This window comes from Paramormyrops kingsleyae, chromosome 8 (assembly GCF_048594095.1).
Source record: "Paramormyrops kingsleyae isolate MSU_618 chromosome 8, PKINGS_0.4, whole genome shotgun sequence".
NCBI lineage: Eukaryota > Metazoa > Chordata > Actinopteri > Osteoglossiformes > Mormyridae > Paramormyrops > Paramormyrops kingsleyae.
In genome coordinates, this window is record NC_132804.1 from 11,054,580 (window position 1) to 11,174,261 (window position 119,682).

Genomic DNA, 119,682 nt, shown 5'->3' on the forward strand with positions numbered 1-119,682 from the left:
AATTCTCGGTTTTGGAGCAGAATCGTTGCTGTAGTATAGCAGGAGCACTGGGAGAATGCGGGTACAGCAGAGCTTACGTTGTTCATGCCCAGCAGTAGGCAGCCCACCTCTCAGACCAAACCTTTCGGCCCTCGGGTACATGGCCAAAGTAGGTAGTATAGCAGAACTGCGTGATGTGGTTCGCCAACTGCCGAAACAGTGTTCAAGGATGTGGACGTTGCACTGGCTACCTGCAGCTGTACTTTCCCAGCCCATCATGCCAACGTTGCTGTTCCGGGAGAGCAAGAGAGTAAAGGCCCAGCATGCCCAGAGAAAGCCACGCTGCCGGCATGGGTAAGGAGGCTCTCTCACGGTTCAGGACATCTGGGGCGTCAGTCACAAAGGCTGTGGAGCTGCAGCTCACTATGAACAGAGGTGATGTGGCGGCGTGTTTATGTTTATATGGTAACAGAGGAGGGGAAACTCCATTTTCTTCTTCCTGGAGTGCAGTCGGGGATGAGCACAGGAGATTCTAGGTACTCCGGGGGCCCTTCAACTCCCCCTCCCATGGTAATATTTATTACCTTTATTATACTGTGAAGTGTACATTTATAATATCAACACATGACCATTATTTTCAGAATAAATAATTATAATATGTTATTATATTATTATTATATTAACAGAATACATAAATAAAGCAGATTTGTTGCTGCAATGTACTATGTAATGGGACCAGCTCAAGGGCCCCCTCCCAGCTCGAGGGCCCCCTCCCAGCTCTGGGCCCCAGGATACCTCCCGCCCTGCTTGTCCTTCTTGGGTATGAGCTTGACCAAACTTCAGAAGAAATGGAGAACTGGGCTTCCAGCGAGTCCGTCAGCAGTCCTCATCCTAGGGGTTGGTGCAGTGGTGATGCAATTAATGCGGGGGCTGTACCCGGAAAGAGGCAGTATAGAGGGCTTTAGTCTTGGTGAGGTGGTCAGGTTCTTATGAATTGTGGGATGGACTTCAGGATCTCTGTAGCTTCTTGTCAGATGTCTGATTCTGGGAAACGAATGAGTGGTGAAATTTTGTAAATAAGAACATGTTTCTGTCTGAACCATCTCACCATTTTCTGCAGGTCCAAATGGGTTTTGTGCCTGTGTAGCACTTCATGTGGCATTTAATTACATTAGGTGCGAGTTTTGGTTGGTTGTTAGGTTGGTGCTCCTTATTTGGCCAATCTTATTGGAGTTTGTCTCTCCTCTCACCCCATGATCCACAGTTTGAACCCAGATGTCCTACTTTAAGCCATAATTGGCATCAGGTTCAGAGGTGGAGATTTCACGTCCAGAAAGTAAAAATCCAGACCTAGATTTTATTTCAGTCAACCAGCTGAGTGACTGAGACTCTTTATACTCAAATGGTTGACTGAAACAAAATCTGGATTTTTACTTTCTAGATCTGATATGTCCACCTCTGATCGGGCCTGCGAGCAATGGAGAGTATGGTAGGATGGCTGCAGCGTAGTGGTCATTTGGGGATTGAAACCTCACCCTTCAGCTGTCAGTCGTCTCTGCCACAGTCCAGATTCAGACTCTAAAGCAGTGTTTCCCAACCCAGTCCTCGGGGAACCCCGGACAGTCCACGTTTTTGCTTCCTCTGCTCCCAGTGCACCTATACCAGGTATTCGGTGTTCCTGATTGGCTAGGAACTGAGAGGAAACACTGCTTTAAACCCCTGGCATGTAACCCTTTACTGACCCAGAGCAACCATAATTATCCATTCAAAAATGCATGTATCTTGTATGTCTATATTTATACATAAAATTTTTCCATGGATCTTAAACTTCATGTACACTCACTGGAGGTCCTGCAGGGTACAAAGCAGGACGACCACAGCAGTGTTCACACTCATCCAAATCCACCTTAGTCAAGCGAGTGACCTTCAGCCTGCACACTGACATTTCGCTGTGACTCTACCACGTGAAATGATGATCCAGCCCCAGGGATCACGGCCTGTGGTGTAAATCACCAGTGGGGCCGTTAATGAGTTCCGTTCGGATGTGCACTGCATTTGGATGTGGCGTGCGGGCATCGCTACGGTGACGGGTCACAAGATGTAACCACACATTTTTGTCATAAATTATGGCCAAGTCTTTTTTTAGGGGTCATATATTTCACGGTGAGAAGTCTAAGAACAATTAGCATTTTTAATATATCAGAGGTTCTTTTAACACTGAATGACTCACTGCAAAATGCAGACTTTCCTCCCATGGCGCTCTTTAACTCCTATGATCCGTATGACGTCGACTTAAAGGGATCCCCCACATTAAGTCTGCCGTTTCCCCATCACAGTCTTGTTTTGTGTGACAACTCTGACTTCAAAAAGCCACCAAAGGCATGAATATTACATGCAGTCCAGAGAAACCCAACGTGGGCAGATGACCTGCAGCTTTTCAGAGATGCTGCCGCTACTTTGGCTGGATACTACAGGCTGTCTTTGGACCATCGCTTATTACAGAAGCCTTTAGTGGCTGCGTTTGTTCCGGTTTCTAACGCTGCAGTCGCTTGTTGGGTCAAAATCCTTCTGATATTTGTGTGATTGGCTCGAGTAGCATTGTTATGAATGTTAATGTCACTGAATATAGTCGCTGAGTCGGAATAGAAGTCATAGCACAGTGCTAATGAGCCCCAAAGGTGTCAGTCGTTCTAGTTTAATTCAAATCAATTCAGATCCTTTTTAATGCATTCGCACAAAACAATCTGCATTTGTTTTGCTATCCAGACTGGAGGTATGCAGGTGTGAGTCATGTCGTTTATGGTCAGAGTACAATCCAGATGATCCTGATAATTGATTCCAGAGTTTAATCAGCCACTGCTGATTCGGATTAATTTATTGATTTGGATTTTATTTAAAGGTTGTATTTGTATATTTGAATTATACCATGTTAAACTGGCAGAGCAAATGCTGTTTTGGATGGGATGATTAAAGAACCTTTTGGAACCTGTTCATGTCAACTAAAATGTTGCCCTAATTTAGATAGTTAATTTTGCTTCCTAGTGGCAGGGGTATTTGGATGGGGATATATATATATATACATGTTTCCAGCAAGGATACTGTAATTCTAATAATAATTTCTGAATTATTAGCTGGAGTGCTGAAAATGATTTGAATCCGTCAGTCATTTTAAAAGGTAATGAAAGACTTTGACTCATCGTAGTGTAATCTAGTGTGTGGCTCAGAAGGTTAAGACCCTGGTAGGACATCAGGTCAAATCCTGTGTTTGGTCGAGTGACTTTAGCATCAAGCCCTTCACCTGGGGACTGGCTGGCCCAGCTTTCGCAAATGTGAATCCATTTGGACAAAACTCTCTGCTAATAAATAAAACCAGATGATTAACTATCGTTTAGTTTCTCACAATCTGTCACAGCTCTTAATGACGGTGTGTTGTTACTCCTTGTACCCGCAGCCTTTATTCTGTGTCACTCTTTCTCACAGACACGCCCCCAAGTTGTGACCCTTGAAACCCACTTTGTTCCAGCTTCACTATTCAAAATGGCTCCTAGCTATGCACATATGTCTGATTTCTGCTGCTCTTTCCAGGACTCCGCCCCCACCTCGTTCCACGGCCGACATGACCCCCAGACTCTTGGCCGGGCCCTTGAGGACGGACCGCCCAGCACAGTAGGATGCCCCATCCAGCCCCTCGCTCCCGCCGCTCCGCCCGCTCTGCTTGTTCCCATCGCCGTGCGCCGTCATGAAGGATGAGGTCGTCGACAGCAACGTGCTGGCTTGGCTGGCCTGTGCGGGGGTGTCTATCTTGGCCAACGCCTGGGCCATCCTGAGCGTCAGCGCCAAGCAGAAGAAGTGGAAGCCCCTGGAGTTCCTGCTCTGCACGCTGGCCGGTACCCACATCCTCAACATGGGCATCCCCGTCACCATGTACTCCGTCATCCAGCTGCGACGCCACTACTCCACCTACGAGTGGAACGAAGGGCTCTGCAAGGTCTTCGTCTCCACCTTCTACACACTCACCCTGGTCACCTGCTTCTCCGTCACCTCCCTCTCCTACCACCGCATGTGGATGGTGCGGTGGCCCGTCAACTACAGGTAAGGGTGACTGCTGGTATCCTGCTCGCCGTGATCAAGTGTGATCAAGTTGCTGTGTAGATTTAGCAGTCGTTCAGAAGATTGATCAAGCCATTGATTGAAGTGATTCCTCAATCACATGCAGTTCATCCAAAACTTCAGTTTCATCAGAGTCATTTAATTACATATATCACCATCTCGAACATAAACTTGGAAGAGCAAGCACCAATTTTTAATTGCGTGTACCTGAAGAGAAACTAGTTGCAATCGCACTTTGAAGGGCTGCTGCAATGAATACAAATCAATGGGGCATGTTTAAAACGTCTTTTTTAGTTTTTTAAATTTGTTAATAATTTGTTTCATACTATGAATGTGGCCTGCTTTCCCCAGATTCTACTTTCTGCATGTGTTCAGCAAACGCTAAAATTAAACAAAACATCAAACACTGTAAATAAAAGCGGCTCTGCTGAAGTTTACAGCGCACTGTAACCCCTTCCGACGCGCTGACATCACAGGCTTGCAGTTGCAGACCGGCAATTCTCTGGTTCCCAGGCGAAGCAATAGTTGATTGCCAGTGGAAAGCCTTAGGCACCGTGTTCTTGGAAAAGGGGTAAAAGTGGAGTATTAGGGAAGGGACAGTGCAGGAAAAGGGAAGGGGATTGGTGGGGGGGGGGGGCAGGAGAGGATGACACATGCAGCAGGACAGGGAGGATGTGGAAGAAGAACATAAGAAGAAATTTACAAACGAGAGGAGGCCATTCGGCCCATCAAGCTCGTTTGGGGAGAACTTAGCTAATAGCTCAGAGTTGTTAAAATCTTATCTAGCTCTGATTTAAAGGAACCCATGGTTTTAGCTTCCACTACAATAGCAGGAAGACTATTCCATACTCTGACTACACGCTGTGTAAAGAAGTGCTTCCTCAAATTTGTTTTAAAATGTTCTCCCGCTAATTTCCACTTATGGCCACGAGTTCTAGTATTTAGACTAATATTGAAATAGTCATTTGGCTGAACAGCATCCAGACCCGTTAGAATCTTATAGACCTGAATCATATCCCCCCTTAGTCTCCTTTGCTCAAGGCTGAACAGATTCAGTTCCGCTAACCTCTCCTCGTAAGACATTCCTCTAAGACCAGGAATCATTCTCGTAGCTCTTCGTTGCACCTTTTCTAAGGCAGCAATGTCCTTCTTGAGGTATGTGAAGAACAGTGACTGAAGCATCTAATGTCCCGCATCACTTCCTGTCTTGATACCATATACAGTATCTCCCGCTTCAGTCTGTCTCCATTCAAATATCATATTCCCAAACATCCAGACATAACCATTTCAGCGATGATTATTATCAGACAAACTGATCCTAAGGGCTCTGGGTGCTCATCTGCCTTGTGTTTTACATATTTTACTACTTTGGCTAATTACTAAATTTGGAGGTTACATTTTTAAAAATACTTAAAAATATATGAGTCCATATTTAACCTTGATTCTGAGCATTACTCTCCTCTCAGTTCCGAACAGGGGAGTGTGTCATCACACCAGGCATAAATAATGAATAGAAATCATTCCCACATCTATCTTCATGGGGGAGGAGGCTTCTGTCTGATGGGATTCGCGATGTGTTCCTCAGGGTCTATTGTGACGTCAATGCTCCCCCCCCCCCCCCCCCCAGCCGCCTCTGTCTATTCTCTGGGCATTTCGGGAAACCCTGGTGTTCCAGGGAAAGGCGCTGGCCAGCGACAGGCATGTTCTCCGCGGGGATGGTGACACCAGACGGCCACTAGGGGGCCCTGGCGAGCCCCCAATACTGAAACTCACGCAGATGGAGCTCCATAAGGGGGTCGAGGGAAAGATTATTCTGCCTGGGTGATCTTTGATGGCCAGATCGGGGCTTCCAGGGGTGTCGTGGACCTCCAGGGACCCTCCAAAAATAACCTGCGGCCTCCACTATGAAAAATAAGTCACAATGAAACGTAAGCTCATGTGTCGGTGATGAATAACAGACGCCTCTAATTAGGATTCCAGGATGTGCCACGTTGACCTTACCTTATTTCCAGGTGTTGATTTTAGCCTGTGTTTAGGGGACCGCCCCCTTGACGGCCAAGCCTCGACATCCTAGTACACGCATCGTAGGATGTCAGCCTCAGTTGCTGGTGGCAGTTACTTTGGGTGGGACAGGGGCAGGAAAAGAGTATGTATGCCTTGTCGTGGATGGCAACTATGAGTGGGTTCATGTGGATAGGAGAATTTGCAGAATGATTCAGCTGACATAGGTGACAGCACTGAATGGGACTGGTAAACGCAGGCTGTCGAAATCAAGACTCAAAACCCATATGGAAATTGATACATTTACTAACAATGAACTACATTTGGCTGCCATTTATGCAGAAGGTATGTGGTCATGTGTGATACATATAGCACACATAATGGGCTCTGGACCCCCATGACCCTGGATGGATGGATGGATGGATATTTTTCTGTCGATGAGTCAATGAGATGGTGCATAGGCCGGGTATGAAGAAGTGGCCTTTGTGTTATTAATCTTCATACTGCAGCCTTTTCACTTTACAGCTGAGGGCTCATCAGTTCTTGAAAGCCTCCTGCCTGCTGAGTCCCTCTCTTTCTGTCTCATTTTCTCCTTCCCTTCTGTTTCTTTCCTTCCCTGCCTCTCCCCTTCTGTTTCGCTCACACTCCCCCATTCTGTCTCTCTCCTTCCCTGTCTCTCTCTCTCCCTCACTCCCCCATTCTGTCTCTCTCCTCCCATGTCTCTCTCTCTCCCTCACTCCCCCATTCTGTCTCTCTCCTTTCCTGTCTCTCTCTCCCTCACTCCCCCATTCTGTCTCTCCTCCCATGTCTCTCTCTCTCCCTCACTCCCCCATTCTGTCTCTCCTCCCGTGTCTCCCTCTCTCCCTCACTCCCCCATTCTGTCTCTCCTCCCATGTCTCTCTCTCTCCCTCACTCCCCCATTCTGTCTCTCCTCCCGTGTCTCTCTCTCTCCCTCACTCCCCCATTCTGTCTCTCCTCCCATGTCTCTCTCTCTCCCTCACTCCCCCATTCTGTCTCTCCTCCCGTGTCTCTCTCTCTCCCTCACTCCCCCATTCTGTCTCTCTCCTCCCGTGTCTCTCTCTCTCCCTCACTCCCCCATTCTGTCTCTCCTCCCATGTCTCTCTCCCTTCCTCACTCCCATTGTCCCACAGGCTGAGCAACACCAAGAAGCAGGCCGTTCACACGGTGATGGCCATCTGGATGGTGTCCTTCATCCTGTCTGCGCTGCCCGCTGTGGGTTGGCACGACACCACCGAGCGCTTCTACATGCAGGACTGCCGCTTCATCGTCACGGAGATCGGCCTGGGCTTCGGCGTCTGCTTCCTGCTGCTGGTGGGCGGCGGTGTGGCCATGGGAGTCGTGTGCATCGCCATCGCGCTCTTCCACACCTTCTCCACGCGGGCGGGCCGCAAGGCAGACAAGAACAAGTTCAACGTGCCCACCATCGTGGTGGAGGACGCCCAGGGCAAGCGACGCTCCTCCATCGACGGCTCGGAGCCTGTGAAGACCTCTCTGCAGATCACCTACCTGATCAGCGGCATCGTGTTCATCTACGACCTCCTCACCGGCTTCCCCATTCTGGTGTGTCTCCTCCAGCCCCTTCCCTAGGCTTCTTTTGTAGTAAGATAATGCATGAGATTCTGATATTTCCACGACTCTGGTACTGGAAATAGGGTGACCATCTAATCCATATCAGTATGGATTATGAGCTAGAATGGGGTTTGTAAACTACCATTTCAATTAAAAAGACCTGGATTTCACTTTTGCACTGAGTTCTTGCTGTGTGCTGATTGGTCAGTCTCCTACAATAATGCATGTGTCACTAATGTTAATGTGAAACAGCTGGATGAGGCTTTCAATCAAGGTATCAAACCAGTAAAAGCAAAAGAAGAACTGAACTAATTAGCCAAACACAGGAGCTTTTCAGTTTTAAAGTAGTCTGTAAAACCTGAAGTATCTCCCTGACATGGATTAGGTGGTCAACTGGAATATATATGCATGCAGGTCGGTTGCTTCTCAAAATGTGCACCTCTGGATTTCAAAACGTCATACTGAGTCAGCCAGGCAGGATGGACCTCAGAGACACTCTTAGATGACACTGCATTTCCTACTTTCTAAGTAGCTATTTTCATAGAAGAGCTTAACATTCAGGTTTCTTGGTTTGACCCTTCCTGTTGACAGCAGCACAAATGGATCAATCTCAGGAAGGCCTTCCCTCAAATTCTGGATAGAGCACAGGGCAGGCTCTGCTCTACCCTCTGATACTGCTTAAAGATTTGACTTTCCTGCTCAGAACATCTTTACCAAAGGGAAATGCCTCAATTACCCTCTCAAGGATACAACAGAGGTGCTCTTTGGGCATTTCGACAGGCAGCCTTTACCTACTGTACTGACTGATGAATGCTGGTTTGCTGTTAGCTTAGGGTTAAGATATTCTGTACAGCAGCAGTGGCCAGTGGTCAATGTGCATCCAGGTTTTTGGGATAACTTTTAGGTGTTCAAACCCAGGTGTGAGGACTCCTCAGCCAATGACTCCTCTAATTAGCCATACCACCCTCATTCCCATTGATTCTGTAAAGCGCTTCGGGTGTCTTAAAAAGCGCTATATAAATGTAACATTCATTCATAATTAGTAATTAGAGTTGCAGCAAAAACCCACAAACACAATGGCCCTCTTTGGATAAGAGTGGCCACCTCTGCTGTACAGTCGGGTAGGAATAATGTTTCTTCCTGGTTCTTCATGTCCACCTGCTCAGGTGGTGAGCTTCACCAGCCTGCGGTTTGACCGCTCCTATAACTGGATGGTGCTTTGCGTGCTCTGGTGCTCCATCGCCCAGTCCGCTCTGCTGCCCGTGTTCCTGTGGGCCTGCGATCGCTACCGTGCCGACGCCAAGACCGTGTGGGAGAAGTGTGTGGCTGTCATGTCCAACGATGACGTGGAGGACGGTGAGCGGCTCACGCCGACTCAACTGAATCTCTGCCCATGACCCTGTAGCACAGGGCCTGACTTGATGCAGACTCTGTGTGAAGTGAGTGAAACGGGATACACTAGTGCAGTCCATGTTTTTGCTCCCTCCCAGCTCCCAAGCAAAAATGTGCACTGCTAAGGAACATACCACAAAAACATGGACCGACTGTGGGTCCCCGAGGACCGGATTGGTAAACACTGCACTAGTACATTCACAGTATTTTTCGCATTGACCTTCTTACAAACCTGATGCCCAAGGCCGAGAAAGTCTCACACATCAGGAACATATTTTCCATGGAGCTCCACCGTGTTCCTCACATCCAAACTCACTTGTCTAGGCTGCTTGGCTTGTGTGGTTTCACTGAGAGTATGGCGAGATGCTTTGTTCTGTATCAACTGATCTTCAGCCTTGATACCTGCTGCCTACTGTTGAGTCATAAAGGTACCAGCAGATGTTTCTGAGATCAGAATCCAGTGTGAACACAGATATATTCTAGAAACTTCTTACCTGTACATAAACCTTTAGTGGCACGTCCATTCTGTACATAAAGTTGACAATCCACGTGTCTCTTTTACCTCATTGGTCTCTACTGACGACCTTTGACCCTTTTGTTGGCTCCTCATGCCAGCTATTGGTTCATGTTCACATATGATGACAGCGATGTTTCCTGTTCTTCTGTGACGTTTCCCTGTTAATCGAGTTACTTCCTTGCCTGCTTCCAGAGGGAGTGCCTTGTATAAACCAGCTCAGTTGTATGTATCTAGGTTGTTTCAACCTTGCAAATCCGCTTTTTAAACTTGCATGCCCGTCTGCTTCAGCAGGTGCTAACATCACCATCCATCTTGCAGCAGCTCACCGAACATCAAGAAAAGCATTTTACGCTTCAGTTGCCTCTTACATCAGAGACAAGCTTTACATGGAATGACCGCCACGTTAAAATGCTTAAACATTTAGGAACCCATTGCGTTTCAATTTTAGGTATTTTCTGAAGTCACGATTTTCTGCCACCAGGATAAGACAAAATCCTGACTGCTTTGATTCTGAAAGTAACTCAATTGTCAGCATCAGACTTACGACACAGTAATTTCGATAATGTAGAATGACATTCATTTTGAATATAAAATACAGTTAAAGGGAGGAAATCGCGGACTGTATTGTTTTTCTATACGTCTGTCTGTCTATCTATGTTCGATTAGATTTGTTTTTTCAATTCTGATTTGTATGTTTTTCTGCATTTGCAGAAAACAGCCAGGATGGAGGAATTCATCCGCACATAATATATGACAGACCATATGACTATAGCCCCACTGCCGATGACATGACACTAGACCATATTGCCAAGTACAAAATCGCAGCCTTAGAAAGGGGTTACCCACTGAGAGAACCACAGGAGGATAAAATGCATTATCTGCAGGTATATTTACTTTGACTTCATTTTCATTTTCAAAAACCCCGCAGATTCCCTCTTTTCATTGACGCCAAGTATCATCCACGTGCCAAAGTGGCCCTGAAATTTATCCAGCGTGCTGGGCCCCCACCTGGTGGGCAGCTTTAGACTGGACTGTTGAAAACCAAGTGCTTCTTCAGCCAAAGCATGAACTTTAAGCAAAAACACACCCACCGTTAAAATGCTTGGAAAATGCGGTTAATCGACTTTTAACTGATAACAGTTATGTTATGTGAGGCAAGCGTTCGATTTGTAGAAATGCACAGATTCGCCGTCAAATTTATGCTTCTGTCCCCAAATCGAAGCTGCAGGGCTTTGGCATCCGTGTTGTGTCTGACATGAAAGCCTGACGGCAATAGAACTGTGAAATGCTGGTCTTTTAACCTTCTGAGTTCTGGATCAGGTCTTTCAACAGTCCTCAGGTTCTGGTTCCACTCTATTATCAGCTGCGGTATTGGCCCCTAAATTAATCATAAGCCTCATTTTCAGACAAATATGAGCGCAGATCCCCTCTGAGAGGTTGTCAAAGCTGAATGGCCAGGTCGGTCCCATTGCTGTAATCCCACAGCCCAATTCAACTCTGCCAAACCTGAGCTCTTGAGGACTGAACATGGAGGCCCGATCTATGATCAGAGATCCACTCATCATGTCTTAAGGGATCAGTTCAAGGCATCTCCAGCTCCGGTCCTTAGGTGTCTCCTTCCCACTGGTCATGTGACCTGCATGTGTTCTATCAGTCACAGGCAGGGTGCTACATTCAATACTACTCAGCCAAATATCTATTCTCAAGCATTGGGGCCTTGAGACACTTCAGTACTCCTTCAGGTTCTGCTTGAGTACAGTTCTCCTGTTCTTGATGATTAATGTCCACCAAAATTGGCTAAGGCTTATCCCAGTCAACATAGGACCAAAGACTGAGGCATACCCTTGATGGTACGCCTGTCTATGACAAAGCATATGTACATCATACTCTATGAGTAAGTTCGAGCCACCAGGTGATCTGTGAATTGTGGGAGGAAACATGTAAACTTCATACACGGAAGATGGAGGTGGGATTCGAACCTGAAACCCAAGCGAGCTTGAGGTAATAGTGTGACCCACTGAGTCACCATGACCCATAACGTAAACGTAGCTCCTTTCCCATCCCGACACCAAGCAGCCACATGGAGCGTTGCTGCCTTGTACTCCTTTATTACTCACCTGGGCCATGTTTTCTGAAGCTGCCTTTCCAGCACATTGTCTAACGGCGCCCCCTGTGGTGTGACGTGAATTGCACAAGACTGAAATAAAGTAGCTACCAAATATACAGAACACATACTTGGAATCAAAACTGAATACCAGCTATAGCTTTCAATTTTCGTTACTTTGACTATATTGTGCACGTTGACCACGCTTATTAATAGAATTTCCAGTTTTGAATGCTGTCCTTTCTTGTCCTGACTTATGCAGGATAGTGATATTTTTAATCATATTCATATTAGTTACTCATCTTCCAGAAGATGGACAACATTACCTCACCATAGGTGATCCACATGTGGATAACCTAATCACCTACCTAATCTTGTGTTTGGATGCAACATCCTTTACATAAGGAACTACATGGTCTAGGGAAACTTCGGAAAGACTCGATTAACTGGATTTGTAAACCTATAGAAATGTGATCTGTGATCACAAAAATCTGTATACACTTGTTTTAATGTAGCCTGACAATAGACAGTTACTAACACATCGCAGTATTGGTGGCATATGAACTGTGCTTTGTTATGGCCCCAACAGCATTTTTCCACACTTCTTGCTGTGCTGACAGCTGTTACTGAAGGAACGTTACTTGCTGGTTCAGGGAAACCGGTGTTCTGTGCAATTCGCAATTATGACTCATTGTTACCATCGCTCACGAGGCCAATGCTTTGCTGCCCTCTGCTGGCCATATAGTGAACAGCGACACCATGCATCACGTGCCATCGCGTGCTCTCTGTTTTTCTGTCTCTCTTTAGGATCCCAAGCTGAATTGAACGTTGGTCTTGAATTTACAAAAATTAGTGCAGTTTCCACTGAATTTCTGTTCTTTCTATTTTTCAAATTTTGCGCATTGAGAGTCATGCGAACCAAACCAAAGGAAGATGGACCGTGACACCGTTCTTTAAACCACACTGTGGTCATTGTAGTCATGGCCGTGACTTCAGTTCCATTAATTTGGAAATATGGAACAGTCTTGAGGTCACAGGTGAATCAAATCAATCCCATTTTACAAAAAAAACACAACATCAACCACTCAAGACTAACATTCATCACTGTAGGGTCCTCTTAAGTGTTCCCAGCCAGGTTCACACTGAGTGTGCTGCAGACATATGAACTGTATATGTAAGCTGACTATGTGTGTCTCTCCTACCCAGTCCTCAGAACAGTGTGGAATGTGAGTATCCCCCCTGCAGGATTGACCCTGTGCTTAGCTGTGCTGTGTTCTCTGGGTTAATGTGTTGCCCTGTAGGGGAGGCTGAAATGCCAGAAAAATGCGCTGGAAAGAAAACATCTTAAATGTTCCATTAACGCTTACAAGACGGCCAGGGAAAAAGATGAGACGTCTCTGGCTGTGGAGCACTTTTCCCAATGGATCTGGATTTGTTGGGAATATAACAATGAAATTTAGCTTATTCACACCTCTAACAAAACAGTGAATTAATCTGTTGCCAGTTACCCAGTATAAATACTGAGAATTAAAATAATAGATCAGTATTCCTTAGATGCTATTTCTGAAAGCATGGTCTAACTCTTGTTTCAAAGATTTCAGAGGTTTCAGAGATTTCATATTTCAGGATTTTTTGTAATATTCAAGATATTTAGTGAAGTATAGCACTCTGACACACTTTCTCCATCTCTTGTGTTCTCCTCATGCATGCATGTGCATGTGCGTATGTGTCAGGTCCCTCCTACACGAAGATACTCTCATGACGAAAGTGACGTATGGACCACTGGCCATCTCCCACCATACCTTCACCGCTGGGGCTCCGCTGAGGACGTGATGTCGTTGCCGCGTTACAGCGTGCCCCTGCAGGACCGGCGCCGGCGCAGCCTGGCGTCGCCACAGAAAGAGCGGGCGCCGCGACATGCCAGGCAAGCTTCAGAGGATGCTGGGCGCCCCAGCAGGCCACCGTCACCATGGGGTGAAGCCCGACAAGAGGACCTCAATTGTTTTAGTAGGGATGAAGTGGTGAGCTTCATCGATGAGACACCAGTGCCCACCCCTAGGGGGAGCCCTCGGCATGCCTCAGCACTGTCCCTGGTACCTGAAACACGCAGGCAACGTACTTCGCAGGGTGCCCACTTTGCCCTTACTGACTTTGAACGTGAGCCCCAGGCCCTACGTCGCCCCACAGAAGCCCCCAGTGGCTCCAACAGCAGGCACACGGGGCAGAGCCCCGGACCCCGTAGCCCCGGGAGGGGCTGTGATGGGCACCGTGATGGAGCACGCTCATCCAGACTGATCCACACCAATCAAACATCATGGGCAGGAGACCAGTCCTCCCAGAGACCCAGAACTGGCTGGTTGGTGGAGGACCATCACACACAGTCGGACAGCAAGGGAAGCCTAAACAGTTTTATGAGCTCAGTCTCCATTTCCTCTGGGTATAGAACCTTTCAGTCAGATTCTGTAGAATCCACCAGCTAAGGAAAGTGAGGGACCAGATGGAAAATTACTGATTAATGCTGAGTTCTTTACACAGCTGAATTACTGACAGTGCTGTTCAGTTTTGTTCATTTCGTTGTGGAAAGTAAGCCTTCTTTTCTTTTTGTAACATGGGAACAAATTTTCACTGCAGAGCTTTTTTTAAAGCACCAAAGATTACCCGGTGTGGGCTGGAAGGTGTAAGTCAGTATGCACTACTGGTATTTTTCAAGCCACGGTATGTAATATTTTAACAGGCCTGTACATTTACTGACAATGTGCTACAAACTCAGGCAGCCTGAATTTGCCGGCACGTACCTAACAGGCCCCTATAGCGGACCAGAAGTGTATCATTAGGGAAAACGATACCTCAGTAGACTGAACTTCAGCCATCCTCATATGCATTACTTAAAGTATTCAGTAGACAATGCAGTCTTAGAACATCAAACCCTTATTGGTGCAGTTAATATAACAGTAAATAGTAGGAAAAGACTTTCGAGTTCCCAGTGCGGGCAATGCACATGTATGTGAGAGACAGTGAACTACTTATTTCACAAATGTTTCTTTTTAAGCAAACAAGTCGCCCAAATTCCCTTCAGATTACACCTACAGGAAAAGCACAGTGTTTCATGCTTATGTTGATTAATTATGTTTTAAAATTAGTTTCGTAATTTTTCATGCCCAGCGTATTTTGTGTTTCGTGTCGTACGCCTTACAAAACCGAACGTTGACCAAACGGTTTGAGGAGATCTGAGATTAACTCAGAATTGTCATGGTGTTTTTTTCTCTTCTTAAAGTGACCAAGATTAGCCTATAATATTCTGTAAGGAAATGAGGGGGAACAAGGAAATAAAACTGATGGTTCTTTAAAAATGTCGGTTTTTTGTGTTTGTGTTGCGTGACGTAGACTAATAAATTATGACGAAAGAGGAAGGTGGTAAAGACAGGAGCTAAAACAGGATTGCGCCCACAACAATCTTAGCGATAAAATAAAACGTTAAAACAAGTAAAAAAAAAAATAAGTAAAAATTAACGTCGTGTTAAAGTGTTTTCCAGACAGGTCTTTTATGTCCCAGATGCTCAGGACGAGGGTATAGAAACACTGGCATTGGGCATCTGCTTTATTCCCCCACGGAGTGCCCAGCTGAGGTGCCTACTGACTGAGTTTTGAAGTTAAGCAAATAAGGTTAACGAAATCCAAAACTACTAGTGTGAAGGGTTCCAGCGGCTTAACTGATAAACGTATAGGCTATATAAGGAAGATCTTTGCTTTTCCGTCTTCAGAAAAAGCGAAGCCAGGCGTGAATAAGTTTTCGTTTTCCCGTGCTCCGCTGAACAGCTTTCAAGACCTTCAGCATGACCCTCCCCCCGTAAAGGTGACTTTAAAGATGTCCCAGGCCATGTGATCCAGCATTAGGAAGGTTCGGAAGCTCTGTTTAAGACACACATTATCAGAAAGACGGCAATAAATGGTCAATTTAGACCAGCCTTCTAGTTTTTTCTGACTTTTCCTTTGCTTGACTTATGTTACTGCATTTCATACTGTCAAACCGATCACAAACGAAACGAAATAATCTACTATTTTGTGTGGATGAATATAGTAGTTATTTGCAATAAATATGCCTGTTCTATACCCTGTTTAGGTAATTATGTATCGGAAATCAAATCAGAACTGAAAATATGTGAATCGGCCAATCCCTAGTACAAATGGATGCCTTTCACGTTGATGAATTTCTCAAAAATTTGATGAATTAATTAAGTAAACACTGAAACTAGCCAGTTTATTAGGAGTTGGATTAAGAGATCACTTCAATAAATTGGGCTAAAGACATTTGCTCGTCACACAAGTCGGTGCTTGTGACGGTAGCAATTAGCGGCAGAAAATTCAACAACAGGTTTCTGGCTGTCCAATTATTCATGCTTAATGCGTTAAATCAGACAATAAAGGCGTGAAGGAGGGATAAGGAAGGTGGTCACTTTTTAGACCAGAACTGGGAGGCTTGCTGTATAGATAACTGTCCACGCACAGGGATTAACAAGGGGCACAAAATCAACTATCAGTCATTCAACTAGAACTTCACGTAATTGCCAAATGTATTATTTGTTACAATGCGGTCTTGCTGTTTAGACAGAGGGGAAACGGTCGTGTTAAACATGCTTACGATTTCTTTACAAGTCAAAATTAAAATGGTATTTAGGCTTTTTCGCTGACTTTTCTTTCCAAAGGGATTAGATGTTTCATTATATTATATTGGAGTACCTTTAAAAGTTCAAATACCAGTGATGTGTTTAAGTTCACCTTATTCGAGCCTGACGCGAGACCATCTTTAACAAACCGATTACGAGTCAAGACTGTGTCCGCCAGTTGGGGGGCAAATCCGAGATAATACTTGCTATTACCGGAGCTGAGTAGCTAGGTCCGAGTCCGGAAAAACACAAATTCATTCTAGACCATCAATCTGAATCAAAAACTACAATTGTTAATATCACTGTAACATAGGCCTAACATTATCCTGTTGAACACAGTAAAAATTTATACCGACATACAACTAGGTTATACAGTACAAAGTTCATTTCAAGTCCTTTTTAAATGTATTAAATGCTTTGAAACTTTTTTAGAAGTAGCCTATACCCACAGTATAGATGAAATGTACACACAATAATGTTAAGTGGCAGATCTACTATCATATACCATAATATGTATGACAGGTAGGCCTATGTACAACAACGACATTTGCTTTTGAGAAACACAAGCTGCGAACATTTTTGTGGCTTAAACCGGCACGATGGGGCCACTCCCGTGTCTCCCGCAGAACAGAATCACTACCATTAGGCCCTTGGGTAAGACTTCTAGTTAACTACTCCAGTGTGCCCTGTGATCTGATCCCAAGCATCACTCTCACCTGCGTCTCTCTGGAGACCAAGGTGGACGTTGTGGAAAAAAGATAATTTCCGACATAACAAAGTACAATAGTAATAGCTATCGGTAGATTCCTATGCAGACATCCCACCCCATCTGTGGGAGTAACGCGCAATGTTCCTGGAATCTGTCATTCCGCCGCTGGTCGGAATTAGACGGAACACATTTGTAAGAAATCCATTCAGCACTAGGCTTGGGGGGCAAGCTTTGTAGTTCTCATTATCGTCTTATCATTAATTCATTATCGTCTGACCACATATATTTCAGACGATAATGACTGAATGTTTTTAGTTAACGTTACAAAAATGAAAAGCACAATTTTCGAAACATTTAAATTGCATTCATTGATTTATTTTGCAGTTCTGTTATTGCAAAAAATATATTTACAAGTAAAAAAAATCTTACATACAATGGTAGCGTTACTAAATACTGTCTATTAACTGTATCGTAATACAAGGAGAGTAGGCCTGGCTGCTAAAGAGGTGGTTAAACTATACGGTGGATACTGATAAAGTGAGACAAATTTTGAAAATGTACTTTCTCACTTAAAAATATGATCCTAATTATAAATATTCAAACACAAATGTATTACTGAAAGCTCTAGAATTGAGCTTAAGTTAACAGAACACATAGGTGTGAAGATACAGCGTATCAAACATATAAGTGTCTCAGTTCTCCCTTTTTCTATCACTTAACCAATATTCACCATATATAGGCTATTTTAAGGCAGTCAGGGTTTCACCAAGGACGCCAATAGCACTGGGACGCGGCAGGGCGATGCTCCTTTAGCAAATTCAAGAAACCGGGCGCATGCGTGTCATTTCGGGAACATGGAAGATGCCGCTGATTTTTACTTTGAACTTTTATTTCAGCCGACCGCGGGTCACCTAAAGGGCTAATGTTACAGTCCCTGGCTGTTACTGGCACTGGGGTCCATGGGTGGGGCTCAGTAGAGGACATGCAGTGATCGTCGTCGCTGTCCGCGGTGCTGGACCACGAAGGCATTCCGGACAGGCGGTCCGAAAGATGTCTCAGGACATTAAAACGCAGCACGCCGTTTGAGTTATCGGCCATCAGCAGGAACTGGTGCACCCCGTTCAAACAACTTTTAAAGCCTTCTTGGTACTCAGCGCACATAGAATCCATAAACTGACCTTAGAGAGAAAGCAAGGAAAACACTTTATTACAATTTGCATTTTAAAAGTTTTAATATTCTGTTTTTAACGCTCATCTCATTCATAAAGTAATATTAGTAGAATATATGTTATAGCAATATTAGTATATTAGCTACTCAACATTGTGGTTTCAGCAGCAGTGAAAGCGAAGTTAAACTGACCTCGTTGAGTTTTTTGGAGATTTCGTAGATGTTTTACCGTCATTTCTAAAATGTCCGCTTTCTCCAGTTTTCGTTTCCGAATCTGTTAAAAAATGTAGCCAATTACAAATAAGACAATAATAACGTGACAATAACGATAAGCGCACGATGCTACTAGGGGCGTTTCTTGTGGTCTAACTATTGAAAGGATCAGGGACTAAGTCAAGTTCACCCTGGCCTTGACTGTTGTTGTTTTTTTTTTTTTTTTTTTAAGGAAGATTGGCTTAAAATACTCGGGGCTATAGCTTCAGATGCTGGTACGCTTTCTTATATCTTGCGAATAAAGTATTTGCTAAACACTTAAGCCTATTTGTAACGTTAGAGGTTCCATACTTACGTAATTAGTGTAGTAGGTTTCCATCAGTAGTTTAAGTTCGTCCAGACATTCGTTAATACGGGCCCTTCTCTTCTTCTCCATTAACGGTTTTGACACCTAAATAAACGAACACTAAATATTATTTACTATTAAAATATACATTGACAGGAATTTTATTTTATGTAGGCTTACATATATATCATTCTTCACAATCATTATAACAATCATTCTACACAATCATTATAATGCGTGACCAGTACCAACCTTTCTCCCGTTGTTAAGTGCCTTGGGTGGATGATCAGAAACTGCTACCATCTTGAGAGTTTATGAAATGTCCTTCGCATTTGGTCCCGAAACGCCAGTGATGGAATTCGGCAGGGCGCCACAATTTATAGCCAGTCCTGTTTAACATGTGAATGCTCAGGCTTCCCCGCACTCCGCCGAATGGACAGACCAAAGGCAGTGACACTCACGTCAGCTGATGCCATTGAATACGAGTCTCCTCTAATTTGAGTCCAATGTAAAAAAAAAAAAAGATTTTCTAAAAATGTCATCTAGCACGTCACATTCTAAGTAGTGCATTTTTTTATGATTCTGGATATAGGATTTAATAATAAAGTTCACTAACAGTAATAAATAAGCATTTTTATGTAGCCTAATGTAAGAGCATCGCTCATTAATTATGAACTTTATTAACTCACTTTGACTCTTCGTAACAATTATAGCGGTTTTATTGCGCCCCCTTAAAGATTCAGCTACGATTTCTGTCCCGACGTGTGAGGTGGGACAGAAAAGCGTAAAAATCAGTGCATAAAAGGAGTCGATAGCGAAGTAAATGGCTTGGCTCGAAGTGTGGGGGCTGCCACTGTTTCAATACCAGCTCCCTCTATTCATATCTTTCTCTCAGCGTTTCGCACAGTGGCAGTACCGTGGAAATCTCTCCATGTCCCCATCGAATTCCAATTTTCCGACAAAATCCCAGACAATGTTCAGCAAATGCGTTAAATAGCCTGGCTTGTCGCATGCTTCTGTTGACCGTGTTCTATATTTTACGAACTGCGTCATATTGACATTCGTATAACCTTTAATGCCACGAGTTTTCCCATAAAACAAAAATCTGAACATAGTTTTCAGAATCTTTAGATGTTGTGGGTTTTTGCCAACATTGAAAACTACGATTTTACGTGAAATATTTTTTGTCATCTTATTGTTTTGTATTTTGGGCCTGACATTTTACGCGCTTCACTTCTTGAAGACGCTATTTAAAACTTGCGCAATAAGAGTAAAACTCAGCAGAAATAACTTAGAAATGAGTAACTTCTCGGTCGTCGGCTGAGAACTTGGTGAGGCTGTTATAGGTCCTATACTTGCCCTTAACTGTACGACACGCGACAGTTCGGTGGAATTTCCATGCACTCTTTCGCAAGTTGCTTAAATGTGTGGAGTTTGACTTGAGATACACAAAAAAGACAAAGGCAGGGACAGAGAGAGTGTGCATTAACATATCTGTGTGTCCAACCAAGATGGCAGGGTGGATGAAAGGACCAGGCTGAAAAGGCGCGGGTTCCTTTATCTGGTCAGTTTTGTGTTAACAAAAATACAGGCGCATCAAAGCTCTGCCTCGCTTCCCCTATACAGATTTGTCGTAGCCAAACTTGGTGTTGGTATATCTCAACAGGCAGGCCTGTGCCTCAAACAAGTATTTAACATCTTTCGGGAATAAATATCCGAGCGATTCATATGTTTTTAAAACCTCTTAACTTTATGACAGTTCGGCCGACAAGTCTGAAAGCACATCTTTGTGTTACAATTTTAATGTACTATAATCCAGTCTGTTTAAAAGTCGCACTGCGATTTATGTGTTATAACTTCACGCACACGAATGGCGGGTTGAATGTGGAAGGGTGGATGGACTTAACTTCAAGCTTGGTTTTCATCACAGAGCAATAGGCTATTCTTTACACTAATCGATGAGTATAAACATCACTCTGGATTTAAACTCACAGCTTATGCTGTGAAATAAGGACCACCTTAACGAAAAACAAAGGCAATTTAATTAACCAGCTTATCCAACAACTCTTTAATTCTAGATCAGTCCTAGGTTGTTACCTTCTGTACTATTCGATCAATTGACAGCATTGACCGATACTCAAAAACACAACGTCCACAGTTAGGCCTACGTTAGATCTTCTGAATCTGTTGTTTAAATTTAATTCCGTAAAATGTACCGACAAATTGGCCATCAATGTGCTGTGGAATCGGTATGAAATCGGAGGGCCGCTTTGAAACGCATTAAATTCGCTGCGCTTCCTTTGTTCGATTCCAGCTTTATTCCGATTTGTGTTTTTCACGGTCGCCTGTAAATAGAACCGTGGTAATTTTCAAAACGGTCAAGAATTAATCGGTTCATGTTCATCCGTGAAACAGATTTTACTGAAACTGTAACCGGCTAAAATGGATTTCAAAGCTTTAGGCTTAAAATAAATTTTAAAGAACAAGCATGAAATCATAGGCTAGTGGGAAAATATTAGGCTACTTAGTGAATTTGAATGGATATTAACCAAGACGAATGACAGGAACCGGAAAATTTCATAAATTACAAATTATAACCTAATTAATATGAACTTGACAGCAGCTTTTGGGTGAAGTGATCGAAAGAGTCCTTCTAGAACTTTTTTTCTAAGTAAAACAAAATACTCTACTGATCAAAAGTGCTGAAATGCTGTCATTTTGATCGTTATTGAATAAGACGCATCGACCATCTGACACCAGAAATGGGAGCCCATGCATCTTCCTCAAACCATGTTATGGTGAAAATTAAAAGCCCCTACAGGGAGTCCTTTCTGATGTTTGCAGGTCATTAACCACGGCACACCTTTGTCATGCGAGCCCAGCGGCAGCCAGCCTTAAACTAGTGCTGTAATAATTTGACTATTGGGCTCCTGTTAACAATTAGTGTAGCAATTATGCAATTACCCACAATAAAACCACGTACGGGGCGGCGTGTTGCGTCTTATTAGCAAAAGAAAGCCGGGATGCGGGGAGAGGGGACAAGGAAGCGCGTGCTGTCCGGACACTGTACCGCAGGTCCCCTTCCTCAATAACCCCGTCCCAGTCGTAAACCTGCTTTCCGTAGTAGTACAACTAAAATAATAATTTACGAAACTCAGGTTCCAGTCCTGCCACATACTCTTCACTTGGTGTTGTTTTCTAATCATCAGTGTTTCTTTTTCAAATAGGCCTAATTAAAGTGCGTTTCCACTATTTCACACTTTCTGCTTTTTTTTTTTTTTTTTGCTCAGATACGGTGCAGCTAAACGGTGTTCTGACAGATGGGCTCACAGAAAGACATTTAATAACAAATAGAGACACGTCCTGTATCTTGTGTTTTAAAAGCAAGCGCTGAGGGGAAGGGTAACGCTTAAAATGCGTCCGGGGGGCATCTTTCAATGGGCAATAGACCCTCAGACACCGAGGAAAATTGAGGAACCGCCTCAATTCACATTTCGGCGACCGAAGTTGAAGACCGAGAAAAAGCAGATGTGTACCCTATAGGAGCAGGGAAAGGGTTCGCTGGAAGGCAGCGACGTCCCACGGCTGGCGGAGCGCAGAATAAGGCGACACACTCCGTCGTCACTCGGCGAAACTCTCCGCAATCGGCAACACCATGAATTTCTATGGACTTCTTTCCAGCTTACTTAGGAGTATTTGCTTTGCTTGGATGCCACAATAGAGCGTGTTTGGTTGTGTGCGCTGGGGTTACCGGCTGAAAAGGAGAGAGGTGCGCATTAACATCGCATTGCGCTTTCCCAAGGGCTGAAATGAACTAGAGCAGAGTAACTTTATAACTCAACGGAGGATGACTCCTTTGTCAAGCACTCTGTTATCCAGCCTGAAAGAGACAAGAGCCAGACAATACGAGCCTCCTTTCATGCTAACACCATGGCTTTTGGGGGTTTTTATGCGTCCTGAATTGCTAAACATCTGCCATTTACTTCAAACCACTTGACTCAAATTTAAATGAGAATAAAATGCTTTTTGGTACAGTGCGTTCAAGCGTAAATTAAATAACAAAAATCACAAAAGGAATCACAAAGCTGTTGTGCTTCGAGTTAATAAAAAGCAACAGCATTCCGTCCTTTGCTAGAAGAGTTTAATTTACTTTTTCATTGTAAAATTCGTCAGTGTTAAGATGCCTGTAAGGGCTCTTTTGTAACCAGATGAAATTCTTTGCTTTTGTCAAATAATTCATTAGCCGTTTAAATAAGAGAAATTTTCGGGTCATTTTTGGAGGCTCATTTTCGAAGTGGGGACCATTAAATCGGACAGGTACTGAGTTCCAGCTACTATTGGAGTCTTCAATGCGCCCCACTCTGACCACATGCAAAAAGGGAGTTTGACTTTGTGAGGCTGCTTTCCCATGCCATCCCTTCTTTTTTTGTTGTGGAGGTGTAAAATCGGACCTTTCTGCTGAAAGGCGCGGAGGCGTTTCTCCGATTTCCTCGGTTCATATTTTGAGGCGCCGGAAAATACGTGGTCTGTCTCAGAATTAATGTGGTTCGGTGGTGAGTTCAGAGAAACAGACAATAGCGCGTTTCCATCCAAAAAAAAAAGATGCTAACTCCATGAGACATTAAAATATCAGCACACATCCTTGTGCAATTTAAGGAACCGGTAGCTGTACACAACAAATAAGGTGCGTTCCCCAAATTGTTTTTCTGTGTGCGACAGTTATCTGTATGTCGTTAACTGACCTCACACTTTTTGGTAAATTGTAATTTAAATCATTAATTTACTGCAGGCACAACCAACGACAGTCTGCTCCCACAAAATAAGAGTGAGCTAACACTTTAATTAATCAAGGAAACTAAATTTCGCACGCATCTGCCTTGATAATTGCAAGTGAACTTCTGTAGTTGATAGTTTCCCCGTTGAACATTAGTTTGGCTGCAGTGCCAAGAAAAAGTCGACGTGTGTGGTTTGTATTATGCAAGACATTTCGAACAGAATTGCTATGAAATCTCAATTTGTTGCACTCAGCGTCGTGCTGTCGAGTCACCCGGTTAAACTTACTTAGTGGCACCATTGAAACAATTAGTTGCCACTGTCATGGTACTTCAGTAGAGAAACGCACCGTGGCTGCAGATTCAATGGCCCCACAGAAGGCCAATTTAGCATTTCAGATTTCAACGCCTCACAAGGTTGGACTTTTCCGCTTCCAGCAGTGAGGCGGAGGGGTGCAGCTTCTTCTCCTTACTGCCCCGCCCGCCTGCCCCCCAGCTCCCAGCCCCCAACCCAGCGTGTGGTGTCGGCACGTTTCCACCGCAGATAGCTTCTTTTATCCTCGTTGCCGCTAAAGTCATAAATTTAGCAGTTATTAAAATAATAATTACCAAACCCAGATGAAAAGCCTGTATTACAAACAAACATGTCTTGAAAGTTTGACTGGTGTTTCTATGTAACTAAGTTTTATTAAATGAATTCGTTAAATTAAACACTAAAAGTATTGCACAGCTTGATTTTAATATATCAGTGTGTATATAGGTTACATAATATTATGGGAATAGTACAGAAGACAGAACTATTTATTTGCGCGCTTGCTCGTAGCGCCACTGTGTGGTAAAAAAAAAATAATACACACGTAAATTATCAGGATAGACTGCGTTTAAAACAGATAGTCTAGGCTTTATAGGCAAACGGAAGACAGGCGGCGGAAATTAAAATTTAAATTAAAATATTAAATCATATTCATTAAAGAGAGCGTTTGTATTAAATGAACACGCATAGCAGACTTTCATGGATATCACAGAGGTAAATTAAAATGCAACATCACAGCACTAAATTCAAATGTAACATTCAGAAATGACAGACCTATCTGACGGACAGAAGTTTTCCGGGTGAGGTTTTAAGTGCTGCTGGACTGAAGGGTGTAACTCTGGATGGAAGTTTGAAAGTAGGCTGCAGTATTGTGGTCCGGCTTGAACAGGATGATGTAGCACTTGGGGAAAAAGTAGCCATAGAGCACGCCGTAGAGACTACAGAGGATGGAAATGGCGTTGACGGCGGCCGTGTTGCTCTCTCTGGCAGCTAGGTGCACAGTCAGGAAGATGGCCCACGATATGTAGAAGACGATCAGACTGAAGGTGATGCACTTGCCCTCATTGTAGTTTTTCGGCAGGTCGGTGCCCAGGTACGCAAAGGTGAAGCAGATAACGCTAAGGAAGCCCATGAACATGATGATCAGGTAGAAAATGGCAGCGTTTCCCAGTGTGCAGTCGAAGATAATCACCTTCTGCACCGTGATATCGATGGGACTGGGGCCACTGATGGTCACCCACATGACACAGAGGAACAGCTGCACCACGACGCACGTGGCGATGATGACCCACTGGCCATTGTCCTTGACCCAATACTCGTAGGACTTGGGCAGGTTGGTCGCCATCTTAAAGACGCAGAAAATCTGGAATGAGCGAACGGCGAGGCACGAGAGGCAGGCCGTGTAGCAGACGGCAAAGACGGAATTGCGCAAGATGCAGTGATGGGGTCCCGGCCGACCAATGAAGAAGAAAACGCTGATGGAGGACAGGCCCAGGCAGGTAAGCAGGAAGAAGCACATCTTTCCCCCGGCTGAGCGCACGATGGGCGTGTTCTGATGGTAGGCAAATAGACCCACAATCGCTGCTGAACTGAGTACCATCAAGGAGGCCGACAGCGTGATCCCTGCAGATACAAAGTCATCGCCTTGCAGGTATTCCGGGGAGCGCTTCTGGCACAGGACACTGCCGTCTTCAGACCACTCATCCTTCTCACATGCCACACAGGTGTAGGGATCCACTGTTGGGAAAGGGTCACAGTTTAGGGGGAGCCAGTAGGCAGTGGCTTAATGTGGGAAATGGGCAGGGCTGAAGCCAAACTGTCACCTGTGTAGTTGATGTATGTTCCATTTCCACAGATCTTGCAGTCAAAACAGCAGTTGTTGAAACTTGACTTCACTCTGCTGTATCCCGGTTTACAATCCTGTGAACACCTTAGCACAGGGGCCTGCAATTGCCCTCTGCTGGTCACTATGATGTACTGCAGCTTCATTGGGTGTACACAAATGATTAATCTGTGGGGACTAAGCTTGGTGAAAAAGTTATTGTTGTGCTGTCAAACAAGATACTGCTTCAGCACCCAAGCGTATAAATATGTAACCCATAAGTTAGGAGAAACAGTTTTTGTGTAAATATCTTAAAGAAATGCAAATTTTATGGCAACATATTTCATATTTCAACATATGTCATTTCTATGTCTAAAACTTTTTATCTGATCATCGGTTACCTCAAATTAAATATTTTCAGATTTTTTTTCTACAAAGAATAACACTACTTCCTACAAACTCTGTGATCATTTGTACAGCATGACTGTATTCTGGATCACAGCTGAGGGATCATAGCCTATATTGATTTATCTGACCAGACTGCAGCCCATCAGAACCTCTCTATAATCAAGAAGAGAAGCATTACTGTGAGGACCACCCAACACAGACAAGGCAAGTAATTGTAGAGGGAGTATATGGTGAGATAAGTCAGGATTCTAGTACACAATGCATCCAGGAACCACAACCCAAAGGCTTGGTCAGATCCAGTTATTCCAAATAATGTTTTCAGAGTTAAGGTGCTCTTCTATCACCTGATAACAATGCATTCTACAAAGATAATGGAGATTACAATTACAAACACAAAAAGACTCTCTGTAGCTCCCAGGTACTGGAAAGGCATTTGTTACGGACACTTACAGTTCCATTATTCTTCCAATGAATGAGCCGTGCATCAACACTGAAGTATTCCCTCTGCTCCCATTCATAAGAGCCGATGACGGTGTGCTGGCGGGAGCTCCAATCCCAGGATACGAGGTTGTAGCGGGCCGGTGGGTTGCCATGCTTATCAAACTTCATGGTTTTGTTGAAGAGAGTGAAGCTGACCTGCCTCAGCATTTTGGTGACCTGAAGTAAAGGCAGAACCTTCTAGGTCAATATCATTCCAGATGAAGTTATTAGGCCACAATCAATATCAGATGCATCACTAGCCTGGAAGTCCTGAACAAATGTGAACGAGCCCGGATCTATTTGTTTAGCTCAGGTGTTCTTTGGGAATTCCACACCTGACCTGTCCAGGGCTGCATTTCCCAAAACCTTTGTGGAGGTGCTATGACCACATGGGGTTACACTGGGGTGGGAGAGTCCCAGGGGCGTTGCTAAGCTGAACATGAGATTTTGCTGGGGCACAATTGATTTTAGGACAAGTAGTCACACTACCTCACCCTTGCCCAAGAATGCCAACTCTAACCACACACCAACTCCCCCAGTTACTTAGCCATACCCAAAAACCAGTCTCAGAAAAATAGCTACCCAACAAAGAATATGAAGAAAACTGCCATTTTCACTGACACACCAGTGAGAGCTTGAAGGCTTAACAAGAAAATCTGTTCCAAAAGAAAGGGAGTGAGTCGAAATCTAAATAAATGAAGAAAACGACTTTAGACAACCCTTCGTCAAATGAGATGATTGATTTGATTGGGGGCCTAAAAGAATTCAATGATTGGGGGCGAGGGCTTTTTGCTAGTCTGGCCCCTCTGCTGCCGATCGGGCCCTAGGCAGCCGCCTAGGTTTCCTATGCTGGCCTCAGGTCCAGTGGCCGATGAAGAATGCACCCCAGGCCATACAATTTATGTGGGCCAGAACCGCATTTCTGCTGACGAGTCATATTAGTCAGGTAGGTCTACAGAATAAAATGCATGCAGTGTGTGATAGTTTTATCTAAATGTTTGAAATGTTTTGTTTGAAAGGTTGTTTGGAAGGACTTTGCAGGTGTTGTATCTGGGCTTTTTTTTAAGTGAAAACATGAAACTTGAATTGGTTGTGTTTCTGTTTTGTGGCAACATGTGATATATCATTTATAACAATATGATGCATTGATCCCAGGATATATTAAAAAAAGAGAGTGAAAAGTTTGACAGGATGCCATGTCTCCCCCACTCAAGGAGCATAAAGCTGGCTTTAACACCTGTGTGCTGATAACAGCATCTATCAATCATGCATTCACTTCAGAGCAAGATTAAAAGCTTACTGTATGAGGATACACGGGCGTTGAGACATTGCAAGAAGTAGTTCCACATTGAAGAACCACGTGGAGTGCATTGGCTATGGCGTAAACAGCCGAGTAAATGGGGAAATTGTACGATGGGTCTTGATCAAGGATAACTTTTGGATCTGTGGTAAGACATTCTTGGCAGGCTTGATTGCACGACTTCACATTGGAGCAAGTTGCATTTGGCAATCGATCCATTGTCCTGTAGATGAAATTGTTAAATCCAGACAGCGGTCCATATTCTGGGATGGAAACACCCAAAATAACACCAAGGGTTTTGGCCCCATTATCTGTAATAAGGTCCTGGTTCAGAGACCATGTTTCACTGGCGATCCATATCTTCTGCACATTATTATTTATGGCGACCTGGATGAACGGTCTTACAAACTCAATGGTAGCAAACACCACGACCACGCTGATATTCAAGCTGTTTATCGTTTCAAACATTTTGCTGTACGTGGAGGTGTCAGTGGAGAGAATCCCTTTGTAAGCCAAACAAATATTAGCCAATGGGATCTGATTCTGGAATACAGTTAAAGCATCTTGGGAATAATCATCTTCGCTTCCAAAAAACGCGACCCAGTTCCACTGAAATTGCTGCAGGATGCGCACAATTGCCCTCACTTGGTAAAAATCACTTGGAACAGTCCGGAAAAATGAAGGGTAGAGATTTTTATTACTCAGTTGTACACTTGAAGCTGAGGGATTAACCTGCAAAATGGAAGAAACAGAATTACTTAGTGACGTTACTTAGCTTTATAATTGATGGAAGATGTGAGACTGTAGTGTACGGTGATAAACTTTAGTTTACCATGGGAATGAGGTTAGACATAAAGAGAGGTGCGAGAATTAGTGTTTTTGTGCTTCCAGAAGGGCCGGTTACAGATATCACTTTGTGCAAATTAGTGTTGAGGGAAATCGAGCCGTTTGAGGACAAGAAGTCGAGGGCGGCCCTGAAATTGAGGGCATCGGAGCAGTAGTCGAAGATCTCATAGCCCAGTTTGATGCCGGGCAGCAGGACACTGGAATTGTTGATCTCCTCCACGGCAAAACGAAACACCTGCATCTGCTGGTACCCTGATGGGACAAAGTCGAATCTGCAGAAGAGATAGAGATTACAGTTTGTTTAAATGATACTTAATTATCTAATTATCATTACTAATGCATTTTCTCCAGTTTCCTATGGACGCATTTCATTAGGCCTATGTTGGTTACTTATGAATAATAACTTATATAGTCTGCAATGGGCTGGTGCCCCATCTTTGTTCCCTGCCTTGTGCCTATAGGTTCTGGACTCCCTGTGGCCCTGATTAGGATAAGCAGTTACAGAAGATGGATGGATGGATGAATTTATACAGTCTAGCAAGATATTTAGCTGAAAAAGGTGCTGTAGCACTGTTTACCTCACAGTCAAATGTAAACAGTAACATTATCCGAAAAAAAGCCAGAAGGTTTTTTTCCATTTAATATATATTAAACATGTCATTTATGTTTCACTTTTAAGTGGAGTTAAGGCCCAATTCAAGTCCAAAGTCTCTGAGGGACAGGCCTGAATATAAAGCCGATACGAAGTTACATTATTTTTGTGTGGAGCTTTTCCCTAACAGCCATCCCAATGAAATCTAACTGGGCTGAAGTTTAAAGTCTTTGAAATAGAGTCTGAGTCAAAAATCTCTGCTACCAACTTAATATATATTCCAAGAGCTTTTTTTTTTTTTGAGAATTGTATCGAGTGCAGTGTACAGATTTAAGCTTAAAGCATGAACATAAAACATAGAAAAGACAATGAGTACTTTGCTGACTTCCTTAATACAAACAACCAAAAAATGCTTTATCTAAAATGAAATTCTAGTTTTATAAATGGAACTCTAGAACATTTTTTTTCTACGTTAAATGGCGATTTTTTTTACTTTCATGCTAATTAAAACCTAATCCCAATATGCTTAAATCTATATTTCCTTTAGCAATGAAAACATGATCGGATGCATTACAATACATTATAAGCAAATTTTTAACAATGAATTTGGCCAACCTGCGTTCCAGTTAAAATATTCTCTTAATTCAACATTAGCGGTAAACAAAATCTGCGCCAGTAATCTATTATGTTGTTCATGGTGCACAGCGTCACTTTAGGTCTGCTGTTGGTTCTCGTCCTGTCACTATATTTTTGTCCAAGTCTCTGCTCCGTGTCATATTAATAAATTCTGGTTCATATCCCCTTAGATAAGGCCATGTTATTCCAAACTCTGGCGCAATCAATACACGAACATCATCTTTTCTCTATGAAGGGCCTATTTCGGAGTTTTCATAATTTTGCATTAATGTCTGAGATCACAGAATCACACATTTTAAATCCTGGAGGGACTAGTTTCAAGATCAGTGAGGATTTATGAAAAGCAAGACCTTGCTCCTGCAAAAATCTTCAGCTCCTCTTTAGACTATGAAACACTCTTAATGTTCACGAGTCTTTATCCGGAAGTTCACGTCAAGTGTGAAGTCAATTCAGAAGTTGATTGATAGTTTATATTTAAGTGTGTTTATATGCGACTAATACATAGGTGTCGCCAACTCGAGTGCCCATCTCTGCTTACCAGCGTTACAGGCCTTTCTAGATACTAGTTTTAGATGCAAATCTGAAATTGTTTAAATTGAAATAACCTACAATTTAAATTACTGTTGTAAAATATGGAATAAAAATATTTTTGTTAAAATCACACATTTCCCATATGCGTTCATCAACGCCAAAATTAAAGAATAAAAAACAAAATGTATATAGGCTTATAATGGGTACAATGATACACTCAGAATGGCATGGCAAACTTCAAAATATATTAATAAAAAGTGCTATTTATTAAATACATTGACAAGTTATAAAATTTGACAATGACAACTCACCCAAAAATCAGATATTTAAAGTGTGTTTAGACGTTATTTTTCTGGGTAAATGTATTCAAACAAGCACACTGCCGTTGCTTCTACTATGCAGCGCCTGTCATGGTTTTATTGATGCAAAATTAATATTAAAATTCCGACTTAAAATGATAATTTGATAGTAGCAAACCACCACAACCGAAACAAAACTAGATTTTTTTTAAACAAACGAAAAGATATATAAGCCTTTTACATAATGTATTCAGTTTGGGTTTATTTGTAGGATAGTGCCTATTCACTTTACATTATCCCTGCCCAAAGCCCCCAGTGCGCAAGCCAGATGTGACAGTGGCAAGGAAAATCACCCTAATGGGAAGAAACCTTGGGAGGACCCAGACTCAAAGGGGGAGCCCATCCTCCAGGGGCTGGCTGAGTAAGCCAAAGGAAAAACATTAACAAAATCATTATTTATACAGTCTACATTTTAAGGCTACTTACTCATTTAAACAAGTACAACTGCTCACCTGTTGCACTGCAAAGGCGCCGGTAACCTGTTTCGCATGTCAATTGCAGTGTTGACTTCATGAACTGCAAAGAGACCCCCCAAAAGGTAGTTACCCGCCAAATTAAAATCGGGCAAAGGACAACCACCGCCTGCCACTGAGCAGCTCCAGCAAAGCAACGAAATACCTAACCTGAACCACGCAGTCATGGACATGGTCGCACAGGCGCCAGCCAAGAAAGACAAGCTGACTTTCTGGATCCGCATCTTACCTAAACTGGGAATCGTTCACTGAAGCTCTTCACATCCGTCCTACTCGTTTGCATTTATGCTGATGTATAGTTCCGCTCCAATGAAGCGTTCCTTACCCCGTCCAACCTAAACCACACGTCAAACTCTTTGATAGGCCAGAGAATGCAGCTCAGGAAATATTGATCTGAATTTATGCCCATAGTGTGTGAGGGTAAGCCCTGCATTTCACGTGCATCCTGGTGGGTGTCTCCAGGCTCACAATGACTCTATTAGCTAAACGGTTATAAAAGATGAATGGAGAGCTCAAATGTGCTAGAAGGACGTGAGGGAGGGACATTATGTTGACAGACGTCCTACATCTCTGTATACTTTGTCCGTTTCACATTATATGTACGCAATATGTACGCATGCTGCTCTCTGTGTACACGTCATCTGATCACTTAGGACTATCTATAGCCCCGAATATTTTAGCCTCGATGCCAATCTTCCTTAAATAATAAAAAAAAACACCAGGTAAATTTGACTTAAGCCCTGATCTTTTCAATAGCTAGAAACTCCCCTGGTATATGCACAAGAACGGTACCCCCTAGGATCAGTAAGATTTATCTTATATTGTCCTTATGCCTGAATTACGCGCTTGTCATATTACTAACAAATATCACATAGGCAATCCCATAATTAGGCCTACCTAATTAACAATGAGGTAGCGGAAAATCAGAGCAAGGAGAGGGTGGAGTAATCACGTAGAGTCACTACCATACTGTTTTTCTCCATTGCTTTGGCACATTTCATGAAACATACTTAACATTCTCAAGATAAGAGCATTTCTCAAAACAGTTTATGCATATAGCACACTATGGTTTAGCTGTAGAAACCTATAACTCCCCCAAAACAATTAACTCAAAAGCATGTCTGAAAAACAATTAATTCCACCAATGAATTGGTCAGTGCCACCAAAATAAAAAAGTACAATCAGTATTGTTTTAACAATGACAGCTAAAACTCTTAGATATATTGTCAAAATGGCAGTATATGTTCCTGAGCTCCACAATTCTGAATGAAAGCCGGTTCCCACTTTCTCGTTGTCAACGGCCGATGATTCTTTAGCAAACAGATACTTACTCATGTCAAACACCAGTTTTCATACTGTAATACGGGGCTCAGCCACGTTAAGTCCATTGTCAAAGAAAGCACTTGCACACCATTTTTCTTCAGATTGCAAGACAGTACAACAACACAAACGTCACACAGGACTGTATAAACACAAAAACATCAAAATGGCAATACAGGAACAAAATGACAACAAAATCATGTGCTATGAGAACCAAAAATGCAACAGTGCTACATCACTGCAAAATTACGGAATAACCTTTTAAAAGTTTGGTGACCCATTTTGCATGCGGTAGCTGATACAATGATCACAGTTTTGGGTGCGAAATTATTACAATGGGAAAACTACATACTGCATTTTGACCAAGACTAAAGCAACTGAAAATCGTGCCAAATGATGACAATTGTCCAGGATCGTCTGCACACACGTAGGCCTGCTGAAACTTTTGGAAATTTGTGTGAAACAATGAGAGATGACGCTCCACTATGCAGAAGTGACATTATGGTGTGGGGACTCCGCTTGCCGTTTGAGAAATGTGACAAAGCACTCGAGAAAAAACTGTAAGAGACACATTGTAAATCTGTGGTTTAGGCAAAGTGCTGGATTAGGATTTTAGATTTACCAGGGAGGTGCTTTTCATGCCACATTTAATACCATTTCCTCTTGCAAATTCTTCATTTGCAAATCTTAGTTTTCCATATTAGAAAAGTATGGAGACGTAACACTGCGCACAGAGATAGTGAAATCGGTTTTATTTTCACTGCTCAGCCTTAAGTTCTGAAATTAGCGTTGATATCCAATACTTATCTGACATAATGAACAACATATAAGATTAAGATTTGGAATGAATATTACACAATTATTAAAATAATCTTTTCGTGTTCTGCAGTATTACAAGTAGAACTGCATCATGTCGTTTCCTCCATGTGATGAGTATCTTAATGTCTACAGCATATACGCTTTTTCCTTTTTAAATGGATGGGAAAAAATAAAAATCAACATTTGAGCATGGGGTACTTTTATGGTAATTTTTTAGCCTATCAAATTATGTAACACTTAAAATTAAGAAGTCATCAACGCAATCCAGTGACCAGGATTCCAGGCATCTCAAATTCAGGAAAGAAAAAAAAACAAAAAAAAAAAAACCACCAAAGATCTTTAGTTTTATCACGAAAGCTCCGGCGAAATGAAAAAGGCCAAAAATTAAAAAATCAGGAGTAGTTTACAACTCTTTTCAGTCATTAAAAGCTCCCAAGTTTTCTTACGTGTCTTCTGCAAAGGAAAAGAGAAAAAGGCGTTTGGAATGATCAGATGATACTGCTTGAGATTAAAGGGTGATCAACGACGTAACACACACAAAACTTCATGAAAAGCCGCGCATTTCACTCATGGTCAGAATTAAAAAGCCAACAAGATACAAAACTGAATTAAGGAATGTATTTATACTGATCAGGGAGAACGGTTTGATTTTAAAATAACAGTGATACAAATAAAATGTGTTCATTTGCAAGACAACAGTGCGATTTAACTTTTCCCCAAAGCATTTAAATTCAAATCTGCAGTGCAAACTGACTTTGTACAGCTTTCTTACAGCTGAAAGCGTCAACATAGCTTGACACTATTGAAGGAGAAAACACAGCATCGAGCTGAAGCAAGGGAAGCGTCCTATGGTTTAGTTGAGGATCCAGAACAACTGCGATGCTTTTTTGCGTCTGTGTGCAGGGATGTGCGCTGGAGATGATGGAGACTGTTACATTAAAACCGTGGAGAAAGAGATAATACTAACGGATTCAAAACTTTGCCGAAACACTCACAGAAGATCCACAAAATGAGGGGGAAATGTTTACAGGCAGTTAGGCAAATATGTGAGCGACAACTGGACCAAGATCGCTGGCGGGCTGGATTTCCAAGTCAGCTTCTGAAAAGGCTGTGGATCTGAAGTGCTTGCCTGCAGCCAGACCTAAGATGCTCCTACGCCGCCGGCACTGAACCCCCAAAACCATTCACAGCTAGCCTGCACAGTGAGGAAAGCTGTGCATTTCTCTGCTGGAATATAAAGCTTTCCAGCTGCTCCCCATCCAGCTCCAAGAAGGAAACTGTTTGTATCAAAGGCATAATTTGTTTACAAAATCTACCCCCACCCCATCTATCAGTTAACACTATCAAGACACCCACCCACCCCGCCAAATTCCCTCCCATACCCATAACATATTTTAAATGATTACTTTCGTTTTAGATGGAAAAGTTTTAACTAGCAAAAGTTTTCCCTGTGTCCTCCTTGCCTCTGTAGGTCCTCTTGCCATGTGTGAGGGGTAAATATCTGTACTTGATCATATGCTGTAGAAAAACAAGAAGAAAAAAAAGATATACATTGAAACAAAACAAGATTAAAAAGAAAAAAAAAAAAACACTTCTAATGACTCAAAATTCTCCCCAGCACATTTTAAGGGTTGGTGCAGACAAGCTCAAGTTTGGTCACCTTGATCTGTCTCTTCATGGTGATGCAGAAGAGCATGATGAAGTATATGACGAGAATTGGCCAAAACACCGGGACGTTGAAAGCATCAAAGAAGGTGCAAACCATCGCAATGACGACCCCTTTTGTGGCAGAGTACCTGTGAACAGGAAGAGCAGAATGATGTTTTACACCGAAGGACGGTGCTTGAGAACTGGCCACAAGTTAACAACAAAAAAACATGCTGCATTGCAAAACATAGGACCGATACAACAGCAGCCATTTGTAGAAAAACAAGGGAAATTTGCAATCTATGTATCAAGCCTGCTAAGCCATCATTCCCATGCAATATTTACATGAAGACCATCCCATTACGCCTTATGATGTTTTCCCACTAACCACCAGCACTAATACCAGTCAGAGCAACCTAAACAAGAATGACTCAGCGTTTACAAACCTACCAGACACCCACTGCAATCGAGCAGGAACTGGGCTATGCAACTGATTTGATGTAGGTTACTGGCAAATGTGTAAAACTCAACAAATGGATGTTAAGCTGTTTTATACAGCCTAAGATTTCTTAGCTGAGGACAGCAGTAAACTTGTTGGGAAAATACAACAAGTCTGAGAATTATTTATGAAATATGGAATAGGGAAAACTTCGTTAAGCAGCCCTGTAGCTAGGGGTTCAATTTTCAGCTCTGCTCTGTGCGTCTGGAGTTTGCATGTTCTTCTGTGTAATCTTGACCAGGATCTGACATTATAGGTCCATGTGTACGTTTTCCTTAGTCTTTCTAGGATATGTGAAGCTATTTAATGATCAATTTTGCATATATAATGATCCCTATAATAAAACTAAATTGCGGTAGGAAGACGGATGTGGTGTGACTTAAGGTATACTCACACTAGAGTGAAAACATATTTGCCTCCCATTCAGTTCTATTCTATCTGCTCGAGGCAAATGGCAAAAAATTTGCTTCTGGTAGGGAAGTGAATTCACAAGGCGTTTTCACTCTGGGCTCATTTAAATGAACTCTGACATGTTGCTAAACCAATCTGGTGTGGAATGGGCAGTGCAAAATGGAGCAAGATACTTATTTAATGCACATTTACACTGTTATGACAAGAAAATACCATCACATTAATCCCTTTATGCTCATGCCTACTTGCATACCAGTTATGTCAATTCCTGCTTAGAACACATTGCTAACATGCTTCTTCTAACATACCTTGCCATAATTAACCAAATTTCTACCATGCCGTGTATACATACACACACATTATATATAATGCATATTACATACATACATACACACACAATATGCATTGAAGAGCGCATACAGAGCTCATGCAAAAGCAGTGGCGATAAATAGTTTTATATAGTCCTAATAGTTTTAACATATACTAGATAATCTTGAAAAGGAAACATCAAGTTTTCCTACGACAGGGTAAAAATATTTTAGTGTAACATATTGTGCTTATTGTCTTAACCCAGCTATCACGGTTCTTCTGATGTGAGAATTGCATGTGCATAACATATCATGCAGGCCGAGAGCTGCAGGTGGCGCAGTGCGCAGCGTTGTCACTACACACTGCCCCTTTGTGTGTGGGGTTTGCATGTTCTACCCGCATGAGTGAGTGTGCACCCAGCAACCGGATGGTGCCCCAGCAGAGTCCTGCACGGGTCCACTTCTGGAGACCTGCACCCGCCCGCACCCGTGATTATTTCAAAGTTAAATCCGCACCCGCCCGGGCCCGTTAACATTCCGCCCGTTACCCGCCCGTACCCGATGATAAATTACACACTATTTTTTCTATGCACCTCTCAACGTGACAAGCGCTAGGCCTACACGAATTTCGAATTGAAACGAAAAAGTCCGTTTAACACAAAATCAAATCAGATAGATCTAAGCTATCCATACTGTGACTAGTGTGAAAGAGAATAATAATACAGAAGAACACGACAACACGCTTCAGCAAGGATTCAGACGTGTATGTGAATGTGTGAGGTGGTTATCTAATGGTGTGTTTGTTTCTCTCTCGGAACTCGGAAATTCCGAGTTGAGTGACATCACATCCGACAATCTCCCGTTCGAGCTACCACATCTCGGAACAAACATGGCTGCCTCCATGAACACGCTGCTGTGTGTTGTTGCTTTATATTTTAGCAGATTTGGAGTGAGATTATTTTTTCCGAGAGACAAACAAACAAGAAACATGAACTAGTCAAACCACATTAAAAGCTTTATAAAATATTTTAGCACATTCATAGCAATATTCTTTTTTCGAGAGGCAAACAAACTACAAACAAACCAAAGACACTAACAAGTCTGGTAAAAATCTGATATTGCATGATAGGATACTGTTTACGGTCATGATATGGTATTCCCTAAACTGAACACGTGCATTTACATTTATAACTATTAATACATTTAACAAAATAAACATTTTTAAAGATTTATAAAATAGAATTACTGTTGAGCCGCCATGTTGAAATTACATCACAGGGGCAACTCGGACAACATTTCTTGTCCGACATCAACGTCATAAAAAAGGCGTGTTTCCAACGGGAAGTGACGTTTTGTGACGTTTTCATCCGAGTTCCGACTTGGAGAGAAATAATTGAAAGCACCATAAGGTACCCCCGACATATTGAACACACTGTGATGATGACAATTTGTACATGATAGTCTAATACATAGATATTTTCACTTATATGTTATTTTTGCAGGCTACAATACTGTTTTGATTGACCTGCTACCCGCCCGTGTGTAATGAATTACCCGCCCGTAAAACTCCAGAACATTAAAATCCGCCTGTTTCAGCAACTATCTGCGGGTACCCGACCCGGTGTAGGACTCTGTGCCCCACCCAGATTTGGTTCCTGCCTCACATCAATTGCATATACAGTCAATCTTGCTACAACACATATTATCACACTGCAAATTCGTTCTAACGTGATTGATATATTAGTACCCAAGTCCAACACAATGCAGAATTGCATTTGTAATTGCATGTATTTTCAGTCAGAGAGAAAAACGCTATGCGAACTACAACGTGACAGACATGGCCTTAGGGAGAAACAGTACTTGCACGCAAAAACAGCTATCCAAGTGAACGATAGTGATGTCGCATTCGTAAATGAATCGTGAACCTGTTCTTTTCGGTGACTCTGTCAAATCGGTTTTCAAATCTAAAATAATCAAACATTTTGTACATTCACGCATTGCACGGGTCAAAGTCTTAGATCCTAAAAATCTAAAAATATTTGACAAATAATCATATTAAAAGCATAGCAACGTTTTTAATTCACTTACATTTGCCTTTCGTAGACTAACTAAAGCCATGTTACTTTCAGTGCCCCTCCACATACCACAATCCATTGCATTTGTGTTGTGTGCAAACCTGGCCACATGGTGGCCGTGGATCACTACTCCTGGCTACTGTATTTTCAAACCCCACTGGATGGTGCTCTCTGTTCAAAAAAAGGGTTCAAAGGATGCCACAAAGTAAACCAAGAGCACTATCTAGTGGGGTCAAAGAATATAGCAAATGGTTCAAGAAACATCGTTTTGGTCATCACTACTCTTGACTCTCAGCAATCGACAAGTTAACGAGTTAGGTACGTTCAGTTGTTGAAGCCCTGAATAGGCTTATGTTATGTTATGTTGAAGCCCTGAATAGACTTATGTTCTCGAATGTTGAATGTGCCCTTGCCTGTGTCTTGAGTGAACCCTGTCCAAAACTCTCATGCCTCTAGTTATTGAGTAAACTACTCACCATGTGCTTTATCGTCCGGTGTCAGACTTCCCTGTGTTTCCCTGTTATGTGCTGTTTGGCATTTGTTTGGTGCCTGTGTTAGTCCTTTGAAGGGTTTAATAAAAGGACATTCTTTCTCCCTAAAGCAAGCTGCCTTATGTCTTGCTGCCTCAAAGCTTTGGTCTGCCAGACGATATGCTACTATTTTTTCTTATTCAAAATACATGTAAATGCATTATTGGTCAGTGGTATCACTATTTTTATTTAATTCATTTCAGTTGGCGTAAGTTGGTAAGTTTTGGAGTCACATTCCCCTAAACCTATTTTTCCCATTGGATATGTGTATTTTAATACTTGATTATTATTGTAATTGATTGTGCCAGCCCTATTCAACAGTTTAGTTTCAAACCAGATCAAGACTAATTAATATCATGGCCAATGAGAGGCTGTAGGGCGTGTGTGATATGGAGGTGGCTCACCAGAATTTGAATTCGGGCAGCCTTCTGATGAATGGCCGAAACTCTTCATTTTGCTTTGTGGGCAACTCCGGTCCTTCGTCTACAGGAAACACAACACAAAGCCGCAACATAAACATAAAAACCAAGACATCTCAGGAGACAAAGACTCAACTGGAATGATTTTCATGAACTTTCTGAATAGAGGCGTTGAGAACACTGTACCTCGGGGAGACCTAATGGAACAAATTTTAATAATTTGACTATATTTCAATAGCTCCTAAACGCTTCAGGAACGCTGATCAGCATGCATTTTCATTTATCCATCACATATAAACAAAAAAAAGTGTGGAATAAGTACTGAACAATTATCCCTTTGAATTGGCTACCAAGCAGTGTAACTTGCCTGTGTCCTCCAGGAGGGATGGGTCCACTTTTGGCGACAGGAAAGCGATAAACAAGTTGAGATGGTAGATCCCAAGAGCATAGGTGACTATGTACCATCCCTACACATGAAAGAAAACCTGTGTAACATAACCCATAGTTTACCTAATGCATCAAATTTAAACCCCTCTGCCCAATCAGAGATGGGCAATTACCCCCTTGTAGACCTCCATTCCAACACATGCAGACACCTGAGGGGTGAGACCTAGCAGACACCTGCTTCATATTGCTCCATGAGCAGCAGGCTTCATCGAGACACAACATGCTTGGAAGGCAGTGCTCTGTGCTCAGGTCTATCCACAGTCCTCCACGTACCCAGCCAACAGCAGGTATTGCTGTTAAGTCAAGAGAACCTATCAGACTCCCCAGCCCAACCCCCAAGGCCTCCACACCATATACGGTTAAGTCAGAATAGCGGGGACTGAACCTAGACTATGCCTGCCAGATTTAAATTCTTACACACAGATGTCACGAAAATCAGGCTGACATCTGTTTTACAGCCAACAGAGGTGCTCGGAAGGAAAATGCAATCAGGAATCCAATATAAAACAAGCTGCACATTTAAAATAAAAGTACAGATGTTCATTACCTGCAGTAAATACACTCTGATCATGTAAATAACAATTAAAAGAATGGTGAAGATCCACCGCATTGCGGAGAAGGGTGTTGACTTGTCAAGCCATGACTGATAGATCTAGTGGGGGGAGAAAAAAAGGGTTACATATTTAGTGCGCTTACATGTGGTCACCTAGACAAAGTATATATTAAACTCCTAACGGACAAATGGCAGAATCTTTGCGTCTTTTAAAATGAGTGGGACCGTCCATCAGATTAGATCAGTGGTGGCCAATCTTATCCGCAAAGGGCCGGTGTGTATGCGGGCTTTCGCTGCAACTCCCTAATTAGGTCACTAATTAGAGGACTGATTGGCTGAAGAGTCCTCACACCTGGGTTTGAACAGCTGACCTACAGGTTATCCTAAAAACCTGCACACACACCGACCCTTTGCGGATAAGACTGGCCACCCCTGGATTAGATGGAGGCGAGGAGGACGCACCTGACCAAGCCGCGTGAAGAAGCGACCGATGACTGATGGTTTGCCATGAATGGCCTCCCCAACGCTGTCACCCTCTGACATCCTACCTCTGTAAGGGAGACGTAAACATGACTTTGCCCGCGGACCCAGTTTTATTTCACATAAAAAAAGACACTTTTATCCAAAGTGATGCAGATAAAAAAAAAAGCAGGATCAGCCAATCGCTGGACAAATTGGGGTTAAGACCAGCAATGAAATCACTCTGCCAACCACGGGATTTGAGAAGCTTCCAATGGTCCCACACACCAACCTAAAGTGCAACACGTTATAAAAGATGAACAGGTGAAGCAGGTAATTCAGGGGTCTCCAACTCCGGTCCTGGAGAGCTACTATCCAGTCGGTTTTCAATCCTACCTGGCTTCTGATGAGCCACACCTGGCCCAGGTATTTACCTGAGAACAGGTGTGGCTCATCAGAAGCCAGGTAGGATTGAAAACCGACTGGATAGTAGCTCTCCAGGACCGGAGTTGGAGACCCCTTATGTAATTTTTTCCAACTTTGGTAGTTCTGCTTCAGGGGTGGGGGACAGTTTGGGTCTCAATATAACCCCTGATAACCTCCATATCCACTGGTGCAATTAGCAAAATCATATATTTGCATAATGTTACACACTTGAGATGTTGTGTGTATGTATCAATTAAATATTCAACATGCACATAGCGACTAAAGCATTACTAATATTACTGCGAAAAATCTTTACATGACAGATTATAAACTCTGTATTAAGAGATATTCAAAAGTGTGTGAACTGGAATACGTGCTGTCATCAACTTCACTACTTAGACCAGAACTAAATGGCTTATAAACCACATTTATGCTTCTCTGTACACAATAAATGTTTCACTGGTCCTATAAATCAGTTCAATTCAATATTACCTTTCAGACATATATATATATATTTTTTGGCCCTTTGCTACTAAAGCTTTTTATCTTTAAATATCTGCAGTATTGGCGAGAGGGGTGTTGAATCAATACCATCAGGCCATTTCACTGCTCTTTGTCCTCTACGACTTGGTTACCGATTTAATGTTAATTTGATCGTTTTCTCATGGTGCTCAATTTGGATATCTGGTCGGTACATTTAAGAGAAGGGAATTTTCGTTAAGCCCAGGAGGGAAGGAGGAAAGAAGGAACCAAAACAGACCATGTGCTACACACTGCTGTTAAAGAGGCTTTAAAAACCATTTATGCGTGTTTTAGAAAACGTCCATACATAAAACCATACGCTAAAAGACAGTGGAACTGCAAAAGGGCAACCCAATTCTGCGGTCTTAAGGAATAATATGGACACAGTCTATCAAGCTGCCTCACAACATTAGCTTATCTAGCTAACTATCACCGGGCATTTACTGTCAGAAGGCCATTTTTTGCAGTATCGGAATAGCATAACATTTTTCAGCATTTTGGACAGCCTGCTGGTTTAGTGATTAATTGGGTTGCTCGCCTGTTGTGCACAATTTCTTGTGTAGCCAAAAAAAGACGAATGTCTTGACACCTCATCATACAGCATTTATCACCTATTCGGTTAACTGTCTCACATTAACCTTCGTTAATCCCATACACTTCAAAAGACAGATTTTGCTTATATGTCTTCATTACCTAAAAACGGTCAATTCAAATTATTTTGACTATTACTCCCACAATGAATTTGGGGAGCCGCTGTTAATTGCCATTCTTGTTAACGTGGGTAGTGTAGTTCATATGGCTCTACCTTCCCAGTCAAAAAAACACCGAGGTCCATTCACTTGAACTACACGTACCGTCTACTCTTGCAAAGCGTCAGTTCGTTTACGGCTGGGCATTTTACGACAGCGAAAGCGATCGATTCAGAGACGAGATGTTTCTAGGACCGAAGTTGTTCATTCACAATACTATCAGCCAAAGTTCACCTCCGACTTGATATGGAAACACAGCAAAGATCCCGTGCGTACCTTTTTTAGGATTAAAAAATGCCTACGACTGCGAACGGACTGATGCTCTTACCCGGCGATGTCGTTGTGTCCCTACGCTTTGCGGGATTGCCGTCGCGTACGAGCTCCCTGAAAGTGATCCTCTGTGAACACGTCAGTACTTCCGCGAGGACCGCCTTCTCTGACAGACAGACTTAATAGAGCGCCGAGCCCGGGTCGTCGTCACCATCATAATTATAAACTTTTTAATACAACTATACAAGTTGTGTTGACATTCAAAATCACACAGTCAAACAGCAGAGTACTCGTGCAATATTCACATTGTTTTAAGAACTTATCTACGACGAATTTGGTCCAGTGGAATATGATAATGCGTCTGAATTTAAAGGCCCAGTCGATTTGTTTTGTTTTGGGTTCTTTTTTAATCGTATTTGTACACTAGATATTGAAAATGACCCCGGGAAATATGGGGAGCTACAAATTTATGGTTGAAGTTGCGGAAGTGGATCAGCTGGTTCTGCTCGGTGGACTTTTTAGGGGAGGTGGATGCCGTCAATGAAATCTGGATTCAAAATTTGTGTATTTGTTGATGTTTTACACAATTTACAGGAAGTTGGACATTATTTACTACACGATAAAGAGATCATTAGATCTAATACAATAAGTGATTGTATGTCACAATAATATAGTACATTACCAGCTGTGTTACATTTCTAATAATGTACTAATGTACTAGGCTTTATGACCTTGTAGTCAAAATGCATCATTAATGTATCATTCACAAAATTTATTCTTTCATGCCGGCAGTTGGTGGGAGTGTATATTAAAAATAGACATGATTTTCTTTTTTTACACAGATCCATAACTTTCAATTTTTACAGAATGATTTTGTAAAGTATTAATATATTATTTATAGATTTCTCTTCTAGTTAAATATCACATTCATTAAACTGATGGTTCAGATATGTTCCATTATCTTCCATACGTAGCCAAACCTCATTGTAATTAAGATATGCCAAAGCAGTACTGCAAAAAATAATTACTCTACTTTTATATTTACCCTTACACCCAAAAATCAGTTTACTATTTCATGATACAGCTACTATTTAAAAATCAATAAAACCTGCCAATTACAACACAGAGGGGTGTCGACAAAGAAAACGTCAGGGAGTATGAGTATAACCAGTTTAAAGGACAAATTTTCATAGATTGTGTTCTTTACAAATTTGACATTCAAAAAAGTAACAATGTTCTTATTTCTTACTGAGCTTAAACATGAACAAGGTCAATAATTCATGAGGGGCAAAATCTAAATCAAACAAAGTGTCTAGTTGTATAAACGAACAAAATAGTTACCGTTGTTTTAATAAACATCGCGGAGAATTGTTAAGGCATAATTATATACCTCGAAGCAAGCAGTTATGTAACAGCGCCCTCAAGAAAAATTACACAAATTACCCCAGCTCCGGGATATGAGTACACAGTACTTCTGTATGTTTTCATACACCCTTAACATACGCTTTTTAAGAAAAAATTACACTATTTGTCATAATGTGGCATGGGGCCCTTTAGAGAATTAATCGGAGATACCATTTAATCGGAGGTTTAATCGATTATTTTTACTGGGCGATACCATCGCGCGAGCAGGAAAAATGTTTAATTTTTTGATTGATCGAATGGACTCGAACCCAATCGAAATTCGAATGAAACATTTTGGGATGAAAATTGGGGGTGTTGTAGGGAAATTGTGATATCTGTGGAACAGCAGTCTGACTAGTCGGAATTTTGTAACCACGTCTTCTAATTTATTGTTTTGCTCAGGAGAGGAATGAGCCCAACCCACATCGAAGACGTAATTCCCCTCAATGACACGGGAGGCCATTTTGAGTTGAAGTTTGCGGAGAAGGGAATCAGGTTCTTGTGGCGGATTATCTCTGTGTTTTTTTTTTAATTGTGGAGGAGCGGCTCGATTGATCTGACGGGAGGACCATAGTTAAAAGTCGAGTGTGATAGCTTGGGGGATTGATTTTCAAAGCTGGGTCCGGAGAGGCTATCCACTGATATTTATATGCGCACGCGACACAAAGGAAAAGTGCTTTCCATTCATTTCGAAAACGTGCTTCGTGTTGTCGGCCTTACATGGCCGCGCGTTTTAATTAACTGGATTTTATTCTAATTAAGAAAAACTTGGGACTCATGCAGTGGTAAACACTTTCAGATATTCGTTTTGCTTTTTCTTTTGTTGCGTCTTTTTCCCTTCCGCTAAAAAGAAATCAAGGTAATTAGAAGCGATCCGAACCGGCTGCGTTTGAAAATGGCCGAGCTGTACATTCGTGTTGCGGAGGATGAGAACGAGGAGCCCATGGAGATCCCTTCTGAGGACGACGGCACAGTGCTGCTGTCCACCGTGGCGGCGCAGTTTCCCGGGGCGTGCGGCCTGCGCTACCGCAGTCCGGTTTCCCAGTGCATGCGCGGCGTGCGCCTGGTGGAGGGCATCCTTCACGCCCCCGAGAACGGCTGGGGCAATCTGGTCTACGTGGTCAACTACCCTAAAGGTATGCATTGGATAGTGCCATCAGATGCAGTGTGATTGTTAAATTCGCGCACTTTCAGTGCTGGGCCTGTTTATGAACATTCTAATCATTATAATGTGGCACGGTTTTCTTGACGATCTTGTCGCAGAAGCGGGCGCCGATCGAGCGATTAGCGTTGTGTTTGGGTGGTCGGAAACACGTCTTTGGCTATGCAGATAACAAGAGGAAGATGGACGAGATCGACGCATCCTCAGCGGTGAAGATCAAGAGGGGCGACCAGAAGACGTCGGACCTTATCGTCCTGGGCTTACCGTGGAAGACGTCCGAGCAGGACCTGAAAGAGTACTTCAGCACCTTTGGGGAAGTCATTATGGTGCAAGTGAGTAGATTGATGCAAAAGAACATACCATTTAGTTAGGAAAAACTGTCACAAAGTTTCCATAAAGTTAGTTCCATAACTTGCAGTGTTTTGTGATTTTAAAACGGCAGCATCAAAATAGAATCTTCTTGGATTATTAAATTGAATTCACTGCATGTAAACACAACTGCTTGGGAGTAGCATTATCAAAAGTTTTAAGGTCTGGCTGCATGATGTTAACAGCTAGATTAGCTTGGGTCTGGACGTGTTGATCAATGGGCATCTCTTTCTAGGTGAAACGGGATGTGAAAACCGGGAATTCCAAAGGGTTCGGGTTTGTGCGCTTCGCGGACTATGAGACACAGGTGAAGGTGATGTCACAGCGGCACATGATCGACGGGAGGTGGTGTGACTGCAAGCTTCCGAATTCCAAGGTGACTTTCGTTCCACAGCACTTTTCCTTGTGGTTTGGACCTCGTTAATGAATGACCTGTGTTTGCTAAATGGATTGTCAGAAATGTTGAGGAGAAATAATGTGTAACTTCCAAATTTCTCTTCCCCATCACAGCAAGGCCCTGATGAGCCCATGAGGAGCAGAAAGGTGTTCGTTGGCCGCTGCACGGAGGACATGACTGCTGAAGAGCTGCGGCAGTTCTTCATGCAGTACGGCGAGGTCACTGACGTCTTCATACCCAAGCCGTTCCGGGCCTTTGCTTTCGTCACCTTTGCTGATGACCAGGTAACCCAGCCTGTTATCGACGGACTTACCGCGATAGGAGTGTCCCACAGCTGTGCCTAATCGTCACCTTGTCTTATTGGCTCACAGGTTGCCCAATCCCTGTGCGGGGAGGACCTGATCATCAAAGGGGTCAGCGTGCACATCTCCAACGCGGAGCCTAAGCATAACAATAGTAGGCAAATGATGGACCGGGGTCGATTTGGGAACGGAGGTTTTGGAGGTCAGGGATTCGGGAACAGCCGCAGTGGGCTTGGGAACAGCACTAACAACATGGGCAGTGGGGTGAATTTCGGGGCCTTTAGCCTAAACCCTGCCATGATGGCGGCGGCGCAGGCCGCTCTGCAGAGCAGCTGGGGGATGATGGGCATGCTGGCCAGCCAGCAGGGCCAGTCCGCCGCGTCGGGCTCCACCCCTGCCGGCCAGACTAGTACCACCCGCGACCAGAACCAGTCCTTCGGTTCTGGCAGCAACAGCTATACCACCGGTTCTGGGAGCTTAGGCTGGGGCACAGGCTCCAATTCTGGCAATAACAGCAGCGGGTTCAGCTCAGGCTTCGGCTCCAGTATGGAGTCAAAGTCTTCGGGCTGGGGAATGTAGCATGACCTTCCAGGTTTAGTTCTAGGCTGTATGGTAAGTATGTTTTTCTTTTTGTTATTTGAAGAGTCCCAGATTCCCTGAGGTTAATTTCTGAATATCGTCGATATTTCAATGATTCCTGCCTGTCTCCCCCCCCCCCCCCCCCCCCCCCCCCCTTAATGGAAAGTGAATGTTTATCCTCATTGGCGTTAATCTGAACATGATATGATGTCAGAGTGGTTGAAATCACCTGTTTACTAATAGTCTGAACTGCAACGCTACTTCCCACAGTGGTTTTCCTTTTATTTTAAAATTTAACTTTTGTTAAAAACCTTCTTTGGCACACTAGACCATGACCGGCTTATATATATATATATATATCAGTATATGAAAATGCATGAGTTAATTTCCAGTTCAACCAGTGATGGTTTGTCTGGAGTTTAGTTTTGTTTGCATTTTTTTTCCTTTTTTTTTTTTTTTTTTTTTTTTTTTTAAAAGTTTTATGGAAATCGCCTTCATTGAAATCTCTCCTGCAGTTCACCACCTCTTTTCCAATTTCCCGGGAAGAAGTCCCTCGTTGGCAGCAATGCTGGAGAGATCTCACTTTCAGTTCCCCAGTTCGCACGTGTAAATGCTTTGTCATCACAGGCCGCTGCTGCCTCACTCTACATATTCTGTTTTAGACGGTGGGTGTTGCCTTTTTATCCACTTTTTTTCATGGAAAAAAAAAAAAACAAACAAACCCAAGTCCTTTTTTTTTTTCCCCCTGAACTGTTGACGAAGAATGAGTGGGATTGGAGGATGGGTTGGTGGTGGCCAGGGAGTGAGAGTGAGCGAACGAACGGAGAGCGGGGGCGAGAGGAGAGAAAGAAAGAAAATGCAAAGCACGTGTGGAAAGGACTGTTTGTGCGATGAGACAGAGAGAAGCGGCACCTAATGACTGCGAGAGCTTGGACGAACTTGTAGCTTTTGGTGCGCGAGTGTGATCGGGGGTCACCGGATGGCGTGTGAGACCATCGTGAAGACATTCGATACGCTGTTACCCCGGAGATGCCTGCCATGTAGTCTTTCTCTGATCTCTACCCCTTAGTTTAAAGATTGAACATAAAAAAACATAGAAATCAATGTAGTGGAATGTTTAGCAATACGAATATGTGTACCTTTCCTTGCTATATTACGATGTGAATGCTGTGGCGTGTGTGCTTTTCTTTCCTGTCATTGGCCCATCTGTGTGACCATGTGACTCGATGCCGGTGATTGTTTGTCCTGGCTTGGAGGTGCGTGTGTGTGTGGGCGGGGGGGGGGGTGCTCCATGTGAGCTCGGTGTGTTTTCACTGGGCATTTGTCGGTGTGTTTAGAAAGACTGGTTTTGTTAAGTGTGTTTGCATTTTTCTATGAGCTGTCAATCGAAAGGCCGTTCTCAAATAAAGTTAATTTGAATAGGCGTTTGTCTTTAATGTTGTTTTTTGTTTTATTTTATTCTTTGACAGTTTGATTTTTAATTGAAATGCACAAATCCTTATTTAATTCGCATATCTAGGCACTTCGGATACTGCTACGCCGGGATGGCACCTGAATCCAGAGACGCCTGAAGACCCAAGTTGGAGTTTCGATGGTCACATCAGTAACTGAGGGGATAAAGCTTGATGCCGTTCCCTGAATAAGGGGTCTTCTCTGCTTTTTATAACGCAATCCCTGGACATACCTCAAATTCAAATGGACAGTTTAGAATCGGAGGGAGGGGCTGGCCACTCTAGTCCAAATTCCTTTTTGAAGCCAACTTTAACTTGGATATTTTTTAGAGGATATGGCAATTTAATGAATCTTTCAGCAGGAATATGTTTGGATATATTTGATTTCTACGTCTGTTCAAAATTTACTGGGTAACGTGGTTTTTCTTATGTTTTTGTTTAAATACACTGTTATTGGCATATTTTGCTGTCACTTAAAATGGGACTAAAATTTATTGAAGTATTTTGTGAACCCACAATGACTATTTTTGTGGTAAAGTATTGATTTAAAGCCAATCTGCATCTTGTTTTTTTATTCAAGTTATTGTAGGTTGTTTTGGTTTCTCTCTTTTGACTGGAATGTGAAATTGCACAAAGGGTTCACCTGTTGAGATTGTATTTTGCACAGGATATAAGGCACAGAAGGTGATGCCATCTGCAGTCTGAATTTTTGTCATGCGTCCTCTGGTCTTATTTTAACCCCTTGAATTGTATTTTTTTTAATTCAAACATGTAGTTCTGACTTGTTTTAGATGCACCACTTGCAGTGCGTAAAGGATCACTAGTGTAATGTATTGCAAGGTTTTGCAATTTAATAAACTTTTTTTTACAAGCATCTAAATATGGCTCTCAGCCCATCTAGTGGTGTGGATTTTAGTGGGGTCTCTGCCTCACTAGTGGATCAGTCACATTTTATTGTATTAGTGTTGCTTTTTAAGGACAATCTTCCTGCCATTTTAAAGGTCTTGATGGTTTTTGTGACTTGTGTACACTGCATAACATTTACTAGCACTAAGCTTCAGGGATGTTAACCTAACTGTAGCTATGACTTTAAAAACTCATGATAGTAGGGCAGTTGTGTTTGATCGACATTCCTCTTATGTTTCAGAGGTTATATGGCACTGGGTAATGGATTGTTTTAACAGACCTGACAAACCAAGCAAGAAGTTGTATGGTTTCAAAGCTGCCTTTTATACATTTTTATTTATGAAAAAAGTAAAAACACCTGCTGATCTAAAGCAGTCATAAGCCAACACAAACTACACAGCTTCCCTGTGCCTTTTTTAATGAACCTTCATCCCATCATATTTTCCTTTCCTTCTTTCAGACTGGGTAACTTTTTCCTAAGGAGAACTGGTGTACATCTCAAACTAGCATTGTAGCTGTTTCTGATTCACGACATACATCCTCTTTGTGTGGGGGGGGGGGGTCTTCTGAGACCGTCCACTTCATTCTGCTTCACCAGCATCATCATCTCCTGGCCTGGCCTCTGCCTGCTCCCCTTCGCTGCTCCTCTTCTTGTCTGATTTTCGTTTCTTCCTTTCCTTCTGCTCCTGATTAGCAGATATGAGATCCTCACACTTCTTTGTGATGTACTTGGACTGAAGGGACATAAACAGCACGTCTGCATTCAAATCACTGCTGTAGTTTAAACGTGTGATGTGACTTTAGTGTGGAGAGGCCAAACAGTCCCAATATTAACAGGATTTCAACCAATTTGCATTGTAAACTGGGACTAAGATTCTCATCTGGACTGCAACCAGGAACAAGGTGTGTAAAATGTCACCGGTAAATGCTAATCATTATAAAGAACTCCTATGCATAAAGCATTCACTTTGTACAGGAGAACTTTTAGGAATAATGTGGCAAACACATTCAGGCTGGAAACCAAAATCCCAGACTTGAAGCAGGCCATTGTGTCGGCCTGCTGCGGGACAGATATCTCACCAGTGCTGAGCTCCTTCGGGCTATAAGTTTGACATCATCCGAGTTGATTGTGGTCCTTTTTGCGTGTCTGTAGCACAACAAAACCATAAACAATTTACCTGGAGAGGCCGTACAAGGTCAGAATGCAAAATTAAGTTTATTAACCTTACATGGTCTATCTTTATATGAACTGTTAACCAAAACAGAAACTGCTTCAATAAAATACCTCGCAAAAGCTTCCAGATCCTTGGCAAAGTTATCTGTAATGGTACAGCAAATAAAATAATATGATTTACAGCATTGTGCCAAACCTTTATAATATGGAATTTTATATGGAACCAATAATGGACCAGTCAGAATGCCGAAATGGGATGGGGTCCCGTCCGGAGGAGCACTCACCGCACTGTCTGAAGGTGGTTTCGGCGATGGCGGCGGTAACCTGTTTGCTGAACTCCTTGTCGCAGTCCTGCCCGACCTCCTGACAGAGACGGCCGACTGTGAAATGAACCGCGGCTTTCAGCCTCTAAGGAAGAGAATTAGACACGCCAGTTACCTTTTGTTTTTGTTTTAAGAAAATGGGAACATCACACACATATCCCAATGTGAGACAGCAGGACAGGAAAGTTTATGGTCACTCTGAAGCAAGTTACAGAAAAAAAGAATAGAACAGTTCATATTTTTGCATTACCTTGAATATACATATGTAACGAGAAACAACACAGAATGAAAGCCAGACATAAAAAAGATAAACATGTCACGTATCATCGACATGCAACAGGTAATTTATGAAATAATACATTTAGAACGGAAAACTACCATCCGAAGTATATTACAGCAGAAGACTGAGGACGTCTGTGTATATAAAACATGATTAAGCAGAAGGCAGTTGATATATTTATGCTTATAAATGTAGTAAATCGTATGTCGGCGTGTCAACAACCTGGCTCTTCGAGAATTCGTCTTCCATTCCTTAATGAAAGCAGGCACTGTAACAGCGCTGGGCAGTGTTACTGAAAACAAACTTTTACTGCCAAGAGTTAGATACTCTTAACATTTAGACATCTTAAATACATTTGTAAGAGAACTACCGCAGGCTATCCTGTTCGCCGGCCACCCGCTTAATTTTAGCGCGGTCTACGGAAGCTCCATAAGGTCAAACTGGACCTCTCAAAAACGAGAACATTTAAATCATACTGAAACTATAATCCGCGGAGAAAGTACAAGTGCAAAGAATTTAAAAATCCGCCATATTAAATTATTTCATAAATGTATGTTAATGTATATTTTATGACGAAAAGTATTTGTTGTTTTTGAAAAGTGAGAAAATAAGCTTTTCAGTTGGGGTCTCAGACAATTAACAACAACTAAACTCATTATTCTAAGAGAAAGTAAATTTAAATAACATTAAATCCAAAATGTATCATAGATTTAGCATACAGGTGCTTAACAATTGAATTTCTGCCATGACACATTGCCAGGTTAAAATAAAATCAAAACCAAACGTCAACTACTGTGTGAAGCCATACAGAGTACATAATCTATTGGTACTGATCATAATAAATACCAGCTATAGTTCTCTTTTAAACACAAAATCTAACGGAAACACAAAAAAATCAAAATATAGGTTTTAAATTTTAAAAGAAGACAAACAAAAGTAAGTTCTTCAGTATGATGATGTTTTTATTTGAACATGCATCCAAACAATGTTTTCTACTTTACAGAGCATTACAAAGTCATACAGGCATGTTGTGGTGGGACGGAGGAGAGGAGAGGAAAGAACATCAGCTAAGGTCTGGGGAGGCCCCGCTGTGCGCCCCACCCTTCTTCATGCTGTCCAGGTACTCCTGCTGGGACGCAGCCAGCACGGAGGCCAGGATCGCATCGTCCTCCCAGTCGGTTAGGCCTAAAGGCACGAAGGAGGAAAAAGCACAGCAACACCCAGTTACTTGTACAATACAAACACACCAACTGCCATAAGGGGGAAGGGAGGGAAATGGCACTTTGTTTAGATTTCAAACAATTGGTGAAAATCCATTGTTAGGCAGGTGTAATCCGAAATGCTGAAAGAACAGAACATTATGTTTCCGATGCAGCTGCATACATTCAGTCACACCAGACACAAAACTAAACTGAAACTGAGAGTAAGACAAGTTTTTATTTGATGTGTAACAAATATGTGTCATTGTAAGCGACAGGTTCAGGCATAGGGATTCCATTTCTCTTTAGCTGCCAGATAAACTTACCAAAGACCGTGGGTGACATTTCCTTCATGAGTGCTTGATACCCCAACGTGGGGTACAGAGTCACTAGGGAAGGGGACTTGGATCTGTCTGGTCCCTCAGAGGACTGGTTGCTAGGACCTGGAGAAGAACCAGGAGCATCATCACGTGCAGTTCGTTAAGGGACCAAGAGCTACACACAGAGTCAAAGTCAGACTGGGAGTCATAAGCCTCCCACCGCCACCCTCCCTCATCAGCATCCACCCACTAACCTGGCGCACAGGGAGAGGAAGGATTAGAAAGAACAAGGCCCGGCCCTGCCTGGGGGGGCAGCTCTGCAGATGTATGAGGACGGACGGAGCTCGGGCTCTCAGGCGAGAGGTCTGAGCTGTGCCGGTGGAGGCACCTCCCACTCCGCTCTTCGGCTCCGCCGCATGCGGCTGCCGTTGCCGAGCTGCAGGTGGCGCTGGCTTTCTGGGGCTGAGACACGCACAAGACAGAGCAAGATAAATAAGTATTTCTCGGAATTGTTTGAATAATCCCGTAATCTGGAGTCACCGGTGCTGCCCGCAGGGTGTCTTCCATGACACACCTGCCGCGAGCGTCTCTCCTGGTCCCGAAGCCACTGCAGATAGGACTCCCGTGCCACCTGCTCCTCTATGGCCTCATTGGTGGCCTCCCAGTCCGTAGCCCTCTTTTTGTCCTCCAGCATCTGTTGCTCTATCCAGGAGTCCTCAGAGCACCGGATGGCGCTCTTCATCAAGGACTGATCTGCGTACTACCAGGGACAGTGAGGGGCAACCACTCAGAGTTAGGATACGGGTGACACAAATCATCGAAGTGAGGAAAGGGTGGAACCATCCTGGGCAGTGTGTGGCTTTGAGGGTTAGAACTCGTGAAAAAAAATCCAAATTTGAATCAAATTCAGAGGCAGAAACTTCAGGTCCAGAAAGTACAAATCCAGACCAAGATTTTGTTTCATCCAACCATTTGAGTATAGAGTCAGAGACACAGTGTACTCCACTGGTTGGTTGAAACATAGCCTTGGTCTGGATTTGTACTTTCTGGACTTGAACAGTTGGCAGAGTGATTTCACCCTTGAGCAAAGCCCTTAACTTTGATTGCTCCAGGGACTGGCTGACCCTGCTTCCTCCACTGTACATTGCTCTGAATAAAAGTTTATGCTAAACAAGTAAATGTACTCACTCCAGGCTTGAAGGCCGGCAGCCCAAGGCCCACACCTATGGTGGCCTTGGCAGGGTTCACCACTGAGTTGTAGTGACTAGCACGGTGGTAGCTAACTCTGATTGGCTCATCATTGTTCTGATGAAAGCTATGGAATGTGTTGATTGGCTCTAGAAATTTAAAGAGGGGGAGCAACAAGAAAATGAATGACATTTGACACTAATATTACTTTAGGACACATGACTAGCGATTTCCTTGTCATAAAAAGTGTCACCTAATCACCTGTCCCATACTGGTAAACTTCTACTGGTCGGTTGTACATTTCTGCCATTGCCTGCATCTCAACATGGTTGCCATGACAGTCGCTTTTCCGTTTCCGGTTGATGTAGGTAGTGAAGTCTTCTGTCACAAAGCGCGAGAAATAGTCTGCATTTTTCACCTGAAATCGAAGCACGTTAAATTTAATTATAAATTTATTGGATGATTTTTACAACCTACTCTGGGAACGCCATTCTTCAAACAACATTCTGTACGCTTCATTTAGAGATTTAATACATGTATCTCATGTTTTCATGATAACGGACCCGGGATACACTCCAGAGTCTCCATGTCCCTAAACTAGATAAACAATCATGGAAGATGGATTTTTTTTTTTTTTTTTTTTACACGTTTCTGAACTTGAATACTTAAGATGGTAATTTTACACTGGCTAGTCAAATTTCACTATGCAAACCCATAATTATAATTATCATAAGGAAGGGTGTGGCTCAGTGGGCTAAGTCCCTGTGCCTGTGATCAGAGGGTCACTGGTTTGAGCCCAGCCTTGCCACGTCTGCGGCTCCTTGAGCAAGGCCCTTAACCCCCAGCTCCCTGGGCACCGCTATGGGTGGCTGCCCTTTGCGGCCAGCTTGCTCTCACCTACAGAAAGCAAGCTGAGGGAGGTGTAAAGAGAATTCCCCCATGGGGATCAATTATTAATATGACTCGATGTGCTGAAACCAGTGTGACGGCATGGTTTTTTTTTTAACAAGTGACCGACGTTTTCAGGACAGTATGGAAAAAAAATCTGCTGCAAAGCACCAAGGAACAAGCAACCCGGGGTTACCAACAAATGACAGCATTGCTGCGGGGGAAAGATTACCATTTAGCTCACTCCACAGAGCGCATATAATACAGGATATATTATGCAGTATAAAGCATTTTCTGTAAATGCTACCATTATTGCCTATAGTGACTCACCAGGTAGTCCATACAGTGTTTCCTGACCAGATCGTGCACATCTTGGTCCCCGTACACTTGATCAGCTTAAAAGAAAAACATTGTCAGTTGAATTAATGACAAAAACAGGCACCTTATGGGGGTCTGCTGTTGATTAAAGACTGTTACTGTGGTTGGGATATACAAATATTAAAGAAATAAAAATTCTGAAGAACACCTCGCCAAATTTATCTTGATTTTAACAACAATCCCAAAAAAAAGAAGACTTGGCTTCCATGCTGTGCCAAGAAAAGAAAGACAGCTACAAAGGGTATTTTAATAACAGGCAGGGAATTTACAGAGTTTAGTGAAATTAAGTGTTATAGTCAAGTTTGAAACACTGGGAAAATGTTAACTCTGAGCACTGAGTTGAGAATTTACCCTCAAATCACTGGGCATTTTCAGGTCAGACTGAAAATCAGTCCCATTTTCACAAACTAGGAGTTAAACAGAAGATTGATCTATTACTGCACACCACGCTAACTCATTTTAAACCAGGTTGAAGCCGCAGAAACGGTACAGGCACACTCACCGACGGCTCGGAACAGACAGGCTCCGTCCTCTTTCATCTTCTTGATGATAAACCCTTTCTTTTCACGCAGTGTTTTCTCAAACCATCGCTCCTGCTGCAAGTAGAAAAACGGCGCTCTAAAAACAGCGTTTTTCAACTTTATGGAAGATCTGAAAGACAGCCAGAAGTTTGAGTGAAGGTCTAACAACACGCCCAGTGGCGCAAAGAGGGGCACCGAAACACCGGCAATTCTCTACCTCAATCACCATGGAGCGGCCGTCAGTGCAAGGCGGGGAATACAAAAGGTATGAGGCGTCATTTTCCCCAAAAAGACATTAAATTAATACCCACCATACGACCCATGGGGCAGTCTCTTGCCCAAAAACCTTTCACGTAATGACACTGGGATCTATTATTGTTAGTGACAAATTACTACACTCTGCCCGGTTTATTTAAACTAGCGACTACGGGTGAGAGCAGGAAGCCTTCATGATGCATTAAGAAGGGTCATCTGCATGCTTCAGCTACCTGTTCGGCTGCTGTGGGGTCAATACTTTGTAGCCTGGAGGCGTTTTCGTACTCGTCCTCGCTGTTGTTGCCTGCCCCCTCCTCCGTGTCAGGACCTCCACTACCCACAGTAGGTCCAGCCACTCCAACGGTGGAAATGCCGGTCGGACAGACAGCCTGTCTCCGTCTTTTGCTGAGCCCGGGTCCGGAGCAGCAACCTCCAGGCCCTCCGCTGCCGGACAGTCCCCCAACGACACCTGCCACCCCGCTGCTGCCACTAGAGTCACCAGCCCTCGTTGGCGACCCTGCTCCAACCGGCTGGGGAGAGGCCTGCTGGGGTCGGGGGTTAGAGGGAGGCACGGTTTGGTAGGACCAGGACGGCGGAGATGTTCTGGTCCTAACCCCTGCCCGGCCTCCCCGCTGATGGGAGTCAGAACACGTTCGACGGTCCGCCTCATCGGGGTGATCCGACGTGCCGACCGAAGAGCTCGGCTTCTTCGGCAGAATTGTCATAGTTAACAGTTTAGGCCTCTAATTACAGGCAAACGGTACACAGTTCCACTTTCACACCTAATTAGATTGAGGTATACGTATTGTTTAAATAAGTTTTAATAAGTAACTTATTCAATTTGGTCCTTCTCTGTCGGTATGCCGTTGCACGGAAACAAACGAAACAGTCCCTTCCGAAACATCAACACGATTTACGGTTTGGGTACGTCATTTCCTTTGGCTAACACCACGCATCCGGTCCACAGGAAAGTGTCGCGCTGCAGCCATTAGCAAATGCTGCCGTACCAGGTTGGGCATGTGATTTGGGCGGAGTATTAGGAAGAGGTGAGGGGAAAAAGCAACGCGCAGCTGGGTAGGCGACAGACTTTATATAAGCCCAGAAATAACGTTTCGTTGTTAGAGTCGAAACATTATTCGCAGACAATATATAAATGTTAGTCACTTGACGTCTCCAAAAAGGATCTTAACTGGCCCTTAATATATGTCGCATGTTTAAATGTTCTTTTTCTTTATAGTGACACTTCCAAACGTGCATAGATCCTTGATGGAAAGAGAGCATGTGATTCTTCTGTATTCTTTTTTTGAGCAAACCGCAGATTTTCGTGAGCCGTTTTAACTTGTTGCTGTGCCTTTTAGATTTAGAATTTACAGTGAATCAGACAACACCGTTCCAGTGCCGGTCAAACCAGTGCCAATAAAAACAATAGGGACATAGGCGGTCACCTAGGGGGCCATCTTCTGAGAGCCGCCGATTTCACGTTGTCGGGGGGGGGGTAGGTGAAGCTTGCCTAGGGTACCACATGTGCTTTGACCAGTATTGCACAGACCCTACATACCGACTTATCCCCATCAAATTTAAAGTTGATATTAGGCAGGATATTAGGTTCAAAATACATCAGACAACGTGTAAAACCTGGCAATTTCTTACAGGCATCACAGTAGCATACGTTAAGTTGGTTCCTTTAAATCAGAGCTAGATAAGATTTTAAAAACTCTGAGCTATTAGTCGAGTTCTCCCCAAACGAGCTTGATGGGCCGAATGGCCTCCTGTCGTTTGTAAATTTGTTATGTTTAGGAGTGTTACACTGGAACACATCACTAACCGCAGTTGAACAAATAAATTAGCGGGAATTGTCTCGTACGAATACAAGCACTTCCTAGCACATGCAGCCTTCGAATCGATCGCTCCCCGTCACATGACAAGGATCTTCCGCTTGGCCGTGTGTTCCGCGCATGCTCATTGCTAGGAGCTCGTTTCCTGCTCCGTGAGTAATTTCATGTCCTACCGAGAGTTAAATGCGGATTTGACTCAACGCGATGCGCGTTTATGACCCCTTCCGCCTTTGCGACTCTGCATGCTTGTAAGTCAACCCACGGCGATTCGGATACGACGGCCGGCGCGCTGCCCAGCTCTAGGGGCGATCTGTGTAGCGAACGGTTTAAAAGGCACATGCTTTGACTGGCTAGTTAGCATTCTCACTGTGAGCCAGGCAGCTCTTGGTGCTGTTTGGGGGTAGGTGGTGCAGAAGCAGTGTTGGATAGCGTCAGAGCTAACCCGTTTTCGTCGCCCTGTTGCTGAGAGTGTGCTGGGAAGCTGGGTGGCTTCGTGTTTGGGGCGCGCGGCAAGAGTTTCCGCGCTCGCCGAGAGACGCGTTTTGTGTCTCTTGATCAGTCTGTTCTCAGTTCCGTGTACAGGGTTTCTCAAGTCTATGGCCGTCGCTTCTCAATGTGCCTGTTTCTCTTGTCTCCGTTTGGAAGTAGATAAAGGAATCCATTGCACCATCTCCGTGATTATTCCTGGTGACATATTTATGATACATTCTCTTCAGAATGTTAGTGTTTTTGAACCTGGATCACTGGGTTGTGTCCACTCACTGGTCTGGTTAGGAGATAAGCTTGCTGTTCGGAAGCAGGACCCTCATTACTATTTTCAGGGTGTAAATTTAACTTCAGGCTCCGAAATAAGTCGTGTTCCCGGCTGTTTACACAAGGACACTTGTTCTGCGGTGTTTCATTTATATGCCAGTCCCTGAATTCGGAGGAGCAACGTGTTACACCTACGTTTTGCGCGGAAGTCGCAATATATCTACGCCATTACGGCTTTTGCTGTCGTTTGCTAAGTAAGACTGACAAAACCGGTTTGTTTTTCCTCTGAAAATGAGTTGGAACTGGTTTTTGTCGAAACATGTTTGTAAAACGTGCTATTTCAGTTTAATGCCCACAAGAATCCTGTTTCACCTTCTCCCTGTTATATATCAGTACCCCACAAGGCTTGAGAATTTCAGTATAACAAATCACCCATACCCCTTTAAGGTGCAGTAAAACAAAAAAAATCTAATGGGTATTCGCTAGGTCCTACCACTGCACTTGACTGATAAGAGTGAAAAACTGAAACACGTTGGTACTGTTTGCTGAAGATTGTGTTGACAATATCTCATACTCTGACAATTTCTAGCAGCAATAATCTCATTGGGATTTCAGCGTTATGGGATGCTCTGCAAACCCCCCTGTACTGAGAAGAGCTCCAAAGAGCCCAGCATGATATGGACAGTTTAGACATGGGTGGTTCACTTGAAGCTCTGTTCAGTCGTTTTGCTTGTGTCTCTGTGGGCATGATAGCTTAACCATAGAGGTCAGCCTGCTTATCTGATCTTGTCACACCATAGTCTAATTTCAAACATTTTCTGCATGGGGCTGGGGATTTCAGACTATCACCTCCAAATTTAGTTCTACCCCTGTTACCTCTAATAAACTCTGTTGAGCTGGGTACCTTCACTCATATGGAATCTGTTCTAACTGGGGTGCCCCCACTCTTGAGGGGGTTTGACTTAAACACTCCCAAAGACCACATAATTACTTGGAACAGAAGAACAAACCCACGCTGAATGCTTGAACCTGCGTCCACCCTGTCTTTTTATGGTTTCACTTGAGGTGTCCATCTACTGATAAACGTGCCAGAGCTCTGTCAATGTAGGAGTTCTTAGTTACAAGTGTGCTGTTATCAGTAAAACAGCAACAGTACTTGTGGTGTAACATCACCCCAGACTTGGAGTAAACCTGTGCTTTTTATTGAATAAGTTTGTTCCTTAGTCTCGTGGATCCTTCTAATGGTTCTTTTTATTTTCCCACAGAAGGGTGTCCCTTCCCCTAACACAGTAGACTGAAGACCTGTGGCATGGGTGTTCACTCTCATTTGCGTATGTTATTTTTAATACATTCTTATTGAATGCACTATCCCAAAATGCAGAATTTATTTTCTTTTTTCTTAAAACACAAAAGTAAATTAATTAAGTAGGTTAATAAAACTTGAAAAATTCCATTCTGAGTTGCATCTTCTGGAACTGGCTTAACTGGCTTCTCTGTTTGAGAGACTGATTGTTGTTGTTGTTCACTGTTATCTTGTCAGGTGGGGAATTTTCATTTTCTCGGAAGAATCAAGGAACAGAAAGAATAATTCTGTGTGAAACTTGATATGGAATGACTGATGTAGGAACTTCTTCCTAAATGGAAAATCAAATCTTCGCACTGCCTTGAGTGGGTGCAAAGTGAAGGGTTAATCAAAGTCAAATCCCCCACAAGGGCTGGTATTTGTCAGTTGCTTGTTTTCTGGGAAACCACAAGGGGGCAGCAGTAAGAAAGCGTGCCTCTGGCCTCCATGCCTTTGAGTACGCGTGTGGCTGTTGGGGCAGTGGCTTTCATGTGGGTCCTGGGAGATGAGCAAGGAACCACCGAGCAACTCAGACCCTGATAGCCAAAGGGGGAACAGAAATAAGGATGGAGCAGGGGAGGTGGAGACCTGGAGCAATGGGACAAAAGGTCTAGTATTATCAGCAGGAGTGGAGAGGCCTTTGGTCAGTGCTGTGGATGGAGGTGCTGTGGGAAAAGGTGAGGAGAGGGTGTGTTCAGAGATGGAGGCCCAGGACAAGATGAATGAGCCCCCAGGTGACTGGCTGGAACCTTTGGAGGAGGACGATGATGACGATGACGACGGCAACGGCAACGGGGACGACCGGCAGGGCTGGCAGCTGGATCTGCTTCCGAGGGCTGCGTGTCAGAACGGCAAAGGGGATGTGGAAATGGGCAGCTTGGCCGGGGAGAGCGAGCATAGTGGGAGTTTGGCTGACAGCGAGCGCAACTTCCTGGGGAAGCGCAGGAGTAACGGCAAGTAGGTCACCTCTCGGCCAAAGTCCCTGTCCTTCCTGTCCTCGCCTCGTTAAAACCCCTGTGCATGTCCAGCAGGTCCAGGCACAGGAGGAAGAAGAGAGTTATCGACGATGAATGGGAAGACTGGCCCATACTGGGACGGGGCTGGAAGCGCAAGGAGGTCTTTCGTCGGTCGGGCTTCACCGTGGGCAGGACCGACACTTATTACATGAGGTAGTGATGTGGGCATTCCATGTAGCTCAAGTAGGGCATTACACTAATAATGTAAAGGTCATGGGTTCAAATCCCAGGGAGCACACATTAATTGTAACCCATCCTGGATTTAATTAGCGAATGGGCTGATACCTGGCAGATGAAATTTAACAAAGATAAATGTAAGGTAATCCATGCAGGGAGCAGAAATATACAGTACAGATATTTTATGGGTTCCACTGAAATAAAGGTAGCTGATTACGAGAAAGATCTCGGTATGTATGTTGATGCTTCCATGTCCCACTCTCGCCAATGTGGGGAAGCAATAAAAAAGGCGAACAGAATGTTGGGTTATATCTCTAGATGTGTGGAGTTTAAGTCAAGGGAGGTGATGTTACACTTATATAATTCCTTGGTAAGACCCCACCTAGAATACTGTGTGCAGGTTTGGTCACCATACCTCAAGAAGGACATTGCTGCCTTAGAAAAGGTGCAACGAAGAGCTACGAGAATGATTCCTGGTCTTAGAGGAATGTCTTACGAGGAGAGGTTAACGGAACTGAATCTGTTCAGCCTTGAGCAAAGGAGACTAAGGGGGGATATGATTCAGGTCTATAAGATTCTAACGGGTCTGGATGCTGTTCAGCCAAATGACTATTTCAATATTAGTCTAAATACTAGAACTCGTGGCCATAAGTGGAAATTAGCGGGAGAACATTTTAAAACAAATTTGAGGAAGCACTTCTTTACACAGCGTGTAGTCAGAGTATGGAATAGTCTTCCTGCTATTGTAGTGGAAGCTAAAACCCTGGGTTCCTTTAAATCAGAGCTAGATAAGATTTTAACAACTCTGAGCTATTAGCTAAGTTCTCCCCAAACGAGCTTGATGGGCCGAATGGCCTCCTCTTGTTTGTAAATTTCTTATGTTCTTATGTTCTTATCCCTCTACCCTCAGTTGCTTTGTGATTAAAGCGTCAGATAAATTAAGTTAAATATTAATGCCTGTGGGGGCTGTTTTTGCCTCATTGTCACCCCTCGTGTCTGACATCTACAGCCCCAGCGGCGACCGCCTGCGCAGCAAGATCGAGATGATCCGACACCTGGCCGGGACCATGGACCTGTCGTCCTTTGACTTCAAATCGGGGCTGTTCGTGGACAGGGTGGCAAAGTGTGTCAAGAAACGGGGGGTGAGGACCACCGAGTAGAGGGCCGTTTGTCGATGTACCTCTGTGGTGTGGTGCTGAATTGCATGCCGTGGTCGTTTCTGTTGTGGGGGGGGGGAGGGGGATCCTGTTGCACTTTATGTGTCTCAGATTAACTTGATGTGATCAGTGCGGTTCCATCTGTATGCTGCGTGCGAGTGGTTTCATTTGAGGAGCTGGTCACCCACGGCATGCTTGCATGACACAAACTCCTTAGTTGTTCTTTGACTTTCTCCTGCAGCGTCCGAAAAAGGACCGATCTCCGTCGACTGGTGGTGGTAATTCTTCCGAGCGCAGCGTCTCCCCTGAGCGGGGGGGCCGTCAGGACCATTCCTACACCCCCGAGGCGACCCTTGCCCTCCAGAGAGCTGCCCCTAGGTCTCCCCTGCCGCTGAGCAGGTCCCAGCAGGAGAGCGGTGTCGCCTCGCGCACCCACCGCCCTGCCGGCATGCTGCCCGTTGGCTTCCGCGTCTGCCCTATCAATTGGTCGGAACCCGATCCCTCACTGGCCCCCCTAAGCCTACCCTCCACCCCTGAGGGAGATGGCGAGCTGAGTTCCGGGTCGCCGTCGTCCTCCGTGGAGCTCTGTCTATCCACAGATGTGCCTGGGAACACAGCTAGGTGAGTAGCTGCCCCCACCCCCCCCGCCCCCCAGCTGGCGAGCATCCGGCATGACGGTTAGGTGTGATCTGCTCTCTTTTAGCAGCTGCTCCCGATGCGGTGATCTGCTCACAGGGGGGGACGGGCCACCACTGCAGCCAGGGACATGCCATAAGTGCAGGTGTACGTCACGGACCGTCACACTCGCCGTTTCAGCGTCTCACTAAAAACTGACATTAACATCAAACACCATGTTGTAAAGATAAACTGATGAATCTGAACATGTGTGCAAAAAAGCCGTCTTCAAATCCGTCCTGCTGAATTAATTATCTGGTTTGATGAATTAGATTAGTTTTGTTGGACTGTGTATGTGTGTGTCTCCTTCCAGCTGAGAAGAAGCCAGTTGAGCGTAGAAACATCATCTTCAGGAAGGTAAGCACACCCCCTGTGTATGCACATGCTCTGCTTGAAGATCAGCAGTGGGAGGCTGCCGGCCTGTGATTAACGGCAAATCTTTTTGCTCTCTTAAAGGTGACATTACTTTTTCTTGTCACCCAGTCTGCTAAGCTGTCAAAGCTAAGGCCAGCCGGGTGTTCACTCAGAACCAGCCCCGGAACCGCAGACCCACAGTATTTAGGAGAAGTCATTTCAATACCACCATCTGTTTCCTCCCTCCCAGTGGCTGCCCTGCGGTCAGTGTCGTGCTTGCCTGGTCACAGAGGATTGTGGGAACTGTGCCAGCTGCAAGAACGGGTTTCTCAACCCCGATTCTCGGAAACCCATCCGGTGCCGGCACCGGAAGTGCTTGTGCCCCATTCGCAAGGTACTGCCTGGGGCTGCGGAGGGTCTCCGGTTAAATGACCATCACACCGTGATGTAATGTGGTACCGGCCAATCATAATCTGAGCCCGATGTGATGCTTGCAGAGTCTGGAGGCCCCTATGATGGATGACTACGCCGGGGCTTCAGCAAGCAGGCAAACAGTCAGTGAGGTGAATTTCCTCCGTGTCTCATTTGATAACTCTCTGCAGTTGGCGATGCTGCTTGCGGGATAAAACGGAAATATCGCCTAACCGTTTAAAAACTCTCGGCAAGTTTTTGTCATAGAAATGTAAAAAGCACCACCAGAAACCTTGAACGGTGTACTTTTCAGATATATCGGTAGAAACTAAATATATTTTTAGAGCTTTGTAAGGGGAATAAAAACAAGTCCCTGACTCAAGTGTCTGAGTCATGAAGCAGCGCTAATAATGATCCGATAATCCCACGGTTGTTACTAGGTCAAGAAAGATGCGTGAAAACTCCCATGTCGTCTTGTTTATGTCGAGCTTCAACTTTTTATTTTGTGGTGGGGAAAAGATACATCCATTCAATTCATGGAAAACTGCAAATTCAGATTAGCTGTAACTTTGTAAATTACAAAATCTAATTTTGATCACTACTATAAACACTTTAAAAAGAAGGAAAATATATGCAAACAGTTGGTAACAGGCACTTATTCTTTTAGTGGATCTCACTATCTTTGAGATTTTCCTGAAAGTATGAGACTACAAAGCAATCGTTTTCAGGTTGTTTAGCTTGTGTTTCTCAAAATACTTGTACAATAGCTTAAAATAGTATGGATTGGATTTGCTGGTAATAAGACATTTGACATAAAATTAACTTTCGTATTAAAAATACTTGTATAATTGACATAAATGATGGACCTTGCGTGTTCACTCTTCATTCAAAAATGGAAGGAGCAAAGTTGCGGTGCAGAAACAGCCGGGGGCACGTTTCTCAAAATCATCGTTGCTATTTGTGTTGGCAACGTGCATATTTGGAACCATGCAACAACGGGTCCAGTTACCCAAGTTGCCGACGGGAGATTTTGGGAAATGTGCCCCAGTTCAGCAGTAAAATATGAGTAATATTTTGTGAATTATTATTATATATACAAAACCCCTTGGAAGTGCAAAGCTTGTGACATCTGCCTTCAACCAGACAGAAACTGTTTTGAAGTTTGGCATTCTGATCAGGACTTATAATTGATCGTTCTATTATTCACTTATTGTTTTGTATTATTCCAGTAATGTGATCACACTTTTTATTAATGAACATTTACTCCATGGTGTGTTTTATAAACGGCAAAAAGGCTTCTGTCTCTTCTTTTCTTACAATTCACACTGACTTTCCAAACTGATGGGTGTGGGCGGGGTAGTAACAATGACATTGCAGAATGACGGAACATTGACAGTATGTAAACTATTACAGGTGTTCATTGTGTAGGCCGCTGACTCTGGGGGGAGGGGGGAGTGAGACTTCAAAGTACTGACACTTTAGTAATCAAACCATATGAAATTTCTGAATGCTTTGCTCACCAAGGTGTAGCCAACACCTGTGTTTACAAGCTCCAGAGCTGAGAAGTCTTTTATAAAGCCAGAAAGGTTTATAATCTTTATAAAGGTTTAACGCATAGCTGTCAAGTCCCCCGTTTTGGCCGGGAAGCTAGCGTATTTTACCCCTCTTTCCCGCCGTCCTCCCATATTAGTATTTTCCCGTAAATCTCCCGTATTCTAATATCATTTAAAAAAAATTCCTCTGCCTCTCCAAACTGAACTGTCAGTAGCCTCGTGAGAACTGCCACCTGCAGTAGTCTGCAGGTCATTTACAACATTAACCAGGTCATAAATGCGGAGGTTAAAATGGCAATGCTGTGTGCCAAAAACAACGTTACTTTCACCTTCTGTGACGACTTGAACAAGGATACAAAGTCTGCAACAAATCTGTATAATAAGTCATTAGTGAATGCCAGAGAGCCACACGAGTGAACATGGGAAATTAAAAGAAAATGTGTAATGAAAATAAAATGTAAATGACAAGTGGTTATTTTAGATTTCTTGTACACCTGTCTTAAAATGTAAGGGATACTGGAGCTTGGTTGGGGGGGTGGGATGGTTCGCGGTGGGTGCCGGAAAATTTCCCTTATTTTCAAATCCAAAACTTGACAGGTATGGTTTAACGATACCTCTGAAAATTGGTTTTTGAGAAATGTGTATGTTTACAGTAAAAAAAAAAGACATTCTAAATGGTCTGATTTTTGGTGCTGAGTTAGTGCTGGACAAAGGTATGTTGCACTTCGGGATGAATGTTTTTTAGATAGGTGAAATAAATAAAAACATCAAGCTTACCTCAAAACTGTAAGTGTATATATGATCCTACAAGACACAGAAACATGAGTCACCATAACGGCGGACCTACAGGGAAATGAATGAAGAATGGCGTGTGTGTGTGTGTGTGTGTGTGTGTGTGAAGGTCTGAAGTTATGAGAGAGTCACTATGTCCCGTTTCCATTCTCCAGTACACTGGATCGGAAGAGTTCTTCCTCTTGGATGATGACGATGACTTGGAGGTATGAGTGTCGCTGTGATATTGCACATTTTACTGTCTGCTGTCCCCATGTGTCGATCAGGACAAAGTCTCTTGCGCGCTGAGGAGTTTTCTCAGGAGAACCGCCCAGGGACGGACAGATGGCATAGGTCGGAGTTCATCGCTGATTTCAGTGCTCGGCCGTGTTGCCCCCTGCAGGGCGGACCAAAGAGACGCAGCCGGAGGGCCTGCGGCATGTGCAGTGCCTGCCTGCACACCACCGACTGCGGCACCTGCGACTTCTGCATAGACAAGCCCAAGTTCGGGGGCAGCAATAAGAAGAGGCAGAAGTGCCGGCTGAGGCAGTGCCAGAGGCAGGCCATGGTGAGTCAGCCATTCCTGCCTCCTCTCAGGGTGACACTCTGTTTAACCACTGGTGCTTTTGCTCTGTTTTAAAGCAACTGAGTTTGTGTGTCACCTGAGAAATGGCTGCACCCAGATCTGCTAAGGAATGCGTCAGTTTTGTGTCGCTAGTGGAAAACCATTCTAATCATATTTGCCTTGTAAAAGTCGTAACGTGTCCTGGATGTGGTACTCATGATGCCGGCGTGTCCCTCGGACAGAGACACCTGCTGCCCTTTCAGATGGACGGGCTGGAGTTCCCTCCCGCAGAGGGCTGGTCAGAACTAGGCAGGCGGAGAACGTACTACAAATACCCCCCCTGCACCAGCGGCATGGAGAAGAGCTCGGTGTTTCTGGAAGAGCCGCGGGGCACTGACGAGGAGGAGGACAGTGACGAGGCGTTCAGGCTGGAGTGTTACGGGCTGGAGACAATGGATGATGACAGGGTCACTTCCCTGCTGTATCAGGTGAGTAACTCTTCATGTTGGTCTGGAGAGAAGGGTGTCTTACTGAATACCAGTGCTTAATCCCTCTGCCTCCTTGTAGGTCAACCCCACCAACGGCGAGAAGGAGGGAAGTGTCGATTTCTGCCAGCTGCCCGTCCAGGTGAGGGCGGCGTTGATTTCCCCTCCTATGTTCGAGGATGCGTACCTATGCCATAACCTATGGTGGCTCCCCCTAGGGGTGGCCTTAGGTCAATTTCCAGTGTCCTATGAATGGGACTATATGAAATGGGGGGAAAGTTTGACCCCGACTGCAAGTGTATTGACACAGCAACACCCGTTGGGGCGTTACTTGAGGGTGCAGTTTTGGAAAGGGTACCTCCCAGGTCAGGGAATTTGCAAACACCTCACTGTTAATCGCTGCTCTGTCCGCTGTCACCTAGCCTTTGAAGCCAGGCTTCAACAGATGGTTTGTATGGTAGCCCTCTTTGATGGGTATATCCAGCTCTGGCCCCCAGTCGTGTCCTTATCTGTACTGATGTCTCTCGGCAGACTGATGGTGGGGCGAAAAGCAGCAGGTCTGAGGCAAGGACTGAGAACGGCCTCGCTGACAGGCTGGCCAATGGCAGCTGCTCGTCTGCCCCCCTCCCTCTGGGAGGCGCTGCTGAGCCGCTGGGGCTCTGCACGGCGCCTGTGCGGATCCCTGAGGGGCGGGTCGCCATGGGGAGCACGGGGCCCGAGGAAGGTGCCGGGCTCCAGGATGTCGTCTGTCCCGTGAATGCCCCGGAGCTCACGCCCAAGGTGAGATCATGCGGACTGGCCGCTGATGGCCTTCCTGAATCCCTGGCTCCATGCCAATTGGCTCTAACACCCCTGCAGATCACGCAGATATTCAGCCTGGCGGGCCCCATCCAGCCAGGGACTGAATACCTGTCCCCGGACCGTGAGCTGCGGCAGCTGCTGGCGAAGCTGCACGAATCCATGTTGCCCATCCACTGGGTGGCGCTGATGACCGAGGGCCCGCAGCTGCAGCTGTTTCAGTGCTCCAAGGTGTCGGCCATGGCGGACACGGTACTGCATATCGAACTCGGCCTCGGTTACCAGCTCAGCGTGCAGGGCCAGCCGCTGCTGCCCACCCACCCTGTGTACGACGGCCGGCCGGCCCGCATGGCATCTGTGAGCGACATAGTGTCCCTTCTCCTGGACCTGGAGGAACTGGCAGTGTGTCAGGGCTTTCCACTGTCCAGCGTGCTGCCCCGCCCTGGGCCATTGCCCTGTGAGCGCGCAGCCACTTGCGACTTCCTGGTGCCGCAGAACACTGAGCGGTGCAGGAAGTGTGCTGCGGTAGCGCCAGTGCAGTAAGGAGACTGCAGGAAGCTCAGCCTGTCCTCCTCATTATCTCCTGTGGGTTCCCTGTAGGCTCGAGGTCTTAAATGCCCAAGTGTCTGCATGCATACACATGCTGACTCAGGTTTGAGCCAAACTAGACACTGATGTCAATCTAAATCCGTTTGACCCCCTGTTCCTTTATTCTTTGTGATGGGTTTTTGTACTTATGTTTGTACTTATGCAGAAAGAGGGGATATTTTATATTTTAATAAAATTTGCCCTTTAAAAATCAAAATTAATACTTCTGATTTTATCACTGATTTGACTACATTGAATTCAGCTGATAATTGTATTGTAACTGTGCTGCTGTTAAAGGTGACTCATTGATTTTTGTTTTGTTTACTTTCTGTGCACATCGGTTTCTACTACGGCCTCGTTATTTGCACAGAGGTACCCATAATTCCCTGCTCCCAGGACCTCCCTTCTCTCTGCTGGTAGACACGGGATCTGAGAGGGGGTTTCTAAACAGCCCGTAAATCCCCATAATGTAGGGTAACTGCGTCGCTCATCTCTACAGGCACATGGGCTTGCCAGTCTCCCAGTACAAACAGTACAGAAACGTGGCCAGTCTTGGATTTTCAGCTCCCTTGTCGGCTCCATGTGGGGATGAGGATGACTAAGACCACAACAAATTAACTAAAGCAGTTAATATCGATGCCTCAACAGAGAGCAGCCTAAAGAACTCATATTCTGGTCATCTTGCCAAAAAGGCAAGACAGTGAGGTTTAAAGACTTTAGGTAGAGAACTGTTGATACAGCTTTGTTTGTTTTGGATTTGACCTGGTTGTTGGGAGACTTCGTAATGAAGTGTTTTTACAAATTACATAAACCAATATAATCACCAAGAGAGTTTTTTTCTCCTTTGAGTTTTAGGAAGTACAAACTGCTTTTTGGACGTTAGCCTTGGCGGACATAGGAAATTGTTTAATCTCAACACCTATCAATTGAATTTTTCCTGTATGTAAATCTTGTAATTAGTGTAAATACACTATGTGTAATGAATTAGATCTGTTATGGCTGCCTATAGCCAGATTAGTTTAAACTGTTTCACGAACTAAGGTGAGATTCCAGTCACACTTTTACTAGTTTTATTTCAGTTAAGTCTCAGGTAACTTTAAACTAGCTTGTGTGACTCAGATTCAGGGTAAAATGAGCACTTCCGTCATTAGATCTCTCATAAAAGATGTCTTTGCCCCCGCCCTTTAGGAAAGCCTCAGGTCCAGACGCTAATAAGGATCCTACTGAAAGTTTGCAATTCAGTACATTTCCAGTGGTCCCCTTTGTTTGTAATCTAAATAGTTTAACCATAGCCAGTTAACACCCAAGTGCTTTTAATTACAACATTTTTGAAGAGGGCACCAGGGGCATCGTTCGGGGGGGAGGGGGGGGGTATGTTTCTCCAGGCCCACACACAGGGGGCTCAAAGTGACATTTTGCGTGGGAGCTCAAAAGTACTTTCTACGTCCTTGAATGCACGTGACCCCCCTGTAATTCACCATGCTGATAATGGAGCAAATTAGGCAGATTGTCCACACATGGGTTCAATCAAAACACGTTTTGTGTAACTGAAAATGAATATCAGTCTATTTAGATGATAAACACGGCGTATCTAGCACTGTGGTGTCGAGGCATGAGACACAATTTGTTCCTATTTTCTAGGAAAATTTTCGTCTTTCTGAGATGATTCCTGTGCGCCCTAAGGGACACGCTGTAGAGTGGAACATGGCTTTAAACAGATAAGTAGATGCACTTTATTGGTCCCAAGCGGGAAAGCCTGGATGATGCAACTGGATGTGAACACGTATTTGTCCTTTTTACCAGATGCGTGGTTGTAAGAAGCAAGCCTACAACAACCAAGGAAACATTTACATGTACCTTTTATTTACGGTAAAGACTTTCCTGAACGGTCAGTGCCGGATGAAGAAAAAGTTATTTTTGTACAAGTCTTTTAAGTGAGCGAGATTTGTCGGCCCGCCCCCCCAAAAAAGGAGAAAATCGACGTGTGCGAGCAGATCAGCATGTTTTATTGTCGGATTGTATGTATGTGTGGTGAACTTGTATGGGCAAAAGTCCAGGGCCGATTTTAACAACAGTCCAGTCCTGTTGCTTTGTCATTGCAATGATTCATTATGGTTGCGTATAGTTTTGCGTTAATGATGTGAAGACATATGCATTATATATATAAGAAATATATACTATAATTTCACTTGCACATGTTTTTTTTTTTTTTAATGTATTAATCTTAACACAAACTTTCCCCGGATCTCCGCGACAGAAAAATAGGCATATCCAATACATAGCCGATTATATTTTTCAGGATTATTTCTCCCCCCCCCCCATACATCTTAAAGAACTGTTTGTGACTAATAATGTCGATCATTTAAGCATAGTAAAGCTTCCGCAACATTTCAGTTATTTGTGGTTTGGAAAGGTTTCCGGGATCCATGCTGTGTGTCTGTGTGAATGCCAGTCTAAATGTTTGCTTCATTGCATGCTTTTCTTCCCTTCTTTTAAAAATCTCTTGCCTGTGTGCGTTCCGGTTTGTAATGTGTGTATCGTAAAAGAAATCAATAGCGTGTTTTATTTTGGGCCTGTAAAATGTTTATTCAAATAAAGCTATTTTTGCTACACTACGTGTAATTCAAATGAATGAGTTATATTTCACTTAACCTTCAGTTCTGCAATATAGCCCACCGGTCCTGGACCTTCTGTCTGTGGTTGTTGGTGACCCAAGCACAGAGCTTATTTAGCAGTTAAATATGACGCGATACGGTTGTTTCTAACGAATATATTAAGCATATCCTAGAAAATATCTTTATGTTCTAGTATCCAGTCATTATAAACCATATGTATCAATATGTAATATGGGTATATTTTTTTTTGTTTTAGGCTACATGTAGCGACTAATATCAATATCCGTGCCTTTTTACCACGAAGAGTGTAAGAACTGAAAGCGCCTCTAGACCTTCATGTTACCTTAACTAACGAAGATGTCAGTCGGCGGATATTTTTATTAATCGTCACGGGTTTCTGCCTTTCGTTTTACTGCCCTCATCATGTAGAGCACCATTCATTCCCATTAGACCATTTAAATCTCACGGTCCAGTTCACGGTAACGTCTGGACCGCTCACTGGTGCGTCTAAGAGCGGTCGAGCTGTCTGTCCTCTAGGGGGCAGCAGGTGGGGGCGGCCGTGCGGAGCGAATTCACTCATTCACTGGCAGGACAAGTTGCCGTAGTGTTTTTTATACAGCGCTGTATTCATACAAGGCAAAATGTCTTATTTAAATCTGTTCTTATTTCCCATCTACTGTTTCTTCCTCTTCGTAGCCCATGCCAAGTCTATCACGAGCTCCAAACCATATGCAAGACATTCACAAACCAGTGGAGGTGTGAAATGATGACGGTGTGCCGGTTGTTGTGCGGGAAAGGCGGTTCTGCTGCGGTGTGAGTGCGGGCTGAGAGCGGAAGCCGCCTAGTAAGGGTTAACGGCGGAGCGCGTCCCCGGCACCGCGAACCGGGGAGCTGGTGTGTGCGCGCATCATAGCAAGCAGACAGCCGGCACTGCGCCCAACCCGACGGCTCAGGGAGGACCTCCAACGTTCCTCACTAACCACCGTCCGCCGTGCAGCTGGAGATCCCCAGGACCGCGTCTGATGCGCAAACCCGGCGGGGATCCGGGGCAATTTAACAAGCACATCGGACCCTGTTGAAAGAGTTTCTTATCAGACGACAGCCGCGTATCATCCACTGTACAGATGTTTTTATTTTATTTAGAAAACGTGTTGGCATACATGGTATATAATATACGCGCGGATTCTAGCTGATGACTTAAGAGGAAAAATAATATTTCTATGCAAAGCTTTAAAGGGATTTTTTTTTTCTCCCTTTGGCAACCTGTTTGGTTAATTGATCAAGTGAGCGGTGTTTTTCTTCTGCTGAAATACTGGCAGTAAACACAGATGGAGCTGCGTGTTTCTGACTGAGGCTCTGTGTGTATCTCACGCACACAAACACTCACAGGATCCTTCTCCGGACACCCCCGCGGTGTTTCCTCTAACACGTTAAACGGAAGGCTGTGCACGGCTTGACCTGTCGGCGGTGTTTGGCTGCACGGATCGGGTGCAGTGTGTGTGTGTTTGTGTATATGTGTGTATCTATGTGTTTCGGGTGCTGAAATCAGCGGATCCCCCTCATCCACCGGCTTCTGGTCATTCGTCCGGACTTAAATCAATTGAACTGCATATCGTTCCCTGCAATCATCTTCACTGATTCCTTAATTGCATTTGATATCATTTTGTCATGAATGAAGAACACTTCGGCCGTTGTGGGAGTTATTTTTCTTGGACAAGGTGACGGATTCGGCGGACTGAGAATCGCCTGTATTTCACACCGCGTTTATGGTATATATTTTTTGAAGGAAATCTCTGAATGATGGATGCGAAGATGAACTCGGAGGTGACACGTCTCGGGAACTCCTTTTAATCGACCGGCAGGTAAGAAGAGGCCGATCCGCAACCGTTAGAGGCCAGTGACAGTACTTTGACTTTGGGTCGTTGCGGGTAAGACGTCCCCGGTACTCCCCCCAGACGCGGTTACGGCGTCCACCGGCCAAACTGGTATCATTGAACCGCAAAACCATCCGAGCCTCACCGTTTGTGCAGCGTCACATGCACTGACAGCAAGGGAGGAAGATGCTCTTGATCGGATGCGCCAGCTTGCGCTGAATGTTTATGCATAAATTTCATTATATAGCAGCGTGTGCTTGACTGCATGCACAACTGTTATAATAAGTAACCTTAAATTATCAGACTCCTTGTGTAGTGATAGTGTTGCGCTAAAAAAATGAGCGCAAACGCAGAGCAATTGCGCTTTAGTACGCTGTTAAAAGACGCAGAAGAACAACCCAAGTTCAGAGGCAATGCAACAAGGTAATGCCAAGTTATAACCAGCTGTATGTTCAGTCCGGCCTGGCAGGCCTCCACATGCTGGTCTTTATCGCGGGTGTCTACTTGTAGTTTTTTTTATATCTTATTTCATTTTTTTGAGGGGGTCTGGTTAAAGCTGGAAATACGGCCCGAAGTGCGAGAAAAGTGAGACAACAGTAATGAATAAAGAAATGTGGATTGCTTGGGGATGGATGCGTTATTCGGTAGGAATGGAGGAAAACTGGATGTGGGGCACAGGATATGTAAAGTTAAGCAAAGGCAAAAGTTTCCAGTTTCCGCGGAGACTCCTAAGGACGGTTTTGTTATTGCATGACCAGGCTGAATGTGTTCCTAATTTCACAAAGAAGCCTGAAAAAAAATCACAGTGCCTCCTTATAAACCCCACCTCCAAAGCTATGCAATATTAAACAGCTAAAGGAGGCCCTACTGTTCATTAAAGTTGTTTGTCGTTTCTAGATTACAGCAGGTGAAAATGATCTTGTCGGCTGTTTATTCCGTGTTGTTGATTTTGATTTGTCATGTTGGAATTCAGTTGGATGATGTTGCTGCTGCTTTTGTTGGTGTTGCCTCTGACTCAAAAAAAAAAAAAAAAAAAACAATCTGAAAGCCAGGAGGGCCAGTAAGCAAACAAGGGGAAGAGCTATATAGGGATTGGGGGGGGCAGAGACTCCCTTAAAATGCCCGCCAGTATCAAACAGTGTCCCAACTTCAAGAAAAATGGCTGTAATTTTGAGCAACATGGTCGGGATTCAATCTATACATTTTGACTTTCGGGTCACCTGATCATGGCTGGAATGATAAGAAGTGATTCCTAAGAGGCCTGAGCCATAAGACAGGTCGCTAGGCAACGGGTTAAATGAGCTGCGGGATTAATTCATCAGTCCGTTTGGCAAGATTGCTGTCGCAGGGAAAATCTGAATGAGAACTGGGCGGATTGAGCGACGTGTTGCTGTGAGAAGCCCCCCCCCGTCAGCACGTCGGGTCGCCACCGCACCGTCAGCCGTGAGTCTCAGATTCCACACCTCAGGTTTTCCTCTGTACGAGTTCGGCAGCATCACCGTGGCGTTCATCCTTCGTCGCTGTCTTGCCGATTGTAGAATCTTCGCTGTTGCCCACCACCACCACCCCCCCCCCCCCCACCACATGTGCTGATGCTGCTGGTTTATTGCCACACAGTCACAGACCTCGGACATCCGTCCACGACGCTCGGGTGTTATTGATGTGGGAACGGCGTGTTTGGCAGTCAGCAGCTGCTCGTGTCCCAATGGCCCATATGTTCAACACTCAACCCAAAGGCAGAGATGACTGTCCATTTCCATAGTAACCACCTTTATTGTTCCGTATTCTTACACTGATCACAGCACGACTATGCAGGTTTGGTGGCCAGAGATCTGGCAGCTTAAATTACATGGTAACACTCCCCCCCCCACCCCAAGATACAAACTCACATGGTTTTCTTTTCGTAAGTCCTAGAAGCTTAATAGGCTGAAAACATTTAATAACCCATATTTCAATGTGCAATTTGAAATGTATAACAGCTGAAACACATAATCATCTTCTTGTTTGTCATTTGTAAGGAGACACAGATGGTTGAGGAGATGTAGTATCCGTGGGAATGTTTGAGGTAAACATGCTAGGAGAGCATTGACCAGAGGTTTGCACTGAGGGTGGCCCGCAGAACAGATTTCAGCCTAAGCGGCATTCAGAAGCTCCTCACTATCTACTATGTTCATGCTGCCTGACTCTTTATGCCCGTCTTGGCCTGAAAATGAGCATTTTCATTTGTTAAAAATGCAGCAGTTATGTGAAATAGTGGATTTATTTTTTTTCTCTTGCTAAAATAGGGAATTGAATTTAACTTGCATTGCATAATGCATGCTGCAAGGAATATATCATGTCACATATTGTTTGAATATTCATTGAATATCCATCTTCTAACCACTTATCCTGGTCAGGGTGGCGGGGGGGGGGGGGGGTCTGTAGCCTGTCCCAGGCAGCATACAGAACCAGGCTGGGGTGCACCGTGGTGAGTCCTTCTTATCTTACATAATGAAAATGTATTGGGAAACTTATATTTCCATAAGTGTCTTTAGTATCTAAATGCTGTAATTGCATTTTGATGGTAAACAAACTCAGGCGAGAAACACAGAGTTGCACTGCAGAGGTGTCCTTTGACAAGCTGAAGTCAGTATTTTGGGATACTGGGATGTCGGTAGAAACAAAGCAGGTGGGGAAAGAGGCCATTCAGCTGACCAGCCATTAACTGTCCGCCCAAAAGAGGTCAGACTTGGAACAGCTTTGGAGTTCTTTTGACCTAGGGGGCCAATGAAGCGCGTGCTTTTATTTGAGATTCTACTCTGATGAATTATGCATATAGAACAGGCACATTTTACACTGTACAGATGCTTGTATTATACATAAAAGTTAGATCAGTGATTCAGTGACATCACTTCCTGAATTGGGGATCTCTGAAGGGTCTGATTGGCCCAGAAAAGGGGGGAGGGGCAGCTGAAATGGCTTTGAAGTGCAAGACGTCAGTGTGGAGAGCTGGAGGAGTGTTTGAAGTGAGGTTTCTCCTCTTCTCATCTTGGAGAGTGGTGCACCGCTCCTGCGATGGGAGGAGAGTGGCAGTGCCCGTGTCCGGTGGGAGGGGGCAGGGAGTTGGCCTGGAGTCTCTGAAGCTCATGCAGATGTGAGGTATGAAAAGCAGACAGTGTACAGAGGAAGTGACATCACTCTCTGGCTTAGTGGGTCCCCACAAAACTATTCAGGTGAATTGAATTTTGCTGGAGATCTGTGTGTGCCCCACAATGTATTTTTTTGACATTGTGGGGACCATTTTTCAGGTTCTCACAAAGATTTGTGAAATCAATCAAAAGACTAAAAATGCCAAAAGTCTTCTATTTTGTTTGGTTACTTATGGTTAAGGTTAGGGCTGGGTAGGGATTAATTAAGGGTGTCATGTTGGGATTAGAGCTTTCCTCATAGAAATAAATGGAGAGTCCCCACAAAGATATAATTACAAACCTGTGTGTGTGTATGTGTGTGTACAGAGTGTGGCCCGCATTCCTTGTCATGCTGGTAATAAATTGCTTGTAACTCATGGCTCTGAGTAAGGGAAACACTGTTTGTTACAATTAACACACAGCATCGGGCTTCCATGGCCTTGCTGACAGAGCCTCTAATCACAGCAGCTGTGTTTGGGCTCCGGCCCGCCCTCCTGCTCTGCCCTCTGGCCCCGCCCTCTGGCCCGCCCTCCTGCTCTGCCCTCTGGCCCCGCCCTCCTGCACTGCCCTCTGGCCCGCCCTCCTGCACTGCTCTCCTGCTCTGCCCTCTGGCCCCGCCCTCTGGCCCGCCCTCCTGCTCTGCCCTCTGGCCCTGCCCTCCTGCGCTGCCCTCTGGCCCCGCCCTCCTGCCCCGCCTTCTTGCTCCGCCCAGCTGCCACTGCATTTGAAGTGTGCCCTCGACACCAGCCTGGGGTCGTGTCACGGCCGGCACTGTCACAGACGCTGACAAGCCCCACGTGGGTATATCGGACGGTCAGACGGTCAGGGTGCAGGAGCTGCTTTTCCGGACCAGACACACCTGTCGCTGACCCCCCCCCAAAGCCCTGTCATCTCCCTGTGCAGCTTTCCATTAGGCCAGTGTGCAGATGTACAGCTTTGGAAAAATTAAGGGACCACTCCGTATTTTTTAAGAATTTACATTGTTAAATCCTGGTTTAATCTTGGTTCTGCTGGCAGAAGGCTATGCTGACCAGCAGGCTGCTTCCAGACAGCAGAACACAAGAACAAGATGAAGCTAGAGACACTGGAAATGACCAGAAACCAGCCAGGTAGAGGATGGAAGCGATTTTCTAATGCCAGAGTTGACCGTCAACTTGTCCAGCAGTGTCTCACAAATATTTTACAAAAACCATGCCCATAAATTGAGAAAGTGTGAAACTGAAAATTTTGCTATGGTCTCTTAATTTCTCCCAATGGGTGACAGCAGGGAAACCGCAGAAAGTGGCCTTTGTTCTCCGTGACGCACACGTTGGAATTGAAGCTGGGCTGAGACCTCAAGCTAGGTGGTTCACATGGTGTAAAACAGAACTCTCCTGATTTATCAAGCTACATTTGTTTCTCTCTTCCCCCAAGGGTTAGGAAATTGTAATTTCCTATTATTGACTGCTATTGCATACAAAGTGTGGGTGGTCTTTGTTTTTGCCGAGCAGTCTTTAAATCACCCCAGGTACTGTATCAGCTGAGAAGCATTGCGCTCTCAGCGCCGTCTCCCCTTCATGTGCTTTTTGAACGAAGCCCGTCGTGAGTTGGTCGTGCACGGTGGTTTGAACCATCGTCGCTCACACAGAGGAGCCGGTGAACATCTCATATGCCACGAGTGTGACTCTAAGAAGCTGTGGTCTGCAGCTTGGGGAACGAAACACACGGAGTACACTGAAATGGATACTTTTGTATAACGCACAGACTATTATACTACTTGTTTTTAAAAATAATGATTAGTTATAGCTCAAAGAAGAATACATTAATTAAATGTGTTTTGAAGAAAGCCTTGTCTTAGACTCCATCTCCATATTTTTTTTATATTTTATTTATTTATTTTTTTTCTTTCTGCTCTTTGCCATGGAAACAACGCAGATGTTCTCACTCAGGGCTGCTAACAGGAAGCAGCTTCTCATTAAGGTGAAGATGGTGCATATTATACACAGAATAGCAGAACAGCCAAAAGATGCGTAACGGCAGAGGGAGACGTTCCACACCCGCAGTGTGCAATTCCTAACGAATTTGGGAAATTGTATTCCTCCAGGAAGAATGCTGTTCAGTCTGTGGTTCATATTGAGCCCGTGTTACCGTCATGGGTGTTTCCAGAAAATTCTCAAGTTACAGGTCAATTGCTATGTTGGAACTCGTTGTACCTATTTCAGTCATAATTCACGAATGTGATACAAAAGCAAAAAAAAAAAAGGAATTAAATATTTAAACATACAGCCATGCGGGGGTGCAGCTGCAGTAAATGCCTTGTTAATTAGTGCCTGAGGTCAATGTGACGAGTGGCGGATTCTCATAATGTCGTATGGACATACAGAATTAGTTTTGTAAATAAATTTGGATCAGTCTTTCAGGTGTAGCACAGCGGCTAAGATTTCAGGCTTGCCATCCCTCTGGTCTGGTGTCACTGCACCGGCTGGTCCGTTTGCCACACCTGGGTCCTGTTTCTGGGAGACGGGAACCAGCTGGCTGGATGGGAGGGGTGACGGGGGGGGGACAGTAAGCAAGCAGCACTGGCCCACCCCCGCCACGAGGCGCTCGTTTTTCAGAAAGGCCTGCTGGGAAACGGATTGAATTACTGTGGCTCCGAAACCCTTTGCTGGTGCTGGTGGTTCATGTGCTTTTATTTGCTGGAATCGAGATTACGCTATAAAGCAAATGTTTTACTGTTACACGTTACACAAACGTTTTCTGTGTGTTTTATTAAGATCATTCTTTCACCTTTAAGACTAGAAGCCTGCCCAGTTACTCAGTGAGATTAAAATACGCGTGTTAATCAGTATTTTGACTTCCTCTTTGTGCCACCAATCAGGCTTCATGTACACCAGGCTTGAGATCCCTTTTTCTGGGCCTTGGGGTTTGGCTTTTGCTGTGTTTTAGCCAAATTTCACACTTTTCCTTACAGCTAGAATAACCTGTCATAAAGACAATTACGAAAAGTGAGCAGTTAAGCACAAAACATAGCCCTGTTCTGAGCTTGAAGCTGATATTATGATATGGAGCTTGTGTCCAGTTTTTAAATAATCCCCCCAAAGAGAAGAAACAGAAGTGCAGGTGGAGAGCAGTTGGTTCTCTGTGTCTAGATTTGCTTCCTGTTTGTGTCTCAGTGAGTTCGTTGGGGGGGGGGGGGGGGGGGGCGTGTGCACACGTTACAGTCGCGTCCTGCTTCCTCACCTGTCCCAGCTGCTCCCTCCCGTCTGGGGCGTCAGAAAGGCGCCTCTCCCATCTGTGATCCAGGCTAAGGTTCCGGAAGCTCACAGGGCGTGGAGCATCTTGCTAGGACCTCCTCTTGGTGCAGCGATTAATCAGCTACTTAATGTGTCCCTTAGGTGATAATTTAGATGTCTGCTCCACAGCTGCACAAGACCCAAGGTTGGGTGCTGCAGAAGACAGGGAACTTCTGGCCTCTGGAAACAAATGTTCATAGAGATGGATGACTGTTAGATATTAAATATGATGTTGTTCTGTATTTTGTTATATATATATATTTTTTATAAACTCCAGGCTTGTGCCCCCGCGCTGTGTGTGTAGTTTGCATCGTCTCCCTGTGTCGCCTGGGTTTTTGCCTGAGCGCCAACGGCGTGCTGCTCGTGGACGTGGGAGACCGTGAGTGTCCCTCAGCGTGAGACGCTGTGACTGCGCGTTACTGCCGGGGTATGCCCTAGGTCCCGTCAGATCAGCTGTCCGCCTGTGTGATTTATTCACTTCTCGTTTTCAAAATAGAAAAACAATTTTGTGAGTAAGGCTTGTTCAACATCAACATGATAGAGTACAATATGCTGTGTAAAACACACCCCCACACTGCTGGGCCTTTGAGGAAGGTGGGCGTGGATGTGCTGCCGGCCCCCCATACCCGTGTTGCATCAGTAGCTGCTGGACAATCCCCCCCCCCATACACACACACATCTCACTCTCTTTCTGTTTACAGCAGTGCTTCCCAATCCGGTCCTTGAAGACCCACAGCCAGTCCCTCCAAACTCTTTACCAGACAGTCCACATTTTTGCTCCCTCCCAGCTCCTGGTAGGGAGCAAAAACGTGGACTGTCTGTAGGCTCAGCAATCGTTTCTGAAACCAGCTTCATGTGGGACTCCTGGTTAATGGTGGGGCTCAATATAGAGACACTCAAACACAGAAAAAACATTCACTAAAAAAGAGAAAAAGAACTGAAGAACATGGATTGGGGGTCTGAGTCTGGTGGTCTGAACTGAACATGATGCAGGTTTTGCGGTCAAAGGTAAATTTTCTTTTTCCTACAATGTTTAAACCAGTTAGTGTGACTGAAGGTGCACTGGTTACGGACATGGAGGGCTAACATGAAGTCACATCCCCCACGAGGCACTGAATTGGAAATAGCCCAGTAAAATCTCCAACTTCACGCAACCCTGTCATTTTTAATGTTTCCCTGTATTCGTCAGAAGCAGGATGGAACAGGAAAAGAGTCGATCAATGGATTTTTTTTTCTTGTATAATTAATATGATGTACCTACTTCCGGTCCATGACAGTAAGAAATGAATCAGTCCATTTTCATCAAGCACTGTTCTTGTGGGGGGGGGGGGGGGGGCGGGGGGCGGTAATCTGACTTTCAACCTGTGCTGGCACACAAGGCAAGGTGGCCAGCGGGGATATATTTCCCTCTGCGGGGGGGTGGTGGGGGGACGGGCCTTACAGCCTTTGAATATTCAAACAAGATGTTATTTGCGTTTGGTGTTTTCTTGCCCTCCTTCCTGTCAGCCACTGCCTGTGTCACACCCTTAATGTCTCCCTCCCCTCTGCCCCCCATCTATCTCACACCAGGTCTGCTCTCTACCCCTCGCCTCTCTACCTTTTCTCTCATACCTCAATGTTTCTCTTTGCTACTGCATTGTCTTAACCACTCTGCCATCTTGTGGTCAATTAAAGGACAGTTATTTGGTCTTACAGCACCGTTTTCAAAAGAAAAGTGATGTTGTATTTTTCCCCATGGGGTAACGAGACAAAACGAACAAGCTTTATTTGCAGAAGTACACTGGGATGCTTCTTTTTGCCAACAACATCTAACTCTCCATAGTTTGGGGGTCACAGCGAATGGGTAGCTAACATTCAGCACCTTTGGAGTTGGGGGTTAAGGGCCTTGCTCACGGGCTCACAGACATGTGACTGTTCTGTGTCACCTGTCCCATCTTTCTCTCCATGAGACAAATCACAGGTGAGAACAAGCTTGGAGGTCATGACGCAAAGTCAGCCAGCATCCCCGGATCATCTGGGGATTAAGGGCCCACTGGAGGCATCAGTCTGCCAGTTCTGGGATTCAAACCAACAACTGTCTGATTACGGGTACAGGGCCCTATCCCACTAAATCACACACTGCTTCATTTCAACATATCCCGGACTATGTTCTTTTTTTTTTGGACTAAGCATAGCTTGGTGGTGGCCTGATGGATAAGGGAGCATCCTTGTGATTGAAAGGTTGCTAGTTTGAATCCCTGATTAGCAAGGTACCACTCCACAGGTGCTATGTAATAGCTGCCCACTGCTATGTCACTTATGGGTTAAATGCAGAGAATACATTTTATTGTTATGTGCTGTGGTGTGTCAGCAGTGACAATTAATCAAAGCTCTGTTGGCCTTAAACACACAGGAGGGTTTATGTGGGTATTTATTCTGTCTGGATGTAGTTTTGCCTTTCAGTTTGAATGTACTGTGCCCAGTGTTCTGAAGACTTCACTTTTATTGTTTCATATGTTTATCTGCTGTAATAATCCTGATTGTACTGACTTTAGTCTTACCCCTTCTTGTGATAATTCTCTAATCAGTGTTTTGTGTGTTTACAGAAGGCTTCACAGCGAGTCTTTCGTGCGCCAGTACACTGCATCTGAGGAGCCCCCTGGAGGTGACTGGCTGTCACTGCAGCAGTGTGGAGAAGGCTGTGCAGGCAGCATCGTTGGATGGCCACCAGTCTGAGCCAGTGCAACACTCATGAGCTGAAGTGTAAGGTGGGATGGTCACCCAGCGAGGGCATTCTCCTGGTCCTTCACCGTGACCCCACTGTGATCCCACTATCTCTTTTCTACACCCACCTGTGTAGGGAAGTTATCCACCAGCTGGCAGGGTGAACAGTGGGGTGGAGACCCAGTCACACCATATGGAGGTCAAAAGTCACGTCATTGCGGATGTGGGTCCGGCGCCTGCAGGTGCGATACGTGCCTGATCTCCATGGAGATAACCTGCATTTATGATTGAATGTCAAATTTTGGCACCTGTCAGGACAGGCTTGTGTTCTAAACACTTAATGCAGCCGGCAGCCAGCGAGGCTGCCCACCACGGTCGTCTCATCGGGTGATGCAGCTCTTTCGTGCTCCCAGCAGATGCCCAGAGCTGCCTAGATAGCAAGCAGCTTGCGGCGCGGATCGTGGAGCTGCAGGAAAGGCAGCGGACCCTGCAGGCCCTGCTGGAGAGCCGACTCGGGGAGCTGAGATGGGTCTGTCTGCTGGAGGCGGTCAGTGTCCGATCTGCGCACGTGTGTGTTGCAGTGGCAGAACAACTGTACACTGCGCCCTGGGGCAAAAATGGACCGTACCCCCCCTTCCAAATTCACACCTAAGGACTGCCTATGTCAGTTGCTGATGATGAAACTTAAATAGCCTCCAAATATCATACCCATCATGCACTGCAATAGTTAGCAAATTATTCAGCATCATTTTAAGGGTTATACACAAGTACATAGAACTAGGATGCAGTGCTAGGCGGAATTGGCGCGCAGACAAGAAACAGGAGCCCAATGAACACAATTTGTACTTACAGTCCTCTTCATTCGTATGTCTGAAAGTTCGTAAGTTGAAAGTTCGTAAGTAGAGGAGCGTCTGTTTTGAACTTTTTTTTTTTGTGACTCCCACCATAATGAGATTGTATACATAGAAATGAGAAAGTAGCATGTCACATGTCAATATGATATGCATGACATCACTGTTTTAATCCTCACAAATGTTTTGCATACATGTGAGATCTGCAGTTGGAGGTGGGGGCCCTCAGGCAGCTGCCAGTCCGCCCCTGGTGTGTAGAATCTTTCAGGAAACACCACCGATCCAGTGACTCATCTTTGTTTTAGGCATCAGAAAATGGCAGGACAGTTTGTCCTTATACATCCCTGTCTGTAGGCTGAATACATATGACCTCCCGCTGTGGCAGAGGAGAACAGAATCAGAATACGCGCTCTGTATATCACAAGGGCACTTTGCTGTTATTTCTCTAACCAGAAAGGATTCAGTGAAATAACGTCTAAATGTCACATTTACAGTGAAATTCATACCTGGTCGTTAACCTATACAGCTGTCGTATAGCTACATTTTCCTGACAGCTGAATGTTACTCTTCAAATGTCAGATGACGCTGGATATTTGACACAACACTAGAGACGGCGAGATAAACAATTGTGCAACCAATGGAAAGACTGCTAAAGCCATAGGCATGGGTAGGACCTGACATATGTATTGCACAATGCTTTCCTTTGTTATTCTTTATTTTTAGCATGTGGGTTTTACTTGAATGCCTGGCATGAGAGTGTTTACTGTAACAACCACTATACAGTAGGCCGTAAATACAGTTAATTCTGTAGTATGTGTAACATTACAACATGAGGTAAGATAAAGTGCTGGGTGACTGTAGCAATAGTATATTATGTAACTGGCAGTGTAGTATTAGTGTTAAAGTGCCTGAATAAGTACCTACTGAGTTGTCACATGACCTTTGGATGAAGACTGGCTGGGTGTTTATGGTCTTGACCCATTTGCCAGCAGGGAGGAAAAATGTTACAAAGTTGTGGAAAATAGTGGGGGTTTTTTTTCATTCTGTTACTATGGGATGTTTCCAGAAGCTGACTGGGGAGCTTCCCAGTGAGTTTCCCTTGGGAGAAGGGGAAAAGGCTCCCCTTGTACAGAACAGAATGTCAGAGTCCCACTGCGTTCCCGCTCAGAAGGAAGAGGTGAGTGGACTGTTCCAATCTTCCTCCAGGGGTGGTGTGGAGGTGCCAGTCAGTGGATATAGTTCAGTCTGTTTTGGTGCCTGATATCGGACAGGAAGAGGCTTCTCAGCGGATGCAGAAAAAGGGCCTGCTCAGTGTCGCCCTCCGTAGGCAGAAAGAGGCACAGCAACAAGGCAGACGAACAGTCCATCGTGGCTGCCACACAGGTACTGACTTCCCAGTCACTGTCGATATCTGTTTGAGTTGGCAGGTGTGAGCAGCAGTGATGGGATGAGTGAGTGGAGGCTGCGAGGCGGTTAAACTCACCTTTTTTTCACAAATTGTGTGTGTCTGTGTGTGTGTGTGTGGATTATGTTTATATTATATTGTGGGGACCAAATGTCCCCCACCATGTAATAAAAACCTGTAATTTTGACATTCTGGGGACCATTTTTCAGGTCCCCACAAAGATCTGTGAATGCAATCAAAAAACTTAAAATGCCACAAGTCTTGTATTTTGTTTGGTTACTTATGATTAAGGTTAGGGCTGGGTAGGGGTTAAGGTCATCATGTTGGGATTAGAGTTTTCCCATAGGAATGAATGGAGAGTCCCCACAAAGATATAATTACAAACCTGTGTGTGTGTGTCTGTGTGTCTCCACAGATGAAGTAGTGAAGACAGACCTCTCTGCACTGAACTGCACAGGACAGGACCACGGTGAGCTGGCCAGTCACGTGCAAAGCTCACATGCTCAGACCATGAAACACAAACACAGCTGTGCATTTCATCACGGTCTGAGCATTGTGTTTTTTATTTCTGCAACTCAACACTGGCATGTAATTGGCTCAGAGTGTCCAGAGTGTGTGTGTGATTGGAAGGACGCCAATGCCAGTCCCACACTCACCAGAGTGATTTCACCGGTGGGTCCCTGAGCAAAGCCCCTAACTCCTCAATTGCTCCAGGGACTGGCTGACCCTGCATTTTTTTGACATACATTTTGGATAAAAGTCTAAATAATGTATATGTAATGTGTAATTAGAGTTCTGCCAGCAATGCGTAGCGCGAGGGCTGCTGTGGAGGATATCTGCTGTTAGCTTTGTGGCTAATCCAAGACGCCCTGAACCAGCCTTTTAAGCCAAACAGGCTCTCAGCTACATTGTCAGCCTCACGTTTGCTTCTGCAGTTTTGTTTCTTGGAGGTTCTGAATGAGTTTCACTCCCTCCTGTGCAGGGGAGTGGTCCCCTAGCCCCGCCCAGAACCACCAGCTGGCCTCTGGCCCGTGCATGACCCCGGGGAGCCCTGACAAGCGGGTCGGCAGGAAGCCTTCTCCTGTGGAGGCCTACGGCGAGATGAGGCCCCGCCGAGGCTCCATAGCCAGCTCCGACAGGTAGGGGGCGCCAAAACGCAGGGGAATACCAGGAAAACACAAAACACATCCGCATGCCTGAAGGAGAATGCTGTGTCACTGTGACACCTTCTGACATGACCAGGTGACATTCCAGCTCTGATTTTTGTCTGATAATTGAAGAGCAAATTTCTGTAACTCACTCAGACCTCAACAAGATCCAACAAAGAATTTTCATCAAATTGCCCAAAACTCACTTAGTCTACATATTGTGTGGACTAAGTGAGTTTTGCAAATTCGCCCTTCAGTCGAAAGTTCCAATTCTGCGGCTCCACAAATTTGCCACATCTACTCCTGTTTTTTTTTGTACACTGACATTCCTAAGTAGTCATGTTCTCATTAACGGCCAGGGTTTTCCTCTCCTTTATCACCTAAAAACCTTCAGTTTCCCATCATGCTTTTGTGCTATGAATAGAGGAGGAGCAGTTTAGGGTAGGATCCTGTCGTAATTACATTTTGGGTGAATTCCCCTGTGACCGCAGCTCGCTCTGCATCCACAGCCCGAGTCAGTCCCTTGCTCAAGGCGCGTCCAACACAGAGGGGAGGAGTGTCCCCGCTACACCCCTGTTGTCCCGGCCTGTGCTCAGCAGCGTCCCCTGGAGGTGAGAATCGCCTCCTCTGTGGCTTTAATAGTCTGATCGGCAGAGCAGTAGTGAGGTAACCTGGACCTGACTGCTGAACAGGGGTGTCACTACAGATTTTGGGCCCCTGTCACTCACCTATAAAAATGAGTTTCAAAAGGAAATCTCCCCTCTTCTTCGCTTTCTTAGGTCAGAAGTTTTGGGTGGACCTGGGGCAGAGTGGACCGCAGATGGCCTGGAGTTTTCTCAGGGGGTGGGTCCATTTCCTGGCTCGGTCCAGCACGGGGGGGCCAAGGCACGTCGCAGTACCAGCTCGGAGGCCTTGTTGGACCGTTCTGCCTACATGGAGGAGGGACGGCGCCGGGCCGGGATGCCGCCGCGGGGCGGGCCCTATCGAAGCTCTGAGACTCTGACGGATGGGCGATCCCGACGCGGAGTCGCCGACGTCTCAGCAGGGCAAGGCAGGGCACGACCGCCATTGGCCAGCCGCACAGTGGGAGGGGCCCACGGCTCCGCTCTCACTGACTGCATGTGGGGTAGGCGGCCGAAGGCGCCAACCCAGCCACACCGCCAGCGGCAGCCATCGGGGGGACCCGAGGACCGGTCCTCTCCAGGGTCAACCCCCAACGCACCTACTGGTGACGGTTGCAGCCCCGCTGCTCATGGCCTGCCAGGGGAGCTGCGCCGGGCCAAGGTGACCAGGACCAAGTCCTGTGGGCCTCTTCTCTCCCAGCACCAGCAGGGGGTGCTCCTGTGCTCAGGACACCCCGACTCGCCCCTTGGCGGGCCCCCACTTGCCCGCAGGCCCCTGCGTTTCCCGAGCGCCGACGGCCCCCCACGCGGTCTGCACAAGGCCCTGGCGCTGGAGGGCCTCAGAGACTGGTACCTGAGGAACAGCCTGAGCCACGTGACGGGCCCCGGCTCCGGCCTGCCCCGGCGGCCCAACCCCTCCCTGCACGGCTCTCACCCTCACCCACTGACACACCAGTCCCAGTCCCTGCAGTCTGAACAGGCCTACCTGCATCTACACAGCCCGCAGGTACACCTGTCAGCAACGTTTCATGGACACCTGCTGCACGGCAGGTAACTGACCACCACCTGAGGTGTGTGTGTGTGTGTGTGTGTGTGTGGAGTCTGCATGTTCTAATCTTTCTGTTTAATTTCTCTTTTCTCAGGTCAATGGAGTTCTCACTGTACCAGGACCTCGACTCCAGTGCTGATTCACCTGCTCCCGGGACTTTGGTTTAAGGCACACATGAGTCCCTGAACATGCAGACTCACATTCAGGGGTGGGATATACCCGGGTATAGCAAGCGGGTAGGGCCTGTCACGGATCGGCATTCCTGCCCCATCTGCAGATCAGTAACGACCCCCCCACCCACCAGAGTTTATGGATGACCCTACAAAATCAAGTGTGTGTGGGGGTGGGTGGTGGTGGGGGGGGGTGGTTGTCCTGAAGACAGTGAAGAACTAGGAGGTAAACCCCACCCTTCCAAGTCCATTGCCACCATACCATTTACACTTTCATTAGAAAAAAAATGTCTGTGTATGAGATGTTTAGAGCTGAGGGTGGTACGGCCAGGTACAGATAGGATGCAGATGAGTGATGCACAGTAATTACGATATAGACCGAAGTAGGTCCATGTTACTTTAGAAGTGAACAAAACCATCGATACTTTAATGTGACATACATATATACAGCTGTGTGTTTAATCAATAAACATTCTTATTTTGTCAAGCCTTCGCTATTCAGTAAGGTGCACCTTACGCATTGCGTGTGGTTGGACACTAGGGGGCAGTCTAAACCCACTCATCTGAGCGGTCTTTATTAGAGGCGTCAAATTTTCCATATTTATGAATTTCGGCCTTGTGTGTTTCGCCGGGGAGATGAAGCCAGCTTTCTGGAAGGGTGGTGTTGTATTACCAACCTCTGACGTTGGTATGAAGGCAGGTCGGGAAATTATGCATTTTATTCTGTTTCACTCACTGATTGGTGAAGTTCTTCCAAGCAGCTGTGCAGAAATATGTTCATATGTATGTAAAACCTACAGAAAGATAATGTTTAAAAATATATATGACTATATTTATGATAGGATAACTGAAACATTTGTTTAATCCATCTAAATGCAAATTGTTATTTGTAGCTTCGGAGAAATCCGATCTAGATAAATTATAGGAATATTTTGGCGCGGGTTGAAAGATTTATAAATTAGAGAAAAGCTGTGTCTGAATATATCACCAGATAAAAGGTGCATTTCGATATTTCTCATTAGTAGATTTTATTTTTGTTAAAACATTCTCTAAATAAAGTTTACCATCACCCATCAACAATAAATACATTTTGGCGGAAGTGATGAATAACATGAATTAGTTTTTGTGTATGCAATGTACGTCAGCGTTTTCTTGCTTTTTTAATGAAGTGTCTTGTTCAATTAAAAATGGCTTATCTATGTAAAAGAGTTGTGAGTTTTGTATTTCCCATGCAGACACACCTGGGAGGTTTTGTGTCTCTGCCGCAGACGTATGAACTCAAACTTGAGGTAAAATGTAACATAATCAGTAATAAACATGCCAAACATGTCTGCAGTTATTACGGCCGGGGCACTTGAAAAGAGCGAAAGCACAATGTTTAACATGCTAAATTCATCACAGTGCTCAGACAGGCCTACTGTGGCTAAATATTGATGGTTATTTTGGACGGACATTTCTGTTATACGTCTGTGTTGTATTAAAAAGAATGTAGCACAGCTGCAGAATAGTCGCAAAGCGTTTCCAAGAAGCGGCAGGTCCGGTGGCGCAACGCAAAGACAGACGCAGATCCTGGGGAGGGACGTGCGCGGAGTTCTGCCCCTCCCCGCGTAAAACACCCTGTTTTCAAAGTGTGTTTCCAACCGAGACGCCATATTGTCCAGGGTGTTTCAGGGCCCGATCGTGGACTTTGCGGTATCCGGACCGGATGATTTCTGCATGAATTCCGAAGTCGGCGAGGCTGTTGGACCTTCGCTGCTCGCTGCGTCTCTTTAGCTCTGTCGCGACACGGAGCGTTTTAAACAACCTGTGGATAATCCGGGACCTTTGCCGACTTCAAGCGGGTGGGTACTGCCGCAAAAAGCCGCCCCCATGTGTTTACTGCATACTAAAACTTCGTCGTAGGTATAGACGAAACTCTAAAAAGTTGTGCTGAAGTTGACACTGTGCTTTGTTAAAGCGGTCACATTTAGTGCGCTTTTAGTCGTCCACCCCCCCCTCCTCCCCAGAAAAAAAAGATAAACCTCTACTCAAGCACCCAGAATAAGGAAATGGCAGAATGTTTTGAGTCGGAGCCGGTGGGTCGCACTGCCGGAGTGACAGCGGCCGTCATTGCCGGTGACTGTCACTGTCACATACGGGGGACGCTCGGCTTCACGGGCAGCAGCGGCCGCAGGGAGCCTTCATGCCGACGCTGTTTACATTGTGCGGGGAAAATATTCCGAGTTGCGAAACGACACGAAAGGCAGCTCTGGTGTTTATAATGTCAGGATTTATACTGTGCGGAAAAACGCCGACAGCGTCTATACTGTCGCTCTTGTTCTGCGGGGAAAAAGGCATTTTTCCTTCGTGCACGTCCTTTCAGTTCAGTCGCTTTATCTAAGTTTTGACAGGTGCATGTGTCTATGTTAGTATATATGGGATCGCTTGTTGTTTTTAAGGAATTAGTTTTATAAAAGAACAACCACCCTATTAACCATACAATTGTTACTTAGATTTTTTATTCAGATTATATATTTTATTGATTATGTATTATTATTATGTATTTTATTGTTTGTTTTTGGCGATTTGTAACTATATTTGAACAGCGCTATATATATATAAAGTATTACTCACTTATCTGACATTTACTTTATTTTCGTATTGAATGTGGCTGTCAGTGAGCTGTAGTCGGTCACTTTTCACCTACACTAACTTTGTTTTGCGTTCGGTGTCCGTGGCACATAATGCTGTATTTCGCGTTACGGTGTCACGGTGTGTTTCTGTACTGGACTGAAGGTTGGAAGATGGATGTGTGGATGTTCCCGAAGAACGAAGAACTTGTATCATCACCATCAGGTGTTTGCGAGAAACTTGGCTGAATACCTTATGCATTCTGAAAACTATTGTGTAATAAGCTGGGAAAATGCGCTGTTTAGAACTGAACTTGGAAAGTTTTGAATTAGGTTTTTTTTAGGTTTAGTTGGGTTTTCAGATTCCCGACTGGAGGGAAACTTTGAGGTTATACCTCTGTCTTGGGGCCTGTCTTGCTCACATGTTAGCCTCTGGCGTTTCTGGTAGCTTTGCGTGTTTTGCTGTTGGAAGGATTTTTCTGAGTGTTTGTGAAGCTTTGTGGCCGCATGACGGCAGTTCCTGTGGTGACTGTAGGCCTGAGAGACAGACAGCAGGCCAACTTCCTCTTTGGGTGGCAATTGGGGAGGTGGGGGTAGTCAGACTCTTTGTGATCAGCGGTGTGGAGATTCGAAGCTGAGAACCACTGGCTCTTCAAAAAACGTCAGGTTTGATGAACCAGCCTGCTTAGTATAGGTGTGCTTTTGTCTGTTTTAAAACTAAATGTTGCGCACAGTTTTGATTTGCCGGTTTGCTGCGTTGCCGGCGTCCTGTGCTCCTGCCACATTGACACTACATCTTTCCCTCTCAGCCTCACCTTGCCGGTCACACACAGAGTCCAGCTTCGCCTCTGAAGACCTCGGCCGCTTTGAGGACACCCCCTGCACCGTCGCTGTCAGGTCAGTTCAGAGGGACACGCTATACACACGTTGGACACGTTTGGTGACCTGGAGCCAAGATGTGCTGAAAGCAACTCGGCATTTAGCATGAAAGTATCTTTTAATATTATGTCACTGTCAAGCATGCTTTATAAACCTCTTCAGCCTGATCTTTTAATACCAGAATACAGCAAACGTGTGTGTTTGTCTGGCAGGAATCTTGTGACTGTTCTGTGTAAGACACTAGATGCTCGTGCTTGACTTTAATAAAATCAGTTTTGATAAAACTGATCTCCTGCTAATTGGTTCCAAATCAATAGTCTCTCCCCATAACAGCTTTGCTCTGGAGATCGATGGCACTTCACCCACTGCACATAATCTTGGTGATTCTGCTGTCACCTTTGAAGATCTCATACACTCCCTCTCTAAGATGGCTTTCTTTTTTTTCACCTCCGCAGCATTACACGCCTTCATCCTGCACTTAGCCCCAAGGATGCTGAAATGCTCATTCGGGCCTTTATCGCATCCCAATTACATTATTGCAATACTCTCTTCATTGGTCTTTTTATTTAAAACTCTGCAGTTTGAGTGTTCGCCCACACTAAACGCTTGGCATACATCACCCCTATCCTCCATAACCTCCACTGGCTGCCTGTTCTGTATCACATGCAATGTAAAATTCTTCTGTTTACATTTGAGGCCCTCTGTGGCTATGCTCCTCACTATCTTACAGAATTACTTCAGCCCTGTTCTCCTATTCACAGTCATAGATCATCACCTTCTGCTCTATTGTCTCTCCCGAGATTTAAATTTACCACCATGGTTTCTTGGGCCTTTAGGTTTGCAGCTCCGAAGCTGTTCCCTCCCCCCAGAGCCTGTGAAACTGCTTCTCCCCCCATATTCAAGCCCCATCTCACCTCTCTCTGCTACGCCTCCTTTCCTGATCACTGACGGTCATTTTGTTCATTATAATTACCATGGATTGAATTAGTCTGTTGTCTTTGTCATGCTATTTGTGATTATGCTGTATTTCTTCCATCTATTATTTGTAATGATTACCTTTGGTTATGTCAATCCTCGGAAAAGCGTCTTTTGGTGTTGGTGAAAGGCCCTACATAAATGAAACTTCTTGTTGCTGTTTAATGTTCAGTTATTGATGGTGGTGCCGGTTGCCATTTTGCCTGATGAGCCTTGCGATTCTCTGCCTTGCTGAGCAGTTCGTCCACATGCCCAGTGAAGGTTGCAGTGCCTCGTAGATTAAATGCCCCCATTAGTGTAGCTTGTGCTGCTGTCAGTGGCTCTCAGAGTAGGTCCACGGAGCATCGGAGCTTCCTCGCTCTCAGAAATGCCACCATAACGGGAAAGTTTTGTCCTGCGTAAAGTCTAACTTTTGAGAATGTGACTGATCAGCTAGTTCTGCTTTGGAAACCCCCACCCCCTCCCCACATTATACGTGTGTGGTGACTGATGCTTCAGAGCCGGGGGCCTTTGCTAGCAGTGCAGTCGCACCCCGGCGCCTTCGTGTGCCTGGACACCGGCAATGTGGATCACCGCGGTTATTAATAGTTGAGTTCTGCATGAGAAAAGACTCGCCGCTATTTAAGGCCTTGAGACCCAGTGCCCTGGACACCGTGAGCCAGAGGAACAAGCCGGCGATGCTGCCAATCCCCCCCCACCCCGCCTCCTCACTGCCTCGGGCTTATATCCCCCAGGGGAATGGCTGTTGTACCCTATCGCTTCAGTGCAGTTTTAGATAGACAGATATCTACAAATACATGTTCAAAGGCACAAGGGCTTGAACCAGCAAACTCCCTCCATGACCTTAATTCTCATGTGATGGTTATATACCAATAATACAGGATGAAAAGTTATATTTTTAAGTAGGTATACAGTTCTTTTTTTACAGTACTGTTTGGGTCATGTTTAGTCTCTTAGGTGTTCGGAACGTCCTTTTCAGCGTTGATGCATTCCTGGAGCTTGTCCCTGACGCTGTTACACAGTTTAGCTACAGTACCTTAACCACACATTTCCACAACACTGTATTTGGCCACATGGCAGCATTGACTGACCAGCATATTCACCCTTAGGGGACGGGGTTAATGGCAGCTGAGACTCTGTCTGGCCCTTAGGGGACGGGGTTAGCGGTGGCTGAGACTCTGTCTGGCCCTTAGGGGACGGGGTTAATGGCAGCTGAGACTCTGTCTGGCCCTTAGGGGACGGGGTTAGCGGTGGCTGAGACTCTGTCTGGCCCTTAGGGGACGGGGTTAATGGCAGCTGAGACTCTGTCTGGCCCTTAGGGGACGGGGTTAGCGGCGTCTGAGACTCTGTTTGGCACCTAGGGGACGGGGTTAGCGGCTGCTGAGACTCTGTCTGGCCCTTAGGGGACGGGGTTAGCGGTGGCTGAGACTCTGTCTGGCCCTTAGGGGACGGGGTTAGTGGCGGCTGAGACCCTGTTTGGCACTTAGGGGACGGGGTTACCGGCTGCTGAGACTCTGTCTGGCCCTTAGGGGACGGGGTTAGCGGCTGCTGAGACTCTGTCTGGCCCTTAGGGGACGGGGTTAGCGGTGGCTGAGACTCTGTCTGGCCCTTAGGGGACGGGGTTAGCGGCTGCTGAGACTCTGTCTGGCCCTTAGGGGACGGGGTTAGCGGTGGCTGAGACTCTGTCTGGCCCTTAGGGGACGGGGTTAGCGGTGGCTGAGACTCTGTCTGACCCTTAGGGGACGGGGTTAGTGGTGGCTGAGACTCTGTCTGGCCCTTAGGGGACGGGGTTAGCGGTGGCTGAGACTCTGTCTGGCCCTTAGGGGACGGGGTTAATGGCGGCTGAGACTCTGTCTGGCCCTTAGGGGACGGGGTTAGCGGCTGCTGAGACTCTGTCTGGCCCTTAGGGGACGGGGTTAGCGGTGGCTGAGACTCTGTCTGGCCCTTAGGGGACGGGGTTAGCGGTGGCTGAGACTCTGTCTGGCCCTTAGGGGACGGGGTAAGCGGCTGCTGAGACTCTGTCTGGCCCTTAGGGGACGGGGTTAGCGGTGGCTGAGACTCTGTCTGGCCCTTAGGGGACGGGGTTAGCGGTGGCTGAGACTCTGTCTGGCCCTTAGGGGACGGGGTTAGCGGTGGCTGAGACTCTGTCTGGCCCTTAGGGGACGGGGTTAGCGGTGGCTGAGACTCTGTCTGGCCCTTAGGGGACGGGATTAGCGGTGGCTGAGACTCTGTCTGGCCCTTAGGAGATGGGATTAGCGGTGGCTGAGACTCTGTCTGGCCCTTAGGAGATGGGATTAGCGGTGGCTGAGACTCTGTCTGGCCCTTAGGAGATGGGATTAGATTAGCGGTGGCAGAGACTTTCTGGCTCTTCGGAGACAGGATTAGCGGTGGCTGAGACTCTGTCTGGCCCTTAGGAGATGGGATTAGCGGTGGCTGAGACTCTGTCTGGCCCTTAGGAGATGGGATTAGCGGTGGCTGAGACTCTGTCTGGCCCTTAGGAGATGGGATTAGATTAGCGGTGGCAGAGACTTTCTGGCTCTTCGGAGACGGGATTAGCGGTGGCTGAGACTCTGTCTGGCACTTAGGGGACGGGATTAGTCTTAGTTTCTGTTTTCCCTTTTGATTCCTCTATTCTGTTGCACTTCCCCATGAGTCAGTGCAATTCCCCTGCTGTTTTTGCTGTGCCAGAGGGAACTTAATGAATGTTACTGATGTTCATCTGATGATAGGATTATAAATTAAAGTCATTAAAACTCTCTTGAGAGGCATCCTTTGGGACACTATGCTGTAACCTGAAATTCTCCAGTATATCTGTGACCAAGGTGTTGCAGTTTGCCTCTCTGTACTGAAGTATATGTGACATAAATGAATGCAAATTATCCAAAATGATGAACTGGTAATTATAATAACAAAAATATGTTATTAAACAAATCTGTTATGCAACGTAGGCCCTGCATGCCACGTCTGTCATCTCTTAGCCCTATATTTTGTGTTATGGTTTAATCTAATATAACAAGATCATTCTTTTTTTTCTTGGTCTGATGGTCAGCTGTGGCGTGACACTGCCACCTGTGGCCAGTGATGTGTAGTGCAGTCAGTAGGAAGGGGTTGTCAATGTCGAATTGACTGGAACTTGTTATGTCAATTTAGATCAATTTAGTTACGTAAATGGTAAGATTGCATCACACTTCAGGAATCTAAATTTAAACAAATTCCAAATATACATACTTATGGGCTCATTCCTGATTCTTACCTTATTTTTTTACTTGGTAACAAACTGATATGTAAACAAAGTTTGTAATTTACATATATATTCAAGCATGTAGGACATAATGAACTGTGTGAATCTGGTTGTGCTTGCACAGTTTATTTTGGACATATTCATTTTGAGCAGTGTTTCCCAATTCAGTCCTCTGGGACCCAGACCATGTCCACGTTTATGCTCCCTCCGAACTCCTCAGTCAGACTCCGCCCCGAGGCGTCACCTGGGGTCAGCAGTGCTCCCAGTAGCCCTGCTCAACCTGGTCTGTGGATCAGCGAGCACTGGATTGGGAAACATTGATTCTGAGTAACGCATGTTTGCAATTTGAACGGAGTGGTTGTAATGTTTCATCTCCTAACAGTTTGCATCGTCTGGGACGAGCCTCTGTGCCCCAGCGCCGTGAGCCAGCGGACAGCCATGTCGTCGCGTGTGTTGCTACGGCAGCAGCTGATGAGGGACCAGGCGCGGGAGCAGGAGCGCCGTGAGGCCCAGCGGCAGGCCTCGGCGGGCCCCCGCGGCACCGCCGGCCCCTCCCCCGCCATCGCCGTTTCCATGGCTTCTCCCACAATCCGCCCACCCCCTGCTCAGGTGCCGGTGGAGGTGCTCAAGGTAAGATAGACAAGTTGCATGTGGTTTCAGCCTGACGAAAGTGCAGTTTATGTGAGAAGACTGTTTGTGGACAAACAAAATCAGTAATGTTTAAGTTAGTCATCACTCAAAGTTTCCAGATTCATTTCATTACTCTGAAAAATTATGTCTATTTAATTCACCACCCATTTCAACTGAGATTTAACGTGTTACTTTGTTGCCCCCTGGTGGATGCTTGTGTTATGCATCATGGACACAAAACCAGAAGAAATAGATCTCAGAACTGGTAATGGGTGGGATTAAACCACATTGTTGATCGTTTATCGGATTAGCCCACTTCCTGGTGGTTCTCTTTGGGTTATACTGTGAGTGACAGTTCAAGGTAGATCCACCCACCAAACCTTGTTTTTCTCTAATTAATCTAAAAAATTACTCTCCCTATAGAGAACCTAGGCTTTGAATTAATCTCAGGCTAGTCAGGTTGTCCTAATGGGCTGGATGTTCGATTATGATTGAAGAATCAAACCCTTAGCATTAGCGTCATTCTTATTGTATTCCTCTCTTGGTCACCTGGCAGGTCCAGACCCATCTTGAAAACCCCACCAAGTACCACATCCAACAGGCCCAAAGGCAGCAGGTGAAGCAGTACCTGTCAACCACCCTTGGAACCAAGACAGCCAATCAGGCATTGGTGGCATCTCTAGCTCCGCAGTCAAGCTCCGCCCCCGAGCCGTCACCTGGTGTCAGCAGTGCCCCCAACAGCCCGATGGCCCTGCTCAACCTCGGCTCCAGCAAGGAGGAGGTATTCATGGTGTCGCCCTCTGGTGGCTGTTAACCAACCTAACAGGAAAGGAAAATTCCAGAGGTCAGAGAGTTCAGATTGTTCAGGGACAATAGAAGATTGCAGTGGTAAACTCCTGATTATAAGTGTAACAGTTTAGAAGATATATTTTCTCTGAAATTTCAGTTTGAATATGGACTATGGTCTGTGTTTTACACATAGTTCTGTAAGGGTAATTCAGACTGTGTAGGTGTGTTTCAGTGTGTTTTAGCACAATGTGTACAAATCTGAGGATATGGTCACATGTTAGCTCATGGGTATAAAATAGTGACTCTAACAGGGAGGGGAGATAGGGCCACTTTGAGCGGGGCGGGGGGGGGGAGTGTTCAGGGTGACCGTGCTCCTCCTTGGACAGAAACAGCGGTACTGTAGGATGAGCAGAAGAAGCAGCCTCCACACAGCTGTTTGGTGAGCTGCCAGCGCTGTCCCAGGTGACAAGCAGACCTTTCTGGCACGGCTGTGTAACCCCACATATGGAGGGTCACCTTCTGAAGGACTGATGTCACACTGGGCTGCCAGATGTCACACCCTGGGCTTAATGACATCGCTGTCCATCACACGCGCGCTTCTAAAGTCACCACCTAGGTGGCATCATTATAGGTTAATTTCACACAGGCTGAAAAGTACCCTAACTGGACAATTACGTGGGGTTAAATTCTCGTAATTTACTTTATTGTGTGTAAAAATCAGCCGTCGTGGAAAATTTAAAGTTGTTTTTTTTCCTAATGAAGTGAAAGTGATTAGTTGTCATACCACAGCACACAAACAACAAAATGTGTCCTCTGCGTTTAACCCACACGTGACATCATGACATAGCAGGGGGCAGCTAATTCAGCACCTGGGGGGCAAGCAGGTGGCAGTATCTTACTTAGTGGTACTTTGCTGGTTGGAGATTCAAACCAGCAAACTTTAAATTACCAGTACACTTCCCTAACCATTAGCCCACCACTGCCCCAATAAGATGTGTGAATATTATACGTTATCTTCATGTTGAACATTCGTTGATTTTTCCCATTGAGGTCTATTGCAGTGAAGAGTGTCAAGTGGCACATAAGTAGTTCTAATTTCTGACCCTAAGGCCTTTTCTCCACCCCCAACCTTCTGCAGATTGATGATGTTATCGATGACATAATCAGCCTTGAATCCAGCTTCAATGATGACATCATAACACTGATAGACTCTGGACTGCAGCTTCCTAACACGGTATGTGGACCTGTGGCAAATGCTTACTGTGTCACCCTGACAAAATGCATGGGTATACATCTGTATGAAGCACAATTCCTGTGAGCCTGGGGCTGATCCTGAAAGAGCCATGGGCTCTGGGACCCTAAGGAGCCCCTGGTGATCAGGTCTGTGGTAGAAATCCACACCTACTTGTGACATGTGGCTGCTACTCACTGAGACAGCAGACTGGCAGAGGATTGGTCAGTGCAGATAGGCTCTGCTGCTCAGGGTGGGAGATTAAACATCTGTTGCTTCAAGACCCGAGGAGTCAGACAGAAGTATTTAACTGAAAGATGAAGATTTTAGTTTTGTTGCAAGAGCTTGAGAAAAGCAGAAGAAACATAGAGGTAAATTATTCAGTTTGTCTTAGTGTAGAACTATTATGTTTACATTTACACATTAGATGTAGAGCACCAGATAGTTCATGGTTGTAAATGAGTGGTTGTTTTATTAGTGTCTGTTGTCATTTTAACTGGGGGGTTTCTGCTCATACACAGGAAGTGTAGCCTGCTGCCAATATAACAAACTTTCCATGAATTTCTAATGTAGACTTTGCATAATATACTGTGAAGAAGGAAATAGATTTTGGATTTTTAAAAATTATTTCTTGGATTCACTGTTTCCAACTTGAATGTCTGTCCAAGTAGAGAGTTCTTCCTAGTTTCTTCCATACTTCTCTATCTGCTGGAATTCTGCACGTTCAGGCTGCAGTCGAGGAGCTTTGTAACAATCCTGCTGGATTCGCCTCACTTTCGCTCGCACGTGGCAAATTCAATACGGTTTTATGGCTTTACATGAATGACTCTTTGACACTGCCATGCCGATAGTGAAACGTGTCAGCATATGCGAACGTGTCCTCGTTTTACATCTGGAGAAAGTCCATATGTGACAGGCTTGCATATAACATGTACTCTGTTTTGTTTTCTTCCCCCATTGAATATTGTACTCAGTGTATTCCGCCTACTCAATATTGTACTTCATTTTGCATTATAAATATTCAATATATAGTACATTGTGCAGCTGTTTATGAAATCCATGCTAAGTGAGTTAATGAGTAGCAGTAGTTTGGGATGGTCATATAGGCTGTGTATGGTATGGGCTCCCGGGCTGCAGTTGTGCTGGGAAATGTGGGTCTCTCTGATGACTGTGACCACCCTCTCTGATGACCGTGACCGCCCTCTCTGATGACCGTGACCGCCCTCTCTGATGACCGTGACCGCCCTCTCTGATGACCGTGACCGCCCTCTCTGATGACCGTGACTGCCCTCTGCAGCTGCCTGTGTCAGGGAACCTCCTGGATGTGTACAGCAGCCCGGGCGGGGCCAACCCAGCCATAACTGTCAGCAACTCCTGCCCTGCTGACCTGCATAACATCAAGAGGGAGCTCACAGGTAGGGCGCCCCCACCCCCCCTCCCACCCCGACCACAGCATGCTGGCCTTTCATCTTCTGTTTGCTCTCGGTTCCTCTTAGTCCCTTAAGCTGTAGTTCATAATCAAACTCTTTTGGCTAGAAAACTATCCCAGGTGCTACATCAGGGAGTGAACATTTTTTGACCATAATCCGATTCAGCTGAAATTAAGTAACTTGGTGCATTATGGGAAGAAATGGTATATTAAAGCTGACCGGATGCTGGCCATCTGCGTTCTCCGTTCCTGCCATGTGTCTGTCGCATGGTTCCCTTTCTTTAAATTCAGTCTGATTGTGTTCTGTGTCTTTCAGATGTGGAGGCCAAAGCTTTTATGAAGGAGAGGCAGAAGAAGGACAACCACAATCTCAGTGAGTAAAGACCCGGTTCCTTAACCGCTCTGCTCTGCCTCGACCGCACGTTCGCCGGTCTCTCCTGACCCCAACCGGTCTCTCCTGATCCCAACCGGTCTCTTCTCTCTGCTGCAGTCGAGAGGCGAAGGAGGTTCAACATCAATGACCGCATCAAGGAGCTGGGAGACCTCATTCCGAAGTGCGGCGACCCGTGAGTGTCTCCCGGTGTCGTGTTTCCGGTCGGTGCCGCACAATCAGAACCTCTGTTTGTCCTCCACCCAATATGGTCTCAAATTCAAAAAGAAGTGTTTAGAAAGAGAACATTCGCAGGACACATATAAAACCAAGACACACGGCAAGACCAACATTTGGAGGCAGGTGGAATGCAGTTTCAGGCAGTTTATTTTCCCCACTGTGCAGGTACATCGTTAAATTAATTAGCTTCAGATGATACAGTGCGGAAATCAGATCCCAGTAAATCGTAGGGATCTGGCACTGAGCCCTTTAAGGATGAGGTAGTTTGGGAAATGCAGTGGAGGGGATGGTATATGGCATGTACTCATCTGTCTGACCCCCCCCCGCGATTGCCGCAAACACAGCGAGATGCGTTGGAACAAGGGCACCATCCTGAAGGCCTCCGTCGACTACATCCGCAAGCTGCAGAAGGAGCAGCAAAAGGTGAAGGAGGTGGAGGGGCGGCAGAAGAGGCTGGAGCATGCCAACCGGAGTCTTCTGCTGCGTATACAGGTAAGGGGGGAGGGGGCAGAGTTTAAGTTGGGCGGGGTCACTCGTATGGGTGAGAGAGCCGCGACGTGCAGAAGGGTGACTTGCGTCTCCACGCCTGACTGCATTAACTGGTTTGTCGTGTCTTAAGGAGCTGGAGATGCAGGCCCGGCTCCATGGCCTCCCCAACCCTATGGGCGCCCCCCTGGCCATGGAACAGGTGGCCCTCCAGCAGCAGGTCGGCCCCGCGCCCCCCCCGAGCCTTCTCTTGCTGGATGGGACAGGAGGGGAGACAAAGTCCCTTGCACAGGCTGCCGCCCCCCCCGCCTTCCTCTCCCCCCCCAGCCCCAACCTGGGGGTGGGGGTGACTGTGGGCAGCCCCCTGGACCTGGGAACCCTGAGCTTTGCAGAGCTGGATGAACCACAGGCCAACACGGGTCTGTATACAGGCGTGGGCCTGGAGGACATCCTGATGGACGAGGGCTGCGTCCTGTCCCCCCCCGGGGCTGCCGACCCCCTGTTTGCCGCTGTCTCCCCTGGGCCCTCGAAGACCAACAGCAGGAGGAGCAGCATTGACATGGAGGAGGACTTCTGACCGGCTCCCACAGTAGAGGAGCACGACCATACTTGCTGCCCCCTACAGACAGTCGAACCAAACTGCAGTTACTCTCAGGACAGCCAGGGGGAGGTCCTGCAGGCTGGTTTTCCAGTGCCTTACCGAATCATCATTTGCTTCTCAAACCTGCCTGGATCCAAAACTTAGGAAACCTTAATTTGTGGACTGGGAAATTAAAAATATGCAGGGAAGCAGGCAAGTGCAACTGAAACAGCGGGTTTGGTGAAGTACAGAAAGTGTTTTTAATTGTTAGGGCTTGTAATGAGTCAGAGTGAATGAGAAAGCCCCCCCCCCCCCGAGTGAAACTGGGGGCAATGACAGAAAAGCGACATGCTCAGATTTTATTTTAAAGTGCAGACTGGAATCCAGGTTTGTAATAAAGCCTGTGTGTGTTTGTGTGAGTGTGCGTGTTTGTGTGACATAAAGGGATTTTAGTTACATAACAGCATGATCGACACTTCTACAAGTACAGACATTGCATTTATGCACCCAAATTTGGCATTAAAATGTATATAAATGTATAAATTGTAAACCTATTCCTGGTGGATGGCCTTATATAGGGGGCTGCTGGTGCTCGGACTCCACTCCTCTCTGCCCCATGGGCTGCCGGCACAGGCCAGCCGCTGCTCTCTGACTCCTTTGTCTTTGAGGCTTTCCCCCACGAGCAAGCACAGTGTCACCTCCCTGACCAGTAGGGGACGCTATAAGGGCTGCCTGGTGTGTCATGAACTTGGGAGCTAGCTGGCTAGCTAACCTTTTGGGTTTTTATTGGAGGGCGGTGCTTTGACTCACTGGTGTGATCTGTGACTCAGCACAGGCTACCTGGGTGCTTGGGCCTGTGTGACGATTTCCTGGAGGGGCAAAAAAAAAAAAAAAACCACTAATGCCACAAGCTGTCTGAAAGCTGCTGCTGCTTGAGACAGTTGGGGGCAGTTCTCCCCCCCCCCCCCTAAGTCTGCACACACCCTGTGTTCTTGCCTCTTTGCTCTAATATTCTCATGTATTTGCTCTGTGGACCCATTTCTGTGTTCTGTGCTGGTTTTGCACTGGTGATGTATGTCTAACTATAGACAATATAAAATATATAATATAAAAGTTATTCGAATTTATAAAAATTTGTATATTATATAAAAGCAAACTGTAGCTCAGCTCTTGCCCTGGGCGCCTTCAAAGTCAGAGTCTATTTTAAAACTAATAATTATGTCAAAGACAATGATAATATCATAAATATGAATGACTGATTAATGAATAATTAATATTGCGGTTGTTTTTGTACCGCATGGGACTGGCTGGTTTTTTCCCAGCTGATTCCCCCTGTTTTACTGTCTGCACGTGAAAAGATCGACCAGCCTCAGGCGCTATGTTGCTATGCGAGAGCTTCAGTTTTCACCGAGATCTCTCCTGTGTCTTTTCTCTCCAGCGCTTTTCAAGGTAACTGTCATTTTTTAAAAAAAAAAAAAAAAAAAGGTTAAATCCTGTCACACAAATCCCCGTCTAGACAAGAAGAAAAATATTCTTTTAGACTAAAATAACATGGACTTGACTGGTCCTTGAGGGTGCTGGAAATGAGATTTGGCTTGTTTGTTGCAATGAGTAAAATGACCCTTTACTGTGAGAAAGTTGGGAGTCGGGGGGAGGGGGGGTGGAGGCATTTTACAAAGAGGAACATTCTGTTCCACAGCTTTCTTAAACACAGGACAAATGCGTGGAGCTTCATTTACATATTTAGCACACACTTTTGTCCAAAGTAAGGCACAGGTGAGGAGCTCGGGGTCAGAGGGTGTAGTCAGCGTCCCTGGAGGAGTTGGGGTTAAGGCTATGAGATTCGAACCAACAGCCTCCTGGACACGGACACAGATCTCTAACTTAGCTACACATGTGGTTTTCATTCTGTGTGAGACTTAACGATGGAAAGAACAACAAAACATGCAAGCACCGCCTTAAAGTGAACTATAAAATAAAATGAAATAACTGCATTCATACTCTGCGTGTGGTTTGTGTGTGTGTGTGTGTGTGTGTGTGTGTGTGCGTGTGTGTGTGTGTGTGTATAATCACACACATACTAAGGGGTGGTACAGACGTGCTGATCTGTGCTGTGGCAATAAAGATTCTAATTCTTATTCCTACAGCCGTGTTATTGGTTTTCATACGAAGGACAGAAATCCAGTGTCACTCTCAGCTTTATATCTGCACATCTTTGTCCTCCTACCTTGCTGCCATTTTGAGTTGTTCCATGTTTTCCTGTTAATAAGGGTGACTGAGTGGTCAGCGTTTGCTCTCATGCCCAAGACATGCAGGAATCACTATCGCAGGCAGTTAGTGAGGTAGCGAGAATTAGAGGCAATTCCCTGAGTTTCTTCAACAGTGGGGCAATAGTCATTGATCAGTCAAGGTTTCTGTACCCTGGACTCCATTAGAAAGATGCAATGGGCTCTTGTATCGGTCAGCATGTCCGCTCTGTCTCGCTTCAGTTCTGTAATTAAACTCCACTGAAGTGGGTTCTGGATGTCACTGGAAAATGCACAGATCTGTGGATATTTTCAACCCAAAATAAGTGTACTTTTTGATGGAAGCAATTTGTGATGTTTTATGCATGATGTCTGTTGCCATGGCAATGACAGAAATAAGTATTCAGGGTGAGTTTGCACCTGCCTGCTACATCTTAGCCCCCCGTCAGCTACACGCAGGTGGATAGGGAGGACCTGCCCCCCCCCACTGCGATTCAGTTACATTGTGTTCTGTGTCTCTGCTCTTTCTGAGCTGAGGGGAATTGATTGCTGATTGCCATTAGCTCCTCTCTCTTCATAAGCACCAGGTGTAATGTGGACCTTCTGCTTACTGGCCAGAAATGTGGTTATAATGGAAAAACTGGGATCAGAGGTAAGAAGGGAGGCTTAGTTGCTCATAGGAAATTCCCAAGAGACAGAACATGACAGCTGAATTCATTTATTTGGCAGGTGATGGCAAGAAGTATACAGTTAAACATACAACAAGACAAAAGTACAAAAAACAAACAAACAAATAGAATAAAACTAGAATAGAGGTAGCAACAAAAATTAAGATGTGCAAATAACAAAACAAGTAGAGACATAGGTGAGACAGCCTTTAGGGTTGTCTGTCCTTGTAGGGTACAGACAGTCTTTAGGGTTGTCTGTCCCTGTAGGGTACAGACAGCCTTTAGGGTTGTCTGTCCCTGTAGGGTACAGACAGTCTTTAGAGTTGTCTGTCCCTGTAGGGTACAGACAGCTTTGCGGTATGTGAAAATGAGCTTATTTAGTCATATGGGGAGTGACACATGAAATTCTTCCATAAGTGCCAGCATGCGTCCGATTGGCCCTTATTTAGCAGGGCAGTGGCCTGGGAGGAGAAGCTGTTCCAGTGGCAGCTAGTCCTTCTGCTCAAAGCTCTAACTCTAAGCTTTATCTAAGAAGGGAGACGCTCGAAGTGACCTGGGGGCGAGAGGTGGGACATTATTTTCTTAGCCCTGTTCCTCTGATGAGTACGGATCACCAGGCAGGAGGAGCTGACAGCCAACGATTGTGATCTGTGATCTGTTGTATGAGTCATTTAAGGGTGGACCATGTAGGACTTCCAGTGGTGGTCCACTAGGGGGTGCACTTCACCCTATAATCTGGACACCGAGATAAATTCGAAGGATCGTTTTGTTGCAAGGAAAATGTCATGTTTAGAAGATACGTACACACCACAATATCGTCCTTGTAGCCATTGTTTGTACTTATTAATATACAAAAATGACAATATAAATACATCTTTATGAAAGAAGCCGAAAATATCTGCAAAGGACTCGAAATTTTGTTTGCATTTTCACCTGACACTCAGGATAAGCCCCCAAGACACGTTCAATCAGCACCCAGCAGAGATGATTGACCATCAACTCTTTTAAACATGCAATGTGTTACCACATAAACTCATTAATTAATTCTTAATGGTCTGAAGCCGTCGCTTTGTAGTATAGCTCAGTGATGGGTAAAGCTTAACAGAATTCACACGTTTCTTTGCGTGACTTTGCTCGGTGCTCCACGGGTGCGGCAGTCAGTCTCAGAACGGAGCCGGATCATATTTATGGATATATTTAGGCCTCTAAGGCCTAGCATGTAGTGCGGAAACCATGTTGTTTACACCTTGATTCCCCCCGCTTCGGTGCGGTGGGTGAGTAGGTCGGTAATTGGGACCCATCAAGGTCCACATCCTCTCCCCGTTACCTTCATTCGCGGGTCACCTTTTAGACTGCGGCGTGTTTTACAATAGGCCTAACTGATCTTGCTCACTCCTTACTGCATTGTTATTCGCCATAAATTAATTCATTCCTACCGCGAACAAGAAGGGCAAAAAATCAAGATGGTCTAGATTTAGCCTTATAAAACGATTTAAAAAAGTTATTCTGTAAATAGAGCGGAAAAATAAACAATTGCTTGACATGATTTTTTTGCCTGTTACCACACAGAAAAAAAACACACCTGAATGGGTGAGACAATATTTTGTTTATAATTTATATTTAAACGTGCGTCTTCACTCACTTCACAAAACGCTTAATTCGTTTTTCAGCGCATATGCGATGAAATTAGAAAGGTGCCGGAACACTCCCAGTGTCCCTTTAGTATTTTAATTAATAATTATATGGCTAAATGGTTCTTTAGCTGAGTACAGCCGTCGAGATTCAAAACTACACAGATATGCATGCATTATTTATGCACCAGTTTAAATTAAATGCAAATAAAATGCATCCTAACAAGTATATGCTTAGTTGCAACTGAGCACAATTCCTGTACAGCAGTTTTGACGATGTGAGTGTATGACTGAAATCTTGTGTGTTTCAGTCAGTCACAGTTAAGCATCTCCTCGGATCTAGGTGGCTTTGGGCTGGAGTCAAACTGGGCAAATGTGTTCTGTTGTTACATCACACGCCATTACGTTCACCCTTCTTCCCAAGGACGTCTCTGTGCTCTGTTTCCTCGGCCTGAAACCCTTAGGTGAGGTTTCAGATCTGGCTCCTCATCTCCCCGTGCCAGGGCCCCAGCTCAGCACTGGTGGGTCTATGCACTGAAGCAGATGGAGCAGCACTCCATGCACATCTCCAGGCCGCTGGGCGACTCCAAGCACTGCCTATAGTCCAGGCAGGTGTCGGCCCCACACAAGCCGCATTCTGCGCTCTCACAGGTGCAGCAGCACTGGAGCAGGGGCTCGCAGGCCTGGCCGCAGTCCAGGCACTGCACCAGCAAGGAGCATGCTGTCAGGACCTCGCAGAACAGGCAGGATAGAATGCATTGAGCACAGCGTTCTGGGGGGAGGAGGGGGGAGAGATTTCAGGAAACACCACTAGCGTGCCAAACAGCCTCAGTCTCCAAACACCACCGATTCTGGGTTGCTCATGGGAGTTTTACTTACGCAAAAATGTTCTGAGGGCAGAATGAAACATGATTGGTTCAGAGAAATAACCAATCAGATTGTAGCAGAGGTGGGTCCAAGCAACTAGAGGAGGCCAGACCAACCAGTCAGATGTCTTGGTTCCGCCTCCTCTAGTTGCTTGGACCCACCTGCTCTATAATGTGATTGGTTATCTCTCTGAACCAATCATTTTTCCTTCTGCCCTCAGAACATTTTTGTGTAAGTAGCGCTCCCAAGCTACAGGGAAAAGGAAAACAGCAACGCCAAAAGCACAGTTCATGAAGGCCACAAGGTTTCTTTGTACAAATGGGTGTGCAGGCGGAAGAGGCCCGAGCAGGGAGATACAAAGCAGCAGAGGGATGTGACCACCTGGGAGGTGTTCTGGGTCAGAAATATGGCTCTGATTGGCCGAATTTAGATCCATCATGAAGCTGTTATTGGGTCCTGTGTCATAAATTTGGCTCTGATTGGCTCATTTTAGATCCATTGTCAAGCTGTTATTGGACACACCTGTCTACAATAGTGACCTCGAGGTGAAATCTGGATTTTAAACACAACCAGTGTGTTTAAGATTCAAAATATATCTGGGTATAGATCTGGCAGGTCCAGCAGCTGTCTCAAGTCTTTCAGGGAATCAGAGAATTATGAAACCCAACTGGATATGGGCTCCTGAGCACCACGACTGCTGAGGTCCACCTCAGAACAGTTATGGGCATCTTGATCAGAAGCTCTTAATGTGGTGGATTTCAAAGCTCCCCATCAGCTCCTGTGCCGCTAAACACCCAGCTATCTTGCTCCCTGACTGAAACAGGACCCCCCCTTGTGGTCTTACACTTTAACCCTTACATCTGAGGAAGATCCAATGGGCCAGAATGCTGCTGGGAATCCACACGTCATTATTTTGCATTGACACTATATGTGTTTGTGTGTGTGACAGGGAGTACAAATTAACTAGCAACTGGTCAGATACACGAAAACCCCAAAAGCTCAGTGGAAGATCAGCTGAGAGATCTCCAAGGCCAGCTCCAGGCAGTCTATTGGGCGGAAGCAGCTATCCAGGCTGGAGAAGTCAACCGGCAGCCCCCTGCAGGGGCAGCCCCTTTGGCAGGTGCAGCCAGGTCTGGGGTCGCTGTAGCAGAGGGAGGGGCAGAGCAAGGAGGAGCACAGGGCACAGCCGTCCACAGTCACCAGCAAGCAGTCACACAGCTGACAGAAAAGGCAAGCAAGAGCGACGGAGGCACAGAGGTCTGAGAGGGGAAAGGGAGGAGCGGAGGATGTGAAAACAGATAGGGGGCAGTGTTAGAGGGCTGAGTGTGAAAATAGCAAATAAAGATGATGATGTTAAATATGGACGCCAGTAGAGAAGACAGCAGTTATTTAAAAAGCAAGGAGTTATAGATCTGCATTTAAAAAGATGATCTAATTAAGGCAAATAATTAATTAGTCAGCTATTTATCTATACTTGTCAGAAAACTAGGGAAGTAGATTTAATATATACTTTAAAAACTGATACATTCTTTCTCTTGCCTGCTCTCTCTCTCCGAAAAACATTAATGACTAAAAACTGGCATCAGTAGATTTTGTACTTCAGATCCAGTTTTAAGAAAATACTGTTGCTGTGCCACAGCAATGGTTCTCTTTATATGTGTAATTTCCTGTGTCTATGAAGCTCACTTGGCAAAATCGCCCCAAAAAAATCTTGGGCCAATCAAAATGTGCTGAATAATTAAAATAATTTAATGAGGCTAACCAGCAAAAGGATGGTTGCCCGTTGACGACTGATCTAGACGTTGTGCAGTGTCTGGGCAGATAAACGCTGTGTGTGATGGAGAGAGCCAAGGTGGTTAGTAGATAAGGCTAAATGCTCCCAGAGATGGTCACAGTTCAGCTGTATCAAGCCTGCACATATGCAGAAGCCTCATTTCCAAAAAAGGTCTATGGTTAATTTTTTTTTTAAATCTATAAAAGTGAAATATAAGCCTCAAAAGTTTGCATTTTATCAGATATGTATCTAACCCTGTTGGATTGCCACCAAGTTTGAATAAATTAGTCTGAAAGGCTGTTTCCTACACTGATCCGACAAGCCTTGTGGGAATTATGGTTTCTATATGAAACTTCCCTGAAATGGAGGCGGTTGTGCTGGGATTACGGGATTCACGGTGGAGTGTCTGAACATCGGCGGCTGGCCCTGAATGGAAGTCCCCGCGGGCTACCCCGGGGCGGGCAGGGACGGACTCGCGGCTGGCGTGAGCTCTTACCGTTTGCCACTGCTCTTGATGAGCTTTTAAGGGAGTTGGGGCTGTTTGCTGCAGAGGCTGGGTGATGCTGTCTCGTGTCTGGCTTGTGTGCGGAAAACTGCAATGGGGGCGTAAGGGGTCGGACCGCAGACGGTGGGGTGCAGACTGGCAGGCCATTCGGGAGCTGGGATGTAGGAGCACCGTCAGCAGAAACCTCAGGGTGTGGAAATGCTGAGGAGAAATTCACAATGGTTTCATATTAGGATACTAACTCTTGATAATCTCTATAAGTAGAGGGGGTATAGCTCAGTGGTAGAGCATTTGACTGCAGATCAAGAGGTCCCAGGTTCAAATCCTGGTGCCCCCTAAGTACATTGTTCCAATGCTTTTTTTTATTTTAATTTTTTAATTCCCCTTTATTCCCCTGTCATCAGAAAATATATATCACATCTTACTGCTGCCAACAGAACCAGGTATTGAGTTACTATGATGGTAACAAATCTTGAATCAAAATGAGGTGATTCAGAGGGTGAGGGTGCTTACAATGAGGCTGTTACAAGGATGTACCTAGCATAATATTGCAGGAATGCATTCACCTGTTTCCTCTGCGAGGGTGGACTCCTCATCTGGATGAAGGAGCAGGTAGGAGCTCTCATTGGCTGAGACATCCTCAGTCAAATTGATCCTAGTGGTTACATCACAGCTTATACTTGACTCATTGGTCTGGTCTTCTGAAAAAGCAGTCACAGTAGAGCATGGTGAACAGCCTATACAACTTTGACTTGTACATATAGAAGCATATTTAATTCCCAGCTCAGACCCAAATAAAATTACAGGGCTGAGAGACATCAGGGCAGTGGGGTTGAATAATAGCACAGTGCATATAACAATGGTCAGATCCAGGCTCCTGAAAATAAGGTATTTTATAGGGCAGGTCTCCCTGGACAGATTTAATTCTTAATGTCTAACAGCTGAGGCAGGTTCACCTGTAATGTGATTCACAGATCCATTAGGTAGTAGTGCTGTCACATGGCCATCTGTGCCTCCCAGTTTCTTGAGCCCACATAGACCAATGGCAGCAGCGTTGCCATCACAGACCACATCCATGCTTCCTTTACTAAGCGGAGAACCTGATTCTACTCTGTGACTGAAAACAGATCAGGAGAGAGAACAAAAATCCTTCTGGAATCAATTAAAGCATAAACACGGGAGATCATGTAAACATCGCAATCACAGAGCTGGGGCTGAACCAAATTCGTACAAACATGGGGAGAACATGCAAGCTCCACACTCACAGAGCTGGGGCTGAACCAAACCACCAGAAACGTGGTAGATACATTTAATCTTGTCTTTTTTTTATATTAAACTTTCGAAACTCAAATTTTGGTAGAACTGTAACAGTAAAAAGTGGATTCTAATTCATTAATTTGCTTTATATGTATTTGTTTTGTGTTACTTGTAATTAGGGAAAACGAAGAATTATTCATTTATATTATCATTGCCCGGGCTGCGGTAACTTGGTTGCGTCAGCTGAAATGTAAATATTACTTAAGTGTCCGTTTGGTTTTCGTATGGATATGCGATACAATAACGCACTCAAGCGTCTAATGTATCAAATTAATTAAATCGCATACAAATGCGTCTGTTAACATTTAATTTTGAGTCCAAATGCAATATATCATTGATGTGACATTAGGATACACAAACAGCTGTAATACCAGGCTATGGCGAGGCAGGTTTTTAGAATATTTTATGCTTAATCATTCTCAGGCAACATAAACTCGACCGAATTTATTTATAATTGTAACGATAATGCCCACGTATAACAGCTATAGTGTTTTTAGAAACTTTTAGTTTCTAACCCCTTTGCAATATTTGCAGTAATAAATTTACTATAGTGTGAAGCAGAAAACTTAGTAAACACATTTTCAGCTTTGATATTTTGTCATTTGCTAATCCCAGAAGAATTCCTTCATGCCTTTTCTAATGTATATTAAAATCACGCATGAACAACAAAACAACACCACCACCACCACCAACAACAAACACAACAACAACAACAACAACAATAATAATAATAACAGCATCAAGTGGTGCCTCTGCACGTCTAGAGCGTGTAAATTGTCGGATATTCTATATTTCATCACGCATATTTACATATGTCCAGATACACATCATTAACTGTAATTGTACTTTAAACACAGATTTCATGCAATCTAATGCAATTTGGATTTAAAATGAAAGTGCAGCTCACCTTAATGTGTCGCACGTGCAGCGTCAGACCCCGAAAGCCCGGAGCTGGGGGAGACTATCCATTTTACTGGTGACACCAAACGCGCCGATCTCTACACCATCTCCGGCTGAGCCCCCCCCCCTCCCCCCCGCCCCCCGTCAATGTGTCACTGTGGCTTCGGTATCTTCAATGCAAGTTAAACGCGCCCACACGCCGTTTATAAAAACAACGGGATACACGGACAGAAATATATCATTAAGGTGGGCGTTGTTAAAATGGAACACTTTCTGAAAATCCTAATCACTTTCTGATACTATTCCAAATACATTAATGCCCCTTAAACACTATATAGAAGAGAAAATAAAGTATTACTAAACATAACTGTCCATACAGTTTAACTGTCTCAATTTGCCAGGTGTCTCATTTTCACAATACGCACCAAATATACAAGTGTTTATGTAACAGAAAATACAAAGGTGAATTGGATTGTCAGATAACTTCTTTCTGAGGCATTCTTTCAAGGGACATTAAACCACACAACCAGTTAATAGGACGTCAGACATGCACTAACATACTCTTTCCATATTATGAAAGAAATTTGTTTTGACTTATATATTTTCATTTAGAGTTGTTCACTCAACTTTCCAATGCTTAATAAAAAATCTGCAGTTTATGAAATAAATGGGAAAGTGGTTCAAATCTGTGGTGTGAGAAAAACAGACTGCATGGTAATGTAGATAGACATATTCCCTGCTAATGATTCCCCATTTTCATTTAGTAAATGCAGCACACATTCATAAAGCATTCAGAACCAAGTCTAACACCTTTCTCTGTCCCTCACTTACACGTCATTAACTGGATGAACAAAGTTGACTCAGTACTTGTCAGTAGTTGAGGCTGTTCTTTTAAGCAGTAGCCCCCCCCTCCCCCCCTGATAATCCATCATGACAAAAGTTTGGGCCCCTGAGGGAAGAGTCGGGAGAGCTCTGAGGTTTGGCACTAACGTCTTGAAACCATTATCAGACGGGTGGCCGTTTCAGCGAAGGTCTCCAAAGCGTCGATTCCAGCCCCCCCACCAGGCAGAAGAGGGGAGGGACCAGACACACTCACCATATCATCTTATTTCATCAGGAGACATGCAGCCCCCCCCCCCCCCCCCCCATCAAATAACAATCTCAGCATCTTAGCAGTGAAATGTTTATTAGCATCAGTGAGTCTGTGCAAGGAAGCATTTAGCAAAGAGGCTCGGGGGGCCGTCAGCTGTCCGAGAACGTGAAGTTCATGGCGGACGTCAGGGAGTCCGACAGCTTCACTGCGATTTTGTCTGCAGGGAGAGAAAGGATATTTCCTGTTTGTGTTTCGTTTAACTTATTGCAAGTGGAGTCGATAACTTGTAAGAAGCATTTCAAGGAGGCTTCAGAAGTTAGGCAGCTTTAAAATGGCATTATTTAGTAATTAGTGATACAATTTACAGAAAATCACCAAAGTACTGCATGTTTAGGGTGTGAGTTTAAATATATTTTGAATTTCATTCAGATACAGATACACAGTATGGTGCAAAAGTCTTAGGCAGTCAAAGAAAATTATGTTTAAATGATCTTCACACTGGTGTAAAAGTATAATGTTATGTCTGTCAAAGTGGGTCAGCTCAGCAATTTCAAACCCTCAAAGAAACCTTAAGGAAACTCATGGAAGGAGAGGCTCTCTAGCCATCCAACATCAGTAACTTTTTGGAGAACAGAAGAAATTCTTGTCACTTTTTATTGTGTTTTTATTTGCATACTGTATATTGTAAAGCTAAATTGTGTTCTTTTTCTGGGCAAATATACACTTACTTCCTAGATAAACACACTTTGTTTGACTGCCTAAGTTTTTTGCACAGTACTGTAAAACACCTCTAAAGATGTTTTATAAGAATTGCAACGGAATCAGGGCCGGTATGCATAAAACTTCCTAAGAATGGTCTTAAGAATGGTCGTACACTTGGACTTAGCAAAAAGTAGGACCTAAGAGCATTGTAGAAAGCTGCTAAAAGTAACTTTCAGCAAAGTCTAAGCCCAATTCCTAAGTGCTGAGGGAGCCAGTCGTGAAGTGTCGTGAAATGAGGACTACAAATAAAATCCCGCCCCAAATACTGAGTTCAACCAATAGAGGAGCTGCACGGTGAATATGTGAGTGACATTAAACCGTTAATGTAGAGCTTCATACAACATACCTTTCTGTGATCATACCTTTAATTGGTTGTACAAAAATCTACCTAGCACATCACCGATCAATTTCCACTAATAGATGCACATGTTGCATAAATTATGGGTTAAACGCAAAACATTGGATTCTAAAAGACAACCAAACTGGACGACAAACAAAACGGTTCTTTTGGCACAGTTGGTGCTTAAATGGAAGGAGGTAGTGCGAGGAAAGTTTGGCCCAGCTGTTACAAGCACGGACAAGAAAAGCTTAGGAGGCTATTGCAAACTCCGTAGATGCTGCCTCACCTCGGACAAGGCGTTCAGCAGAGGAATGTGAAAAAAGGTGGTATGTTTTATCGACCTCGCGAAAGGAAATCACAGTTTATAAAGCAAGCATGCAAGCTACAGGTTTGTGTCATTACTTGTATTGCTCTTATGACCCTCGCTATAATAGATGATAATAATAATAATAATTCAGTTCAACTGTAAGTGCATTTTTAGGTGACGTAGGAGATTGTATCCGGTTCCTAATTAGGTCGGTAACAAAAAGAAAGCCGTCATGATCCAGCCTGTACCTTTTTATCAATTCATTATTGTCGTACGTCTGCAGTACGCACTTTCTTTCTCGGAAAGTGCACGGTCTCCGTCTTCGTACGCGTAGTGCTGCTGCCATCGTGCAACTCCTAACTGCTTTAGCAGTCCTCTCCAGCTCTCAAATAATTTAGGAGCTGAGACCAAGTCTTAACACTTAAGAATGTTTATGCCACTTATTCTTAAGTCTGGGAGTGGGAGCAAAATCACGTCACTCTTAGAATTGTGACGCGTTTAAGAGTGAAATTAGTCTGAGAAGTTCTATGCATACCGGCCCTGATCTCTAATGCATAGTGTTTCAGGGCTGTTCGGGGATGGATGGATGGATGGATGGATGGATGGACCTACTGGCTCTCTTCTGTCGTTTCTTCCTCTTCTTTCTGGCAGCAAGCAGCGCCTGGCCCTGCTGGAGGGGGTCCACGTCCAGGATGTCCAGGAGATCCGGAGCTCGCGGGACCTCCGTCTCCACCACATCCCCACCTTTTGCCCGAGATGGTTTGATCTCTACTGTCATGGGTCCAAACTGGGGCACCAAGGGAGGAGATGCAGGGTGAACACAGACTCACGCCATAACGTACAGGTGACATTCAGTGCATCACCTCTGCACGCCCTCAGCATTCCCTGACGTTACCTCAGCATCCCTGTCATCCTCCATGGACTCCGCCTCCTCGTCGGACCCGGCCGCCCCGGGATCTCCCGCCTCCATCTCCAGATCGGTGAGGGACTCCACTTGAGCGCCCTGTGTCATCCCACACGTCGTGATGCAGAAGCCGGACTGCGATTCCGGAGCGCTCACCCCTGGGGGGGGGGATTCGAAAATGAGGCAAACAAGTTAAAATGCAGCATGGGAGAAATCGACGGTACTAAACAAGTCATAGCGGCAGTTGAGGAGTGTAGCGGTGAGCGTGTTACCATGGCGCCCATGACCTACCTGCCAGCACTTCCAGGTTACCCTTCTCCAGCTCCTCCCAGTCGAAGGCCTTGCCCATCTCTGCCACGATCTCGGCGCTCACGTGCGTGGACATGGTGTGCGTCTCCGGCGGATGTGTGAAGTAGCTGATCCTGCCCCTGGGTGAGGGGGAGAGGGGGCCATTATTTAAAGGGGCAAACGGGACACATACATCCCCAATCCGAGGCCCGGCCTCCGCCCCCACCCTGTCCAGTCCAGCAGGACGCTCTTGGCAGCCTTGTCGTGGTCGGGGAGCCCCCCCTTCTTCAATTTGCCCTGTCGCCGTGCCAACATGGCCAGGAACTCCAGAGGCGTGCGGAAGTCAGAAACGCCGTAGTGCTGCATGATCTGGATGCAAGAGGGAGTAGAACATGAGAAGATGAGGAGGAAGATGAGCAAGGGATGAGGGGGAAAGGAAGAGAGGAGCCGGGATAGGGAGACAGGAGAGTAGGAGTGGGGATCGGCAGTGACCGCTCAAAGCAATATCAAATCAATATATGTTTGCTGACTGGATATGTATCGCATTTTTAAACAGATTTTGCTGAAGAGCGTTTCAGGTCGACATTTAAATTATAGACAATGTCCCTATTTCGGTATACATATTCGCCGTGCACCTTTCAATTACACCTTTTTCAGCTGGGAACACGCAATAACGCATTAACACATTTCTTGACACAAGTGGTCCTGAGCCTTGACCTGACCTGAGCCTTGTTGCAGCGCCTCAGGATGGCCTCCACCGGCGTCACGGGGTCCACCAGCTGCTCGATTTTCACACAGTTCCGCAGGATCATGGCGGCATCGCTGGTCGAGGTCGCCATGACGATCCCCGGACAATCCAGCAGCTTGATGTGTTTGTCCAGGTGAACCTCTTGCAGACACCTGCAAGACAGGTGACATCAGACTATCCCGATATGCTGGGGGAAGGGGGAGTGGGGCTACAATAAGAGCCAATCAGAGAGCAGACTCACTTTGTGACTCCAGGAGTAGCCCCCACGCTGCAGGCACGCGCTCGCTTCAGGCTGTTGATCAAGCTGCTTTTCCCCACGTTAGGAAAGCCTGGCCGGTGGGGGGGGGGGTGGGGGGGGGTGCGGTGTTATTAAGCCTTCACTTACACAGAATTTGCTCAGTCGCTGAAGCAGACCTGCGTAAGTGCACTTCCTGCCCACACTCACCGACCACGCCCACAGTGATGGCCGTCTGCACGTCCTGGTTTCTACAGTAATTCCCCAGCAGCTTCATCAGGCAGTCAGCTCCCAGGCAGGCGCTGGTGCTCAGGAGCTCCGAGGTGGCCTGGGTGACAGGCACGCGGCTGCGCTTCTGTGGGGAACACCCCAAAGCCCCCCTTCAGTACGGCAGAGACGGGCACGCGGCTGTGCTTCTGTGGGGAGCACCTCAAAGCCCCCCATCAGCACTCACCAGGTTTCTGCTCTGCTGCTGGGTGCTGGATTTGAAGGCCACCGTAGGAAACTCATTACGGAGGTACCTGATCCACTTCTCCACAATGTCCTTGGACACCAGGTCTGGGAATGTTGAGGGGGGGGGGGCACAAGTTTTGTAAATGTCTTCCAAAGCATTAAAATAATAATATAATAATATTATTCATTTCAGAAACATTTCCGATTATAATCAGACGTACAACCTTGCAGGTACCATTTCATAAAAACGTCTGTACGTTAAGCAAAACCAGCTCCAGAGGTCACCTATTTTGTTGAGCACCAGAACAATCTTCTTATTGGTTCCGCTCTGAACCACGGCCTGTTCCACCTGAGGACACCGGCAGCCCAGGGGATCGCGGGCATCAAGCACCTCCAGAACCACGTCGGCTGCTTCGATCACCTGATTAGGGGCGAGAACATCACTGAAGGGGCGGGGCATCAACGGGGCATGCCGAGATGCAAACAAGTAGCTCTGAGCGAAGGGCGGAAGCAAGTCACAGGTTAAACAAACCCAGAAGTTGCCACAACAGCACACATACCTTTTTAAACTCTCTGTAATAGGCCTTCCTCGAGTTCTCGGTCTCAAAACTGACATGTTTTTCTAAATTCTTCATCTCCATTTCCTGGAATGAAAGATAAGCAAACACATTAAAAATACTCTCATTGGCTGATAGTGTCATGTGACTGTATAAGAATCTATATATGGATCAGTCGACATCAGTACAATCTCTCATTCCAGGTAAAACCATGTTCTTCATGTGGCATAAAATATATAGAAATAGTAATTATACTAATTGCTCAGCTTATTTATTTTACCCCAGTTGTACAGTTGTAATGATTCAGATTAAGTACCTCACTCAAGAGTACAACAGCGGTAACCCCACCCTGAACCACTACGCCACCTTCTGCTCAAACTCCCGTTGCCGCCTCTGCACATCCCTCTGGAAGGTGTCCAGACTCCGACGCTTCATCATCTCCCTTTCCCGTGATGCTTTCTGCTTCTGCTGCAATTCCTCGAGCTGACAGGGACATAGCAAAATACTTATGCACACACACAACACCTTAAAAGCACCTTAAAATTACGTTATAATCACAGTGACTGAACGCTCCAACCCCACCTGGTTGGGGTGAAACCGACATCCATGAGTTTACCGGTTTATTTTCATAGGATCTGCTGACAGTAGGTGAGGACATATCCGCCACTCACCCTCTTTTTCCGAAGCTCCGCTCCTCTCTGAGCATATGCCTTGATATGCTGCACGCTGGGCATACCCGAATCTTTCTTTCCACTCTGAAACTTTGCCTGTTGACCATCTTGACTCTGGAGGGAAAAATCCAGCACTGACTTTAAATGGGAATCAAATCTACTGTAAAAATAACTCGACGCCTAATACTCTTGGCATTAAGGGTGAAATCGCTGTAAACTTTCACCATATTTTGATTTCATGAGAACAGCAGTAAGCCTTTACTGTGACAATGAAACAGACCAAACTTTTACAAGAGTCGTAAAATAAAAAATTAGAAGTAACTGTCAAACGAATCATACCGGCTCTCTAAACATAGACGACTCACAATCTCTTACCTTCTTTTTACCACGAAAGCCAAGGCGTTTCGCTCTTTTTTGCTCTGTAATACCAAGCACATAATTCACATGAAGATAACCAACTGCTGTCTTTTTTTATTTTTATTTTTTAGCAGTCTTTTAAACACGGTAAAAAAAAAAAACAAAACAAAACATACGTACTGGCTTTAGACATGCCTGCTCCGGAGTGCGGCGTGGGTTTGCGCCGTAAACCGTAGTGCATACTGAGAACAAGTACTGTCGTAAAACACTTAGTGTCGCAAACCAAACCGCCTGCGTGCTGGTTATAAAAAAACTGAAAAGCCGGCATTTTTAGAGGTGTTAAAGATCTGCGACGTTTTGTAATTTTCGTTTTCCTTCTCACCGCATTTAAAGTTTTGAACTGAGTTCATACTAGACTTAACATTCTAATGTACTTGAAGTTGGATGGGAATATGAAATTTGAATGAATATTAAACATGAGTACTTACATCGAATTTAGATTATGGGTCACTCACATTATGGTGCCTTTGTATAGTTATTCAAACTTCGTGCAAATGTTAAAAAAAACACTGGTTTTTATTATTCTGAAGGAGTATACAATTATGCATATTAGTGAAATGACATTTTGTTAAAATAGGGTAACCACATAATCCATGTCAGATAGGACACTTTCAGCTAGGACAGGATTTGTAAATTGCACTGAGTTCTTGCTGTGTGCTGATTGGTCAGTCTCCTATAATCATGCATATGTCACTAATGTTAATGTGAAACAGCTGGACAAGGCTTTCAATCAAGGAAACAAACCAATAAAAGCACAAGATGAACAGAACTGTTTAGCCAAGCGCAGGAGCCTTTCATGTTTTAAAGTAGTTTAAAGCTTGAAGTGTCCCTCCTGACATGGTTTATATGGTCATCCTATATTATGCATTTTGTTTGATGAGATGTAGAGGATTTTCACACGTCTCAATATGTAGTTTAGGTGATTAAGTAACATAAATGTAAAAAAGAACTTCACATTTTCTTTAAGTTTTAAACAAGATACTACATAATTCAAGCTGAATCTTTCATTATTATATTAAAGTTTTGAGTGTGCACCATGTCATATTGGGGTAACTTGACCTTTAAGACACTGACCTTTGACTTCAATCATATCACAGACTTTATATTGACTTTCACTCAATGGAGTGAGTACAACTCCTGTATACTCAGGCAGGGACACGGCTAGAGATTTTGAACCCCTTGAAACATTATATTGAGCCCACAACCCAAACCAATGTAATTATGTGACCCCCGTCCTGATTTTCTTTATATCTTGTCTCTAGTTTGCTGTGGTCAAGTGTTGATCCCACCCTGTACTGATGAAACACCCAATTAACTTATATGATTTTAGAATATTAAAATGTGTTTTTGAAACACAGCAGTCTCACCGTGAACACTTGGTAACTTTGCTAATCATAAGTCAATCATATTTTCATCAGATGCTCACATTAGCTAAAAATGTCCACCTTGTCATTTTCCATCCTGTTGTGCTCCTTTCCCTGACAGGATGGACATGAATTTTCTACATTTGGGTGGACATTTGTGGTTGAGTTACAAATTATCTGCTTAATCTGTGAAATAAAAAGTGGTAATGGCTGACACTTATGTTTTCTGGGTAGTCTAAGGTCTAAATGACATAAACTTAATTAAACTTAAAAGTAAAAAAATTATACTTTTCTGGAAGTTACGAGGTCCCAAAGGTATCCTACACTGAGAATGACCCTTTTAGTTCCTCTTACATTTAGCTGTTATATGCAAAGACATTAAAAGATGAAAAATTAATTGCTGGACAGTTAGACGAAAGGATATTTCCTTGTTATACCTTAGTTTTGATGTCTAGCTGCAAACACAACCTGTTTCCACTCCTCTGACATAGTAGCACAGTTGTTTGATGTTGTGTCTAATCACCTGTCTCAGCCCTGTGCCATTTACCAGGCATATCCTGGTCATTTAGCCTGGCCACACTTCACTGACATTTTGCTGCAAGTATTAATGCTCTTAAGACCTAATCTGGAATCTATGGCACTTAATGGGAATTGCTCTGATTAAATGGTAGGATTCAAGTGGGCCATGCATGCACAGTCTCAATCTACGTTAAAGAAATCAGTTTAATCTTCCTCTGGTGAAGGATCTTGTTTCCACCTTCCTGTCATTCTGAGGAAGGCAATAATTCCAATAGTGGTCATGTGAAAGACTGATGTGCTCATCTTACCAGCGAAGAAGGGACTGGTCAGGATTGTGTGCTGATACAGCGCATTGCCACACCCACCACACAATAAGCCACCTCAGCGAAGAGAGCCCAAGTGCAACTGTGGAGTGGGTGGTACCTC

At 45.0% G+C, this 119,682-nt stretch overlaps 11 protein-coding genes and 1 non-coding gene across 34 annotated transcripts in view; 6 read left to right on the forward strand and 6 right to left on the reverse strand.

The window, feature by feature from the left end:
- Positions 1 to 15,043, forward strand: part of LOC111857100 (probable G-protein coupled receptor 153) — a 19,568-nt gene extending 4,525 nt beyond the window's left edge. The window contains exons 2-7 of one of the 5 annotated variants that reach the window (XM_072715188.1): positions 3,565 to 4,071; positions 7,242 to 7,671; positions 8,847 to 9,036; positions 10,301 to 10,473; positions 12,900 to 12,919; positions 13,427 to 13,665. In XM_072715188.1, the coding sequence (XP_072571289.1) occupies positions 3,719 to 4,071; positions 7,242 to 7,671; positions 8,847 to 9,036; positions 10,301 to 10,473; positions 12,900 to 12,919; positions 13,427 to 13,526 (1,266 nt within the window). In that variant the 5' untranslated portion in view covers positions 3,565 to 3,718 and the 3' untranslated portion in view covers positions 13,527 to 13,665. Of the gene's footprint in view, positions 1 to 50; positions 334 to 3,564; positions 4,072 to 7,241; positions 7,672 to 8,846; positions 9,037 to 9,781; positions 9,812 to 10,300; positions 10,474 to 12,899; positions 12,920 to 13,426 lie in introns of those variants that run through there. The other 4 variants (XM_023837614.2, XM_072715186.1, XM_023837613.2 and 1 more) reach the window with 4 other exon arrangements.
- Positions 15,044 to 24,300: 9,257 nt separating this feature from the next.
- LOC111857102 (taste receptor type 1 member 1-like) lies at positions 24,301 to 33,250 on the reverse strand. Its single transcript, XM_023837619.2, has 6 exons — positions 31,305 to 33,250; positions 28,721 to 29,006; positions 27,889 to 28,620; positions 26,559 to 26,765; positions 25,702 to 25,822; positions 24,301 to 25,615 (listed from the first exon to the last, which is right to left on the reverse strand). Exons 1-6 carry the CDS (start codon positions 31,547 to 31,549, stop codon positions 24,687 to 24,689), a joined length of 2,520 nt encoding a protein of 839 aa, XP_023693387.1. The 5' UTR covers positions 31,550 to 33,250; the 3' UTR covers positions 24,301 to 24,686.
- Positions 33,251 to 33,382: 132 nt separating this feature from the next.
- LOC111857103 (protein RER1) lies at positions 33,383 to 42,960 on the reverse strand. 3 transcript variants are annotated; one of them, XM_023837624.2, is made up of 8 exons: positions 42,838 to 42,960; positions 40,816 to 40,903; positions 40,348 to 40,452; positions 39,721 to 39,820; positions 39,339 to 39,417; positions 35,125 to 35,260; positions 34,928 to 34,982; positions 33,383 to 33,917 (listed from the first exon to the last, which is right to left on the reverse strand). In XM_023837624.2, the coding sequence occupies exons 2-8, from the start codon at positions 40,894 to 40,896 to the stop codon at positions 33,907 to 33,909; spliced, it is 567 nt and encodes a 188-aa protein (XP_023693392.1). In that variant the 5' UTR covers positions 40,897 to 40,903; positions 42,838 to 42,960; the 3' UTR covers positions 33,383 to 33,906. The 3 variants fall into 3 exon arrangements, with proteins under 3 accessions (XP_023693392.1, XP_023693389.1, XP_023693391.1); XM_023837621.2 differs by having other exon boundaries at positions 34,871 to 34,982; XM_023837623.2 differs by having other exon boundaries at positions 34,871 to 34,982; positions 42,786 to 42,955.
- A 1,431-nt stretch (positions 42,961 to 44,391) lies between these two features.
- Positions 44,392 to 49,323, forward strand: LOC111857063 (TAR DNA-binding protein 43-like). 3 transcript variants are annotated; one of them, XR_002841287.2, is made up of 7 exons: positions 44,397 to 45,319; positions 45,514 to 45,677; positions 45,950 to 46,090; positions 46,225 to 46,395; positions 46,483 to 46,567; positions 47,508 to 47,657; positions 48,512 to 49,323. XR_002841287.2 is itself a non-coding variant. In XM_072715199.1 (6 exons), exons 1-6 carry the CDS (start codon positions 45,079 to 45,081, stop codon positions 47,600 to 47,602), a joined length of 897 nt encoding a protein of 298 aa, XP_072571300.1. In that variant the 5' UTR covers positions 44,396 to 45,078; the 3' UTR covers positions 47,603 to 48,415. The 3 variants fall into 3 exon arrangements, 2 of the variants coding, with proteins under 2 accessions (XP_023693314.1, XP_072571300.1); XM_072715199.1 differs by lacking the exon at positions 48,512 to 49,323 and having other exon boundaries at positions 44,396 to 45,319; positions 47,508 to 48,415; XM_023837546.2 differs by lacking the exon at positions 48,512 to 49,323 and having other exon boundaries at positions 44,392 to 45,319; positions 46,483 to 48,415.
- A 326-nt stretch (positions 49,324 to 49,649) lies between these two features.
- On the reverse strand, positions 49,650 to 51,958 carry cenps (centromere protein S). The gene is made up of 5 exons (XM_023837547.2): positions 51,349 to 51,958; positions 50,808 to 50,931; positions 50,635 to 50,668; positions 50,430 to 50,496; positions 49,650 to 50,083 (listed from the first exon to the last, which is right to left on the reverse strand). Exons 1-5 carry the CDS (start codon positions 51,373 to 51,375, stop codon positions 49,931 to 49,933), a joined length of 405 nt encoding a protein of 134 aa, XP_023693315.1. The 5' UTR covers positions 51,376 to 51,958; the 3' UTR covers positions 49,650 to 49,930.
- Positions 51,959 to 52,067: 109 nt separating this feature from the next.
- LOC111857095 (OTU domain-containing protein 5-A-like) lies at positions 52,068 to 56,827 on the reverse strand. 2 transcript variants are annotated; one of them, XM_023837603.2, is made up of 9 exons: positions 56,109 to 56,827; positions 55,602 to 55,692; positions 55,052 to 55,116; positions 54,095 to 54,251; positions 53,834 to 53,982; positions 53,220 to 53,405; positions 52,900 to 53,107; positions 52,652 to 52,768; positions 52,068 to 52,311 (listed from the first exon to the last, which is right to left on the reverse strand). In XM_023837603.2, the coding sequence occupies exons 1-9, from the start codon at positions 56,598 to 56,600 to the stop codon at positions 52,190 to 52,192; spliced, it is 1,587 nt and encodes a 528-aa protein (XP_023693371.1). In that variant the 5' UTR covers positions 56,601 to 56,827; the 3' UTR covers positions 52,068 to 52,189. The 2 variants fall into 2 exon arrangements, with proteins under 2 accessions (XP_023693371.1, XP_023693370.1); XM_023837602.2 differs by having other exon boundaries at positions 55,602 to 55,695.
- A 12-nt stretch (positions 56,828 to 56,839) lies between these two features.
- On the forward strand, positions 56,840 to 70,970 carry mbd1b (methyl-CpG binding domain protein 1b). 9 transcript variants are annotated; one of them, XM_072715192.1, is made up of 16 exons: positions 56,840 to 56,921; positions 59,729 to 59,794; positions 60,004 to 60,762; positions 60,834 to 60,974; positions 62,008 to 62,140; positions 62,397 to 62,776; positions 62,859 to 62,938; positions 63,144 to 63,187; positions 63,435 to 63,578; positions 63,682 to 63,747; positions 66,096 to 66,146; positions 66,323 to 66,487; positions 66,727 to 66,972; positions 67,052 to 67,111; positions 67,501 to 67,749; positions 67,828 to 70,970. In XM_072715192.1, exons 3-16 carry the CDS (start codon positions 60,311 to 60,313, stop codon positions 68,308 to 68,310), a joined length of 2,694 nt encoding a protein of 897 aa, XP_072571293.1. In that variant the 5' UTR covers positions 56,840 to 56,921; positions 59,729 to 59,794; positions 60,004 to 60,310; the 3' UTR covers positions 68,311 to 70,970. The 9 variants fall into 9 exon arrangements, with proteins under 9 accessions (XP_072571293.1, XP_072571292.1, XP_072571294.1 ...); XM_072715191.1 differs by having other exon boundaries at positions 56,842 to 56,949; XM_072715193.1 differs by lacking the exon at positions 56,840 to 56,921 and adding an exon at positions 57,811 to 57,862.
- Positions 70,971 to 71,898: 928 nt separating this feature from the next.
- Positions 71,899 to 88,437, forward strand: LOC111856979 (coiled-coil domain-containing protein 120-like). 4 transcript variants are annotated; one of them, XM_023837356.2, is made up of 11 exons: positions 71,899 to 72,832; positions 81,869 to 82,030; positions 82,123 to 82,228; positions 82,400 to 82,533; positions 83,904 to 84,014; positions 84,109 to 84,220; positions 84,658 to 84,711; positions 85,225 to 85,381; positions 85,900 to 86,001; positions 86,170 to 87,063; positions 87,156 to 88,437. In XM_023837356.2, exons 2-11 carry the CDS (start codon positions 81,983 to 81,985, stop codon positions 87,226 to 87,228), a joined length of 1,791 nt encoding a protein of 596 aa, XP_023693124.2. In that variant the 5' UTR covers positions 71,899 to 72,832; positions 81,869 to 81,982; the 3' UTR covers positions 87,229 to 88,437. The 4 variants fall into 4 exon arrangements, with proteins under 4 accessions (XP_023693124.2, XP_023693126.2, XP_023693127.2 ...); XM_023837358.2 differs by having other exon boundaries at positions 82,403 to 82,533; XM_023837359.2 differs by lacking the exon at positions 71,899 to 72,832 and having other exon boundaries at positions 81,880 to 82,025.
- An 839-nt stretch (positions 88,438 to 89,276) lies between these two features.
- LOC111857008 (transcription factor E3) lies at positions 89,277 to 102,684 on the forward strand. Its single transcript, XM_072715200.1, has 10 exons — positions 89,277 to 90,066; positions 90,650 to 90,737; positions 95,318 to 95,565; positions 96,122 to 96,346; positions 97,493 to 97,588; positions 98,883 to 99,000; positions 99,331 to 99,387; positions 99,505 to 99,580; positions 99,969 to 100,116; positions 100,244 to 102,684. The coding sequence occupies exons 1-10, from the start codon at positions 90,019 to 90,021 to the stop codon at positions 100,685 to 100,687; spliced, it is 1,548 nt and encodes a 515-aa protein (XP_072571301.1). The 5' UTR covers positions 89,277 to 90,018; the 3' UTR covers positions 100,688 to 102,684.
- On the reverse strand, positions 96,249 to 110,733 carry LOC111857009 (uncharacterized). 3 transcript variants are annotated; one of them, XR_011992565.1, is made up of 5 exons: positions 110,606 to 110,733; positions 109,338 to 109,498; positions 108,948 to 109,082; positions 108,373 to 108,582; positions 96,249 to 96,384 (listed from the first exon to the last, which is right to left on the reverse strand). XR_011992565.1 is itself a non-coding variant. In XM_023837423.2 (5 exons), the coding sequence occupies exons 2-5, from the start codon at positions 109,456 to 109,458 to the stop codon at positions 105,763 to 105,765; spliced, it is 708 nt and encodes a 235-aa protein (XP_023693191.1). In that variant the 5' UTR covers positions 109,459 to 109,498; positions 110,606 to 110,733; the 3' UTR covers positions 103,639 to 105,762. The 3 variants fall into 3 exon arrangements, 2 of the variants coding, with proteins under 2 accessions (XP_023693191.1, XP_023693190.1); XM_023837423.2 differs by lacking the exon at positions 96,249 to 96,384 and adding an exon at positions 103,639 to 106,007 and having other exon boundaries at positions 108,948 to 109,079; XM_023837422.2 differs by lacking the exon at positions 96,249 to 96,384 and adding an exon at positions 103,639 to 106,007.
- On the forward strand, positions 108,647 to 108,718 carry trnac-gca (transfer RNA cysteine (anticodon GCA)). The gene has a single exon. It is a non-coding gene; the product is annotated as a tRNA-Cys (tRNA).
- A 1,034-nt stretch (positions 110,734 to 111,767) lies between the features above and the next one.
- Positions 111,768 to 117,570, reverse strand: gnl3l (G protein nucleolar 3 like). Its single transcript, XM_023837355.2, has 15 exons — positions 117,494 to 117,570; positions 117,332 to 117,375; positions 116,957 to 117,070; positions 116,652 to 116,768; positions 116,289 to 116,372; positions 116,014 to 116,149; positions 115,730 to 115,833; positions 115,486 to 115,630; positions 115,282 to 115,369; positions 115,015 to 115,192; positions 114,519 to 114,661; positions 114,296 to 114,432; positions 113,996 to 114,162; positions 113,713 to 113,887; positions 111,768 to 111,908 (listed from the first exon to the last, which is right to left on the reverse strand). Exons 1-15 carry the CDS (start codon positions 117,552 to 117,554, stop codon positions 111,841 to 111,843), a joined length of 1,761 nt encoding a protein of 586 aa, XP_023693123.1. The 5' UTR covers positions 117,555 to 117,570; the 3' UTR covers positions 111,768 to 111,840.
- Between the last annotated feature and the right edge of the window lie 2,112 nt (positions 117,571 to 119,682).

Excerpts from the sequence above, each read along its gene's own strand:
- LOC111857102 (XM_023837619.2), bottom strand. The coding sequence starts at position 31,549 with ATGCGGATCCAGAAAGTCAGCTTGTCTTTCTTGGCTGGCGCCTGTGCG. Across the intron at positions 25,823-26,558 it reads ATTGGAAGAATAATGGAACT|GCCCCTGTGCTAAGGTGTTC; the intron begins GTAAGTGTCCGT and ends GGGCAATTGCAG. Across the intron at positions 25,616-25,701 it reads AACATACATCAACTACACAG|TGGATCCCTACACCTGTGTG; the intron begins GTGACAGTTTGG and ends CTTTCCCAACAG.
- LOC111856979 (XM_023837356.2), top strand. The coding sequence starts at position 81,983 with ATGGCCACCAGTCTGAGCCAGTGCAACACTCATGAGCTGAAGTGTAAG. Across the intron at positions 84,015-84,108 it reads TTCCCGCTCAGAAGGAAGAG|GAAGAGGCTTCTCAGCGGAT; the intron begins GTGAGTGGACTG and ends GATATCGGACAG. Across the intron at positions 85,382-85,899 it reads TCCATAGCCAGCTCCGACAG|CCCGAGTCAGTCCCTTGCTC; the intron begins GTAGGGGGCGCC and ends CTGCATCCACAG.
- LOC111857009 (XM_023837422.2), bottom strand. The coding sequence starts at position 109,458 with ATGGATGTGGTCTGTGATGGCAACGCTGCTGCCATTGGTCTATGTGGG. Across the intron at positions 109,083-109,337 it reads ATCTGTGAATCACATTACAG|AAGACCAGACCAATGAGTCA; the intron begins GTGAACCTGCCT and ends CTGCTTTTTCAG. Across the intron at positions 106,008-108,372 it reads ATCAAGAGCAGTGGCAAACG|AACGCTGTGCTCAATGCATT; the intron begins GTAAGAGCTCAC and ends TCCTCCCCCCAG.
- mbd1b (XM_072715192.1), top strand. The coding sequence starts at position 60,311 with ATGAGCAAGGAACCACCGAGCAACTCAGACCCTGATAGCCAAAGGGGG. Across the intron at positions 63,188-63,434 it reads GAAACATCATCTTCAGGAAG|TGGCTGCCCTGCGGTCAGTG; the intron begins GTAAGCACACCC and ends CCTCCCTCCCAG. Across the intron at positions 67,750-67,827 it reads CCCCGGAGCTCACGCCCAAG|ATCACGCAGATATTCAGCCT; the intron begins GTGAGATCATGC and ends ACACCCCTGCAG.
- LOC111857008 (XM_072715200.1), top strand. The coding sequence starts at position 90,019 with ATGTGTGGATGTTCCCGAAGAACGAAGAACTTGTATCATCACCATCAG. Across the intron at positions 96,347-97,492 it reads TCGGCTCCAGCAAGGAGGAG|ATTGATGATGTTATCGATGA; the intron begins GTATTCATGGTG and ends AACCTTCTGCAG. Across the intron at positions 99,001-99,330 it reads CATCAAGAGGGAGCTCACAG|ATGTGGAGGCCAAAGCTTTT; the intron begins GTAGGGCGCCCC and ends TGTGTCTTTCAG.
- LOC111857063 (XM_023837546.2), top strand. The coding sequence starts at position 45,079 with ATGGCCGAGCTGTACATTCGTGTTGCGGAGGATGAGAACGAGGAGCCC. Across the intron at positions 45,678-45,949 it reads GGGAAGTCATTATGGTGCAA|GTGAAACGGGATGTGAAAAC; the intron begins GTGAGTAGATTG and ends ATCTCTTTCTAG. Across the intron at positions 46,091-46,224 it reads GCAAGCTTCCGAATTCCAAG|CAAGGCCCTGATGAGCCCAT; the intron begins GTGACTTTCGTT and ends TCCCCATCACAG.
- gnl3l (XM_023837355.2), bottom strand. The coding sequence starts at position 117,554 with ATGCACTACGGTTTACGGCGCAAACCCACGCCGCACTCCGGAGCAGGC. Across the intron at positions 114,662-115,014 it reads GGCGCTGCAACAAGGCTCAG|ATCATGCAGCACTACGGCGT; the intron begins GTCAGGTCAAGG and ends TCTTGCATCCAG. Across the intron at positions 114,163-114,295 it reads TAACCTGGAAGTGCTGGCAG|GGGTGAGCGCTCCGGAATCG; the intron begins GTAGGTCATGGG and ends CCCCCCCCCCAG.
- cenps (XM_023837547.2), bottom strand. The coding sequence starts at position 51,375 with ATGGAAGACGAATTCTCGAAGAGCCAG. Across the intron at positions 50,669-50,807 it reads AACCACCTTCAGACAGTGCG|ATAACTTTGCCAAGGATCTG; the intron begins GTGAGTGCTCCT and ends GTACCATTACAG. Across the intron at positions 50,497-50,634 it reads GATCTGGAAGCTTTTGCGAG|ACACGCAAAAAGGACCACAA; the intron begins GTATTTTATTGA and ends GTTGTGCTACAG.
- LOC111857095 (XM_023837602.2), bottom strand. The coding sequence starts at position 56,600 with ATGACAATTCTGCCGAAGAAGCCGAGCTCTTCGGTCGGCACGTCGGAT. Across the intron at positions 54,252-55,051 it reads AACACTGTATGGACTACCTG|GTGAAAAATGCAGACTATTT; the intron begins GTGAGTCACTAT and ends CTTCGATTTCAG. Across the intron at positions 52,312-52,651 it reads AATGTCACCCACGGTCTTTG|GCCTAACCGACTGGGAGGAC; the intron begins GTAAGTTTATCT and ends TCGTGCCTTTAG.
- LOC111857103 (XM_023837621.2), bottom strand. The coding sequence starts at position 40,896 with ATGTCAGAGGGTGACAGCGTTGGGGAGGCCATTCATGGCAAACCATCA. Across the intron at positions 40,453-40,815 it reads TCTTCACGCGGCTTGGTCAG|ATCTATCAGTCATGGCTTGA; the intron begins GTGCGTCCTCCT and ends TCCCCCCACTAG. Across the intron at positions 39,418-39,720 it reads ATCCCTCCTGGAGGACACAG|ACGAAGGACCGGAGTTGCCC; the intron begins GCAAGTTACACT and ends TGTTTCCTGTAG.